Source organism: Camelus bactrianus, chromosome 3, assembly GCF_048773025.1.
Source record: "Camelus bactrianus isolate YW-2024 breed Bactrian camel chromosome 3, ASM4877302v1, whole genome shotgun sequence".
Classification (NCBI taxonomy): domain Eukaryota; kingdom Metazoa; phylum Chordata; class Mammalia; order Artiodactyla; family Camelidae; genus Camelus; species Camelus bactrianus.
Window position 1 is genome coordinate 134888246 of NC_133541.1, and position 144179 is coordinate 135032424.

The 144179-nt window shown below is 42.3% G+C and overlaps 1 long non-coding RNA gene across 5 annotated transcripts; it reads left to right on the forward strand.

The window, feature by feature from the left end:
* The first annotated feature begins 26125 nt into the window (after positions 1 to 26125).
* On the forward strand, positions 26126 to 81831 carry LOC141577151 (uncharacterized). 5 transcript variants are annotated; one of them, XR_012505789.1, is made up of 8 exons: positions 26126 to 26316; positions 47770 to 47955; positions 50436 to 50660; positions 55850 to 56033; positions 56789 to 56988; positions 57291 to 57414; positions 79890 to 80124; positions 80953 to 81831. It is a non-coding gene; the product is annotated as an uncharacterized LOC141577151 (long non-coding RNA). The 5 variants fall into 5 exon arrangements; XR_012505786.1 differs by lacking the exon at positions 79890 to 80124; XR_012505790.1 differs by lacking the exons at positions 79890 to 80124; positions 80953 to 81831 and adding an exon at positions 59228 to 59936.
* The last annotated feature ends 62348 nt before the right edge of the window (positions 81832 to 144179 follow it).

Consider the following 144179-nt stretch of genomic DNA (forward strand, 5'->3'; position numbering starts at 1 on the left):
GTCTCTCAGATCACTCTGAGGAACTGCTCCCAAGAGGTATGGGAAGAGCTAGGATATACAGGAGCTTTACAACAAAGACCAGGTAGTTGGAACAATAAAAGATTGCTTGTTATCTAAAGAAAGCCAGGTATCTCAAGTTCAAGAATTTAGTGGTTTTCTATGTATGGGGGAAGCAAACATTTGGACTCACTGAATTCATACTTTAACAAGCACCTAGCTATCTAGGGCAAGTATCCTGTCCTTTCTTATTCTGAGTCTGCTCAGAGGGCACCAATATGAGTGGCTGAGAGGCTGGGTTTCAGGAATGTACTCGCTGGGGTGTGGCAGCGGCTGCTGATGGCTTGGCTTCAGGATTCTTTGTTTACTGACGTGGTTGCAGTATTTTCTTTCACATTGTACTACTTTCATTCACAGTGCTCCCCCTTGGTCCTAAATTCGACCAATATTTTGAGAGAGGTTTCATGACCAATTTTGTCCCACGGTGCTAGGATGGCTCATTCCTACTTCTGGTGAAGTATCTTCTGAGCTGCCATTCAAGGTGTTAGTTTTTTATCAGGCCCTATTGATACTAAAAGTTCTCTGGATCGCCTGTCTTACTAGTCTATTATGATCCAGGAATTGTTTACCCTTCGTTGCTCATTACCATAACTAGAATCGCACTATTACAATTATTTTATACAGGGTTATAAATTTTATCTATTCCTTCAAGATGTTTAGCCATCATCAATCTTGTAGGCCTAGTTACACATTGGGAAATGTAACAGACAACAATTTTATTATATAGACAGGATATAAGTAATTCAGATAGTAACGTTTATAAAGTCATGAGTAAGAATTTAATAGTCGAGAAGTTATATTTTTGGGTTAAAATTTTCCTTGTGTTCCTGATTGAGTTTGAGTGATCTTATGAGAAATTTCATATTTATGGTCAGGGTCAGAGCAGGTATTAATTAGCCTGGTGAGGTCTCCCACCTTGTAAGATCAATAGTGGCCTAAACAGAACTATAAATTATTTTTAGAATAACGTTTCTGAGGGCTATCTAGTTAGAGCCTTGGAGTAGGGAAACCCACCAAGGTAACACAGAAGTACTAGACATAGGTAATTTACCATAAACTTAACAGTTGGAGTAGTTCATAATCAAAGGTAGGAGAAATTATCAAAGTAATTGGCATACAGGCCTGGTTCGGTGTCTTGGGTCTGCAGTCTTCTTCAGATGTTGTCTTCTTCTCATCCTGACCTGGTAGATTTTTCTCCATTTGGGCATTGTTTTAAGGTGAGCAGTGCTCTATAGGCCAGTGCACTGCAGGGGCTGTTTCTGATAGGAAATGAATCTGAAAGTCCGTTTCCTTCAGCTTTGGTGTGTATGGTCTTGTTAAGAGTACCTGATAAAGGGTCCTTCCATTCAGGTTGGAGACAGTTCTTTAAGTCATGCCTGTTCCAGTATTTATAATACCCTGGCTGCTGGTCATGGGGCATTGGAACTTTACCAAGGATAGATTACTGAGCCTCAGAAACAAACCTAGAGTATTCTTTTCATAATTCAATTAACCTTTACAGCAATGTGACATAACAGCAAGGAATGATCTGGGAAATGTCTAAGTAAATATAGACCTCAATCAACAAAACTAGAAATTAATATCCACTAAAATATAATCTTTTTTCTCTCTAAAGTTACCCTCAGTTTTCTCAAATATAGTCAAATCAAGATTAATTTATTTACAAGCTAAGTCTGATTATTTGATTATATAGGCTTTTTTTAAATTGGCTGTGTTGGAACTTTTAATTAGGAGTCTCAGGGTAGAATGTTAATAAGGTTTTCTTAGGCCCGGAATGCCTCGTCAAGGGCTTGTCATGGATTTCTGCCTTACAGATTTAGGTAAATTCTTTTCTCTTTAAAATCCTTAAAATACTTTGAGATTGCTATATCTGTTAGGAGATGATCTTCCTCATTTGACTGATAGACCCACTGGGGACCTTAGAGTTTTTAGTCTCTTGAGGGATCAGATAGAGAGAAAAGATAACTGTTCCAAGTCTGCTTACATAGGTATAACTTATCAAATTTCTGTGAATCATAACTAGCTTAAGGAGAAGAGTTTCTTTATGTCTGGGAAACAGTTTAAAAGCCAGTAGTATGTCAGACAAAATCAAAAATTATAACCATATTCACCAGTTTACTCAGTCCCATGTAACTAATTCTTTTACTCAGAGTTTTCATTAGACCTTTAAAATTTCTTACCCAGTTTAGTTCAGTGCTATAGTTCGAAATTTATTTGAAATCAATAAATCTCCTTGAAGAGAAAGCAATTTGCAAAATCATCAGAAGGAAAGAATTAACTGTATATAAATGACAAGTGATTTAAAAGCATGGTTAAACAACGTCACACTATAATCGATAAAGAAAGCTGGTCACTATAACTAGAATTATGACTGGTAACATTTCAGATATACCAGAATTTTAGGGAATCCATATAATTTATAGAATATCTATATTAATAATATTTTCTCATACAGTATAACCTAGGAAGATCTATTATTCATTTGACAATACCATGTTATTTAGCATGCCAAATGAAACTTACTACTTTAAAATCTCTGTTTGGGATGTTTCAGGGGCCATCTGTAGCATCCCAAACTAAATGGAGATTAAAAGAACTTTAATTAGAAATTGATATTTGGGGAGCTTGTTAAAGGTTTTCAGAACACTTGGTCAGATAAACATATAGATCACTGTAAAGTAGTTCTTTTTCATTAACAAGAAAATACGTTAAAGTAAAAGCAGAACAGGTCAGTTATGTGGTATAAGAAGCTTTACAATTTGTTACTGAAAGTGGATTAACATTTTTAGAAAATTTTGTCATCTTAACAGAGAGAAAACCAAATCTAGTCTTGTACCAGATTACTTCTAAGATTCATTTACTTTGCCCAAGTTGATTCTAAACTTAGACAATTCTGACAACGTACAAAACTCTTTCCTCAGTGTTCCTCTTCCACAAGCGTTCCACAGCTTTCTATACTCACATAAGTGTGTCCTTTATTTTCTCTTCCATTCAGAAGTAACCAGCTTCAGAAGAAAGTCACTATTTTTTATTAACAAAATATAATTACATTCATATATCTTCCTTTACACATTTATCTTACTTTCCTAGGATACTGAGATTATACCCTTAATAATAGAGATTATTTCAGGGTAGCACCAACCATTTATTAATATTTCTAAACACCTTTACTTTCTTTGTAAGGGTAAGTCAAATGTTAAATAATTCATATTTCAATCTTATTTTATCTGAAAGTGTCATAGCTATTTAATAAAATCCTATCATTTAACTTAATTTAGCACAACTCTAGAATTTAAAGATACCAAACATTTAGAGATTATCTTAACCATACATTTTAAAAATATATTTTAAAAATTTACCCAAAGCTCTCATCTCATTTGCATTTAATTTACTTAAAATTTTACTATACCACATTACTATTTTTTTTTCTTGACAATTCTGCAACAGATATAACAGGATCTTATTTGACTTTCATTAAAACTAGGTACAGTAAAGGTATTGTACTTAATATTGATGACTTTAAAGATGTCTATATTAATTAGAACATACTTAAACTAAACAATATCAAATATTATCTTAATATTGAATATTTTCCAGTTCACGTGACGCTGAAAGTCAACTTGGTCAGTTTTTATTTTAAAAATACTTAATTTGTAAGCTCTTATTTTTTTTTATGTCAATTAAGCAGAGATCTTTGACTGATTTTTTTTTTCAGCTGTAGAAATATCTCACATCTATAATGTGTACGCAGGCTTATAAACAGACAAAAGCTAGAGATCTCATAGGTTCACTTTAAAACTTACTTATAAGATAGGTATAATAATAGTTGGAGTAAGCTGAATTTGCTTGCTCAGATCACTAAGGCTTACTATTTATGAAACCGACATTTAAGATTTCTTGACAATTGCTGAAGGACGCGTCAGAATTCTGAGTTCTAAAATGCCAAAAATTTCTTGGCCTTAAGTATTATCTCATTGAGCTAATTAGGCTCAGTCCTAGGTCACTGTTTGCTGTATTTATATTTCTGATCTGCAAGACAAAGACAGAAGCTTCCAGTTCCCCAGAGAACTGCTCTGTCATCTAGGCCCAATTGTATCTCCTAATTTGGCTTTTTTGTATCAGTGAGAAGAGCTGTAAACAAAGAATTCTATGTTTTAAAACTTTAAGATTTACTTTAGCATGTCTTCCAAAGCTTGCATAAGGTATTTAGTGAGGTCTCTTTTCCTTGAGTTATAAGTTAAACCCAGGATAAACCTCTTATTTTATTGTCTATTAGCCACTGAATATTAGTTTTTAATTTTACGTTATATTGGAAGGCTCACGATACTCTATTGGTTTCCTTTACTTTGTTCAATTAATATTTTCTAAGGGACAGATATGTGCCCAGCCTTATAATACCAAGAAGGGGAAGCGTTTTTCCATTGAAACAGATCTATCCCACAACATAATTAAGCAAAAGGTTTATATAAAGTCCATTTAATATACCAATTTTACAAATTTTATCTCAATTTTATTAAATCTTGTACCCTTAATTTTTATATATATTAGGTTTAATCAGTAATTCCTATTTCTAGAAGGAGTGTCAGAAGCTTTTTTTTTTTTTTTTTTGTGCATTGTATCTAATTATATAGAAAAGTCTCTGGGATTCCCAAGTTTCAGCCAAAGAGCTTAGGCCCTTCTCAATTTTCAATTTGATTAATAGGTCTGTTGTCCCAATCATTGATCAAGTATTTCAGTCTATAATTATGTATTTTTTTTAGCTCTATAAATACATATATTTTAAACTGTGCTAAAGCGGACTTGTTTGAACTTTAATGTTAGGGGGCAGTAGGTGATCTCTTTGGCCCCTTTTTTTTACTTTACATAGTGTAGTATCAAAACCTTGTATCTAAATCCAAAAATGTCCATTTTATTTATCTCATTCAAAATAACCATATAAAAATATTTATCCATTTGGGATAAGCCCCTTATCTTTTTTTTTTCCGACATTTTTACAATCCTTTTTCCAGTTATTCAGCCTAATTAACATTAATTATTCTAAGTATTTATTAGCATCTCTAAAACCATTGATCGGAAAGGGAAAACACAAATGTAGCTTTTCAAACAAGTTTTTTTTTTTTTAACTAATTTCTTAGGTTAAACATTAGATATATTTTCCTACCTTTAAACTTGATTTTAATAGGTACCAATAAAACGGCTGTTTATAATGAGAGCTCTTTCAACTTTCACCAATTTAAAAGTTTTCCCAAATTAAAGGATCCATCATATGGCCATCAATTTATATATATATATATATAATATATATTATTATTATATAATATATATATATAGTGATTTTAAACCAATAAAATGAAGAGACTTTTCCACATGAGAGTGGGGGTGTTGCTTAAATAAAATTCAAAATTTACTTTCCAAAAGCTAAAAGCCTTTGTGGTCCAGGCTGATGCAACAACGGTTAAGATGGCAAAATATCTGAAAATTGGTACAATCAAAGGATTTTTGAGAATCCCAATTTATTTGCTTGGCCACAATATGTACACAATACTTGTACCTTTTGTATGACAGAGTCCAAGGTTTCGTTTAAAATAAAAGAAACACATATATACATATATACACACACATAAAACACCCAGAGAAAGATAAAACGTTTACATTTCAAGGACACAGGAAGAGAAATCCAAGTTCCCCCTAAATGGGATTTTGTTCCTATAAGTTCAGAATTCCAAAAAATATTTTATCAGGCCTGGTTAGTTACTTTCAGGGTGAGTTTTTTTTTTTCTAATTCCTAATTAATGTTGTAAGTTTTGTACGTATATAAACCAGGCTAGTGTATTAGTTGGAGGCTGGCAATCTGTCATTTCTTTTTCTTTTCTGTTCTGTGTTTTTTTTTTTTTAATGTTTTTTTTTTGAAAGTTCTATTCCCCATTGTAAGGTCGGGTTTTCAGAATAAAATTGCTGGTAAGATTTCCCGCAGGGACAACAATATGGCATGAAGCCTTTGCATCTACCATTCCTGTAAGTTTCTCCATCACCCAAGAAAGCTGTTACCAGCCAGGAGGAGGGTCCCATTTTTGGAGTTGAAAGGTTCCTCATAGGAGTTTTACTTTTATTCCAAAAAATTCAGTGGAGGTAACCAAATCGAGGACAACATTAGACCAGCCTCTTACATAACCACTCAGTCCTGAACCCAGTGTCTTTCAACTTGGACCCACTCAGGACGTTTTCACTGGGTGAGTATTTTCCTGGTATGTTTCCACCAGCCCCACTTCAGACGTCTCCTCAAGGTGGGTGTTTCCTGTTATCTTTCAACCAGGCCCCACCCAGTATGTCTCCACTTGGTGGGTAATTCCGCCCAGTCTCTTTCAACTGGAGGGCCAGGTACCTGGATACACCGCAAAATAAAACTCAGGATCATCAACCAATATGGGAGATCCGAGAACCAGGAGAGACTCGCCCAAATTCATCTGGATTCCCCAAGGAGGCAGATGGGCACAAAGTGCCAATGCTGGTACCAAGGCTCCGGTAATTCGGAGAGTTCAGCTGGAGAGAATTCTGCTCTGGGTCCCTTCCTGGTGTCCAAAACTTTTGACTGAAATACATGTGCAGCCTAAAAGTTAAGAGTTATGTTTTATTTGGCGGGAGGACTCGAGCCGGGATGACAGCCTCTCAGATCGCTCGGAGGGACTGTTCCAAAGTGGTTGAGGAGGAGCTAGGATATATAGGAGCTTTACAACAAAGACAAGGTTGTTGGAAGAATAAAAGATTGCTTGTTATCTAAAGAAAGCCAGGTATCTCAAGTTCAAGAATTTAGTGCTTTTCCATATATGGGAGGAAGCAAACATTTTTACTCACTGAATTCATTCTTTAGACAAGCACCTAGCTATCTAGGGCAAGTATCCTGTCCTTTCTTATTCTGAGTCTGCTCAGAGGGCACCGTTGTGAGTGGCTGTAGAGGCTGGGCTGCAGGCCTGTCCTCGCTGGGGTGTGTTGGCAGCCACTGATGATTTGGTTTCAGCATTCTTTGTTTACTGACATGGTTGCAGTATTTTCATTCACACTGTAGTATTTTCGGTCACAGAATGATTATGGATAATCTGCAAACTTGGAAAGCAACCGAGATGGAATTACTTCAGGTACCTTCTAATTTAATAAGCCGTGTGCAAACATAAACATGGAGGAAGCTTACAAAAGAATTTGGTGGTGTAGGGAAGGTGTTCTGCACATTACAGGAGAAGGCAGAATTCCTTTTCTTTGTGGGCAGGGACGTAAGCCCACCTTTCTTTTCTGTAGTGGCTTCTGAGAACACTTTATGGTAATTAATGAACATTGAGAAACGGTGGCAAACATTGCATTCAAGAGCTGGCCGGCTGCAAACTTGTGTATTGGACAGGTGGAATTCATAGGCAAGTGGTCAGGTGGATGGGAGAGAAATGAAGCCCAGGCCTGGGCCCAGATTCAGGTTTAAATCGCCATTTCCTCACCATGTGGCCTTGGAATACAATGTAACCACTCCTAACCTGTTGGTGAATCTGTGAAATGGGCATGATAATATTCGTTTGTACCTGGGATTGTTGTAAGTTGTAAAGACTATTATAGCACACATGAAGCACTTAACACACTGGCACTTAGCAGTGTTCACTGTGTGTGGACGTCCCCTTCGCGTGTGTCAGAGCCGTAAAGGCAGCATTTGTCTGTTGAGGATGCACTGGTAGCCCCTTGAATACGTTGTGAATTTGGTGATTTCCTTTTATCTTGGTAAATCTGTGTGCCATGGGCAGTTATTTTCATGGACAGATGAGGAATCTCAGGGTAAAGAAGACTGTGTAATTTGCCCAAAGTCAGACCATAATTTTGGGTGCAGGGGCCTCAGTTCAGCATGGGTCCCTGGGCCTTCTGCCCTCTCCTTTCAGCACCTGAGACAGATGTGTGCTCGGCTGTCTCCCAGCCCAGAATATCTAGCAGGGAGCAAGACATACCTGGCCCTGTGCTGCTTGAGCAAAACTCCAGGGTGGAGGCAGTTACAAAAAGGATAAACATAAAAAAAGATGACTGCAAACTGTGATCAGCTCTGAGAAGGAAAGGAACACGCCTCGCCGTGCAGCGCTTGGACCTTTCCCGTCACGGCTGCTCTGGGGGCGTTCATCTCAGCTAAACAAGCTCTGCTGCTGCACAAAGGCAGGAAGGCAGGGCGCGTGTGACCAGGTAGACTGGGCCTCGTTGGTCATACTCATTCCCCATTAAGCGGCAGCTGTCATTGGCACTTACCTAGTAAACAGATGTTGGCCATAATCATCACGCACTTTGCTTGGTAGTTTTATTGGCCCCACCTTTGAGATGAGGTAATTGAAGCTGGGGAGTTTGCTGCATGCCCGTGATCACCATGGAAATATCCCCACTGGTCTTTCAACCTAGACTGGTGTGGCTGTCATGCCCCAGCCCTGTGAATGGCATCGTGTAGCTTCTCCCAAGTGGCCCAAATGACTGATATTGATTTTCTTAATTCGTAGGAAATGGTATGTGACAATAGGAGAAAAAGGTAGTAAGAAATTGTTTGGAAAACTAGAAAAAAATTCAATTCTTCCCAAGCTGGGGGAGCGTAAGCTCTGTCACACACTCCACTCACTGCCTGTCACCTCCTCCCTGCCAATTCCGTGTTCAGAAGCCACTCTGAGCCTTTGAAGAACATTTTGCCTCATGACACAGTTGACTAGGACCTGCGACCTCTCTGTCCCTGGTTAACAGTCTATTCAAAGCCATTTAAATTTTATGCTGGCTCCTCCACTCAGATGTAAGAATAGCCTCTTTAAACTTCTTGATGCAGCTCCTTAATGAGGATCTTGTGAAGGAAACTTAGTCAAAACCTGGGATGTATGCACATAGTGACCGTAAACTCAGCACTTTGTGAAGTTCAGAATCAGATGGGTGGGAGACTCAGGAAAGGCTTTTTAAGGTAGAAAGGGGAAAGTGAAAGGACTTAGGCTGTGTAAGACTGAAACATCTCGGTCCCAGCCAGCAAGGCACCTGCGTTCAGGATGGTGGGTGGGGAGTGCAGAGTTGTCACAAAGAAAGAAGTGGTGGGATGGGAGGGAGGACAGTTACGTACTTTACTGGGGAGGGAAATAGTGGGCTGAACATTTCCTGGTTGAACAAGAGGACTGTGACATGATGTGCTTGTATTTTGGAGAGAAGGGTTTTGTGGGGACAGGCCTAGGGAGAACGCTCTGTGGCTGGGGATTCAGCACAACAAAGAAACACAGAGAACCAGGCAGACCCCAGGGCCCCTGCTGGGGGAGAGGCTGCCCGCCAATTCGAGCCCTTGGGGCTGCTTCTGTCCCTTAGCCGGGGCCTTAGAGCTCCCTTCACAACCCAGTCCTGTTGATACAAGAAAAAAAAAGTGGGGCATGAGAAGGGCTGTGTGCCAGGCTTTGGTTGAGCCCCTTGGATGTGCCCTGCCAGATGTGGGTACTTGGCTTCATGCAGGAAACTATTCAAGCGCAAGCCACTGTTGAGTAAAGGTAGACTTATTCAGAGAGATTCATTGAAAGGCAAAAGAAATTCCACGATGTGTTGGGGTTTGATGCTCAGATTAAAAGTAGGTACACACTCCACAGAGTGTGGGCCTTCTCTGAAGCGGGAGAGAGAGGTGTGACCCCTAGGTGGTGCTGTGTTGCTTGTATTCATGGGCTTGGTGGTTTCATATGCTAATAAGTAGAAGGACCAGCCTAAGGGCAAGGGGCTGGAATTCACAGGGAGTTGGCCATTTCCCACCATTTGACTTTTTTGGCTAGCCTTTGGACTGCCATGGTGCCTGGGGGCGTGTTATTCACCATGTTACTATTACAATGGGTGTATAATGAAGCTCAAGATCTGCTAGAACTTAAATCTCTTCATCCTGAGCCTCAAGGCCTATTGGGGGTTGAATCCTTCACCATTTTGATGTTAATTGCTGTGGCCTTCCTTGAATGGCTGTGCTCTGCCCCCTTCCATCCTGTCTCACTGTGATGACACAGAGAGAACAAAGGCCCGGCCCTGGCTGTGCTCCTGCATTTAACAGGGGGAGGGGTGGGGTGGACTGAGGATGACTCTGGGTGGTGTGAAGGATGTTTCAGATTTTCCCACGTGGGACATGAGGACCTGCCAGCTGCCACCGCAGAATTATCTCATGGGCATTATCGCTTGTGTCACTCATTTGTTTCTATTTTTCTTTTTTTTTTTTAAGTATTTAATCTAAATTTAATATCAGGTTTTTTTAGGAAACAAATTTCTCTTTTTCTTTTCTTTGGGGCTCTTTTCTTTTGGGGGGGTAGGTAATTAAGTGTATTTATCTGTTAGTGGAGGCCCTGGGGCTTGAACCCAGACCCCGCGTATGCTATACACACGCTCTAACACTGAGCTTTACCACCCGCCCCTTCATCTTTTTCTTTTTGCTTCAGCTGCCAAAAATCTTACAGCTGAATTTCTAGTCGGCCTTTAACACTTACCCTGACTTCATGGCATCCATTTTTATGACTTTACCTCCCCCAGGTTTCATTTAAGTATTGAATCTCCAATTTCTCTTCACTCTCAGTTTTGTCTTTTTGTTGTTATGGTTGTTAAGCTGTGTTTAAAAAATTGTTTAAATTATCTTTTAGCAGGAGGCTGAAAGTAAATAAATATGTAAATAAACATCACACTTAAATGCTTTTATACATTCTAAGCTGTTTAGTAGTTACTTAAAAACTGGACTGATATTAAAGTTATAACATTTTTACATTATTTTTTAATTTTTTCTAAATGTATAGCTGATTTACAATATGATATGTTTCAGGTTTACAACAGTTGCTCCATTTATACTTATTGTAAAACATTGACTGTATTACCTATGTTGTAAGATACATCCCTCTAGCGTGTTTACGTTACATGTAGCAGTTTGTATAAGAAAGTTGGGTAACACAGAGTCTGTGGCGTGGCTGTGTCTGACTCAGGTTCCAGGTCACCTTGCCTGTCAAACCTCAGGCCCTCACACCTGTCTGCAGGGCAGCGAGTGGAGGCAGCTCTCATCAGCGCTGGTACAAACCTCTGAGTGGCAGTGACAGCAGTGACTGTGGACGTGCAAAGTTTTGTTCCAGGAGATTTACATGCATTTCTTCATTTATTATTTAAAGCCCTCCTGTGAGGAATCGTTTTATGTTTTTAATGAATAATACACTTTATTTTTAATTTGATAGACTTCAAACTTCCGGAAAATTTACAGGAGTAGTACAAAGAACACTTAGATACACTTCACATAAAAGGGCAGTATTTGTCCTTTTGTGTCTGGCTTATTTCAGCATACATTTTTAAGGTTCATCCATGTTGTAGCCTGAAACAGTAATTTATTCTTTTGGTTTAATAATATCTTTTTTCTTTTTTTTTTTTTTTGTTTTTGGTCTATTTAAAAATGGTTTCATTGAAGTCTAGTCAGTTTATAATGTTGCATCAGTTTCTTGTTTACAGCACAACACTTCAGTTATATAGGAATATACATGTATTCATTTTCATATTCTTTTTCAACATAAGTTACTATAAGATATTAAACATATTTCCCTGTACTATACAGTATAAACTTGCTGTTTATTCTATACATAATCAGTATCTGCAAACCCTCAACTCGTAAGTTATCCCTTCCCACACCATCTCCCCTCTGGTAACCATAGTTTGGTTTCTATGTCTCTGTGGTTCTGTTCTGTAGATAAGTTTATCTTTTTGTTTGTTGGTTGTTTTATTTTTTTTTAGATCCCACATGTGAGCGATCTCATATGGTATATTTCTTTCTCTTTCTGGCTTACTTCTCTTAGAATGACATTCTCCAGGTCCATTCATGTTACTGCAAATGGCATTATTTTATTATTTTTTATGCCTGAGTAGTAGTTTATGGTATAAATATACTGCAACCTCCTTATCCAGTCATCTGTCAGTGGACATTTAGGTTGTTTCCATATATTGGCTATTGTAAATAGTGCTGCTGTGAACATTTGGGGGAAGGGGTCTTTTTGAATTAGGGTTACTTCTGGATATATGCCCAGGAGTGGGATTGCTGGGTCATAGGGGAAGTCAATTTTTTGTCTTTTGGTGAATCTCCATACTGTTTTCCACAATGGCTCCACCAAACTGCATTCCCAGCACAGTGTAGGAGTGTTCCATTTTCTCCACAGCCTCTCCAGCATTTATGGTTTGTGAACTTCTGAATGATGGCTATTCTGACTGCTGTGAGGTGATACTTGACTGTAGTTTTGATTTGCATTTCTCTGATAATGATATTGAGCATTTTTTCATGTGCCTATTGGCCATTTGTATGTCTCCATTGGAGAAAAGTTTCTTTAGCACTTCTGCCCATTTTTGGATTGAGTTGTTTGTTTTTCTTTCTTATGAAGTGTAAAAGCTGTTTATATATTCTGGGAATTAACCCCTTGACAGTCTCATTTATTGTAAATATTTTCTCCCATTCCATAGGTTGTCTTTTTGTTTTGCTTACTGTTTCCTTTGCTGTGCAAAAGCTTGTAAGTTTAATTAAACCCCACTTGTATATTTTTGCTTGTATTTCTATTGCTTGAGTAGACTGCTCTAGGAGAACATTGCTGAGATGCATGTCAGATGTTTTGCCTACGTTTTCTTCTAAGAGGTTTGTAGTGTCTTGTCTACATGTTTAAGTCTTTAAGCCATTTTGAATTTATTTTTGTGTGTGCTGTGAGGGAGTAGTCTAACTTCATTTATTTACATGTAGCTGTCCAGTTTTCCCTACACCATTTTCTGAAGAGGCTGTCTTTACTCCATTGTATGTTCTCACCTCCTTTGTCAAAGATTCAATGACCAAAAGTTTTTGGGACTATTCTTGATAATTTTTTTACCTATTCATTGATGGATGGATATTGTTTGTAACTTTTGGCTACTCTGAATGATACTGCTATGAATATTGATGTGCAAATTTTTGTGAGAATATGTTTTCATTCTGTTGGCTGTACAGTTGGCCCGCCATATCTGTAGTTTCCACTTCATGGATCCAGATGGCTGATTGTAAAGGGACTCGAACATCCTTGGATTATGGAATCCAGGGTGGTGGGTTCCTGAAACCTATCCCCCGAGGATACTGAGGGATGACCCTATATGTAGGAGTAGAATTGCTGAGCCATATGATAACACTAAACTTTTGAGGAAACACCAGGCTTTTCCAAAGAAGCTGCACCATTGCCCCTTTCCAATGGCTGCATAGTGAGGGTTCCCATTCTTTTGCCTCCTGACCGACACTTGTTATTGTCCGTGTTTTCATTATAACCATCCTAGTGGGTGTAAAATGAGATCTCATTTTAATTTTGATTTGACTAGTGATGCTGAGCATCTTTTCATATGCTTATTGGCCATTTGTGTATCTATTTAATTCCTTGGTAAATTTAAAAATTGGGTCGATTTTCTTTGTATTGGTCAGTTGTAAGCATTTGATTTATATCCTGGATATTAGTCTCTTATTAGATATATGCTTTGCAAGTTTTTTCTACTATTCTGCAGATTGTCTTTCCACTTTACTTTTTTTAAACATTAAGACAATTTCTTTATAGGGGAGGTAATTAGATTTATTCATTTATTTTCTTAATTTATTTATTTATTGCCAGGCATGCACTCTATCACTTGAGCTACCTCCTTCCCCTTTCATTTCACGTTCTTGATGATTTCTTTTGTAACAATTGGTTTTAATTTTGATGAAGTCCAGTTTATCTGGTTTTTTTTTTTTTATCACTTCTGCTCTTGTTATTGTATCTAGGAAACCATAACCTATGCTAGGACCACAAAGATTTATACTATGTCTTCTTTTAGAAAGTTTATAGGTTTAGATTTTATGTTTCTGTCTGTGATCCATTTTCAATTAATTTTTATTTGTTATATACAATAGGGGGTTTCAGATTCTAAATTCATTCTTTTGCCTGCAGATACCCAGCTTTCCCTGCACCATTTGTTGAATAGACTATTCTTTCAATGGAGTGTTGTTGGCACCCTTGTTGAAAACTGACTGTAAATGTAAGATTCCCCCCTGGAATTTTTACTGTGTCTCATAGATTTATGTATCCAAACTTATGACAGTACCATAATGACTTGAGTACTATAGATTTGTAGTAACCATTAAAGTGAGCCCTCCAACTTTGCTCTTCTTTTTCAAGATTGTTTTGGCTGACCTGGGTCCCTTGCACTTCCATATGAATTTTGGGATCAGTTTTTCAATTTTTGAAAAGAAGTCAGCTGGAATTTTGATAGCGATTCCACTGAATTTGTAGATCACTTTGGGGAGTCTTAACATTTTTAACAATATTGTCTACTATTCCATGAACATGGGATGTCTTCCGTATATGTTGATCTTCTAAAACTTTTTCAGTGATACTTCAAATTGTTTAATGTACAAATCTTGTAAATTTTTGTTAAATGTATCTCCCATTTTATTTTTAATGCTGTTGTAAATGGAAAGGCTGAGCTTCTTAAGGGTGGGACTATATATCAATTTGTTTATTTCTAGGATTCCTACACATCAAATACACTAGGTTTATATTTGCTACATAAATCTATCCACAACTCTTCCCTCCCCTGTGTTATAAGAAACCAAGACCCAGGTTAAGCTACCTGAACACCTATGTGGAAGTGAGAAATGAGACCCTTGGGTGGGGCTCTGTGCAGATGATACTGAGAGCTTATGTAGGATGGCTTCATCTTAATTTCTTTTAAACAATCCTTTCAGTGTATATAGTCAGATACATTAAGAACATGCCCTTTTGATGTACAGAGGAGCTAAGACTATCATTTTCAAGTAATTTCTAGTGAGAACGTTGTACTTGAAACCTAATTTGTATCTATCTTTGAAGATTTATGTTTCAGGAGCTTTGACTAAAGAACACCTGTCTTTATTCAATAACAACAACTAAATGCTCAAACAACATGTAAGAGTTTGAGCTGTAACTGGAGGCAGTGCTTACCTCTCCCAATACACATGTGCTGATCTGCTCAAAGGGGTTCGTCCAACTATTTGTCATTAGTCTGTTGGACAAAGCCTTAAAACATTGATTTAAGGTTGCTGGAATGCAACATATTCTTATTAATACTAAGTAAGCCCATATTGAGTGCTTACTGAATGTTGGGAATTGTCCCTCAGACTCACATGAATTTTATTTCTCTGAAAACCGTACATATTTCCTTGTTATTCCCACTTTACAGATAAGGAGACTGAGGATTAAGTCTTCTCTCTTTTTGGGGGAGCTCATTATCAATGACTGGAAGTTGTAAGAAATAAAGATATTGATTCATCCTGAGAAAACATTTTTCTGAGAGTCAGCATTGAAGAAGGTGACCACTGAAGAGGGTGATCATTGTTCGAGTGAGACGAGCCCCGTGTGGTACGGAGTCAGCATCCCAGTCCTGGACACGGCACTGTGCTGCATGGTGGGTGAGGCGGCGTGGCCGCGCAGGGAACGAGGATGCCGGGCCGTTGGGCTGTGCTCAGGCCTGGTGAGGCTTTCTCTGAAGAGCAGTGGACCATCATTGACAGATTTTAAGTAGGGGAGTGGGGTGCTCTCTTAGATCACATTTGTGTTTGTAGAATGATTGCAAACATTCAGTAGGCTCGGCAGAAAGTGATGTGACAAATCAGAGTAGGGTGGCTGCAAGGTGTAGCAGTGTTCAGTTTTCAAGTGGTTTTCAGTCCCAGGTTTGTGGCTCAGTAGCCGTGGCACTTTGGATGATGCACTCAAGGAAGTGAAACAATTTATCTAATCAATTAAAGCAGTGATGTACCGACTTCCCAAGACTGCTGTGGCAATCCAGTGAGATTACGTGTGCGCAGTGTGCAGCGTGGTCCCCAGCACAAAGACAGTGCTGAGTGAGTGCCATTGAGTACCTGGTAGGACAGGTGTGGGTGGTGGGACTCCATGACTGAGGAAATCTGGGCCCTGAACGAGGGGTCCAGTCACATCTGTGAGTGATGGGCCTGAGCTGGGGTAGGGAGGGAGACCTTGTCCCCCGACCTGGGGCCCTGGGCAGGACTGCTATTGGAGGAGAACCGTGAAGTCAGCTCTTTGCAGGTGGAGTTTGAGGTGCCCTTGAGACATCTAAGTGCAATGTCACGAGCTCAAAGAGGAGGTCTGGGCCCGGGCTGTGCATTTTCCTATAATCTCAATCCCTGAGGATGCCGAGGTTTTATCACTGAACGTGAAGGCATACTTTACAGGACAAGTGAATAGTAGTATCATCTCTGTCATCAAAGCTCACGTCTTTTTATTCATCACTCACTTTGTTAATTGGGTACTTACAGAGCTCACTTTACCACCCTCACTTGGGTTCAGGCTCCACAGTAAAGAGCTGGTGAGCCTCCCTCTTTTCCAGAAGAAGACACATTTAGCTGGTAGCCTTCTGTACCTCGCCAGACTTAGAATTTTAGTTTGTTGTATTAATTCTATTTTCTGTTGGCCATCTCCTGACAGGAGAGACGTTTTACCTCATGATCATGTTTCAATTAGCTGTTACTGAGAATTGCTGATCTAATCCATAGTGTATGTATTATATTAATTTTATACAGTATTTATCATTTTTCTGTCTTTGTCCTTTAATTTTGTATGCCCCTTCAATGTTCTATCCTATTTGGGGCGTTATTTTTTTTAATTAAAAAATGTCTGTTAGCAGTTAAGAAAACAAAAACAAAGAAAAATGCACATGATACCTAAATTTAGAAAATATCTAGTGTGTTTTCTGTCTTGGCAATGGAGTGTTCTAGAATCTCGTGAAAACCTTCATTACACAAGTTCCTTGAAATGCTGATTAAGAAATAAGACCTTCCTTCCTCATCTTTCAAGCTACACAGCTAATTGTCAAGAAAGTGAGGGGAAATCCTCAGAAGCCAAGACAAACCAGAAAGCAGGGATTCTGGGAGATAAGCGAGCCTTAGAAGCCCTGGGGTGCCTGTTGGCTCCTGAACTGAGTTTTAGTTGCCCTGACAGGAGGGCAGGAGGTGAGCCCAAGTCCTCTCACACTGGGAGTTGGATGGCTGATCATATGTAAGGCCAAGCCCATCCCGAGAAGCCTGGTTTACTAAAGGTTGAACTAGGGAAAAAAATCCTCAAGGCAAGAAAGTAAGGAATGTCAATATTTTTGGAAGAGTGGAAAAATAACAAATCCAAAGTAAGGATATAGTTTAAAGCTGTTCTGGCATGAGAGTGACCACAAACTCCTGGCAGAAAAGCACAGCTATTCCTGGAATGAGAAGTTGTGTTTTGAGTGGATCAGTGAACAGCCATTCCGAAAAAGGCCTCCAGAGTATTGTGGATCAAGATACTGGACCACAAACACATCTCTTCCAAAGGTCATTTAAATAACCAGAAATTTTTTAAAGGAAAGAAGCCACAATCATATTTCTATTTATTGACATTACTATATGCTAGGAATTCAGAGGTAACTATGTGAAGGAAACTTAGCATAGAAGCTGTGGATGTGCCTGCACGCAGGACATTTCACAGAAGTGGCCGGACTTGTCTGCAAACAGAAATTCCTGCCAAGGGACTCTGCCCGTTCCCAGGGGAAACATTGCTTGCAGACAAGAATGTTTAGTAGTTCCTCAAAAGGAACAGGCCTGGGAACAGGAGAGTCTGAGTGTAATTAAGATAAGGAAGCCTTAGATGTAGTGCACATGTGTCAACCTAAAAAATGTTTACTCTCTGTGCTTGGCAAGAGTTACTCCTTTGTGTAGATGGTATAAAAAATAAAGGAACCCGAATCTCGGGAGACATTTTGCACCACAGCAGCTCTCTGATTCATTTCGTCGGCAACAACTATGGAGTTGTCTCCTATTTTATGGACCTTACTTTCTCTTTGGGGAGACAAACTGACATAGTCGGGGAGCTTGGTAGAGGGAGGTGTTAGTCTGTTGCAATTAGCCAGGAGAGGAGATTAAGAAAGCAGAGAAGGGTGGGTGAACTTTTTAGCTGAGGACAGACAGTCTTGTTCAGTTGGCTTTTAATTGCAGGCTCAATGAGTAGTCACTGGAGGGAATAGATCTTACGGAGGATGGACTTAGCTCAGGCCTCTTTAGAATGGACAAGTGAACCTGGAGAAAGACAGTCAAATCTGTGCAGACATTGAAGTTCACTTGAACGTGCTGTATCCCTGAGCCAAATATCGGACAAGAAGAAAGCACTTCTTGAGGACAGAGGAGTGGTTTTTAAGGTTCTCCAAGAATGAATCCCAGGGAACCGAGATGGCCAGTTGTCAAACTGTGACTTTGCAATTTGGACGGTGTATCCACCAAGGTTATTGGCATTTTATGGGTTTCCATTTCTCGTTAATACATGTCAGGTGATGAGGACGTGGACACACGTGTTTGACACCTTGTCGAGGTGACTTTGGGTTCCTGCCTAGAAGCATGGGCACAGCTGCGGCTGCGTCATACATCTTGCAGCCCATCCCGCTCCCCGGCTCCGTGATCACTGCAGAGTCGTCCCTTGTTAACCTGTCCATCTCCTCTGTGACATCATAACCCATGAAAAGACCGGAGCTTATTAACTTGACTTTCTTAAAGTCAAAAGAACAGATCTAATATGGAGTCAGATTTGTTTTTCCTATTTCAGTAGTGCCATGGAGAAGGAAGTTTGGGCAGCTTTTTGTAGGGTCCTGGAGGATTTCTCTCTCAGCTTCTGGGTGCCTCTATTGAAAACCCTTCATAGCTGTCTGGCATGCTGTAAAACCACTCCACCTGTTTTGCCCTGAAGATGTGTTCAGTTTATAACTCATCTCTACTCCTTGGAAAACAACTCAATAAAAACTCAGTTGGTTTTCCACCAGCCATGGGCAGGGATGAGGGATAGCATGTTACTATTTTATAAAATAATAATAATAATAATAATAATAATAATAATAATAATAATAATAATAATAATAATAATAATAATAATAATAAATAACAACAACAACAATAATAATAATAATAATAAAATTAATAATAATAAAAGAAGTTTTAAAACAGCACTGGGCACATAGGAGAGAGTCAATAAATGCTTCCTGGCTGAAATCAAAAGTGATGGCTCAGTGATTCCATGGCTGCTGTATTTGCTGAACTTGTTACTACTTTGCTCCATTACACTTTTTTTAAACTGAAAAAGAAACACATGCATATGGTTAAAAACAATTCAAACAGCACAAAAATACACAAGTGAAAGAAGTTTTCCCTCATCCTCTGTTCTTCCAGCCGTCCCTGGAGATGCCACTGTTTACTATCCTTTGGGTGCTTTTCCAGATATGCTATGAACATTCCCACCTATGCATGTAAATTCCTTTAAAGTTTTAGTTATTTTTAACTTAAAGGGATTTAAATCCTCAAGTGGCTTCTGCCCATGTAATGGAACAGAACAAATCTGACTGCATATTAGATTTTTTCATTTGACTTTAACCGTATGCTCTTTCTCCTAGGCTTCATCTTGCTTGTAAAACAGTGTTGCCTAGAGCCTGAAATATACAGAAGAGCCTATTCTGAAGGCTCTGACCTTTAAGGATATTTAACACTTTTCCTTTCATAAAATGATAACAAGTTACAGAATAGAAAATAACTTTTGTTTTGTTGGAGGTTTACAGAGATTTGACCCAGGCAGATAGCTGCAAGAACAAAGGATTCTAACAACAAGGAATTCCTACACCAAGAAGTTTGCAACAACCAAGCACGTAGGAAACGAGCCTGAATTCTGACTTGGGGAGATGGTTTTCCAGGACATTAGTTTGCCATCTAGCTCTACAGGAACTTGCTTTTCCATGCCCCAGCAGCGGGTCTTCCAACTTATTGGCCTGTCCTGCACTGAGGAGAATGAATTTGGACTCGGTAACACTCCTATCTACCTAGCAAGCTGGGCACTGGAACTGAGGACAGCTCTCCCACACCCAGGAACCTACTGTGAGCCCTTGATGGTTACACTTGGGTTAGGTGTGTTTTACCCAGGAGGGATGGGACTATGCACCAAAAATCAGGCAGTCTGCTCTGTCTGGGGCTCTGATCGTGTACCTCCCGCTCCCCGCAAGGCCAACACCTGGGACAGTGGAGCTAAGGCAGAGATCGTGCCTGCCTGTTTCCCAGCCTGTAAAAGGGGAATATGTACACTTCCCAAGGTAGTTCTGAGAGACAACACCTGCGGGTGCTTGGTTCCCAGAGCTAAAGGAAACCCAGCTCCGCGTGGGGACAACGGGTGTGATCCCCGTAGGGGTTCTGCAGAGGCATCGGCTGGAGGGCTGGACCAGGGAGGTAAAACTTGAGCTGCGGGCCTTGAAGGGTTACAGAATGGTACAGAGGCAGGACTGCCGCTTCCTTCGGGGTGCCCCAGAAGTAAAGCTTTTTCTTTACATCTCCGCTACTCCCCTCCCCTCTCCAGATCCCTACCTACTCTCTGCTCCTCCTGTCCATCTGTCTCCCTCCACTTTTCCCCTCCTCTCCTCCTCCCCCATCTTCACCCTCCCTCGACGCCCCAGCCTCTATCACAGAACCTAGAGGATCTCTGGCCTTCCTGCGCATGCGCAGTCGGTGCCAGCTGGATCGCGGGTTGAAAGCTCCAGCTCCGAGCTGGGAATCGGCCACAAAGTCTTCTCAGCTCTGTCGCTCGGTAGGCCTTTGGCTCCTGCCCGAGGCCGGGGCCTCTGGCTGTGGAAATGCAAGGTGGGGGCTCCCGGGAAAGGGCTCAGGCGGCTGCGGGAGGGCGGTCCTCGTGTCAAAGCCCGCGAGGGAGCGAGTCTGCGTGTGTTCAGCTGAATTGCTCGGGCCAGACCCCTCTGCTCGCGCCACCTACCCCGGCGCCCCGGCCACAGCTGTCCAGGGCCAGGTGTGCACCTGCCGCTTCTCGCCCCAGCCAGGCTCCCCTCAGTCCGCGGCTGGCGACACCTTCCCCTCTCCCGCCCACGAGTCCTATCCTCCTGGGCTTCCTCTCCTTGGCCGCCGGCTTGTCCCTGCCCCTGTGAGGGCTGTGTCCCGGGTGGGCGGGTTCTGCGGACCCGATCTGGGGGGCGGGCGGCTGGGGCTCGGGCTGGCCTCGGAGCAGGGCTGCAGCCCGCTCCCCCCCACGCTTTCCCTGCCCTGTGACCACGGGGCTGCCCTCCTCTCCCTTTCCAGCTCCCTGAGGACAAGCTCAGCGGCATGCGCCCTGCACCCCGGGCTTAGAGCCTCCGGCTGTAAAGCCCAGTTTCTCCTGGTGGAGTCTGGAAAAGGGAGCGCCAGTGCTGAGGGATTTTCCGTCTCCCCCCTCAGTGTTTCTGCCCCAGGTAAGTACCTTGAACAATTTCAGGTGTTATGATGGCGGTGCTTGTTGATGTCACGTGTTTTTATAGTGCCAGGAATTACAGTGTTGAAAGCAGGGCTTGGTTCAGTTAAAAATGAGCTGAAGGCATGAGGCTGTGTCATGCTCCTTCCTTCCCTTTCCCAGGGTGAAACGTGTGACAGTCGATTTTAAAAACATAGTTACAGTCCCTAACTAGCCCAGCCCAGCTAGTGTGTGTTAACAGGAACATCACCACCAGAGGCGTTGGAGACCCACGGACATTGCAGTCCTAAAAAGCTCCTGGCACAGTTTAGTTTGTTTTGGTTTTTTGTTTTTATTAAATTGTGGGGTAGACTAGTTGTATATAGGGAAAAATAATTGTCAAGGAATATTTTTTCATATAACAGCTTTATTGTGATATTGTTCACACACCATGAAGTCCACCCATTTAAATGGTACAATTCAGCAGCTTTTAGCATATTCACAGTGGTGCAACCATTATTATTCCAGAACGTTTTCATCACTTCAGAAAGAACAGTGGAAATGAATGACCTATCCACCCCTCCCCAGTGGTGGTTCTAAAGAAGTTTCTTGGCTGTTCCTGACCATAAATTAACTTGTTACATTCCATGAAAAGCCTGGTAGGAATTCTAATCAGAATTGCATTGAATCTGTCTATCAAAACAGGAAGAATAAATGTCTTTATGGCATAAACTTCTTCTACCTATGAATATATCTGGGACCCTATCTTTTCATCTCTCCAAATCCTGGCCCATGGGAAGTCCTCACTAATTGTTGGGCTTGTGAATGATGAGATTCTATACATCATTAGTTGCCACTGTAGCCTTTTACAGAAGAGAAAAGTAACCTCAGTGAAGCCAAGTGACTGTCTGATGGTCAGAAAGAGTGACAGTCAGTGCTGGAGTGATCCAGTGGACTTGGTGCTTGTAACCAGAATTCTCCACCACCTACAGCTAAGGGGATAAGAGTGTTCTTTAATTTTATCTTAATGGCGTTGATTTTATTTATACTTATTTTTTAAAATTATTTTTATTGAAGTGTAGTCAATTTACAATGTTAGTTTCAGGTGTACAGCAGAGATTCAGTTATAAACATATGCATATGTATATACATTTGTTTTAGATTGTTTTTAGCACAACTCATTACAAGAAATTGAATATAGTTCCCTGTGCTATATAGTAGGTCCTTGTCATTTATTTTATATTTATTAATGTGTATCTGTTAATCCCCCCTTTCCTGCCTGCTAACCACAGTTGGCTTTCTATGCCCATGAGTCCATTTCTAGCAGCATCGTTTTTCCTAGTAACATACGCTGGTTGACTGCTTTCAGCTTCAGTAATTCCATCTTATCTGTGGGCACTTTTCTTCTGGTGGGGCTTTATGTGGTTTGCACACATGATAATAGAGATTTGTGCTTGGGAGAACTCCAGGCCTCGTGTAGTTCCTGGAACAGAGTGCCCACTGAGTTGATGCTTGAACTGGGAAAAAAGCAGAGTAAGTGTTGGAATTTGCACAATGGTTGAGACTTCCAGGTTTCTATAACCTGTTTAGCCCACCTTAATATTGGCTGCACCCATACTGGGTAATTTGGTGGAACTTCATGTTATGGTGGTGTAGAGACAGGGCCTTGTATGCTTCTTCTCTTTCCTTTTTCTAACACTCATTCTCCTGGGTCTCCCAGATCCTCCCCCAGCAGTGCCCAGGGCTGGCTTGATGCTGCGCTGAAGCAATAATTGTTAATAAGGCCCTTTCCTCATCTCTTCTGAACTTCCGTTTCTTTCTCTGCACAATGAGGGCTTAGACTAGATAAGTGCTTTTCAGTTTCTTTTAAAGCCATGTTTCCTTTGAGAAACAGAAAATGCAAATCTCTCCTCCCATCCGAACCCTTTAGATTTTGATATGTCCTCCAGGGAGTGACATAGCTCTTTGTGGAAAATTGAAGTTATTGTGATTCCAGGTGGCACAGAAAAGACTCTTCAGAAATTTATTGCAGGGAGAGGGCAGGAAAGGGGCAGCGTGTCACACTTTCTAGTGTGAGCACTGGAACAGGGACTTGGGTTTAAATACGGTGTCTGACGTGGCCTCTAATCTTGTACAATATGATAAACTTCTCTACCTCAGTTTCTTAATGTGTCAAGTTGGGGTGATAATATTTTAAGGCTTTTGTGAAACATTATACACATAAGCCATCTGTGTCTCGGTAGAAACAAGACCTGCTAGGGAGTCAGGGATTTCTTTAAGAAAAAATCTTGTCCATAGCACTCTGTCGGTGTGTATTTTGAATTACCTGGAGGGCGAGGGTTGAGTCTAAAGTCCATCGTGGGGCAGGTGGCCGATAGTTCTCTGTGCCCCAGATTGCCCCCTCCTCCCCAGTCCTCTTCCTCAGTCCAGGATGAAGTTCCCTAGTAGATTTACACAGAGGTCTTGTGGAAATGGCTTTTCATTTTATTGTTTCATGAAGGAGGGCTGCCATCATGATCTCTGTGGTCAGGTTTTGGTGACCTGAAGGCTATGCAATTGGGGGTTTCTATTAAATAAAAAAATATTACAAATAGAAAATTAGAACAAGGGTGGTGACAGGGGCTCTTGGAAGTGGGGACCATTAGCTTTGTTAGCTTCAGGTGTAGTGGCCTTTGGCCACGAGGACCCATCCTCGTGCTCTGAAGTTGGAGGGATTAGTGGGTTCAGTGGGAATGTTAACTGAGTGTATCTCATGGGCTAGGCATTGTCGTACTTGTACTGTGTGTTCCTTATTTGAGACAATGAGCTCATTTAACCTCAATAGCCTCTTTAAAATATTAGACTTTTTATTTTGAGATGTAATGTAGGTTCCCCTGTACTTGTAGGAGATAATATGCGGAGGACCTATGGACACTTTGCCCAATTTTCCTTAATGGTTCCATCTTGCAAAGTTGGGGTACAATTCATTACTGACTTACTAACCCTTTCAGGTTTGTGTTATTGCCCTCATTTCTATCTATGATTAAACTGGGGCTTAGAGAAGCACACAGGCCTGCCCAGGTCACCCACATGTTTAGTGTGTAGTCGGGTGTAACGTGGGCTTGGGATTTCCAGGAAGTACCATTATGATGGTCTGTGGCAGGGAGCAGCATTCACTTTGCTTGTTTATTCATTCATTGAACATTTATTGAGTAACCTCTGTGGGTCAGATGCTTTCACAGGCTTATCTGATTCTTCAGCAGTACTGAGAATCAAGTATTGTTTTGTTTTTTTAATCTGAGAAAATTAGCTCTGAGAGTTTATAACACCGTTCAAAGGAAATATAGCTCATAAAGGAGGGATAGTAAATTTGTACAGTCCCCCCTCTTTATGCAGGTGGTACCCTAGGCATTTTACATTTGCAAACTTCCGTAATCCAGATATATTCTTGTAAGGCAGGGATTTTTTTTAAATTGAAGTATAGTCGTTTACAATGTTGTGTCAATTGCAAGGTGTTTTTTGAATTTTGAATTAAAAAATATTTTTTGAGAAGGGTAATTAGGTTTATTCATTTGTTTCATTTTTTAAAATGAGGTACAGGGGATTGAACCCAGGACCTCGTACATGTTATGTATGTGCTCTACCACTGAACTGTACCCTCCTCCACAAGGCAAGTTTTCTTATCCATTATTCTGCAGTTTAGGAGTTCAAATAAATTGGTGTTGAAATCCAGATCTTTTGATCCTACTGCGGTTCTTTTCTTTATAATCTGCTGAAGGGGGTTGGGGAAAGCAGTTCCTTTGTTCATTTCTTTATTCAGCAGTGTTGAGCACTGACTTTGCATCAGGGTCTTGCTAGGTGCTTGGAAACAGTAAACAAGAGATGACCCTTCTGTGCAGGGGCAGGAAGCCTAGACCAAAAGCTGGGTAATGTGATTCGAGCTACGGTATCCATGTACAGACTCTGAGGACAAACTGTACCCCCGGCTTTGCTTGTGCTTCCCTTTCCTTCTGGCTGGTACACACCAGGTCACCGCAACCCAGAGGCGCCCGCAGCCCACAGCACAGTATTTACCTCGATCTCCTCTCCCCTCTCTGCAGGGCCTGCAACATGAGCATCCCTGACTACGTGCAGTGTGCTGAGGAATACGAGACTCTCCCCGTGGTCTTCCAACCCGTGGGGATCATTTCAGACAACAATTTCTTTTGCATCTATAAACGAATCTCCTTGGTGAGCCAGATCAGACCGTGCGGCTCCCAGTGGGCACTCTGTATCCACTACAGGCACCACTATGCGTTCGAGAATGCGTGGAGTGACTTCCAGACCCACCGCACGGTCGTGGGCCTTGTCACCATTACCGACTGCCTCTCGGCCAAGGCCTTCGAGAAGCTCCATGTGCAGAGGAGCTGTATGGCACCTCGCTTAATGACTCTCAGCTCTTTGTCTTTGTGCTGCATGGGGAGGTAGCCGAGCAGCTGCGCACCGACGTGGACTTCAAACTACGAGGACTGCAGGGTGGTGGAGAAGAGGATCAAGGACTTCACTGAGTCACTCTTCATCTTGCTCAAGTCCAAGTGGCTGGATGGGACCCCAACAAGTCTGGGGAAAGGATCCCCCTCCTCTGCACCTTGTTTGAGAAGGAGGACTTCATGGGACTGGACACAGACAGCAGGTAAGTCTACCTGGAGGCCCGGCCACCCTGGCTGTGTGCCGGGTTCCTTCCCTACATCCAGGAAGGGATCAGCAAGGAAGAGGGCTGTCTTGTACCCAAGGGCGGAGGGAGGTGCAGCCCGACGGTTTACAGACATTTAAAAGTGAATCTGCCTTTGTTTCAGAGAGATCCTTTTAGGGTCAGTGTGGAGACTTCCTCCAGCTTTTCAGCCAGGACCCCTGGTGGGACCCCTGGAGTTGCTGTCCAATAGAGTAGCCACAGCCACTGATGCTATGAGCGCTGGGGAAGAGGCTGGTCTGAGCTGAGATGTGCTGTAGGTCAAATGCACATCAGACGCTGAGACTTGTCTAGTAAAAAGTATGTAAACTATCTTGTTACTTTCATATATTGATTACATGTCAAAATGATACTATTTTACATACAGCAGATTAAGTAAGATCTGTTTTTAAAATCAGTTTCTAGTATCTGTTTTTTGTTTGTTTGATTGGTTCTTTGTTTACCGTTTTAAATGTGGCAACTGAAGCTTTCTTTAAATGGCTCTCATTTCAATTTTGTTAGGCAGCCTGTCCTGGGACATTCTCATCCCTTTGCTTATAGATGAGATGCTGAATCCCGAAAGGCCGAACGAGTCACTGGTTGTGCTGGGTCTGGAGCCGGTGTCTCCTGCCTCCCAGGCCCAGCACCTGCTGGGTTCAGGCCCTCTCTTCCTCCCCGACAGCCATCATGCCAAGTTAGGACATCAGAAACACCTCCAGGGAATTCCGGATGAACTCCTTATGCAGGGAAAGGCGTATCACGGAGTATGAGACAAAGCAGGGAAAGATTCATCCTCACTTTGTCCCTGTGATTAAGTCAACGGCCCCAATTTTGCCTTGGAAGTGCAGACGAGCTCTCCTGGGCTTACTACCCCCCACCTTCTGCTCTGTTTCCCCGTGTATCTATCATGCTTTCCCTCGGTCAGAAGAGGTGAGATGCCTTTGCCCAGAAGTCGTTCCCCTTTGCTGGGGAGATTGAGGGAAGCTGTGCCCCCACGGCCAACGGCCTCGGGCCTTGAGTCTGGAGGGCACTCATGGCGGTACCACAGGTGACGGTCGGAGGACCTGGCACGTGCTGCCGGGCCCGCTGTGGAGGCAGTGCTCTGTGATTCATGAACTTACCTAAGATCAAATCCTACTTTCTGGTTGTTGGTAAGTTGGAGGAGAAAATGCCAGAGAATTGATAAAAAGAAAGTCCAGACCAGCCCTGTGAGTGAGAGGCACACGGGGCCCGAGTCCCACTTGCGTGTGGTGCCTGGCGGGCTCTGGATGAATTTTCTGTTCCTCCCGGACATACCTCTATGACTTTAGTAAGGGGTGAGACATGTAGTGGCCATGATCTGTATTTGTCCTCGCAGGGCCCTGTGATCTACACGCCCACACCCCCTTCTGCTCCTTGGGGATGAGGTGGCAGGTTTAGGTGCTTGGGCACTGCTATGGGCACAGCTGCCATCATAGGGCTACACCGAGGCTGGCTCCGTTCACCTCAAATGTCACCTCCTGCTGAGCCCCCAGGCTTTAGTCAAGGTAGCTGCATCAGTGCAACGTAAGCAGGGACCATGTTCTCTCCCTGGACAGACTGGTGGGTGAGCAGTGGAAGCCTGGAGTCCTGCCCAAGCCCCATGGCTAGTGCCTCCTCTTTGTCATAGGAGGCACTGGTGACATTTTTGCTCAGCAACTGTTTGGTTCTGAGTCTCCAGACCCACCAGAGAATGCAAGCTTGTTTTTGCCTTTTGAACTCTGCCCTTGGGATTTGGCGGAGTAGCTGGATGTGTGCTTAGCCCATAGTGTTGACACTGTCACCATTGTTTACCCAGAACCTCGTGTACCAGGCATGGCTCTCGGCATCAAAATACAGCAGCCAATTAAACTCCCTCCTGGTGGATCTGTCTGTTTTGGTACCATAAGGGCTTAGCCAGCATCTGAACGTCAGTGAGATAACGCGGCCAGTGAGCTCGGGTCAAGCACGTTCTCCTCCAGTCACTTTTACTCCATTGTTGCTTTTACTATTCCACAGTCATTAATTTTTAAAACAATGCTTTGGTGCAGGAGCAGAGACTAATTCTCTCCTGCTACTCTCGTTGGGAGTGAGTAAAACTTTCCAGCCTGTAATGCGACCACATTTTGTGGCTTAAAAGCTGCCTAGATGCATGTATGTGGAGTTTTGGTTAGGGGCACTGACGACGTTGGGATCCCCAAGCAGCGTCGCTCCCCTCAGGCCCCTGCCTTCCCTGGAGCAGGAGGTGAGGGTGGGTCTCACCATCCCCTCGTTCCTGGCCTCACAGACTCACGTAAATTCTTGTACTTGCTGTCAAAGTCATTCTTGTTCTTGTGTGTTTCTAATTTTCGCTTGTTCCTCTTTTCCTTTTTCTTTATTCCTTTTTCTCTTGTACCGTGCAGTTGCGTCTGAAAAGGTGGCTGTGCATATCCTGCATTGGAAATAGCTAGATCGCCCTCCGTGCTGTCTCCATTGCTTTAAGGAGCAGAAACATTTCAGCTGCCTTGATCCATGCATTATCCTAGTCATCTTGTTATTTTCTAATTTTTTGGAATATTGCTTTGTTAGCACATCACCCACTGGTGTTTGATACCTGTGAAAATCTTTGCTTTGAGGAACCTGTTTGGTCCTACTTATATTTGGTGACAAATGCACCCTTATTCAATTAGTTTGATTGTTTTGAAGAAGTGAGATGCGAATTGATTTAGGCGGCTGTTGAGGGATTCTTTTCATGGAGTATTTAATCTTGTCAAGTCAAAGTCTGCAGCATCTTGCTCGATTCCTGCTTTTACACAAACGTGCTCAGCACGCGGTTCCTGGCTGTCTCTGTGTGACGTGCGTGACGGCGCTTCCTGACCGGCAGTCACTGGTGAGGAAGCGGCAGGCTCGGGGGTGAGCAGCTGCAGGGGACATTGTTGGAGGAATCAGTCACCGTTTGGTTATTTTTTTTTTTTTTGCATTCAACTTCCCCGTGCCATTTACTTTATTTTTCCTTCATAAAGGGGCAGAAGTGGGTCTAAAATCCATGCCACTCTTTTGTTCCCTTTACTAGGCTGGTTTTTCTTAGTACCAGGACAACATGGCCTTCTTCTAAGTAGCTGGCTCACATGGATCTGGTGGACACAGGGACTATTAAAGGGACCGTAGCTTCCTCTCTGCTCCAGCCAGTGGGCATTCAGAGCCGGGTCTGTGGTTTGCCTCAGCAGCCGTGCAGGCCTCCCTGCACCTGCCTTTACTTTTAACCCATGTTGGCATTAAAGAGCTGACTCCATGTTTGTTGCAGCTGACGTCCCCCACTGACGGCCGTGTCGTTAGTTTGCGGTAGTGAGTCTCCAACCCCAAGTCAGCCATGAAGGAAGATGTTTTGGCCAATCTAAGACCTTGGATTCTCACCCCTACCCTTGTTCATCTCACCCAGGGGAAGGGTTTGGCCACCACCATCATGCTGATCATGAGGCCTTGTTTCTCCTTTCATGCTCTAGTCCAAATGTGGACACTTCATCCTTCACTGACTTGGTCTCGCTTGATACAGGCCAGACATTCTGAAAGAGTCCATCACATTCTCGGGGGGAACAGAACAGAAGTAAGTCTCGTAAGTAGAAGGAGTCTAGGCTGTCCGGGTTGGCAAATGCAGGCTGGGATCTGTGATTGGTGGGCTGTGCCCTGGACACAGGTCTTTCCCGTGGCTCACGAGCGCCCAGGGGTCGGAGTGAAGACAGCCTTGCTTGGGCTTCTCCATCCTCATCTGCTCAGTGGCAAGTGTGTCTGCTAATAGGAGCTCCAACAGACCTCGGGACCTTCAAAGCTCAGATCACGGGAGAACTTTGAGTCCCTTCTCCAGGGCCTCCTTTGTGAGAATCCAGTGCCTTCTGTGGTGACCGGTGGCAGGAGATGCCTCCCCCTCCAGGGAGCACCCTTCGGAGGACTGTGACTCAGTGCACCTTGCTGTGAGCTTGTGGGGATCCGGCCGTCGTCCCTGCAGAACCAGTCTTGAGATGGGCTTAGCGACGGAAATGACAGGACTAATATTCCAGGCCAGGGCTGGAGGGAGGGAACAGGGGAAATTGAATGTGACCTCAAACACCTAGGTGAGTGCTGGGTCTGTTACTAAAATGGGGAGCATGGGAGGTACCTTCCATAAATTGAATTCCAGAGTAAATCTTGGACATGAGGCATTTTTAAGATGCGATTTTTCGTCCAAGTTTGGACTTCATAGAGGCACTCGGGTCAATGAGCCTGGGGCTGAGTTGAAGGAGCCGGACTAGAGATACACGTTGGGAGTCGTCATTCTTAGCTGGTGTTCACAGCCGCGCATGTGAATTAGATCATCTTGAGAGCTGCAGACTGAGGCTGAGGGGGGGCAGGGCTGTGCCTGGGTTGGAGGAAGGCCCAGACCATGCAGCTTTCGTGTGTCAGTCAGCGGCGTTTGGGATTTTCAGGGCAATGTCATTTATCCTTAAGGGGCCGGGGGGTGGGCAGGGCCAGCCAGGAAGAAATCTGAATGGAGGGTCGTGGCCACGTGTGTGTCTTGGGAAGTTGCAGAGTCTGCAGGGTCCGGGAGGGTAGACTCCTCAGAAGCTGGAGTTGGATTGGGGCGTGGGTTGAAGGTAGTCACACTAACATATCAGGGAGGGAAGAAGGCCTAGGGAGTCCCCGCTCTTCCTGACTCGCTTTCCAATGAACAGAAGGCAGACAGAGGATCTGAGGTGAGAAGGGATGGGCGCTGGGAGAGGAGCCAACCTGGAGAATGGTGCTTGAAAAATTCTGGAATAGTCTCCCTGCAAAATAGAGGTTAAAAAAATCCAGACTCTTAAGAACATTGATAGTGACTGGGGAGGAGGCAGTTGTTTTTCTGGCCTCCTAAGGGTAAGGCATGTATCCAGGGATACACAGAATATTCGGGCAGTCTATTCCGGGCATTTGGTACCGGGTAAACAGCACAAGTTTAAAGGGGGACAAGGGCAGTGGAGGGAAACTAGCCAGGCCCCGTGTCAGGTACCAGTCGGCCGCCCTACTTGCGTGTTGCATTCACATCCATGCCTCCCAGGTGGGCGGTGGCAGCCCCCTTTTGCGGATTGGCAAGCCTTCTCAGAGGGGTTAAGTTATTGGTCCATTTAGAGGGTAGTAAATGCTGTAACAGGATTCAAGCAGGGTCTTGTCAGACTTCAAGGGCGTGTTTTCTCTACTAATTCCGGTACCTCACTGTTGTACGTGAAATTGTGAAGTGGGTCAGTTTTGGGGCCTTTCAGAAAAAGTACGATTTAAATGCCTCAGGACTGATTCACAAAGCTCTGTGTTCTTTGATTGTTCTGAAGCACCGCAGTGTTTTACGCCCCACAGATGTAAGGTCTTACTCCTTTGACGATGAAGTGGTTGCAAATGATGTACAGGTGCAAAACCAGACTTAGCAGCTTCTGAAGGGAAACTTTCCAATTCTCCCTTGATAGACTTTCTTCTACGGGATGTAGCTGTGCTGCAGCATAGGCCTGAGCTGTCCGTATGGATTGTGGGTTTGATATCCAAATTTAGCATAAAACAGTCAGATGAAGAAAATCAACGTTCACAATTTATTTTTGGGTTTCATTAGACAAGATATACTATCAGGTAATGGCCCATATAGCTAATGAAATTGAGTACAGAACATTGAATTTCTTACTTCTTATTTAGAGTTTTCTTACTGCATAAGTTTGCCTGCTTTGGAACATCAGCTCCTCCACAAGGGCGCTTGTCAGTTTGTTGGTGTGATTGCATTTACACAGTGAATGTAATCTGGGCTTCCTCAGCCCAAACTCTCCAGTGCAGAATCACGGGCTGTAGCCATCTCTTAGTCACGCAAAAACTTCTAAAATTATATGATGCCAGAAAAGAAAGAAGAGAGAGAGAGAGAGATTGCCTTTATCAAAATTCCTTTCAATTCTGACTGCAAACTGTTGTTGAGCAGCTCTGGTTTCCTTTGGATATGAATATATACATTTCTTTGCATGTAACCTGGGTTTTGGACTAGAACACCAAGTCCTTGCTTTCCGCAAGCCACAAAAATAGTAGCCAAATTGCACACATGTGAAATATTTTTTTCTTTTTCTGAGAAAGAATCCTTGAATTTGGGACTTCAGGTGTTATTTTTGCTTTTTGCTTCTCCCACCCCTCTTGTAATATCTCACTCCTTCCCAAGTGGCCCCCAATAGGTCGTGGTCCCAAAGGAGCAAGCAAACACCCAGTTGGTCCCCATGCAGTGCTGCTATAGAGGGAGCCCTGCCAAGACCTAAAGGATATTATCAGAGAGGGCTTCCTGGAAGAAATGGGCTCTACATTCATTTGTGAAGACAGAGTAAGGGTCAGCCAGTAGAAAGCATGAAGACTGTGGCTCATGTGGCAGAGCAGCCCGGGTAGAGGCCTGGAGGCTTGTGCGGTGGGGACTCGGGGAGAGTGCCGTGTGTGGTCCAGGGTTGTGGGTGCCCCTGCTGGGGAGGACACTGGTGAGGGCCTGGGGTGGAGGGCTTTCGAAGAGCTTGGGTTTTACTAGAACTGACAGAGGAGGCAGTGAAGGGTGTCAGCAGGAAGTGACCCTCAGGAAAGGTACTTCTGGATTTGCTTCTGATATTCTACAGTAAGAAAGGTCGGGGCGGACGAGAGCAGGTCTTGCTGTCCCTTTGAGACCCACCCCATCATTCATTTATTCATAACATGCACACTTCTGAGTGTCTAGGGGAGAGAGGTTGGACCCACATTAGTAAGCAAAATATTCCTTGGGAGCTTAGCAGTGTCAGAGGTTGACTTAGCCTAGAATGTTCTAGGAACAGAGGAACAAATTGCGGAGGTTGGAGGGATGGAAGGCTTCCTTGAGAAACAGTCAAAATGAGCCTGGAGGCAAGTGGGAAGTAGGAGCAGATCAGGGGGCCCCTGAGGTCACTGGGGACCTGGGTACTGAGGTGAGGATGGGCGAGCAGGTTCGGGGGTGGGGCTAGAACTCTACCAGGGAGCCTCTGAAGGGTTTGAAGTGGGGTGATGTAATCAAATTTATGCTTTGGGAAGGCTGCCTTGGCTCCACGTGTGTGTGTGTGTGTGTGTGTGTGTGTGTGTAGCGGGGAAGGGGGGGGTTGCCACCAACTGGGGAGTGACATTAGAAGACCATTCACAGGCTGGGAGGCCACAAGTGGGAGAGGGTCGTTGGGGCTGCTTGGGGACGGCAGGGGCCGTGTGGATGCCGGATTTCCTTATGGGGAGGGCTTGTTAGCTGGGCCGCCCTTGCGGCGCCTTTTGGCTTGAAGAAAACAGATGGAGGCCGCCAGGTGGACTTTCCTCTTCTCTTCTTCCCTGCCTTGTGTGATGATCTTAGCTCAGCCAAATTTGGAAGAGAAGAGCTAAGTTCCAGGGTAGCCCAGGACTTTGTTGAGCTCGTCCGAGTGAGATCTGATAGGATTTATGTTTGTGTTCAGATCTGCATGTTCACTTAGCTAGAAACGTCCTATCTTTTGAATTTCCATAGGGGTTTTTACTCTTGATAAAGATTGCTTTCTTGGTGAGAGGAAATTTAATACAGCTGTTGTCTTTCTCAAAAAAATCATATCTTTTAAGAAATTTAATATTCAAAAAATAGGAATATTTAAAAATGATAAAGTAAGGCTTTGGTGTAGTTTCTTTGGTTTCCTAGTTAATGTGGACTTAGAGCCTTTGCATTACTTAATAGCACATCCTTGTCAGTATTTAAAGGGCTGTTAGCTCCCCAGGCCCCACCTCTCAAAACATCATTAAAGTTTGCTCTGAAATAGTGAGGTCATGAAAGTTTTGTTTGCAGAAGCCAAACACTTGGTTTATAATATGAAGCATAGCTCCATTTTTAAAATAATAATAGGTTCAAAATTAAGAAAGTGGAAGATAATTGAGTTTTTTAAAAGCTGAAACATAATCTTTCTTGTGCTAATGTTGAACTGGAAATTTCGAAAACAAAAAACCTACTGTAATAACATCTACGTGGAATACATATATGCTTTCCCGTTTGAAAAATAAGTGCGCAGTGGTTTTCGAAGTCAGGAGCATTCCAGCTCAGATACTGGCATTGATGGTTGCTGGTTTTCAATGGCAGATCCTAAATTTGCCTTCTTAGCTTTTTTTTTTTTTTTTTTTGTAGTGAGAGGGTTGAGTAGTGCTTTGCCAGCATGATTTTGGGGCAATTTGGGGGCAGATGTTGTGAACCAGCAGTGAGATATTTCCATGCATTTTATTTTCTGGACATCACCAAGGCACATGTGGGGTTTGTGCCTGCAGGCTGGATGCTGTAGGACTCCCTGGTCCATCACAGTTTTGTCCTGGAGCTGCTCTGGTCAGTGAATGATTTTCTGTGGCTTCGAGGTAAGGTGGTCTGATGCACATGATCAGATGTGTAGTTAAAGTGCTATTACATGAAATAAGAGAAACCTAGAAACATGAGGGAGGAGAATTGGCTGAGCTGATATCGGTGGGGAGTCTTCTTAGGTGACTCCCTCCCCGTGATTCCTGCCAATATCCTCCCCAGCCCTGCACGGTAGTCCTGCCGAAGCAAGCATGCACTTTGCTCAGAAACGGACTGAATTTCCTTGTGCCTCTGTTTGTTGGCTTTTTTTTTTAAAGCACATCTTGCCCTTTGCTTAAATGCCACCCCTGCTAGTCACATCTTACACTCATTCTTCTGGATGTCGTCCATATATAGCTGCTGAATGGATGAACTGAATGTAGTATCTTCATGTAGGGGAACATTATTCATACGTAAGGGTGAATAAAAAGGAAAAAAAAATAAAGGGGAAGATGAAAAAGGCCACCTGTCCTGGGAAGTCCACCCTGACTGCTCAACCCACCCTTTTCCCTTTGAATCCCCACCCCTTATGCTCCACTCTAGTCTTTTTGATAGTACTTACCACCTTCTAATAAACTTTAACGTTTTCAAAAAAAAAAAAGAGAGAGATGCTGATACCTCTTCAACATGGAAAAGCCTTGATAATAGCACGTTAAGTGAAAGGAACCAGACATAAACGGCCACATATTGTTGACTTCAGTGATCTGAAATGCGCAGAATAAGCAAATGCAGAGGCAGAGAGCAGGTGATGGTTGCAAGGGGCTGGGTGGAGGGGGATTAGGGAATGACTGATAGTGACAGGGGGTTTCTTCTGGGATAATGGAGTGTTCTGGAAATAGATCGTGGTGAGGGCTGCACAACCATGAGTGTGCAGAAGACTGCTGAGTGCTGTCTCTGGGAGTGCCTGTGGTTGGGGTGGCTTTATTTTGTTCTCACCCTGCAATGTGAACTGTCATCTTGTGCTGAGGCAGTTCTACTCCTGTGAGTGGTGAGGCTCAGACACTTTGCAGAGTCATGTTTCTTTTCTCCCCCTTGCTGAGTGTAGGCAAAAAAGGTTTAAGCCTGAGAAAGTGCTCCATCTGCAGAAATATCTTTCAGTTTTGCATGGTGTAAAAATCTTGAGAGCTTTTTAATCGTTGATGACAGTCTGTGAGGGGAAACAGCCCTTGAAGCCTGGGTGTGACCTGGAAGAGCCGCGCTTCCCTCCCTGACCTGGGTGGGGATTTCACTGCCGTTCAGGCAGTGAAGGGCCCAGACCCGAGAGCGGAGTTGACAATCGTGAATATTTACTTGTATTCGCTGCTTCATCTTGGATATTAATTTCAAGCTGAGTCAGTTTGTGGCGGCAGCCTCATCCTACATCAGGAATTTATAGTATCTGCTCTTTGAAGTGGAGACCAGACAGACTTTTATTATTTAACAGTCTCCCTTAAATTGATATCTCAGATTCCTTTGTAAAAATTAAAACAGCAGAAATACACACGTCCTTTAATGCCAGTCTGACCTGGATCGGGTTTAGTCTCTGTGCCTTAGTGGCCTTAACTGCGGGTGGGGAAGATGATAACAGTGCTTCCCTCAGAGGGCCTGGTGAGGGGGGAGTGAGAAGCACAAATTGAGGACTTACACGAGATGCTCATGAATGTCCGAAGTTAGTGCTCTCAGCCTGGTGAGGCCTCAGGAGCAGAGATGTCAGAACAGAGCATTCCTAGCCGGAGCTCGATCCGTGTTGGCAGCTGTTATGATCACTATCACCACTGTGGGTTATCAGGTAGTTTTAAGACTTGGTAATATGAATTCTTGAATAATGTTAAAAGACTAGACATCTCAGATCCAGTTTACATAGTTTTCAAGATTTCCTCTGAGAAATGGATGTTTTATTCCCCATCAGAAGTCTGAGTTGAGTCTCTAAAAAAATTCTGTATTCCTCCATCTTTTTGCTTTAATTCTCCATTTCTTAAAAAAAAAAGTTTTTAAATGGAGTTACTGGGGACTGAACTTAGGGCCGCATACATGCTAAGCACATACTCTCCCAAATGAGGTATAATCTCCCCCATAATTCTTTCTAAACTTTACTTTCTTAGTATTCAGAAGTTAGAGGCCTCTAATTCTTTTTCTGGAGACTTGTCCATGAACCTGTAAATCTATTATTAATGGACAAATCTTGGTTTATTAAAAAAATCAATAAAATATTCTGCAATCCATCCAAAAGAAAATGCTCATTGATTTAAATGTTTCTCCTTTATGGTGATTTCTACTTTCTGGTCTAGCTTAATTTATTAACAACCATCCTTATCATCATAATGACCAACCTCGCTCTGAGTGGACACCTGCCTAAGGCTAAAATGCTTTCCTCATGTTTTACTTCATAGCAGGTGTTTGAGGGTAGGTATCAGTGTCTCATTTTTTGCAGCTGAGGGATTGAGAGATGGAGCAGCTTGTCCCAAATTACACACAGCTGACAGTGGCTAGTTCAGTGCTGGAACCCTGGCTGCACAGGATGCATTTTTAATTGCTCCTGTAATCAGCCTCCCGTTGAGTGTTTTCCCGAAATCCTGTGACTCCATAAATGGCCAATTTTAGTGATCTCAGCCTGATGAGGACTTCAAAGGAGAGACACCAGTGAGAATGTGAGACAGAGTGGCATAAATTAAAATTGTACATTTTTACAAAAGTTTTATTCTCAGGTAATGACTTAAAAGTTAGTTTTTTTTTAATTTTAGTGCTCTGTGAACACTAAAAACAAAACATTAAAAATAATTATAGTGCGAAAGAGAAGTGGGCTTTGAAAGTCCAATCATTGCTAGTGATGTTACTTGCTTTTCTCTAGTGGCCCTTATTGACAGAAATACTTAGAAAGACTGAATTGGTTTTATGTAGTCTTAGTATGGAAGAAAAGATTGTCAGTGAATATTGTAAGTAAAATCATTACTCTTTCTTTCCTGATGATGAATAGGTAAGTTGTTTTTATGGCTTAAGTACATTTCCTCATTTGTGAAATTTGAGTAATATCGTTTTCCTTGTCTAAATGTGAGAGTTAGACGCCTTGTACACAAAGCACCCAAGGGGTGCTTAATAAAAATTTGCTGTCACAATGACAGGTATTTTAGAAGGATCAACTCTGAATACTAAAGGGGGTGGCTTATTTCTGATGCATATTCAATATGTATATATATGATATATATGAATATGGCTTAAAGTAACAAGGATTCATTTATTTTTTTTAGTGCACTATGAAGTTTTAATGAAATCTTTATCATTCTATTGAGACAGGGACTAGTTAAATTGCCTTAAGCAGACGACCTTGAAGATTATTTACACAGAATATGTATTGTTACAACTCAGAATTCATGTTGCCGTGTAACATCCACTCAGATATTTAAATTCGTGGATTCTGACCAGATCCATTAAGTTTAGAAAAATCCACATTTATCATTTTCAGGGAATAATCTTCTGTCTTTTGTGATTAAAGAAAATTTTCATTTTTTTCCTGCACTTTTAACAGGTTTAAAATATCAAAACATTGATTTGACATGTAACTTTTTTAATAGAATAAATCTCATGCTGTTTTAATATGTAAATAAATGTTTTTGTATTTCAACAAACTTTTACGATTTCCTGGCTCTTTGAGAAGTATTTTGCAAGATACTTAGATTGCCTACTGTTGGAAAAATGCAGACGTTATTTTATGATTATAGGCCTAGTAAAGATCTGTTGGTTTTTGCTACAGTGCAAGACATGAGGCCTAGGAGAGCTTTGCTGCCGATTGCCAGGAGGACAGATCCCAGGTCTCAGTCTCCCCTTCTGTAAACTGAAGAGGCTGGACTGGTTTCTTTCCTCCTCTAAGATGAGTTTCCATAAGCCTATGTCTTTTGTTTATATTCAGGAGTATTAGCAATATCAGATTAAATACTGAATACCCTTCCCTTACCCCAAAACAAAGTGCAGTATGTGCTACAGAAGCTTTTAGTTATCTGATTCTCGTTTCTGATCCTACAGGCAATTTTGTGTTGCATGTTTCCCGGTAACCTGGAAGGTCTTTTTAGCCATAGGTGGCTCTGTTGCACCTTCTTACCTTCTTAATTTTCCTGTTTGTTAAAGAAAGCTTAAACAACGTTATTTTATTTTGATTTCTTTGCTTAATGCTTCAGAATAGCACAGTCTCCATTATGTCTGTCTACCTGGAAAAATTATTCTCCTTATATCTTAGTTTTATTCTGTCATCTCGCTGTGAACATCTCAGACTTGCTGTGCAAACAATGGCAAATTCGGACTTTTCTTCCAGTGCTAGAAACCAGTGAGCCGGGAATTTATAAAACAGCTAGAAGTGGCCTCTGGAGCACCTTAAAGCTGAAAAGTGTACTGGGTTCCCTGAGTATTGACCCCGCCGCTGTGTGTTAATTGGTGGTAGGAGATTTGGTACATATATGAAGGGGTGTAGTTTTTTGACTTGGCTTTGCGTGCACGCGCTGCCACTGAGCCACGTGAGCCTAAGTCAGTTCGTTCTGAGATTTCCCTCGTCTGTGAGATGGGGATGTTCATATCTGCTTTGTAGAATTGTGAGAATTAGTAATTATGTAAACTGTTTACCACAGTGGGTATGTCAAGAGGGCTCGTAATCTTTAGCTACTGTTTTGTGAGAAGCCATCATTTGATAGTCTTTGGCAATTACTAAGAAACAGGAAAATAAGGAAAGCTGGTTTTATGATGAAAGATATTTGAGGAGGTTCCATAGTTCCTATACCCATAATTTAGCATCAGCAAAGTCAGAAGTGTTACACAGTCGCCCTGAACCAACGTTAAGCCACAGAATTTTTTGTTACTTCAAATATGTTGGGGCTTAATGGGATCCAATACTTATACACATGTTGTCTCCAGCAGCCAACTGAGAGATGACAGAAAAGAGTAAGCAGGCGATATATGTCTTCTTTTTTACTGATGAAGCCACGTACTCCATGAACTTCAGGGCTGTGGGAAAATGCGTGTCATTATACTGTGTCCCAGAAGTAGAGACTCACCCTGTCCCAGGTAACTCTGGGCCACAGCGAGCCTTCCCTTGAGACGACCTGCCCCATCATGCACAGGGCTGTCCTGCCATGGAGCTGAGCATCCCGGGTGCTTCCCAAGTGTGGCCAGCACTGGAAGGAAAGGAACGGTTTCACATACCCTGCTTGTCTCTCCGGAATCACACCTCACCCTGTTAGTGTGACGAGGGCTAGCTTTGAGCCATGGGTCTGTGGTGTGGAGAAGCACTCTCCGTGGCCAAGAGGAGTGGGGAGGAGGCGTCCCCTCCCTCAGTTTAAACAGGTGGTGGTATGGAACAGAAGGGTGCTCCCCAAGAGTTTATAAAAGGAGAAATAAGGATTTTCTTTGGGACTTAGTCTAGCCAGGAAACACAGAAGATGATTAGAAAGGAGACTTGTAAATCACTTTAATATTAAGTTGACATTTGTTGAGCACCAATAATGTGCTACATTCTTTTCTGAGAGTTTTACAGAAATGAATCCTTCAATCTTCTCAACAATGGAGTAAGGAATGTTTGATTTTTATCCCAGGTTTACAGTGTGGAAACTGAGGCACACAGAGGGTAAGTTGGCCAAGGTCACAGAGCTAGTAAGTGGCAGAGCTGGTATTTAAACTCTGGCTGTCTGGTTTTGAGGCTCCCAGGGATGGGCTTTGGGTGTTTAGAGGTATCTGCATACCTGGATCTCTGTACATCTGTGCATCAGTAAGCCCAGAAAGGACAGAGAAAGGAGATTCACACAGTTGCTCACAGTCGTGTCTCGGCCACTGTCCATGAAGAGTGCACCATGATTAGCGTTGTTTTCCAGGCAGTAGATCTGTTGGTATAACAGAAATTTAGTCCATTGAGTTAATCTAGAAATCCTTACTGCTCTGCTTCTGTCCATGTTTGCCATGTTACTGCCTGCCCGTGGTTAGGCCGTGGAGGAAAAACTGTTCTCATGGTTGAACTCTGATATTTCAGTCTGGTTCATAGTTTCACATATTCTGTTACATTAATAAGTTAAGTTTCTGGTTTTCTTGCATCAGTGTCTCGTGTGTTTGGTTAATGTGAAACCAGTCCATGGGAGCCCAGGGGTGCTGACGGTATAATTTCTGAGCATGTTGTGGCACTTCTACACGTGCAGTCCTGACTGGAGGATGTCCGCCTTCCTCACTGATTTCTCCCAAGAGCAGGGTCCTATCCCATCCCTGGATGTGACGCTGGGAGCTCTGTGTTTAGGCCAGTCAGCGGCCAATTCCACCAATCAGAAAATGATGAAGTACCCAGAAGTGGGTTTAATAGAAGAAAAGGGCTTCCAGGTAGTCCAATGGGCTGTTCGAGTCCATTTGGTGAAAAGCTGTTCACTGTCTGTGGTTGAGCTGATTCTTTGCTGTTGAAAAGTCTGGATTAGATGAAGGGATTTTAAAAAGCAGAAAGGAGTGATTTCAGGTGGTACGTCCACACCGGTGAGAATTGATGGATGACCGCCTGTGTGAGGCATAGACAGAGTCTTACAAACTTCATAAAACAGCTTTAAAAGCTCTGCCATCTGAGTGCACTTCATAAGGGGTCCAGATCATCACTGGTCATGCTGTGAGGGCAAATAACTGATGATGGCATAAAGGACACGGAGGCATCAAAAAGGTCTCAGTCATGTTCCCTTTTTAAAGAATGTGGCACAGTGTAATATATTTGAGCTGGTTTTTCACTGAACAATTTTTCGTGTTTTCTAGGTCTCCCAGCTCCTGAAGTTTCCACGCAGCTGCATGTCCCCTCGCTGAAGCTCTGTCAGCACTTGTCCTGGGCTGACGTGTTGTCACGGGGAGCAGGACGGTCAGCGTCCCCGGCTCCTCCGAGCTCCGTCTCCTCATCCCCAGTGCTGGGCTTCTCATCCATGTCTACTTAGAAGGGTTGCTGAGAACCACACGTGATGGTTGTCAGGGGTGATTTGTGGTTGTCCCTGTGTTTGACATATAGTCAGTATTTGATAGTAACACATGTTTTTTATTATAGTTCTGGCTTCTACATTGCAGTGGTTTTTAGTCTGCATTTTTTTATAACTTTTTTCTTATTTTTAAATAAGCACTTTTTTTTGGGGGGGGGGGAATTACTGGGGATTGAAGCCAGCACATTGTGCATGCTAAGCAGGTGCTCTACAACTGAGTAATACCCACCCTCCTTGTCTGCACTTAAAAATAAATATTGCAATACACAAAATAGCTCTTAAACACCATCATGGGACCTATTTTCTGTATAGACAATTGAATACATATGCTATTTCAATAAGAATAAATGTTGGGACTTACCTTTCTCAATCTGTTTACTTGTTTAAAAACGATCATAGCTAGTGATAAACACGAGTCTTGGATACAGCACTTCTTAGGATCTGTTTTGACATCATGGGAAATTACATTCTACAGAGAAGGCAAATTGGGTCTCATTGATATTTGGATGATTTAGCAGATGATCAAGTCTTTCAAACTTGACAGTTTTGTATTTTAAACTAACTGCAAAGTTATCTTCTAGAAGTTGGAATTCCTAAGTTTGTAAAGTGCTCAGTAATTCAGTGTGTATGTGTTTGTGTCTGTGTGAACGTGTTTGTGTGTGATTTCAGGAAGGTAGAAATAAGTTCCATGTAGCCCTCTGATACCTTCCTCCTCCAGTTCAAGATGTAGGCATATATTTACACAAGTAAATTAATATTCTTTAGTCATTTGATATATTGGTGGGAATATGAGGTTCTCACACTTGTTTCAGAAGGGTTGGGGAGCATCAGGTTTGAAAACAGGAGGGGAAAGAGGCAGGGTGGCCCTTCACACTTTGTGCAGGATTTGAGGAACAGTAGCTTTCTTTTTTCTTTTATTCTAAAACAAACTGGCGCTGAATTGTAACATACTATGACTCAGAATTGCTTTTCTGATAAGATACAACTGCCTCAGAGTTTTCAAGGCAACATGAATGATGAAATCCGTTTTAGGAGTTATCTTTAAAGTAGTGTTAATTTTCAAGTAAAAGGCTATAGCCTGTTCTTTCTTCGAAGGGTAAAAGACGTTCTCATTGATCCAAGTGCATGATCAATGTGCTTAGTTTCTTTGGGGTTTTTTTCTTTTTTCTTAAGTGCTTGTTTCATTGTGGTTTGAATGAATGTTTAAAATTTCTGAATTTTGTTCTTTAGAACATGCTGATTTATCAGAACTGTTAAAAACCTGATTGATCTTTCGTCTTTGTTTGGAGGGGCACCCTTTTGATTTCTGTTGTCTGTTAAAGAGGGAAATTCTTCCTCTAGCCTGCAGATCATTAAGTGAATGGTTTGCAGTGTGCCTTTAAAATTCTTTGAATGCTTTGAGCATGCTTGTCTAGTGAATTTTGAATTGACTCATAGTAATGACTTTGCTTTGATTCTGTGGCTTTTGCTCCTCTCCGCAAGAATTTGAATTCTCTGTTGCATTTTGTATACGTGTTTTTAACAGGGGAAGAAATTTTGCATTTTTTACAGAGCTGGGTTTTCCTATCCCCTCTGAATGCCATCTATACTTGATACAATAAAAATCTGTTATTGCAGTGCTTAATTATTTCATAAACTAATTTTTGGCTTAATCAGACGCAATGAGAAAGAGTGATAATAAAATATATGAAAACCTTCCTTCCTTTGAAGAATAGAAATGAGGTGGTCAGGCTCACGCATGCTTTGTGCTTGACACACTTACTTTCATGTCATTGTGTATCATGATTCGGAGATGGAGTTGCTTCAGGTTTTATAGATTTTTGTTTGAACATTTTTGTTGAATTCTTTCTCCAGGCTGATGTTTCCTGTTGGGTTTGTGGAAAGCGTAGAAGGGAAACAAATTCTTTGTTTTATTTTCAGGAGGCCTGAGTTGCTGATGAGAAAAGAGTTGAGGGTGGGTTGAGGAACAGAGTGACACTCCCTCTCCTCCCGGCTGAAACTGATGAACAATGAAATCAATTAAGTGTATCAGTATTTGACCAAGAGAATTCAGCGAGCCCAAACTGGCAAGTTATGCCCAATGGAAAGTACTGAATTCACCTGCAGAATTAGGTGCTTTGCCAATTAGAAGCAGCTTAGAGCAATCAGAAAAATTAGTTCATATGATGAGATATAAAAGAATGTAATATCTTCTATTTCTGAAACTTTTCTTTGTTAAGTTGTGTAGAGCTAAAATTAAGTTTCAAGCACCAGGAATTAAGAGTCTGGGTGGTTCTGTGGGATCGTTAGTCAGGGATGTGTCTAGATCCTGCTAGAGTGTCTGAAGGTGGCAGGAAAAGACCCAGGGCTAGGATTTGTTATCCTAGGGTGTCCTCCATAATGGTTCCCCAATGGTTACATGTGGGAACCCAAGATTAGGTTAAATTGTAACAGACCCCAGCCGCCTGTCAATGTTCAGAAGAAAAATGTGTGCTTAGTAACTGCTTTGCAAGCAGGAGCCTGTGCATCCTCACTCCTGTCTCCTTGCCTTAAAAAGCAGAGACAATGCTTTGCTTGCATAGTTGATGCTTTAGATAGCACTCTGCTCATTTCAAAGCAAGGACCCAGGCCCTCAGCTATAAAAGCTGGGCTTGTGTGCTTTTAGATAGTCTATTATCCCCAAAACAAGGACCTGGCTGGTCTCGTGGTCTGCTTTGTAATTCACATATCTAAAGAATATATCTTATTCCCCTCACCCCATGACTTCCCTAAAGATACACTAAGCCTTTGTACTCATTGTGGATTCTACAATCTCTGTCTCCTCCTGTCTTTCCTCAAGTTCCTACTTACTATCACACAACTGTTAATGACTTTTTCCTTTCGTTATACACAGTAAATATAGGAGCATTTGAGAGGCTTGTGGAGTTGGCTCCCTACTCCTTCTCTTTTTCTGGACTTTTCCCACAGAGTCTTGAATAATCATTCCATGTCGGTACGACTTCTGCCAGCCATAACCCACAGTTCCAGGTGAGAATGATGCAGGCTTTATCTCTCCTACCCAAGGGAGAGAGAGAAGAGAATTGAGATCTGCTCCCTTGTGGTCCCTTCTTCCCCAGGGCCACTCCAGTTCACCTGCAGCCTTCTGGCCTCTGCTGTCAGGGCCTCTGTCCCAGGACTGACTGCAGCCATTTTTTCCCTTGCCAACATTTCCTGTGCCTTTCAGAAGTTGGTCTCTTCTCTACAATTCAACCCTGGCAGATGTGATGGTGGTCAGCGTGCTGGTGGGCAGTCACCTGGGGACTCCCAGGAGCCATGCTGATTCTCCTGAGTCTCTCATTCGGGGTTACAGAACTGTCGAGCACCGGAGGAAGCCCATTCACGCGAGGGCAGCGCAGCATTGCATCACTTTCATTTTATTTTTGAAATTTCAGTGGAGAAATTATTTGTAGCAAACTGTTCCAGTTTTTTGGCTGACTGCTTTCCTCACCACCATTTCCTTGTTGGATGTGGTGCTTGTTTTAAGAACCAGGTTTCTTCTCTGGTTATTTCTAGCAGGTGGGCTTGCCGAATCCTTGATCTGCATTTGAAGCAGAATGCTTCATCTTGATGTCAAACTGATTTTCTTCATTCTGAATATTTCGTATACACTCAGCAACTGTTTCAAGTGAACTGCTCTTGTCCAGTTTCAGTTAACTCACATTTGCTGATCTCCTGCTTTCATGCTGAGGGCAGTTTCTTCTTCCTGTAATAAAAGTTAGCAATTTGCATCTACTATGGGAAGGTACTGGCCCGAGGTGCTTTTGTTCTTAACAGTTTTAATACAATTCACCCATTAATATTTACACCGGTTTTTACTCTATGCCAAGAATTGTGCATCCCAGTCAATCTTAGAATATTTTCATCCTCCTAACAGGAAACCCCATATGCATAAGCACTCATTCCCATCTTCCCCATCCTCCCCCAGCCCCAGGGAGCCACTCTTCTCTCTCTGTGGATTTGCCTGTGCTGGACATTTCATGTAAATCGAGTCAATTCATGTAAATGGAACCGTCTATTGTGACTGACTTCTTTCACACTGAGTAACGTTTTCAATGTTTGTCCATGTTGTTGCCTGGGTCAGTACTCCATGCTTTGCTATTGCTGAATAATATTCCACTGTATGGCTGGGCCCCTCTGTTTACCCATTCATCAGGTGATAGGCATTTTGGTTGTTTCTTCTTTTTGGCTGTGATGAATAATGGCACCGTGAACATTCCTGTAGGAGTTTTTATGTGGACATTTGTTTTCAGTTCTCTTACGTGTGTGCCCACAGAGCAGAATTGCTGGGTCATTCAGAAACCAACTGTTCAACTCTCTGAGGTCCTGCCAGGCTGTTTTCCAAAGTAGCCACGCAGCGTTACTTCTCACCAGCAAGGGCTGCTATCTCTGATTCCTGTTTTTCCTCATTAGTTCTTGTTATTCTTTTTTTAATTATAACCTAATGTAGTGAGTGTGAAGCGGTTTCTCCTAGTAGTTTTGACATGATTTCCCTTACAGCTAATGATTTTGAACATCGTTTCATTGTGCTTATTGGCCATTTGTATATTTTCCTTGAAAAATACCGTTTCGGATCCTTTATTCATTTTTTAATTTAGTTGTCTTTTTTGTTGAATTGTAGGAACTGTTTTTTATTTGGAGATACAAATTCCTAATCAGATAAATTATTTGAAAATATTTTCTCCTGAGTGTTGTTTTTTTCACTTTCTGGATGGTGTCCTTTGAAGCAAAGTTTTAAATTTGATGAACTCAAATTTATCTCTTTTTCTTTTTTCCTTGTGCTTTTGGGGCAATATTTAAAATCTGAGGTATTTTATTTAAAATTTACATATAAAATATCTTAATTTTTAGGACCGTCCTAGGAGACGGGTGCTGTTGTTATCCCCAGTCTATGGATAGGAGGCTGAGATGCAGAAAATTTCACTGACTTATGAGTGTCAAAGCTACCCAGTGCTGTGGGAGTTCAGAGCCTCATGATTGTCCCCAAGCATCTGTGCTCTTCACCACCATGCTCCACTACTGCCTGGAATCGTTAATGAAAAAGTCTTTCATTTTTTGGTTTCTTGTTTGTTTGTTTTCTCATTGGGAACCTCATCTCCTCATTTTCCTTTCGGATATCAGTGTAGGTTTATTTTAGGTCTCATGTAGGCAGAAGAATTGCTATCATTTTACTTCTTTATTACTCACTCTCCGGTGATGATTGTTGCTATTTGACCTAATCAAGTCATGCTTAAGTCTTTCCTGCTCATGACACTGAAAGGAGTCATGACTTACAGAATGCTAAAAGAAGAAAATAATTGATTGATTTTATTTTGCTACCCAATCAAACCAATCAAATAAAAACCCCGGTGTTGACGCAGACGGTAAGCCCTCCAGAATAGGGTCACTGTCTTCCTTGTGTTTCGTTTGTTTGGTCACAGTGTCTGGATAGTGACTTGCTGTCCAGCAATTTTGTGAGGATACGATGTTCGTGAATCATTGTAAGGACAGAATTTTGACAACAGACTGTATTGGTCATTTCACGAGGGAAAAGATAATATAGAAATACTGCTCAGATCTATTTTAAAATTAAGTTTGGAATGTTGAGAAGAGTTCAAGAAACCATATAAAGATCTTTTTCACTTATTTTAGATCTATCTTAGGCATATTATGATTACATAGCAGAGTAACTTATCAACTAGGTTTGACTAGAGGGGTGTAATATTGATTATTTGTTTTAGTTGAAATATTCTACCTGGGAAAAAGTAATCAGTGCCCATAAATGAACAAATATGTTTGTATTTCTATGTAACATGGGAGCAGACTTCATATGTTTCTATATAATATATATGACTGTGTGTTTTAATCTTTCTGTCAGTGTATTTATAGTTTTTCTGCAATGTTCTAACTTAAGAATTCTTCTAAGAAAATCACCCCCGATTCTAGTGCAGTTTGTACTGTGTATCCTGTCTTATGCATGGGATTCCACTGTCTCCTCAGTGAGGAATTTCCTCCCCTACTGAGGTAGTAGCAGAGTTAAAGGAACTGTGATTTCTAGGCCTTTGCTCTCCATGTGTTTGCATTTGGCTGTCAATCGCGATTTTCCCTTTCTTTAATTTTCATTGTTCAATTAGAATTTTTGAAAATAAGTGTTAATATGTTGTATTTGTCTCCCTAGAAACTTGATGTGTTTGTGCTTTTCAGTTTTCAATTTCTTAAAAATGTAAATGCACTCGTTTTTAAGTAGTCCTTTTTCACTAGATATTTGTTTACCTCTTTATAGTTAGAATATATTATTTCCAATGAATGAATCGGTGTGCATGTTTTAAAAGATACCTTACTTTTTATTTTCCTTATTATAACAATTATATTCATTCTAGAGAATTTAGAAAATAAGGATAAACACAGTAATAACTTAAAAATGGCCTCTAATCTCACCTAGAGATACAGTTGTAAAGTTTCAAATTGAGAATTACAAGTCCTCTCATGTTGTTCTTCTTTTTCAAGATCGTTTTGGTTACTGAGACCCTCGAATTCCCATATGAATTATAACAGCAGCTAATCAGTTTTTGCAGAGGAGCCCACTGGGATTGTGATCGAGACCACGTAGAATATACGGATCACTCTGGGGAGCACTGCCATTCCAAGAGCACTGTCTTCTGATCCAGGAATGTACGTGGCGTGTCTGTCCAGGTATTTTGGCCTTCTTTAATTTTTTTTCAGCAATGCTTTGAGTTTACAGAATATTATTTTACTTTTTTTCTTTGCCTTTATACTGAGGACAAGTGTGCAATGTACCGGGATCAGAAGTGTATTTTAGCCCCGCCCCTTGCTGCCAACATGGTCGCTGCGCTCTTGCTTTGCCTTGTGTACAATCTTGCACAAAATAGGACCTCAGTAACTCTCTCTTGAATGAATGATTATATGATTGAAGGATGATGCTTGAGAGTCCTTGTGATGATTTTTTCCTCCAGCCTTTCCCCAATTCTTAACTATGCCCTTTCTCTTCCTAAACTCCAGCCTGGTTTTCAACCTGCCTGTGACATTGATTTTCCCTGTCTGTAGACTCTTCCTTTCACTGGTTCACGATAATGTTACATGTGGGCTGTGGAAACTTGCTAGATGTCAAGAAAGAGCAAATCCATTGCATGCTAGTATTTTTACAGTGTGGTATTTTTTATCGATTGAAATTAAATCAGGCTGACCCCCTGAGCCCTCCCGTGAGCTCTTTTCACTTTCCTACATCTGATACTGCTCTGGTTGCTACATGTGCCCTTCCCCCAGCCTTGGTTTTTGGGTTGAGTAAGTCATCATCAGTGGACCCCTCTCTTTAAAAGATGAAGAGAACATTGTCTCCTTCTCCCTGGTTGGGGACTTGGATGAGATGAGATACCAGATAAAGAATGGAGCTCCACCACATTCTGACCCCCGCTCTTTCCGTTCTTTTCTCCAGAGGAAAAGAGTACAATTCAACAGTATAAAGATTGATTGTGAGCTAATGAGATAGACAAGACAACCGAAAATTTATTAAATATCCTTTCATGGCAGAAACAAATGTATTATACACACAAAAAGCACATAAAGCACGGTAGTACTGTGGTTACAAACATGGGTCTGAGATCGAGTCCTGCTCTGGAGTGACCAGTCCTGTGAGATGGAGAACTGGTAGGTCGGCTTAGGCTCTCCAGGACTGGTTTTCTGTCCTGCAGAGATGGGGCTCGCTAGGCTTCCCTCCCCCTTAGAGGTGCTGTGGGGTGTAACTGTCACGCGTGCACAACTGCTCGTTCCTCGTAAGTGCAGGATAGCATAGATTTTGCGGTGATGGCTTTATGACCGCCCCGTGTAGACTCTCAGTGCTCCAAAGGGATGCCTTGTGGTTTGGAGATGGGATTCTCATTTCTGTAAATACCCAAGGATTGTGGTATTGGGCCCTGCTGATTTGAATCTATTCTTTAGAAAGTACATATTGTAGATATATTTTTCAAGCATGTGTGCTTTATTTCTTTTATTATTTATAGTTCTACCCTCTCATCTCTTGGTGTGACTTTTCATGGAATCCAGGAAACAGTCCTAAGCTACCTGCCTCTTCACTCTTCTCCGTGGTGGTTTTCTTCCCTGACTAGAAGAGGGTTTTGCACAGGAAATTTTATTTGTTCCCCTTTTCCTGGAGTCTCTCTTTCGGTCTGCCCATCTCTCACCTGTTTATCTGTCCATTTATCTACCCACTCATTCTTCTGACTTGTTCCAAAAAGCATTTCAGGCAGCTTACAGAAGAACAGATACCAAATAAACAGGTTAGAAAATTGGGCCAAGTTCAAACTGTGAGGCTAGGAGGCGAGCCTGTGTGATGGTTGCAGCCATGAGACACACGCCTCTGCCCTGTGACTTATAAGATCGACAGCATGAGTGTACCTGATGCTCCCAGCAGACACAGGGTAACAGGGTTTGTGGGAGATGCTCACTGGCTGTGAAATAAATAAGTGGCTCAGGAGAAGCCCAACCTTTCCAGCTACAAAGGCTTAGGAGAATATTTTGAGTGTCTTCCAAAATCAGGGTATTGCATTGTTTCTTTTGTCAGAGTTCTACGTATAGTTGGTTACATTCTATACCTGGAAATTTCTCCAAAACTCCTTACCAAGTGAGTGCCATTGCTTGGGAATGGGGTGGTTCTGCTCATTGACAGGGGTTGGCCAGAAACCGAAAATGACAGCTTCAAAGGTGCCTGGGATTTGTCAGTTATGTTTTGGCAGTGCTGTAGATTTCAGGAAATGCTTTCACACTTTCTCTCCATCTGAGGCGGCAGCGTGCTCTCTTAGCAGCATCAGGAGCTCAGAGCCACGGGATGTTGGGGGCTGACTGCACTGCCTTCAAGACAGCCAAGCTAGTCACTGCAGGCTTGGTCCTTTCACATAGTGCATTTCATGTTCTTTAGTAGAAGGTTTCAACAGGGACTTAATTAACTGAGTTAATTAACATTTAATAAATATGAAGCTTTGATGAAAAGACGGTTATAGGCGGAGTATAAGTTGTGAACACTTTGAAAACGGTTTCATTACTGAAATTTCAGTAGGGAAGATACACAGTTTATCTTATTTATGCCTCTCTTTTAAAGTAACAAAGAAACAAGACAGAAAAGGCAGAGGATGATTTCTGTTCTTCCTCTCGGCTTGCAGGTGCCCTCACATCCAGTGGCATCCATCCAGACACCAACACTGACACTGGCCATGCTCAGAACTGCCTCAGCCCTGAAGACACAAGTGACAAATAGAAGGGGTCCGCGCCCTGTTACATCAGGTGCTCTCACTTTGTGGGTCCTTATGTAACTGCGCGGTGTTAATCAGGATCGCCCGTTCTACATTGTGTGGCGCTGCTGCGGTGTTTCCTAGTTATTTGTTTCTGTAAGTACTCGTGTATTATTCTCCAATGTGTGTTACTACACATCTAAAAATGCTTTTTTCAGATGAAAAATGATGTATATTTAATATAATAAGTCTGAAAAAAGGGACAAAAAAGGCTATCCAGTTCCCACTACTCAGAAATAATAATTAATACTTTAACATCTTCTTTCTGTTCTTTTCATCAGTGTGTATCAGCTCTGTCATAAAAACCAGTGAGCACTCTGTGCCTGTTTACTGTGTGGAGACCTCCATTTTCCATTCGGCTTATTACATGTTTTTCTACAATATTCTATCTCCCCTGGCATGATTTTTAATGACCAGTATAGCATTATGTCTTGTGGAGGCATCGTCCATTTTACTTCGGGCTTAAATAAACTTTTAAATTCCAAGTGTACTTAACTGAAATACTGAAAAGAGACCTGTGGTGGTACCGAAAGAGCCCTACCTCCCTTCCCCTTATTTCCTGAGTGTAAAAGCTGTTGCCAATGTGGTGTATATATTTCATGACCTTTATGCCTATGACATATATATATACCCATACATACATACATATGAGAAATCTATGTATATGTGTGTATATATGCTTTTTTGAAAAATAAGGCCATACTATATGTTTTCTGCAGCTCGCTTTATTCACTCAGGGGTATATCATAGACGTCCTCCCACTCCAGACTCACCCGGTCCTTTCAGATAGACTGGAGGGGTCTCCTGATGTGCAGGTGTGGTCTCTTGTGCAAGGACACCATTGGTGGGAGAGTGCTGTGGACAAGGCCCTGGGCCACGGGGAAACGCCGGCCCCCTCAGTGCCCACAACTCGCCGTGATTTACCGCATCATTGTCTTGATGGTGGACACTTAAGTTTTCTCCATTTTCCACTGTCAGAAAGGATGTTTGACTGGCATCTTTCTTTAACAAACATTCCTGTGATCTTGTATGAGCATGCCTTTAGTTAAGTCTTCTGGAAATTTAGTCCCTGGATGTGACATTTATGTTCATCACAGGCTACTTTCAAGTGACTAGAAATTCCTTCTCCAGTGTGGAATGAAAAATGTAGAATTACTTATGTAACCAATTCTCTATTGCTGGATATGATTTCACTTCAGCTTTTCTTCCCACCAGTGTAACCACTACATCTATTTGAACTGATTTTTTTTCTAAACGAAACGATTCCTAGAAGTGGGGTTGAATCAGTGTGTACACACGTTTTCAGAGTTTACATATCCACTGACATGTCATCCTCCAAAAAGGTCGCTCACAGTTTTTTCTCCCACAGATGGACACTAGCTACAATATCTTTTAAAAATATTTACCAATAAGATGAGCAAAAGTGCTTTTTCATTGTTTTAGTTTGCATTTGATGACCAGTGAGGTATTGAGCATTTTTCACTCATTAGCCATCTGACTTTTGAAAAGTGAATGATCCATTTTGTCCTTTGCACAAATTTAAGTGAGGAAGCTTCTTTTTGATTTGTGACAGCTCTTTGTATGTTATGAACATTAATCCCTTGTCTTCATCAACATCTATCACAGAGTTTTTCCTTGTCATTTCTTTCGTTTCATTTTGTTCAGTAGGTTTATATTTGTTGTGGCTCAAAATATTCTTAAGATAGTAAATGTCTTCCTTTTGGGTTTTATCTTTGTTATTATTCTTAGAAATACTTTCTTATAATGGTATAAATATCTTATGTAGGTTTATTTAATGTCTAAGATGGAGATGATAATAGTACTTGTTATAGTGAGGAGAAGTTGAATTAATGTGAGCAATGAGTTGTATTTGCTGTTATTAGTATTTTAATATTTAAACCACTATCTGTAATTTTTTTGTGGTCATTATGACAGGAATAGAATTTGTTCTTTCCAGGTGATTCTCTGATTGTCCCAGGACAATTATTGAATTCACAATTTGCTCTTTGATTTGAAATCCCACATGCACAAAATACTTATGTACACTAGAGTCTCTTTTTGAGCTCATGCTATATTTCTGTCAATCATACTTCCTTACTCCAGCGCCATATCTTACATATTGTAAAAATTAATTATTATCTGACAGTGCGATATTTTTTTGTTCTTTTCTTCCATCCCAAACTTTCTTGGCTATTATTATGACTTTATTATTCATAAAGAATTCTAAAATATTTTGTTCAAGTTAAAAAAAAGTCAGATAAGAGTATTCATGGGATTTTTATTAAGTTTTGAATTATTTTTAGGAGAACTTCCATATTTACAAAACTGTTTTCCTCCATGCAATATGTTGATGTCTCTACATTCACACCTCTTATTTACCCCTCAGTACAGTCCTGTAGTTTTCTCCATGTACAACATGGGCATTAATTTTGAGTTTATTCCAGATTATTGTTGATGTTTTTCTTAATTTTTTAAGTGAGAATTTTTTGCTATTATATTTTTTAACTGTTTAAACTGACACCTAGGAAGGCAGATTCGGTTTGTAAATACTCACTTTGTAACAAATCATTTAAAATTGTAAGTATTAAGTAATTGTTCCAGGATCCTTTCTTTTGTGTTTTTAAATATTTGTTTCCAATATTATCAAAATGGTCATAGCTAAGAAGTATAGGTGTGGAGACTGATGGAGAGAGGTAGTGTGGCTCATGTACAAACTGTGAGCACTTTCATGGCTGCCTTTAGGCTGGAGAAGCCCCAGAAGAGCCCAGGTTAGACCAAGGGTGGCTTTGTATGCACTTGAAAGCCAGCTTTCCTACCTGTATGGTGAAGCCTGGTGGGCGTGGCAGGTAGATGATCAAGGTCTGATCAAGGTCATTGGCTGCACAGAGCACTGTGTCTGTGAGAACTGGAGTCCATCGCCATGGGAAATGCTTGGCGCCAGGAACACTGCAGGGGAGCTGGGGAGTCTGTTTGTTAAGGATTTCCCAGTCCTGGGAGTGGGAAGATCAGACTCTGCATTCAGATCTGAGTTTGAATTCATCCTCTCTTGTTTACTGGTCCTCTGACTTTTGTCAAGTTATCTACACTCTTTGAACTCCTATTTTCTTATCTCTCAAAATAGGAGGATTACGGCCTGCTGCTAGAGTGTTTGATCAGGATAAATGATTTGTTTCTATAAGATGCCACATACAGTCACAAGCTCAGTGAGAAATGGGCTGTCACCTCTTCATCTGCAACTCAGTGCTCGACAGGACATCGGGGCAAAGCCAGTCCGTAATTTGTTTGTGATGCAAGTAGGAACAAAATTAATGTCTTGCCTTTCACTTGCAGTATCTTACTCCTTTGCTTCATTTACTTCTTTCCTCCTTTCCTTTCCCCTCCTCCACCAAAAGATCCTGAGACTCTCTCAGAACACTTGATTCAAATTACTTTAAAGGGTGTCTCATCCTCATGAAATAACAGTAACTTAAAAAAAATCTGTACAGATCCCAGACGTCATTGTATTTGATTTACATACACACACGCACACCCACCCACACACACAATCAGCCTACCTACCACTTGCTGAGGGAGAAGGACCAATTTTTCTGAGTTTTCATTCACTGAGCGTGAGAGCAAAGTCTCTTATGCAGACTTTCACCTTGCTTAGTGCATGGTGTTTTTAATTGGATTTCTGCTTTGTGGCCATAGAACTATTCTTATAAAAGAGAGGATGTGGAGACATAGACATTCTGCTGAGATATTGGTGTCAAAATATTTGAGTTGGAAAGGACTTAGGACAGCATAGAGTCGTAACATTTTATGGGTGAGAATCCATGATGGTGTAACTTGGACAAGAACCCGGGTCTTCTGTCTTCGTGTCCACGTGGATGAAGAGGCAACAGGGAGGGAGATGGCAGGGATCCTTCTTGCTTGAGTTCCAGGGTCTTGCTAGTTTTCATTGCTCAGCTGTCTTTAGTTTAGGTCCGTGTGGCCTCTCATGGGAAGGTCAATCTGTCCTGAAAGACTGAGTTTCTAATCAGCAAAAAGCCCTGGACCCACTCATATTTCCCAGAGTTTTTCTGCTGTCCTGCTGACAGTTTATATAAATGATACCTAAGAAACTACTGGATATAAAATCCTTATTGTTATCATTTGCCCTCAAGTTCCATAGGAATGGGGTGCTGTCTCAGGCTGTCTAAGGCTAGATCTGAACAAAGATACGGTGATAGGCTGTGCTGCTGGACCCTCCCCAGTCGAAAGGGATTTCCACCTTAGTTTTTAGAATCAGACAGATGAGTTCAAATCTTGCCTTTACCAGTTATTAGCTTTGTGAACTTGGGGAAGAAACTGTACTTGTTTGTGTCCAATTTTCTTTATCTGTAAATAAGTTCAGTATTTATTTTAGGGTTTTTGTTTTAGAATTGAATGAGCTAATTTCCTCATTTATACCTAAAATACTGATCGCGTGGTTCTATGCTGGTGCCTTGGTAGAAGATTACTAAGGGACTCAGCAGTGAGAATGCAGGTGGGGGACCCCTGGATCATAGAGCTTATATTCCAGGATATGCTTGTAAAAAACTGGATGTGCAGTGGATTTTTAGTAAATGTCCATTCCTTTCCTTATCCACATTGATTGTGTATATATCTTTGTACAATATATGAACAATTTTTTATTGCAATTTAAATATCTTTGTAGTATTTAAATTATGTAGCTATAACAAAATACGTGAAATAAAATGATTTGTCTTTTATTTTCTTTTCAATATGCAAAACAAAATAAAATAGAAAAGAAAAAAAGGTTTTGAAGGAGTAGAAATAATTTTATTTCTGTGGAATCAATTCCCTATGTTAGGTTTTTTAGTTGTGTTGTTAAACAGCATATAAAATTGATAGGTTGTGACTTCAGTGTTCATAGCTAGGTGAGTGTAGTTTCTTTTTGTGGTTGTCTTTGATGAATTATTTGAACTAGATCATAAATGATGTGAATGTTACATATTGGAAACGAGGAAAGAGTGGAGACATACTACCTCCAATGCAGTCATCTTGTTACCAAGTCGAAACTCGTACTGCTTGCTGTATGACAGGCCAATAAATCGGGAGATTGAAGTGTTGGAGCAAGGAATAGTGACTTTATTTGAAAAGCTGGCAGACCCAGAAGATGGCTGAATGACATGCTGGAGAACCGTCTCCCCCAAGTCAGAAATCAGTCCGCTTTTATACTAAAAAGGGGCGGGGATGTGGTTGGTTGTTGCAAACTTCTTGCGGTACGAATTGTTTCTCCTTGGAATTCTTTGTTCTTGCAGCTGTCCACGTGGGTCAAATCATGGTGCCCCTCTTAAACCTCCAAAAAAAACCAAAGTTGATTTTCTATTTTGCAACTTGCCATCTCAACATAAGTGCAGAAGAGTTAACATCGTGAAAGATCAGAGCCCGGAGAATAGGCTCTCCTGGATATTTCAGGCTAAAGGCAACTTTCTTTTACAAAAGGTACAGAGATACCAAGTCTGAGCCTAGAAAACAGCAAAGGTTTAAAGCCAAATGAACAGATCTAACATGCAGTCAAATTTATTCTTTTCTATTACAATTTCTTTTTCCACCACATAAATAATTTTAGTAAGAAACATGAGCAATTTTTTTACTTTTGCTTCTTAGTAACGGATAAGTTGGCCAAATACATTTATGAGAGCAGGGATTCTGTGTGGGCATTGGGGTCACAGCAAACTCTTTTTGGGGGTGGTCGACTCTGCAACATGTCTGATGCCCCGTGGGTGTTGGTGAGGGACCCCATAACCAGGGGCTCTCTTCAGGAACCAGCATATGGGCATTGACCTCTGGAGACCTTTTTCAGCTGCCGGAAATTTTTTCAGATAATGTGACTGAAAAACCACTTCAGCTGGTGATAATTAGGGAATAAAGGAAGAGGAAAAGGGCTTGGATTAGATTAGAAGAGAAGGACAGAATATCAGGGAACCTGGGGGCTTGGCAGTGGGTCCTTGGGAGAGAGGGGAGCAGAGGTGGGGAGGGGCACGGCTCTGGAACCAGCTCCTGCACCTGTCCCAGGGCCCAAGTCACACAGCTTTAAATTGGCCTAGGACGCTTTCCTGTCTGGATGTCACCCTGGGCAGAACCTTGAGAATCGAAGGTAAGGGGTGGGCAGCACTCACCTAGGGGATCACTGAGGACTTCGTTCAAGTCCACGGTGCCTTTTCTGGTCATGTGTCTTCACTTGCCCTTTATCTTAGGATCTGAGGAGCAGGAGCAAGGAACGCAGGGAGAGATTCAGGAAGACATCTGACTGTGTTAAGAGACGACAGTCACAGCCACACGGGGAGCGAGGACACTTGCAGCAAAGTAAAACGACTTCACAACTATTGCATCAGAGCTGCCGGTGTGAGAGAGCCTAAGCCTGTCTCAGAGTGCAGGGGACAAGTGGAAAGGAATGGTAAATTTCCACTGACAGTTGAAATTTTGTTAAATAGCCTGCTACTGTTGCTTGTATCACTTGAATGAATGCAGGCATATTTCTATGGGCATTTATATGTTCACTCAAAACCACCAGCCACTCTTGCCCCCATCGGGGATGGGCTTTCTCAAGCACAGTGTACCTCCTGCTTGGGTGGGCCATGCTGCGGGTCCTCGCCTGGGGCCGGGCTGCTACAGGGCACTGAGTCCCCGAGGCACGGCCTGCGAGACACGACAGGAACACCTCTGCTCTTGACTGAGGGCCTCCGTTTCCCCCTGCAGTGTAAGAATGCTGGTGACTGAGTTAGAAGCATGCTTCGAAGCTGTCCATGTCCTTGCCATCCAGAAGCGGAGCCTGGGAGCTACCGAATTTCTCCAGAATGCGGTTTACATTCATCTTCGACAGGTGAGTTTATGTCCTTTTACAAGTGGAGGAATTACTGCAGTTTTCCTGGAACTTACTCACCACTAGTCCATCTGATTTTTCTGTGCTTGGATTCAATATGGCATGCTAAAAATTCTGGAGTCAGATCTTGAAACCCTGATGAAGAGGATTATTTTATTTCTTTATATGATAGTATTTTACTTACAAAATTCAGAGTTTTCGGTTCTTTCAAAAATTTTTTGGGGGGTTGGAGAAACAACTTTGCTCTTACCGTCTTTGTGACCTGTTGCTTTGTGCCTCTCACCTGTCTTCTGTCACTTCTGAGGCAGTTCAAATTGTGACCCTGTCCGGGTTGTTCATGGTATAAAACATAAAGTCTGTAAAACTACAGTCCCATTTACTCCGAAGACATTCCAAAAATACTACTTAAATCTGGGTGTGGTTTTAAGAAGACAGAATCATTAGAACATGTACTTGCAGGTTGCTAGTGCAAAATCCCCAAATCAATAGTCTAGCACAACATCTAATATCTTTCTAATCTACCTTGGATTTGTATGGATAAGTGAAGCAGTTTGCTAAGAACTCAAGACCAGGGTTAGAATACAGGCTGGTGTAGCTCAGCAGGTCCTCCCAAGCTGATGCTCTGCCAGAGGGCGGGTCCTAGGGAAGAGGGCGTGTCCTCCCCTCCCTGAGCTGACAATTTGATGGGCAAGACCTTCATCAGGTGAAGAACTTGACTTTCTTCTAAGAACAGTGGGTTTGAAATCAGTCCTAAAAGCGTGGGAGTGACACAATCCCATTTGTCTCAAGTAGGGGAGAGTGGCTTTGGGGCCACTTGGGAGACTCGTGAGTCCAGGTGGGCAGTGTTGGTGGCTTCCACTTGACCGGTGGGATGGTCAGTGGGTAAAAGCGAACAGATTGAAGGCATGTTTAGATGGTAAAAAGGAAAGGATGAATGCTGTCTGTGAAGGCAGGATGGAGGAAGGAACAGGTTTCTGGGTGGATTAATGAGGTAAGTGATGATCCTGCTGTGCTCTGAGGAGGGAAAGCTGTAGAGGGAGTTCTGGGGGATAACTGATGAGTACAGCTGTGGGTAAAGTGAAAGGCTGTTAGATGTGTGGTTTGGGAGCTCAGGTGAGAGCCAGTAGTGAGTAGGGGGAGGGGAGAGAGACTTTCAAATCAGTTTGTCTTGTGAACATACAAATAAGAATGAGTAATGACACACTTAAAACCTCTATATTCTGTATTTAAAGCCCAGTAACATTTTGCTATATTGACTGCAGAGGTTCTTAATTTTTTTTTTAAGAGAAATAAAATAAATAGAAACAAAATAGTGGAGATAATGAACATCTTAGAGTTGATGTGTGTCCTTGTATGTATTTTCATACCTCATCTGTTTATAACCATAATCTACAAATAGATCGCTTGCTTAGCATAAGAGTTAAACAGAGGGACGTGACACACAGTGTTGGGGCTTGAAGCTGATCTTCTCGGGCAAATTAAGTCACCTCTCTGTGCCTTAGTTGCATCATCTGTGACTTCCCCCGGGCCCCTCATCACAGCTGATTTCCTAGACTAGATGTTGGGAGGGAGGCTGCTGAAGGGAATAAGAAGTGGCAACTTCTAGGGATATTGAAGAGAGAGAAAAAAACAGATTAAAGCCGATAAACTGAGTAAAAATACCCTCAAAAGAGAAAGAATCCCGCAGTGTTTTGAGCCCCTTAGCGTAAGGGAAACAAAATCAGGTAGACCCAAAACTCTTGAGCATGTGAGTATTGTGGGTGGGTGGGTGTCATCAGAAAAGGGTTGAGAAAAGGCCTTTTCATTTCCCTAGACGTTTCCAGTAAGGATGGGGAGCAGAAGAGAAAACCCCCTGCTTCACAGTGGAAGCTGCTGTTTTGTGCAAAACTGACCAAAGTTTGGAGACCAGTCATCAGCGGTGCTGGCAAATGAAGAGACTTCGGGATTGGGTGGGGCACTTGCTGCGACTTTCAGGTGACCTGCTGGCTGGGGGCTGTGAGGCGGGCAGTAGGTTTGCAGGGTGACCCGGGCATAATCCCTGGCTCTGAGGCTGCTGGTCTGACTAGCAAACCTAGGCACCCGCAGTCCTAATGGGGCAGCTCGGGATGTGGCCTGGGACACCTGCTGAGCTGAGGGTGAGAAGAGGGCTTCCCTGAGGGGGTGTCATGCGGAGAGTGGGAACGTGTTCCTGCAGGGGAGGAAGAGCCTCTGAGCAGGGTGCTGGATGCACAGGCAAGACCAGCCTGAGCACGGAGGCTTCTGGGAGCCAGAAGTCATACAATGGCCCGAACCGCCTTGTTCCTGCGAGACTGCAGGGAAAAGATGCTGAAAAAGTAGGCAAGGGTCAGACCCTGTGGTGTTTTATGAGTGCCAGTAAAGGACTGGTCAGGCAGGCATGAGAGAACCCTGTGGGCGTCCCAGCTGGGGCGTCACGCCGGAGGGAGGAGCAGAGTTATAGACTTTGCCACTTATTAGCTGTGTGACTTTGAGCAAGATCACCCCACCTCTCTCTATATATATCTTCGTCTGTAAAGTGACAGAGTGACAAGCTCGTGTAATCAGAAGGCTTAGTTTAGCTCTGATCCTCTGTGTCCAGTCCTGTCAGTGCTGCCCTGTGAGGTTCTGCAGCGGCTGCTCTTACCCTGAGAAGGGAGGGCGTAGAGGGACATTGTAGTGCCCGAGGGCAGGAAGGGGTTGCTTTAAAAGCAGACATGTTGCCGCCTGCAGCTGCAGGCCTGCAGGCAGTTTGGTTGAAGGTCCTGCAGGGGACTTTGGAGGCCTTAGGTCGTGGAGAGTACTTTGGACGCCTTAGCTTCGTCTTAAGTCTTGTTTTCCCTTGCGGACCGGATTTGCCTTTCCAGATTGATGCTGAAGATTTGGGCTTCTAGCAAATCTGTTTTCAGAGATGGGTATATACGTAAAATATCGTATAAATTAAAATGATTTATTTAACGTGTGGGACTTCGCAGCTGTTGGGAACAGCTCTGTTTTCCTGGTTGTCACGGAGGACACCAACGGTCAGCAGAGAGTGCGGGAAGTCAGGTAGCCTGCAGTGCTGCTGCGGGGTTTTCTCCCGAGTAGAGCACTCTGCTGAGTTGACTCCTCTGAGTTTCGTTGCCAGATGAGCAGACAGCAAATTAATGAGTTCTGGTGGGATTGTATAATGTCAGGAAGAAAGAGGAAACCGTAGTTTTTCCAGACTAAAACAAGCTTTTGTTTCCTGATCCAGTGTGTTCCATTACAGAATTGATGAGTTGTGTCTATTCTGGGACTTCATTGAAATAAACGTTCAGCCTAAATGATAAGAGTTATGTTTTATTTGGCTGGAGGACTCGAGCCGTTATGGCAACCTCTAAGATCACTCTGAGGGACTGCTCCCAAGAGGTAGGGGAGGAGCTAGGATATATAGAAGTTTTACAAGAAAGACCAGGTAGTTGGAACAATAAAATATTGCTTGTTATCTAAAGAAAACCAGATATCTCAAGATCAAGTATTTAGTGCTTTTCTATGTATGGGAGGAAGCAAACATTTGTGTCATTGAATTCATCCCTTTGGCAAGTACCTAGCTATCTAGGGCCAGTATCCTGTCCTTTCTTACTCTGAGTCCTCTCAGAGGGCACCACTGTGAGTGGCTGAGAGGCTGGGCTGCAGGCATGCACTCTTTGGGGGTGGCAGCAGCCGCTGATGACTTGGTTTCAGCATTCTTTGTTTACTGACATGGTTGCAGTATTTTCATTCACAGTGCTCCCCCTTGGTCCTAAATTCTGCCAATGTTTTGAGAGACATTTCATGACCAATTTTGTCCCATGGTGCTAGGATGGCTCAATCCTAGTTCAGGTGAAGAATCTTCTGAGTTGCCATTCAAGGTGCTAGTTTTTTATCAGGCCCTGTTGATACTAAAAATTCTCTGGATCACCTGTCTTACTTGTTTGTTATGATCCAGGAAGTGTTTTCCCTTCATTGCTCATTCCCATACCTAGAATCACACTATTACAATTACTTTATTCAGGGTTATAAATTTTATCTATTTCTTCAAGATGTTTAGTCATCATCAATTTTGTAGGCCTAGTTACACTTTAGGAAATGTAACAGACAATTTTATAAAATAGATAGGATATAAGTAATACAGCTAGTAACGTTAATAAAGTCACGATTAAGAATTTAATAGTCGGGAAGTTGTATTTTGGGGTTAAAATTTTGCTTGTGTTTCTGATTGAGTTTGAGTGATCTTATGAGAAAGTTCATATTTATGGTCAGTCTCAGAGCAGGTATTAATTGGTCAGGTGAGGTCTCCCACCTTGTAAGATCAACAGAGGCCTAAACAGAACTATAATTTCTTTTTAGAATAACGTTTCTGAGGGCTATCTAGTTAGAGCCTTGGAGTAGGGAAACTCACAAAGGTAACACAGAAGAACTAGACATAGGTAATTTACCATAAACTTAACAATTGGAGTAGTTCATAATCAAAGGTAGGAGAAATTATCACAGTAATTTTTATGCAGGCCTGGTACGGTGTCTTGGGTCAGCTGTCTACCTCAGATATCGTCTTCTTCTCATCCTGGCCTGGTAGCTTTTTCTCCATTTGGGCATTGTTTTAAGGTGAGCAGTGCTCTATAGGCCAGTGCATTGCAGGGGCTATTTCTGATAGGAAATGAACCCGAAAGTCCGTTTCCTTCAACTTTGGTTTGTATGGTCTATTTAAGAGTACCTGATAAAGGGTCCTTCCATTCAGGTTGGAGACAGTTCTTTAAGTCATGCCTGTTCCAGTTTGTATAATCCCCTGGCTGCAGGTCATGGGGCATTGGAACTTTACCCAAGGATAGATTAGTGAGCTTCAGAAACAAAGCTAGAGTATCCTATTAATAATTCAGTTAAACTGTACAGCAATGTGACATAACAGCAAGGAATGATTGGGAAGTGTGTTAGTAAATACGGAAGTCAATTAACAAAGCTAGAATTTAATATCCACTAAAATATAATCTTTTTTCTCTCTAAAGTTACCCTCATTTTTCTCAAATAAAGCCATGTCAAGATTAATTGCTTTACAAGTTGTCTGATTATTTGATCATATAGGCTTTTTTAAATTGGCTGTGTTGGAACTTTTAATTAGGAGTCTCAGTGTAGAATGTTAATAAGGTTTGCTAAGGCCAGGAAAGCCCCGTCAAGGGCTTGTCATGGATTTCTGCCTTACAGATTTAGGTAAATTCTTTTCTCTTTAAAATCCTTAAAATACATTGAGATTCTTATATCTGATAGGAGATGATCTTCCTCATTTGTCTGATAGAGCCACTGGGGACCTAAGAGTTTTTAGTCTATTGAGGGATCAGATAGAGAGAAAATATAACTGTTCCAAGTCTGATTACATAGGTATAATTTATCAAATTGCTTTGAATCATAGCTAGCTTAAAGAGAAGAGATTCTTTATGTCTGGGAAACAGGTTAAAAGCCAGTAGTATTTTAAACAAAATCAAAAATTATAACCATATTCACCAGTTTACTCAGTCCCATGTAACTAATTCTTTTAATCACAGTTTTCATTGGAAATTTAAAATTTCTTACCCAGTTTAGTTCACTGCTATAGTTTGAAATTTATTAGAAATCAGTAAATCTCCTTGAAGAGCAAGCATTTTGCAAAACCATCAGAAGACAACCATTAACTGTCTATAAATGACAAAAGATTTAAAATCATGATTAAACACCGTTACACTATAATCGATAAAGAAACCTGGTCACTATACCCAGAATTATCACTGGTAACATTTCAGATATACCAGAATTTTAGGGAGTCCATATAATTTCTACAATATCTATATTAATAATATTTTCTCATACAATATAACCTTAGAAGATTTATTATTCATTTGACAATACCGTGTTATTTAACATGCCAAATGAAATTTACTAGATTAAAATCTCTCTTTGGGATGTTTCAGGGGCCATCTGTAGCATCCCAAACTTAACTGGAGATTAAAAGAACTTTAATTAGAAATTGATATTTGGGAAGCTTGTTAAAGATTTCAGAACACTTGGTCAGATAAACATATAGATCACTGTAACGTAGTACTAATTCATTAACAAGAAAATGCATCAAAGGTAATGGCAGAACAGATCAGTTAAATGGTATAAGAAGTTTTACAATCTGTTACTGAAGGTGGATTAACATTTTAAGAAATTTTTTTCCTCTTAACAGCGAGAAAACCAAATCTAGTCTTGTACCTGCTTACTTCTAAGTTTCATTTACTTTGCCCAAGTTGATTCTAAACTTAGCCAATTCCGACCACGTATGAAACTCTTTCCTCAGGGTACCTCTTCCACAAGCCTTCCACAGCTTTCTATTCTCATATTAGTGTGTCCCTTATTTTCTCTTCCATTCAGAAGTAACCAGCTTCAGAAGAAAGTCACTATTTTTCATTAACAAAATATAATTCCATTCTTATTATTTCCTTTACACATTTAACTTACTTTCCTAGGATACTGAGATCATTCCCTTAATAATTGAGACTATTTCAGTGTGGCATCATCCATTTAGTAGTATTTCTAAACACCTTTATTTTCTCTGTAAGAGGAAGTTATATGTAAAGTAATTCATATATCAATCTTATTTTATCTGAAAATGGCATAGCTATTTAATAAAATCTTATCATTTGACTTAATTTAGCACAACTCTAGAATTTAAAGATACCAAACATTTAGAGATTATCTTAAGCATACATTTTAAAAATATATTTTAAAAATTTACCCAAAGCTCTCATCTCATTTGCATTTAATTTACTTAAAATTTTACCACACCACATTACTGTTTTTTTTCTTGACAATTCTGCAACAGATATAACAGGATCTTATTTGACTTTCATTAAACCTAGGTACAGTAAATGCATTATACTTAATATTGATGACTTTAAAGATGTCTATATTAATTAGAACATTCTTAAATTAAACAATATCAAATATTATCTTAATATTGAATATTTTCCAGTTCACGTGACGCTGAAAGTCAATTTGTTCAGTTTTTATTTTAAAAATACTTAATTTTCAAGCTCTTATGTTTTACGTCAATTAAGCAGATCTCTTTGACTTTGATTTTTTTTAGCTGTAGAAATATCTCACATCAATAATGTGTACACAGTCTTATAAACAGACAAAAGCTAGGGATCTCATAGCTTCGCTTTAAAACTTACTTATAAGATAGGTATAATAATAGTTGGAGTAAAGTGAATTTGCTTGCTCAAATCACTGAGGCTTGCTATTTATGAAACAGACATTTAAGATTTCTTGACAAAGTCTGAAGGACACGTCAGAGTTCTGAGTTCTAAAATGCCAAAAATTTCTTGGCCTTAAGTTTTATTTCGTTGAGCTAATTAGGCTCAGTCCTAGGTCACTGTTTGCTGTATTTCCATTTCTGATCTGCAAGACAAAGACACAATCTTCCAATTCCCCAGAGAACTGCTCTGTCACCCAGACCCAATTTTCTCTCCTTAATTGGCATTTTTTTTTATCAGTGAGAAGAGCTGTAAACAAAGAATTCCATCTTTTAAAACCTTAAGGTTTAATTTATCATGTTTTCCAAAGCTTGCATAAGGCATTTAGTAAGGTCTCTTTTCCTTGAGTTATAAGTTAAACCCAGGGTAAACCTCTTATTATATTTTTTTATTAGCCACTGAATATTAGTTTTTAGTTTTACGTTATACTGGACGGCTCATGTAACTCTGTTGGTTTCTTTTACTTTGTTCAATTAATATTTTCTGAGGGACAGATTTGTGCCCAGACTTATAAAACCAAGAAGGGGAAGCGTTTTTCCATTGAAACAGATCTATCCCACAACATAATTAAGCAAAACTTTTATATAAAGACCATTTAAATATACCGATTTTACAAACTTTTATCTCAATTTTATTAAATCTTATACCTTTAAGTTTTATATTTATGTTTAAATCAATAATTCTTATTTATAGAAGGAGTGCCAGAAGCCATTTTTTTTGTGTGTGTGCATTGTATCTAATTTTATAGAAAAGTCTCTAGGATGCCCAAGTTTCAGCCAAAGAGCTTAGACCCTTCTCAATTTTTAATTTGATTAATTGGTCTGTTGTCCCAATCATTGATCAAGTATTTCAGTCTATATATACATATATTTTAAACTGTGGCAAATAAAACGGACTTGTTTGAACTTTAATGTTGGGGGGCAGTAGGTGATCTCTTTGGCCCTTTATTTTTACTTTATGTAGTGTAGTATCAAAACCTTGTACCTAAATCCAAAAATGTCCATTTTATTTATCTCATTCAAAATAATCATATAAAAATATTTATCCACTTGGGTTAAGCCCCTTATCTTTTTTTTTCGACATTTTAACAATCCTTTTTCCAGTTATTCAACCTAATTAACATTAATTATTCTAAGTTTTTATTAGCATCCCTAGAACCATTTATCGGAAAGGAAAAACACAAATGTAGCTTTTCAAACCAGTTTTATTTTTTTCACTAAATTCTTAGCTTAAACATTAGATATATTTTTCTACCTTTAAAATTGATTTTAATAGATACCAATAAAACAGCTGTTTATAATGAGATCTCTTTCAACTCTCACCAATTTAAAAGTTTTTCCAAATTAAAGGATCCATCATATGGCCATCATTTTATATATATATATATAATAATATATATATTATTATTATATAATATATATATATAATATATATATAGTGATTTTAAACCAATAAGATGAAGAGGCTCTTCCACATGAGAGTGGGGGTGTTGCCTAAATAAAATTCAAAGGTTTACTCTTCAAAAGCTAAAGGCCTTTGTGGTCCAGGCTGATGAAACAAAGTTTAAGATGGCAAAATATCTGACAATTGGTACAAAGAATTGCTTAGAATCCCAATTTATTTGTGTGGCCACCATATGTACACAATACTTGAACCTTTTGTATGGCAGAGTCCAAGGTTTCCTTTAAAAAAAAGTAAACTTATATATACATACATACACACACTTAAAAACCCAGAGAAAGATAAAACGTTTACATTTCAAGGACACAGGAAGAGAAATCCAAGTTCCCCCTAATGGGAATTTTGTTTGTATAAGTTCAGAATTCCAAAAAATGTTTTTATCAGGCCTGGTTAGTTACTTTCATAGTGAGGTTTTTTTTTTTTCTAATTCCCAATTAATGCTGTAAGTTTTGTACGTACATAAACCTGGCTGGGGTAATAGTTGGAGGCTGGCAATCTGTCATTTTTTATTTTCTTTTCTGTTTTTTATTTTTTTTGAAAGTTCTATTCCACATTGTAAGGTCGGGTTCTCACAATAAATTTGCTAGTAAGATTTCCCTCAGGGACAACTCTATGGCATGAAGTCTTTGCCTCTACCACTCCTGCAAGATTCTCTGTCACCAGAGAAAGCTGCTACCAGCCAGGAGGAGGGTCCCATTTTTGGAGTTGAAAGATTACTCATAAGAGTTTTACTTTTATCCTGAAAAATTCAAAGGAGGTAACCAAATTGAGGAAAACATTAGACCAACCTCTTACCTAACCACTCAGCCCTGAACCCAGTGTCCTTCAACTTGGACACACTCAGGACGTCTCCACTGGGTGAGTATTTTCCTGGTATGTTTCCACCAGCCCCACATCGGACGTCTCCGCAAGGTGGGTATTTCCCGTTATCTTTCAACCAGGCCCCACCCAGTATGTCTCCACTGGGTGGGTAATTCACCACAGTATCTTTCAACTGGAGGGCCAGTTACCTGGAAACACCGCCAAATAAAACTCAGGATCATCAAACAATATGTGATTTCCGAGAACCAAGTGAGACTCACCCAAATTCATCTGGACCCCCCGAGGAGGCAGATGGGCACAAAGGGCCACTTATGGTACCAAGGCTCCAGATACTCGGAGAGTTCAGGTGGAGAAAGTCTGCTCTGGGTCCCTTCATGGTGTCCAAAACTGTTGACTGAAATACTTGTGCAGCCTAAAGGTTAAGAGTTATGTTTTACTTGGCGGGACGACTCGAGCCGTGATGACAGCCTCTCAGATCTCTCTGAGGGACTGCTCCCAAGAGGTTGAGGAGGAGCTAGGATATATAGGAGCTTTACAACAAAGACCAGGTTGTTGGAACAGTAAAAGATTGCTTGTTATCTAAAGAAAGCCAGGTATCTCAAGTTCAAGAATTTAGTGCTTTTCTATGTATGGGAGGAAGCAAATATTTTGGACTCCCTGAATTCATTCTTTAAACAAGCACCTAGCTACCTAGGGCCAGTATCCTGTCCTTTCTTATTCTATGTCTGCTCAGAGGGCACCATTGTGAGTTGCTGCAGCTGCTGGGCTGCAGGCCTGTCCTCGCTGGGAGTTGGCGGCAGCCGCTAATGACTTGGTTTCAGCACTCTTTGTTTACTGACATGGTTGCAGTATTTTCATTCACATTGTAGTATTTTCATTCACGGACTGATTATGGATAATCTGCAAACTTGGAAAGCAACCGAAATGGAATTATTGCAGGTACATTCTTCTTTAATAAGCCGTGTGCAAACATAAACATGGAGGAAGCATACATTTGGATTTGGTGGTGTAGGGAATGGTTTCTGCACAATACAGGAGAAGGCAATGCAGAATTCCTTAAGTCCACCTTTCTTTTCTGTAGTGGTTTCTGAGAACAGTTTATGGTAATTAACCAACATTGACAAATGGTGGCACACATTGCATTTAAGAGCTGGCCGGCTGCAAACTTGTGTATTGGACAGGTGGAATTCATAGGCAAATGGTCAGGTGGATGGGAGAGAGACGGAGCCTAGGCCTGGGCCCAGATTCCGGTTTAAATCGGCATTTCCTCACCATACGGCCTTGGACTAGAATGCAACCTCTCTTAACCTGTTGGTGAATCTGTGAAATGGGCATGATAATATTCGTTTCTTCCTGGGATTGTTGTAAGTTCTAAAGAGTATTGTAGCACACATGAAGCACTTAACACACTGGCACTTAGCAGTGTTCACTGTGTGCGGCCGCCCCGCTTGGCATGTGTCAGAGCCGTAAAGGCAGCATGTGTCTGTTGAGGATGCACTGGTAGCCCCTTGTATAGGTTGTGAATATGGTGATTCCCTTTAATCTTGGTAACTCTGTGTGCCATGGGAAGTTATTTTCATGGACAGATGAGGAATCTCAGGGTAAAGAAGACTGTGTAATTTGCCCAAAGTCAGACCATAATTTTGGGTGCAGGGGCCTCTGTTCAGCATGGGCCCCAGGGCCTTCTGCCCTCTCCATTCAGCACCAGAACCAGATGTGGAGTCGGCTGTTTCCCAGCCCAGAATATCGGGCAGGCCACAAGACACACCTGGCTCTGCACTGCTTGAGCAAAAACTCCGGAGGAGAGGAAGTTACAAAAGGGATAATCATAAAAACAGATGACAGCAAACTGTGACCAGCACTGAGAAGGAAAGGAACACGCCTCGTAATGCAGAGCTGCGAGCTTTCCCGTCGGGGCTGCTCTGGGGGCGTTCATCTCAGCTAAACAAACTCTGCTGCTGCACCAAGGCAGGAAGGCAGGGAGCGTGTGGCCAGGTAGACAGGGCCTTGTTAATCATACTCATTCCCCATTAAGCTGCAGCTGTCACGGGCACTTACCTAGTAAACAGATGTCTTCCATAATCATCACGCACTTTTCTTGGTAGTTTTATTGCCCCACCTTTGAGATGAGGTCATTGAAGCTGAGCAGTTTGCTGCATGCCCGTGATCACCATGGAAATACCCCCACTGGTCTTTCAACCTAGACTGGTGTGGCTGTCATGTCCCAGCCCTGTGAATGGCATCGTGTTGCTTCTCCCAAGTGTCCCAAATGACTGACATTGATATTCTTAATTAGTAGGAAATGGTATGTGACAATAGGAGAAAAAGGTAGTAAGAATTTGTTTGGAAAACTAGAACAAAATCCAATTCTTCCCCAGCTGGGGGAGCGTACCCTGTGTCACTCACCCCACTCACTGCGTGTCACCTCCTCCCTGCCGTCTCCGCATTCAGAAGCCACTCTGAGCCTTTGAAGAACATTTTGCCTCATGACACTGTTGACTAGGACCTGCGACCTCTCTGTCCCTGGTTAACTCTCTCTTCAAAGCCATTTAAATTTTTTGCAGGCTCCTCCGCTCAGATGTAAGAATATTCTCTTTCAACTTCTTGATGCAGCTCCTTAATGAAGAACTCGTGAAGGAAACTTAGTCAAAACCTGGGAGGTATGCACACAGTGACTGCAACCTCAGCACTTTATGAAGTTCAGAATCAGATTTGTGGGTGACTCAGGAAAGGCTTTTTTATGGTAACAAGGGGAAAGTGAAAGGATGCAGGCTGTGTGAGACTGAAACATCTCGGTCCCATCCAGCAAGGCACCGGCATTCAGGATGGTGTGTGGGGAGTGCAGAGTTCTCACAAAGAAAGAAGTGTTGGGATGGGAGGGAGGACAGTTAGGTACTTTACTGTGGAGGGAAAAAGTGGGTTAAGCATTTCCTGGTTGAACAAGAGGACTGTGACATGATGTGCTTGTATTTTGGAGAGAAGGGTTTTGTGGGGACAGGCCTAGGGAGAACGCTCTGTGGCTGTGGAGTCAGCACAACAGAGAAACACAGAACCGTGCAGACCTCAAGGCTCCTGCTGGGGAAGAGGCTGCCCGCCAATTCGAGCCCTGGGGGCAGCTTCTGTCCCTTAGCTGGGGCCTCAGAGCTCCCTTCACAACCCAGTCCTGTTGATACAAGGAATAAAATGTGAGGCATGAGAAGGGCTGTGTCCCAGGCTTTGGTTGAGCCCCTGGGATGTGTCCCACCAGATTTTGTTCCTTGGCTTTGTGCAGTAAAGTTTTCAAGAGCAAGCCAGTGTTGAGGAAAGGTAGATTTATTCACAGAGACACATTGAAAGGCAAGAGAAAGGCCACGAGGTGTGGGGTTTGGGTGCTCAGATTAAAAGTAGGTACACACTCCACAGAGTGTGGGCTTTCTCCGAAGAGGGAGAGAGAGGGGTGACCGCGAGGTGGCGCTGTGTTGCTCGTTTTCTTGGGCTTGGTGGTTTCATTTGCTAATATATAGAAGGACCAGCCTAAGGGCAATGGGCTGGGATTCCCAGGGAGTTGGCCATTTCCCACCCTTTGACCTTTTGTGGCTAGCCTTGGGACTGCCATGGTGCCTTGGGGCATGTTATTCACCATGTTACTATTACAATGGGTGTATAATGAAGCTCAAGCTCTGCTAGAAGTTAAATCTCTTCATCCTGAGCCTCAAGGCCTACTGGGGGTTGAATCCTTCACCATTTTGTTGTTAATTGCTGTGGCCTTCCTTGAATGGCTGTGCTCTGCCCCTTCCATCCTGTCTCACTGTGATGACACAGAGAGAGCAAAGGCCGGGACCTGCCTGTGCTCCTGCATTTAACAGCAGGAAGTGTGGAGTGGGCTTATGATGACTCTGAGTGGTGAAAAAGATGTTTCAGATTTTGCCACGTGAGACATGGGGACCTGCCAGCAGCCATCACAGATTTATCTCAAGGACATTATCGCTTGTGTTGTTACAGAAACAACAGGCCAGCCAAGAAACATGCACTGAGATTTATTACGCCGGCGGGCTCAGAGGGGCTTCTGTTCTGAAGCTCTGAGCACCTCCAAGACCTGCACATGAGGTTCTATAGGGTTAATTACAAGTAAGGGGCTATTAGCCAATAAGGCTCAAACAACAAAAAGCAAGGAATCAGTACACTGAAGCTTATGAATTTGGAACAGATCACTTTACTGACAATTGTTGACCTTGGATTTACGAGTTAGCTTATTAGCCCATTCAACTGACACTAAACTTCAGATTTACGAGTTAGCCCAGCAATACTTAGATCAGTAAACCGACACTTATCACACTTAGATTTGTGACTTAGCTCGTTAGCCCAGCTGGGCTTTTCCTTCACAGTGTCATTCATCTTTTCTATATTTCTTTTTTTTTTTTTTTTAAGTATTTAATCCAAATTTAATATCAGGTTTTTTTGGAAAGAAATTTCTCTTTTTCTTTTCTTTGGGACTCTTTTGGGGGGGTAGGTAATTAGGTGTATTTATCTGTTAGTGGAGGCCCTGGGGCTTGAACCCGGGACCCCGTGCACGCTAAGCACACCCTCTACCACCCCCCCCATGATCTTTTCTTTTTGCTTTAGCTGCCAAGAATCTTACAGCTGAATTTCTAGTCGGCCTTTAACACTTGCCCTGACTCCAGGGAATCCATTTTTATGACTTTACCTCCCCCAGGTTTCATTTAAGTATTGAATCTCCAATTTCTCTTCACTTTCAGTTTTGCCTTTTTGTTGTTATGGTTGTTAAGGTGTGTTTAAAAAAATTGTTTAATTTCTCTTTTAGCAGGAGGCTGAAAGTAAATAAATATGTAAACAAACAGCACACTTAAATGCTTTTATACATTCTAAGCTGTTTAGTAGTTACTTAAATACCGAATTGAATATTAAAGTGATAACATTTTTAAATTATTTTTTAATTTTTTACAAAGATATAGATGATTTGAAATATGATATGTTTCAGGTGTACAATAGATGCTCCATTTATAGTTACTGTAAACATTGGCTGTATTCCCTGTGTTGTAAGATAAATCCCTGTAGCCTTACATTACATGTTGCAGTTTGTATAAGAAAGTTGGGTAACGCAGAGTCTGGGGCATGGCTGTGTCTGACCCAGGGTCACGCTCACCCTGCCTGTCAGAGCCCAGGCCCTCACTCCTGTCTGCAGGGCAGCGAGTGGAGGCAGCCCTCATCAGCGCTGGCACCACCCTCTGAGCGGCAGTGACAGCAGTGTCTGTGTGTGGACGTGCATAGTGTTTTTCCAGGAGCTTTACATGCATTTTTGCATTTAATAATTAAAGCCCTCCTGTGAGGAAGCGTTTTATGATTTTAATGAATAATACATTTTATTTTGATATTGATAGACTTCAAACCTCCGGAAAATTTACAGAAGTAGTACAGTAAACGCTTAGATACAGTTCACCTTAAAGGGCACTATTTGTCCTTTTGTGTCTGGCTTATTTTAGCATAAAGTTTCAAGGTTCATCCATAATGTAGCCTGAGTCAGTACTTTATTCTTTTGGTTTCATAATATCCTTTTTCTTTTTTTTCGTTTTTGGTCTATTTAAAAATACTTTCATTGAAGTCTAGTCAGTTTATAATGTTGTGTCAGTTTCTTGTGTACAGCACAACAATTCAGTTAAATAGGAACATACCTGTATTCATTTTCATATTCTTTTAAACATAAGTTACTATAAGATATTAAATATATTCTCCTGTGCTATACAGTATAAACTTGCGGTTTATTCTATACATACTCAGTATCTGCAAATCTTGAACTATCAATATATTCCTTCCCACACCCTCTCCCCTCTGGTAACCATAGTTTGGTTTCTATGTCTCTGTGTCTGTTTCTGTTTTGTAGATAAGTTTATCTTTCTGTGTCTTTGATTTTTGATTTTTTTTTTTTAAGATTCCACATGTGAGCGATCTCATATGGTATTTTTCTTTATCTTTCTGGCTTACTTTTCTTTGAATGACATTCTCCAGGTCCATTCATGTTGCTGCAAATGGCATTACTTTATTATTATTTTATGGCTGAATAGTAGTCTATTGGAGAAATATACTACAGTCTCTTTATCCAGTCATCTTTCAGTGGACATTTAGGTTGTTTCCATGTCTTGCTATTGTAAATAGTGCTGCTGTGAACATTGGGGTAAAAGTGTCTTTTTGAGTTAGGGTTCCTTCTGGATATATGTCCAGGAGTGGGATTGCTGGGTCATATGGGAGGTCAATTTTTTGTCTTTTGAGGAACCTCTATACAGTTTTCCACAATGGCTCCACCAAACTGCATTCCCACCACAGTGCAGGAGGGTTCCCAATTCTCCGTAGCCACTCCAGCATTTACTGTCTGTGAACTTCTGAATGATGGCTATTCGGACTGGTGAGAGTTGAGTCTTGATTGCAGTTTTGATTTGCATTTCTCTGATAATGATATTGAGCATTTTTTTCATGTGCCTATTGGCCATTTGTATGTCTTCATTGGAGAAAAGTTTCTTTAGGACTTCTGCCCATTTTTGAATTGAATTGTTTGTTTTTCTTTCTTATTAAGTGTAAAAGCTGTTTACATATTCTGGGAATTAAGCCCTTGTCAGTTTCATTTATTGCAACTATTTTCTCTCATTCCATAGATTGTCTTTTTGTTTTGCTTTTTGTTTCCTTTTCTGTGCAAAAGCTTGTAAGTTTAATTAGATCCTACTTGTATTATTTTGCTTGAATTTCTATTGCTTGAGTAGACTGCTCTAGGAAAACATTGTTGAGATGTATGTCAGATGTTTTGCCTATGTTTTCTCCTAAGAGGTTTATAGTGTCTTGTCTACATGTTTAAGTCTTTAAGCCATTTTAATTTATTTTTGTGTATGCTGTGAGGGAGTGGCCTAACTTCATTGATTTACATTCAGCTGTCCACTTTTCCCTACACCATTTTCTGAAGAGGCTGTCTACTCCATTGTATGTTCTCACCTACTTTGTCAAAGATTTAATGACCAAAAGTTTGTGGGACTATTCTTGGTAATTTTGTTTATCTGTTCATTGATGGATGGATATTGTTTGTAACCTTTGGCTACTCTGAATGATACTGCCATGAATATTGATGTGCAAGTTTTTGTGAGAATATATTTTCATTCTGTTGGCTGTACAGTTGGCCCGCCATTTCTGTAGTTTCCACTTCATGGATCCAGATGGCTGATTGTAAAGGGACTCGAACATCCTTGGATTATGGTATCCAGGGTGGGGGGTTCCTGAAACAAACCCCCCGAGGATACTGAGGGATGACTCTATATCTAGGAGTGGAATTGCTGTGCCATATAATTCTAACCTTTTGAGGAAACACCAGGCTTTTCCAAAGAAGCTGCACCATTGCCCCTTTCCAATGGCTGCGTATTGAGGGTTCCCATTTCTCTGCCTCCTGACCGACACTTGTTATTGTCCATGTTTTGATTATAACCATCCTAGTGAGTGTAAAATCAGATATCATTTTGATGTTGATTTCGCTAGTGATGCTGAGCATCTTTTCATATGCTTATTGGCCAATTGTGTATCTATTTAAATACTTGGCATAATTAAAAATTGGGTCGATTTTCTTTGTATTGGTCAGTTGTAAGCATTTGTTTTATATCCTGGATACTAGTCTCTTATTAGATATATGATTTGCAAAATTTTTCTCCTATTCTGCAGATTGTCGTTTCACTTTAGTTTTTTTAAACATTAAAACAATTTCTTTCTAGGGGAGGTAATTAGATTTATTCATTTTATTTTTCTTGCTAAGCACACACTCTATCACTTGAGCTACACCCTTCCCCTTTCATTTCACTTTCTTGATGATGTCCTTTGTAACAAATGGTTTCAAATTTGATGAAGTCAATTTTATCTTTCTTTTTTTTCACTTGTGCTCTTGGCATTGTATCTAGGAAGCCATAGCATATCCTTGAACCACAAAGATTTAAACTATGTCTTCTTTTAGAATGTTTATACATTTAGTTTTTACGTTTCCGTCTGTGATCCATTTTGAATTAATATTTTATTTGTTATATAAAATACGGGGGTCCAGATTCCAGATTCATTCTTTTGCCTTCAGATACCCAGGTGTCTCTGCACCATTTGTTGAATAGACTATTCTTTCAATGGAGTTTTGTTGGCACATTTCTGGAAAAATGACTGTAAATGTAAGTTTCCCCCCTGGATTTTTTATTGTTTCTCATAGATTTATGCATCCAAACTTATGCCAGTACCATAATGACTTGAGTACTATAGATTTGTAGTAACCATTGAGTGAGTCCTCCAACTTTGCTCTTCTTTTTCAAGATTGTTTTGGCTGACCTGGGTCCCTTGCACTTCCATATGAATTTTGGCATCAGTTCTTCAATTTTTGCAAAGAAGTCAGCTGGAATTTTGATAGGGATTCCATTAAATTTGTAGATCACTTTCGGGAGTCTTAACATTTTTAACAATATTGTCTACCATTCCATGAACATGGGATGCCTTCCATATATGTAGATGTTTTAATTTTTTTTTGGTGATACTTCAAAATGTTCAATGTGCAAATCTTGTAAAATTTTCTTAAATGTATCTCTCATTTTATTTTTAATGCTGTTGTAGTTGGAAAGGCTGAGCTTCCTAAGGGTGGGACTATATATCAATTTATTTATTTCTAGGATTCCTACACAGCAAATACCCTAGATTTATATTTGCTACATAAATCTATCCACAATTCTTCCCACCCCCGTGTCATAAGAAACCAAGACCCAGGTTAAGCTACCTGAACACTTATGTGGAAGTGAGAAGTGAGACCCTTGGGTGGGGCTTTGTGCAGATTATACTGAAAGCTTATTCATTATGGCTTCATCTTAATTTCTTTTAAACAATCCTTTCAGTGTATATAGTCAGATACATTAAGAAAATGCCCTTTCGATGTGTGGAGGAGCTAAGACTATAATTTTCAAATAATTTCTAGTGAGAGTGTTGTACTTGAAACTAATTTGCATCAATCTTTGAAGATTTATGTTTCAGGAGCTTTGACTATATAATACCTGTCTTTATTCAATAACTACAACTAAATGCTCAAACAACATGTAAGAGTTTGAGCAAACTGCCCCCGCCCCGTAGTGCTGGTTGGCTGCAGCTGTAACTGGAGTCAAGTCTTACCTATCCCAGTACGCTTGGGTGGATCTGCTCAAAGGGGTTCGTCCAATAGTTTGTCGGTAGTCTTTTGGACAAAGCCATAAAGCATTGATTTAAGGTTGCTGGAATGGAATCTATTTTATTAATATTAAGTAAGCACATATTGAGTGCTTACTGTATGTTGGGAATTGTCCCTCAGCCTCACATGAATATTATTCCGCTTAAAACCTCTCATATTTCCTTGTTATTCACACTTTACAGATAAGGAGTCTGAGTATTAGGTTTTCTCTCTTTTGGGGGGAGCTCATTATCAATGATGGGAAGTTGTAAGGAAAAAGATACTGATTCATCCAGAGAAAACATTTTTCTGAGAGTCAGCACTGAAGAGGTTGATCATTGTTTGAGTAAGACGAGCCCAGGGTTGTACGGAGTCAGCATCCCTGTCCTGGACACGGCACGTGTAGCACTGCGTGGTGGGTGAGGCGGCGCGGCCGCGCAGGGAACGCGGATGCCGGGCCGTTGGGCTGTGCTCAGGCCCGGTGGGGCTTTCTCCTAAGGGAAGTGGAACGTCATTGTCAGAATTTAAGTAGGGGAGAGGGGTGCTCTCGTAGATCACTTTTGTCTTGTAGAATGCTTAGAAACATTTAGAAGGCTCGGCAGGAGGTGATGTGATAAGTCAGAGTAGGGTGGCTATGAGGTGTAGCAGTGTTCAATTTTCAAATGGTTTTCAGTCCCATGTTTGTGGCTCAGTAGCCGTGTCACTTTGGATGACGCACTCAAGGAAGTGAAACAATTTATCTTATTACTTGAAGCAGTGATATACCGACTTCCCAGGACTTCTGTGGAGATCCAGTGAGATAACGTGTGCACAATGTGCAGCGTGGTCCCCAGCACACAGTCAGTGCTGAGGGAGTGCCAGTGAGAACTTTGTAGGTGAGGTGTGGGTGGTGTGACTCATTGACTGAGGAAATTGGGCCCTGAAGGAGGGGTCCAGTCACATCTGTGAGTGATGGGACTGAGCTGGGAGAGGCAGAGGGTGGAGTTGGTGGTGCCCTTGAAACATCTAAGTGCAGTGCCACAATCACAGAGGAGGTCTAGGCCCGGGCTGTGCATTTTCCTATAATCTCAATCCCTGAGGACGCCGAGGTATTGATCATTGAACGTGAAGACATACTTACAGGACAAGTGAATAGTAGTATCATCTCTGTCATCAAAGCTCACGTCTCTTTATTCATCACTCACTTTGCTAATTGGGTACTTACAGAGCTCAATTCACCATCCTCACCTGGGCTCAGGCTCCACAGAAAAGATCTTGTGAGTCTCCCTCTTTTCCAGAAGAAAACACATTTAGCTGGTAGACTTCTCTACTTCGCCAGACTTAGAATTTTAGTTTGTTGATTTAATTCTGTTTTCTGTTGGCCGTCTCCTGACAGGAGAGACATTTTACCTCATGGTCAGGTTTCAATTAGCTGTTACTGAGAACTGCTGATCTGATCCATAGTGTATTTTTTCTATTAACTTTGTAGAGTACTTATCATTTTTCTGTCTTTGCCCTTTAATTTTGTTTCCTCTTCAATGTTCTATCCTATTTGGGGCCTTATTTTATTTTTTAATTCAAAAATGTCTGTTAGCAGTTAAGAAAACAAAAGCAAATAAAAAATGCACATGATAGCTAGATTTAGAATATATCTAGTGTGTTTTCTGTCTCGGCAATGGAGGGTTCTAGAAACTCTTGAAAACCTTCATTACATAAGTTCCTTAAAATGCTGATTAAGAAATAAGACCTTCCTTCCTCATCTTTCAAGCTGCACAGCTAATTGTCAAGAAAGTGAGGGGAAATCCTCAGAAGCCAAGTCAACCAGAAAGCAGGGATTCTGGGAGATACACGAGCCTTAGAAGCCCTGGGGGCCAGTTGGCTCCTGAACTGAGTTTCAGTTGCCTTGACAGGAGGGCAGGAGGTGAGCCCCAGGCCTCTCACACTGGGAGTTGGATGGCTGTTCTTATGTAAGGCCAAGCACATCCTGAGAATCCTGCTTTATAAAAGGGTGAATTAGAAAGAAAAGTAAAAAAGCATTCCTCAAGGCAAGGAAGTAAGGAAAGTCAATTTTTTTGGAAGCGGGGAAAAATAACATATCCAATGTAAGTATTTAGTTTAAATCTGTTCTGGCATGAGACTGACAACAAACTGGCAGAAAATCACAGCTCCTCCTGGAAAGAGAAGTTGTGTTTTGAATGAATCAGTGGGCAGCCATTTAGAAAAATGTCTCCAGAGTCTTCTGGATCAAGATACTGGACCCAAACACCTCCCTTCCATGGTCTCATTTAAATAACCAGAAAGGTTTTAAAGGAAAGAAGCCATAATCATAGTTCTATTTATTGACATTAATATATGCTAGGAATTCAGATGTGACTATGGAGTTGTCACCTCTTTTATGGACTTTACTTTCTATTTGACATAGTTGGGGAACTTGGTGGAGGGTGGTGTTAGACTGTTGCAATTAGCCAGGACAGGAGATTAAGAAAGCAGTGAAGGGCGGGTGACATTTTTAGCTGAGGACAGTCCTGTTCAGTTGGTTTGTAATTGCAGGCTCGTTGAGTTGTCACTGGAGGGAATTGATCTTATGGAGTTTGGACTTAACTCAGGCCTCTTCAGAATGGACAAGTGAACCTGGAGAAAGACAGTCAAATCTGTGCAGACATTAAAGTCCACGTGAACGTGCTGTATCCCTGAGCTAAAGATAGGACAAGTAGGCAGCACTTCTTGAGGACAGAGGAGTGGTTTTTAAGGTTCTCCAAGAATGAAGCCCAGGGAACCGGGATGGCCAGTTGTCAAACTGTGACGTTGCTCTTTGGACGGTGTACCCACCGAGGTTATTGGCCGTTAATAGGTTTCCATTTCTCTTTAATGCATGACAGGTGATGAGGACGTGGGCATACACTTTTGACACCTTGTCAAAGTGACTGGGTACCTGCCTAGAAGGGCGGGCACAGCTACGGCTGCGCCATACATCTTGCCGCCCATCCCGTTCCCCGGCTCCGTGATCACGGCAGAGTGGTTCCTTGTTGAGCTGTCCGTCTCCTCTGTGACATCGTAACCCAACAAATTACCGGAGCGTATTAGCTAGGCTTTGTTCTTTTCCATCCTTCCCTTCAAATGATGATGACTGATAATGGACCCAGTTACGTTTGCAGATGATTTACACGTAGTGCTGTCAATACAAACCTTGTAATCCCCACTGTGTGATCTAGAGAAGAAAGTTACATTCTTTCCAAATTGTTTTGATGCACTTATGTGGGAAAATGATGTACGTTTCAATATGTATTTCCTCTCTGAATCACCATGGCTACAGATGAATATTTGTAGACATGGAATGAGTTTACTGTATTTGAACTGTATGGTCCCCTAAATTCTCCCCAGCTTTTTAAAGTCATCACTGGAGTGCTACCTCCACAGTGTCCCAAAGCATCCACCACTGCCTGTTCTTCGGACACTGTGAGTTTCCAAGTTGGAGAAGGCTGCTGGCTGTTGAGGCATTCTCTGGCACATCTCTGGCTGGCTGATGTGAGCTTAGCACACAAGACTTGGCAGACAGTACCTAACCATGGTCACGTCCATTTCTGGAACACTCATGGAGGATTTTACACCTATGCTAGTGGCATACGTTATTTCTTTTAGTTTTCAAAACAATCATAATTAGATTTTATCACCTGTATTAATAAGGAAACTGTCAAAGCGAGTGATGTGCAGACTTTGGACTGGAACACGGGTCTTTCTGATCCCTACCTCTGTTCCCTCCCCAGCCTATCCTTCCAAATGTCCAGGAGACTCTTCCTCAGTCTTGAGTTTCCCGCTGATGTTACCACTGTCTTTGTTTCTGGAGAGGAAAACAAGTCTAAACTTACTTTCCAGTTGGAAATGGAATGGAGAGTTAACGTTGGAAGCCGGGAGAGTCTGTCCTGTGATGAAGCGGTCTCTGAGCCACTTCCATGGGGACGTCACGTCACTGTCTGGGCCCCTTGCACAGCCTGTGCACAGGTGATAAGCCAGATGTGCTGAGCAGTCCTACCGGACAGGGAAGTGCTTGGAAATGAGTTTGGGTATTTGGTTTCATTACATATGTTCCTGAGGGCCTTGGCCTGGCACTTCAAATGGGACCACTCCCTGTCCCACAGACTCGTGCTCTGGGCCGGTGCAGACCTAACGTGGCCTCAGCCTGAGGCTCAGGGCCCGTGGTGATGAGGAGCATTTTAGTCCAGGGTCTGCCGGAGGCTCTGACACTTCTGGGCCATGGGAATTTGTCCAGGATGATAAAAAATCCTCCCCGAGATTCAGATTTCCTTGCCTGTGAGCTGGGGTAGTAATAGTTTCTGAAATGATTGTAATGATTCAGTAACGGGCACAGCGTGTGCTGGCAGGTTGCTTGTGTTTAAGGAGCAGAAGTCGCAGTCACTCTGTCAGCCTCTCACTGTGTGCTCTGTGCTTTGAGAGGTTGTGTGTTTGGTGAAAGTCCCGCCCAAACCCTAGGGTGTAGATGAACTGTTGTTCCTTTACTTTCCCGTCCTTTTCCTCTTTCCCTTCTCTGTGTCCCATGTTTAGGTAGCAGATTCCTCTGTTTCAGGGAATACGGAACTTTCTAGTAAAAGGAGAGGCGGAACGTGGAAAGGTGGGCCCAGAGGGGGTCTGGAGCATCCGCACAGCGCTGCTTCCCTGCATTTCTGCATCCGGTCCCATCAGTGCATGAAGTCAGCCTTCCTCTTCCTTCCTGTGTCGTTCGGTCTCTGTTTTAAGGGAAAATTTTTTACGGGTCTTTTTTCCATTACATGTTTCGTTCAGATGCTTGTTGCTTTTCTCCCTGTGCTTCAGCATTCCTAGGAGAGAATTCAGCAGTGCAGCATCCTCTCCGAGCTCTATGAGTTGATCGGCTTCCACCGCAAGTCCGCCTTCTTCAAGCGGGTGGCCCCCGTGCAGCGCGCGGCCCCCGGCATCCCGGAGCCTGGTGGGAAGGTCTTCTACCGACTCCTTCTGCAGACGCTTCCTGGCTACAGTCTGTCGCTGGATCTGCAGGACTTCAGCAAAGGTGTTGGAACTAAAACATTGCTTCAGTCCCATTAACCATGCCTGGTTTGGGCCCTGCTGTCCTGTCTCATCAGGGTGAATTCTGATTCGTTTAGAATAGGGCTCAGCAGACTTTTTCTGTCAAGAGCTTGGGAGTAAATATTTCAGGGTCTGCAAACCTCCTGATCTCTGGTGCAGCTGCTCAGCTCTGCTGTTCAGACGCCAGAGCATCCGGACATTCCACACACCCACAGAGCTTTATTAACAGCGGTGTCTGGGACTGGATTCAGTGTATGAACTGCAGTTTGTCCCCACAGCCTCCTCACTATTGACGCCTGCACCAGAGCATGCATTTGCGACAATGGGTGAACCTGCACTGACACGTCATCATCACCCAGAGCCCAGACTTAACACTAGGATTTACACTTGGTGGTGTGCACTCTGTGGGTTTGGACATATGTGCAATGACATGTATCCACCGTCACAGCATCATACAGAGTAGTCTGTCTTAGTGACCTTAAAATGCTCCGTGCTGCACCTCATTCATTGCTCCTTCCCCTCTAGCCTCTGACAGCCACTGATCTTTTAGTCTCTGTGGTTTTCCCTTTCCCAGAACACCATACAGTTGGAATCAGACAGTTGCGGAACCTTCCCAGATTGGCTTCTTTCATTTAGTAATATGCATTTAAGGTTCCTCCATGTCTTTCCATGCCTTGATAACTCATTTCATTTTAGCACCAAAAAATAGTCCATTTTCTGGCTGGACCACAGTTAATCCATTCACCTACTGAAGAACAGCTTAGTTGCTTCTGAGTTCTGGTGATTATGAATAAAGCTGCTATTAACATCTGTATGCAGTTTTGTGTGTGGACATAAGTTTCCATTTCGTCGAGTAAACACCAAGGAGCACAGTTGCCGGATCATGTGTTAGGAGTACGTTTAGTTTTGTAAAAAATTGCCAGACCGTCTTCCAAAGTATCTGGGCCATTTTACATTCCCACCAGCAATGCATGAGAATTCCTTACGCTCCATATCCTCACCAGCATTCGGTGCTGTCAGTGTTCTGCGTTTTGGCAGTTCTGACAGGTGTGCAGTGGAACCTCGCTGTTTCAGTCTGCATCCCCTTGATGACAGATGCTGTGGAGCATCTTTCCATAGACTTCTTTGGCATCTAGATTTTTTCTTTGATGAGATCTGTGTCAGGAATTTTGCTCATTTTTTAATCAGGTTGTTCATCCTTCTTGTTGAGTTTAAAGAGATTTTGGTATATTCTGGATATCAGCCCTTTATCAATGTGTCCCTGCCCTTCACCTGCAGCACCGGAGTTGTCCTTTGGGTCTCAGTGGAGTGTCAGCTCTTCAAAGAGGTTCCCTGTCTTCCCTCAGCCTAAATACTGTCCTTGTATTTTTCACTTTCATTGACTCATTTTGTTCTTTTTAAATAGCATTTCCCATAATTTGTAATTATATTAAAAAAAAGGGCAATGATTGAACACCACCTCCCCACCAGGCTGTGTGCCCTGTGAGAGCAGAGGCCCTGTCCCCACTCACCATTTCCCATGACAGCACATGGCACATGTCAATGTAAAAGTGTGTAACGTGTGGCCAAACCTGATGAGCAGCTATGATGACATGTGTTGGCTACCATTTATTGAGTAGACTTTGTTTCTGATGTAAATTATTAAATCACATGAATTAAACTTGTTTGTTTTGAAAAATAAAACAACAAAGCCCACCTCCATTTGATTGGTACTTTCTACTTAGCGTTCTGACACAGGAGGGGATGTTCACAATCATTTTCTGGAGGAGGTTGGGGAGGTAAAGTAAGAGAGTGAGATCAAATAAAGTAAAAATGATAACTATCAGTTGGCTTTATTTTCACTAAGACATAAAAGTTACTTTAAACCCTATCTCAGCTGTTGTTCTGTTGTTTTAAACATTTCTCATAGAATTAAATGGAAGCCCACTAAACCCTGAAAGGGAAATTGTGTGCTCAGGTCCTGAAAATTGTTTATGTCTATTTCTTGAAATGCACATTTTCCCTGCTGGTTAAAGAAATTCGAGGCGGGAACACAGCCATGCGCTGTGTGTCTGCCGGCTTCACGGGCTGCTCACTGTCATTTTCATTTTCTTGTGTTGCAGTTTATGAAGGTTTTCCCATGAGATATATTGCTCAGCCTTTTCCTGAATGAAGGATTGAATTTTCCACAGGAAATCTTATGAAAGAGAATGACAAGGCACATGGGTTTCCCAAAAAGGAATACTTGATGTAATAAACTCTCACTATGGTGAACCTTTTTTAATACAAGCCAGTTGAAAATTTTATCACTAGGTCATAGGCCACAAATCTGTCTTAAGAATAAAAAGATTCAAATTTTATAGAAGAAGCAGTTTGAATCAAGTAGAAATTATGATTTGTACACTGGTTGGTGTTAGAAATTATACTCAGTCTTATCATAATTGCCTGTGGTAGGAACTGGATTATTATTTATTTATTAAAAAAAAATCCACTAGGTGCTATTTGCCCCATTCTTGATGCAGCAGTGCTGAGGTTAGTTAAGTTGGGCCATTTAGGATTGTTAGCTAGGTTTTCAGGACATTGATTTCAGCCTCTTTATCTTTTTTACAATCTCTTCTTTTGTATCGGCCTTTGGTCTTTTGACAACGTGGAAATACTGCACGGATCTGCCTTTCCCTTTTTTCCTGTCTTTGTGGGAAAAGATTTCTGAAAGACAAACTACTAGGATATTAAGGATTTTGTGTGGGGTAAGTTTGTTCAGTTCTAAGGATTTCAATTAATACGCATTAATACTTGCTATTCAGCTAATGACAGTAAAATTATAAACTAACTTAAGTATACATGAGTAAGTATAGTACAATAAGCCAATCACCCAGATTAAGGAATTCACAAACTTTTCCATATTTCCTTTATTCAGACCTTTGTTCTTTTATTTGTCCTTTGTTGAAGTATTTGACAGCAAATCCAAGAAGACATGTCATTTTACCCTATGTGCTCAAGTAGGCATGTCTGAAAAATGAGGGCCTTTTATTCATCAGGTTTTTCCATTTGACCCATGTGCTCATTAAGTACCAGCTTTATCATGCATCTCACTAGGCATTAGGGATCCTTGGGGCAATGAGACAGTCCTGGCTCCCAAGGAAGTAAGGGCTGATGGAAGAAACCAACACAGGAGCTTGGGTGCCTCACTTAAGGTCCATACTGGATGACACCAATTGGACAAAATTTGTGCACAATACAGTAGGATTCACAGAAGGGACTGGTCAGACTTGTAGGGCAGGCCGTGAGAGAGGCGGTCAGCAGGGCTACAAGAGGAGGACTCATTTGATCAGAATCTGAAATCCTTTCTGCCAACCTTTCTACCAAGCCCCCAAGGCCATCACAAACAACCCTGTGCTGTAACTGTTTTTGATTCCAGTTACCACATCTCCTTCAGGAAGGATTTTAAGGTGGAAAATATTTAAAATCCGTAATTGTTGCCAGAAGGGACATAGAACAAGGAACATGTAAACAACACAAATGTCCATCAGCACATGACTGGATAAAGACGAGGTGATACATATATACAATGGAATACTACTCAGCCATAAAAGATGCCATTTGCAGCAACATGGATGGACCTGAATACTGTCATTCTAAGTGAAGTGGGGTGGAAAGAGAAAGAAAAATGCCATATGACTTCATTTATGGGGAATCTAAAATTAATAGCAATAATAATAAGACCACAAATGAACTAAATATTGTTTTGATTTCTTGAATATATGCAAGCACATCTGACCGTCCTTTGTGATTGGATTACCATATTCTGTTTATTCTTTTGTAGATGTCCTTATTCCTCTGGTAACTAATTTTAAAAATCTAAAGCTCTAATCTGTTCTTATGAAACAATAATTAGTACATATATGTAAACTAAAAAATGCAGTATGCTCTATACATGTATTTACATGCAATATGTGTATGTGAAGTTGAACTGTAAAAATTCAACCTGATAAAACTGAAAAAGGAAAAAAATAAAAAATTTATTTTAAAAAAACACCCCTCTTTAGATATTAAAACGTTCATTTCTGAGATTCTGTGAAAGACAGCATGGAAGTAGGTTTTTAAGATTTTCTCCTTGTTCCTCGGTGAGCAGCCTGGGCTGCACAGCTTGGCAGCCACAGGCCCCCAGGACTTGCCGGCTTGCTCCTCACTTGTTGGGAGGAAGATTAGCTGCTTCAGGAATATTTATGTTCTTAGAAGTTGCTGAATACCCCACAGAGCTTCTGTTTAAATGGAGTGTATCTGTCAATATACCCCATTATAGAAATTAGAACAGAAAATTTAAACCCAAGAACTGACAAGCACACGCTGCCCCAGCACGTGTTCAAAGTAGTGCTGCCACGGTGGCGTGTGTTGGTTCTAGAAAAAATGCACCATACAGTCAAGAATGAGGGTGAACCCACAGATCTCATCTCAGCAATGCTATGAAGAGGTGGGACCCAAAGCCCCTAAAACAGTGCTGAAGTCCCCAGAAGTCCCAGAACACACAGAGCCATGGGACCAAGAATCCAGTGTCTCATGGATCATCAGCTGTGGAGACCGCGTCCTGGGTCAGGAGGAGCAGAATTAGGGATAGAAGGCACACAGTCCTATTGACAGCAAAGCTTTAAAGGTTTTGAATTGACTGAAAGTTTGGCAAAGATTTGCATTTAGACTACTACATTTCCTCTCCTGGAGACGTTAGAAGGAAAACACTGATTAATAGAGGATGATTGTAATGGATTAATTATGATACTGATGACATGGGCTGTGAACACTAACCCTGCACTCAGTGTAGACTAAGCCTTTTATGTACACAATTCATTAGGTCTCCACACCCCTGCAACGTGGCATTAAGCACTCATACAACCATGAAACCAGTGACTATAAAACAGTCACAAGCCTTCCTCTCCAGCATGAGGTAGCAAAACCAGTAAGGGTTTTCAATGACAAAAGCCAAAATCATATATTTTTGGGAAAGAAAGCAAATGAAACACTGAAGAACAATAAACCAAAAGAGCAGATGGAATGGAAAATTTTATTGAAGAAAGCAATGATTGATTCAATTAAAACAGCTAATGTCCCTGGTATAATTGAACCATCAATCCAAATTTTTGGAAAAGTGGGTTGTGAAATTACTGTTTCATTTAATATTGGAATTCTTATTTGGACCAATTTGATATGCACCACTGGTGTGAGGTTAGATATTTAGGTAAATAACAATATTCCTATTTTTTAAGTTAACAGGAAACATAACACAGGACTCCAGATTTAGGGAGAGAATGCAAAAAACTACTATCATATTCCATCCAGTAAGGACAAGTGTCCCTGCGTCACCAAAGCAATGAGAATTTGCACAAAGAAAACACAGTTCCAATTGTGACAAATACGAGACCGTGAGCCATGAGTTACGAGAACAAGCAACTGTTTAAATGCCATGGGCAAATTTTTTTTATCATCTTGAAAACATCACTGATGTTCTAGGTAAGAAAAAGAATTGTTTTACTAGCAAATCCAACTGACACGGGAGTTTTTCCAAGTGAGAAGGTGATTCCAAAAAGTGCAGTAAAATGAGTAAAGATGATCTGCGCAGTGACGGAGATGGTCTTAGACTAACCAGCACCACGGTTCCCGGTTTTACACTTGCTCTCTGCTCATCACCTCTGACACAAGAACTCATCAAATGATTGTTTTTTCTTTAGGGAAAAAAAGATAAATAAAATCTAAATACAAGATGTGGTATGTAAACCGGTAATGAAGTTTTCTAACCATATAATGCAGCCAGTGTAATGTAGCACTTATTCGGGCACTAGAATTTTTTAATTTATTTCTTTTATACCCTATTTCTATCCTAAAGGAGACACTTAAAGTTTTCTACTTTATTCAACGTATCTTGTGAGGGTTGTGATATACACTGGTATGGCAGTTTTAAGAGATTCAAAATCGCCTCTTTGGTTGTGGTCAGGAAAGACAGGCTCCCTCACAGCTGCGACGGAGAAGGAATCCCCGGAGTCAGCCTCCGGGCAGCTTCCGAACCGCATCTGCTTGCACTTGGCACAGGACACCATAAGCAAGTGTAACTCTGACAAGGAGATTTCCCCAGGGAATTGGGAGGTGCTCTAACATTCTGAAGCCACTTGTTTCCCAGTTAGGTAAGGGTTGGAAAAATAGTTTATTAGAAGTGACTCCCTTTGTATGTGCCTTTTGTCCTGAGTGGTCACTAATTAGCATAGAATATAAAATACCCCATAATATAAGAATTTAGGCAAAACATCTTTCCATCTACCTGTCTATTTGTTTATCATATTTATAGTTAGGTTACATTTTCTATGACGTTCACTTCCGGGCACCAGAAAAGAAAGGTTACAAAATATTTATTGTCAATAGGGGGGACTGGGTCTAAGGATTAAAAACCACTCCTGCTAACAATAAAAACCATATAATAATTTAAATCTCAGTTGCATCAGACCTTCCAGAATTACTCCTTCAATTTCACTGTTAAAACAGTAATGGAATCTCTGTTCTCCCAAGACTTGGGCCTGATCGCCACCCATCCAGACATCTGTCTGTGGGTCCCTACTTGTCCTCGAGGCCCCCGAACACACCTTATGGGGTGAACTTTCTTCAGTGTCCCTACTGTAGGGGAAACCAGGAAGTCCCAGGCACTATCCAGGATTCACACCTACCTGCAAAAATCAAAGTCATGTGACTGAAACGGGACAACCCAGGTGGAGTTATAGGACTGAAAGCTCACCAAAAAACAGGTTTGGGGGCCTAACACAAGCCCTCCAGCTCCTAAAATGAAGAAGGACTGGGAGTCCCAATTAGCCACGAGACTGGGGGGCTTCATTACTCCATGAATAAATGATTTGTTCCAGTGCCACCTTTAGACAGGGAACCCCAGAACCCAAACTTGGAAGCACCCCGTCCCCTCCCCTCTGAACAAATATTCTCTAAAGTCACGTAGTGAGAGATGGGAGCCCCGATGAGCTCTGGAATAAGATGCAATCTGAAAGACTGCTGGTAACAAATGGTGTGGAGCTCGGGCAGCCCCCAGGGCCACCAGCCCTTCTGGTACCCACACTTCCATCCACAACAGTTTCTTCAGGACCCTTATGCACACATAACCATCAAACAAAAATGATTGCTTAGACATATTTTAAGAGAAATAACATGAGAATGCCAAATTCAAGACAAGTCAGAATCAAGACCCCAGAGTATTTACTGAATGAGATCTCACGTGTGCTCCACAGTGAGCTTTAAACCCTTAGGACACAGTCATGGAACAGTAGGCATTTTCTTTCTTTCCTCCAAGTTGGCTTTACTGCAAAACTCAAACACAGGAAGACTCTGGATCCCACCTCTACTACTTACACAAAGGGCTCATCTCACCATTTGGAGTGGGATCAGCGATGGTGCGGCCGGCTTCAATGTGCGCACTGCCGTGCCCAGCTCCCCGAGGAGCAGAGCTCCCCCCACGGGCACTGCAGTGCCTGCAAGAATCAGGTGTCTGATGAGTGAGCCTGGGGCGGGCAAGACAGGAAGCAAGCACCGCTTCCTCACACTCTGCAGGTGATCTCTGTGTCATCTTGAATAAATACAGTCAGCATTAAAGATGTTTGGCAAGAGGGTAAAAGTTAAGGCCTCCCCAAATCTCCTCGCATTCCTTTAGTGGGAGTCCTGTTAGAACACATGGTGACAAGAGACGCTGGCTTTACATGCGCACGTTGCCCTCAGGGCTGCAGGTTAGGCCACGGTGCTGCCTCCGCCCCACCTCCTGCCCTCGTCCCCCAGACCTCACAGGGGCCGCTGACTCATTTCTCTGACTTTCTCTCCTTGGTATTGCTGCTCTTCCAGCTTTTAAGAGCTATAAGAACCTCACCAGAAAATCTTTAACAATGAAAGCAAATCAAATGAAATCAACCACAGAAACACACTGCCTTCATCATTACTTTACATTTTAGGAAGAAATTCTTGAAGACGACTCCCTGACCTGAAGGGATGAATGGAGGAGAAAAGAAAAGAAGACAAGCATTTTTGGCCCACAAAAAATGAAAGGTAATCAGATGGTGGCTAGTTTTCATTGCACCTCTCTGCCCGCCCCAATTTCACATGCCCCTCCCAACTCAACTCATCAGAAATCGACTGAAGGAGACGGCTTTGCAAATTTATTGGAAGCCAAAGAAATCGCTCCAGAAACAGTCTCCCAAACCCAGCGAGAACACTGTAAACTGACCAGTGCCAGGATCTGAATACTAAAACACACAGATTCAAACTCCGACACCCTCCCTGGTGGGTGTACTTACCGTGAAGGTGTTGCCGTGAAATTTGTCAGCATCCAACATATAAAAATGAATGGGACACCAGTTTTCAACATCACAGTCCCTCTGAAACAACTGGTAGTCAATTAGCGTTTGTCGGCAGCAAAAGTCGATTTTCTCCCCTGCACGTGGAGATCAACACACAGAAGAGACTGATGATCCCCGCTGCGAGTGTAGCTAAGTGTGTCTAAGCAAACTGGCTCCATCAGCCTCCTGATGAGCAGGGGAGTGTGTGAGCCGCGGGGCTCTGCAGACTAATGGCCAGGCATTGAGGGCGCTTCCTTACTTTGGGGAGAAAAACACGGAAGCAGCACTCGCTGTAAATAAATTCTAATTAAAATTTCAGGTGCAGTTACTGCAGCATAACCCAGGCCAATAGATGAGGCTCCCTCCGTGCTGTCCAGTCATGTGAGCCAGGCTCATTATTGTACCTGTGTGTTTGGTTTAGCAAGTGAATCATGTCTGTTTTCTGGAAATTACATTAGGGTGGAAAACCTTCCAAACATGTTCATTTATTTGCTGTGGAATTTGTTTAATACTCTTAAGAACATTTACAATGACAACCTTCTTAAATAAGCATCTTTGCCCGAGAGACATTTCCAGGCACATGTGCCAAAACCTAGGACAACCCAGAAGCAAAATCAAATCCGTTTCAGCTGCACAGCACCACAGAATGCGTCCAGTTTGCGAGTCAACGATTTTTTTCTCCACACCCTTTTACACTTCTGCCCAAATTAATCAGCCTCTGCTTCTCTTGTATAGTGAGTATCGTATGACTCATCTTCTCTGCCTGTAAAATGGAAATGGGAGATAGTTCTACCCAATAAAATGTCATAGAACTAACCACCAAAATTATATATATTAAAAAAAAAAAAGCCAGTGCTTTATGCTGTCCAGGGATATGAATCATTTATTTAATGTGTCAATTGTTACAAGAATAAACTTTTCTAAATGTAAAACCTCCTCAGAAATCTTCAAGTACTTTTCAAGAAAAATATCACAGAAAATTTCTGAAAAGTATTTAAAGGAAAACCATTTTTAACTGAATCATATTCTAGGCACACTGAATAAATTCTCTTTAGAGAACTCCTACTTTTTTTTTAAATAAATGACCTATAAAAATACACCCAGCATTAATCAGTAAATCTTCATTCCTTATTTTTAAAATTCTTAAGGCATGCTATTTTTCTTAAATCAAATGAGGAGGTATTCTCAAGCCAATGGACAACGGAATTACCTAAGAGGACATTATAAACCAGCAAAAGCAACTAGCACTTTGCCAAGCATTCTGCCTGAGAGTCACTCGTACCATCTCATTTTGACCTGACCACTTGGAGGTGAGCTCCATCAGCCCATTTAACACATGAAGAAACTGAGGCTGTAGGTGGTCATGTTTCCAGTACTTGATGGAACCAGGTTCCAAACCCGGATCTTTGTCTATAGAGCCTGCGCCTTTACCAGATCACACTTAACATTTCTCACACTTCAAATGCACTCAGTCCCCGAGGTAACACACCTTCCTTGCGTTTCTGAGAATTTTAGGAAGTACTGAATTACAAGGACTAAGAAGTCATTTGTGTGGGCTAAATTTTTATTTTCTGATTTTCCTGAATCAGCTCAGGCTGAATTCATACTACTTACGAGGAGAAGTCCTGAGGCAGAGGAGAGAGGGGAAGATAAGACAGACATAAACAATTTCAAGAGATCCAATTCATCAAGGAAGCAAAGTATTAAATAAACCACTTCAGCTACACGCTTGTCAATAAACCTTGGTGTCTCTGTCTCAGCCTGAAGGAGGGTAAGCCCTGCAACCCATCTGCCTTCCAGCCACTTACCCTGGATGATCTTGGTTCCCTCACCTGTGACACGTGTGTTCTCCAGGGAATCTTTGTAGAGATTAAATGATAAAAATATATGCAAAGGGGATACTTATTTGTTAGACAGTAGGCACTAAACAAATAATAAAATTATTTTATTTCATGAAAATGGGAGGTAGGTCTCCCAATTAAACATTCCTGATAGAATCCCAACAAGGACTTTAATTTATCTGCCAGAAATTGTAAAATAACTTTTCTTTTTTAAAGGCTGTATCCATTCTCCCTACTTTTTACCAATCCTGGCTGTTATCCTGAAAATCTATTCCCAGAACTTGGCATCCATCTCCCATATTTAAATCCTTTAAGTTTGAAATTATGATGAAGCTTGGGCACATAAAGATTCACACCATAATTCACAGAATAAACAAAGACCACAGGAACAGGGCCACTTCCAGACCCCATGTGCTCAGGACAGTCTCCAAACTTCATAAAATCAGATGCATGCTGTTTGAACAGAAAGAAAATTGAATGTGATCAAGGAGGCTGACATAGAGCACTGGCCGGCTCACGAGACGACTCCTTCACCCCTCATCTGACTTAAGTCATCTAACAGTTATCAGTTGACCTCTAACTAAAAGTAAAACAGGGGTAGGGTTGGAAAGTAACATTTTTTCCTACAATATATACATATTGTCAACTAAAAATTGGCACTTGTCATCTGCCTCTGATTTGATTAAGTCATGAGCCGCTGCAGCTGCTGACCTTGAACACCCTCTGAAAGTAGTTCAGGGTGGAGATCAGGAATGGGGCGCTCTGTGCTCTGGGAAAATGGGCAGAAAATCTTTCAGATAGTTAGACATTTTCAGGAAATTTTATGAGCCCAAATTCTTGCATCTCCTCCTATCTAGAAAAGCACTAAAATCATTAACAGAGACACCTGTTCCTCGAATAGCAGCAGCCTCTGACTTAACGTATACTTGACTGCACGTCAGCATTCAATGAAATCTCATATAATGCTGAACTCCCCCTCAAATTCAGAGCAGTTCCTCCGAGCTCTCTGAGATGCTGACACCTGGGCTCTGGTCCTCATTTTGCCCCAGATAAAACTTAACCCACAACTCTCACGTTGTGTGTTTTAACGACAGTACCACAAAAATTAAGCTTACATACTTGGACTCATAGTAAACTTTCAGTATCAAACATTTCTTGACTTAAATTACTTTTTAAAAGTAAATAATTATTCCATTTTTTAAATATAGCATCTTTAAATATAAAGTAACAGATATTTGTGAATCTTAGGAAAATATATTCTGGAAAAATTTTTAGCTAATTAATAAAAAAGCTATTGTGTGGAGTTATAGAAATTCAGAAGTGGAAAAGAATAGTATTGTAACTCAACTTCTTGTTTTAATTGCAGAGATCCCGAGGCCTCAATAGACACATAAATTTGCCTGATTTTATACACTGTCCTTTAACAGAAAACCTAGAACTAAGATCCTGGTCTTTGAGAAACCAAGACTTGTTCTGCTTGTGCAGGGCTGAATCTGATGAAATTGGGTGGTGAGAAATAACCAGAATGCGGGGGGCTGGGCGAGGCAGTGGAGGAAAGGAGGGTCTCACCTGGTCGTGGGTGAGAAATAGGCTCCCACAGTGCTGGTGTGATGGGCATCCCCCAAGTGCCTGAAAACTACTATTTAGCACACCTGCCACCGAAACGCACACAAGCTGTTTAACTAGAAGGCTGACCAGGAGGCTTTCTCAGTGACACAACAAGCTATTTTCATGTAACTCTACAACTACAGGAAGAGAAAGAATAGAAAGCTGATATTAATTATTAATAATTTACACCAATAGCCAAGGAATTTCCAGGAGAAATATAAAGACTTGTTGGAAGTTTCATTATGTGAACTTACTGCCAATTCAATTGTCTTAAAAGTTGTTCTATAAATTATATTGTCCTTTGCTGTTAAAAATCACATTTGAAAGAAATAATGTTTCTTAACGGTGTTTCTGGAATTTTCTTCTATTTCCTAACACCAAATCTCAGAGCTTTAAAGAAATGGAGGGTTGGAATTTTGTCCACTCTTCTCTAGGCAATTTGTTTTTCCTTCAAAGAACAAGGGGGGAATCACACAGAAAAGCATTTGAGCATCAGGCTGCTTACATTTCCTCTGGAAGTCTTGGAAAATAACGTGGAAATGAACAGCAGGACAGCAACCTGGCGGGAGGGTCACTGGCTAGAAGGTGAGAACAAATGTGTTCTCCAACGTGCTCTGGTAGCCACTAGTTTAAATGAACCGAGCAATTGTTCAAGCATACACGCACCTCTACGTGAAAATCTCAATCGTTACCAACCGCTCAGTGCAGCCCAAAGCAATGGGCGGACTGCAGAGGCCCCCGGCGGCTCATCGTGGTGTCTTACACCATGTGCAGGATGATCGGTTCCTCCCCGCGCACTCCCTCCCCTCCCCTCGAGGGAGAAGGCTGGTCCTGAGTTGAGCTTACCTCATAGCAAGCTGTCTCTCAGCCCTCTGTCTAAAGCAAGATAAAAGCAGGAAAGCTACCTGGGACTTTACAGAACCATCCCAAAAGGGAACTGAAGCACCTTTCTTCCCTCCTCTCTGCTGCCTGGAATGTGGACCTGATGGTTGACCCTCAGGCAGCCACTTTGGGCCATCAGGTTGATGGGCTGAAGATAACAGGCATCTTGTTCTCTGACCCAGGGGCCATCATGCAAACCAGCCCTGGGCTACCGATTGCTTGACTTCTTTATGTAAGAGGGAAATACAATTTTAGCATGTTTAAGCCACTGCTGTTATCTGGGGAACTAGGTGTTGTGCATTGCCATGGTAAGACCTAATAATAAAGTTCAATATTCACCAAAAACTCTTTACCAAATAGTTAATAAATGATAAAGAGATCTTGATTTTTGTTTTAAAGCTATGAAATTTAAATCAAGTTACAGCATATGCCAGTAAAACAAGACACTGTGGAGATAAACAAAACAGAGTTTGTAGAACACAGTCCCAAAGCATCCTCCTCTCCAAGGCACAGAAAGACAGCAGTGACTCTACGTGCCAAGGCTGGAGTCACATGGGATCCTTGTTTTCCTTGTCTTGGGTTATGTTTTGTTTCCAGCCTTGGGAAAAATGGATAAGACTGCTGGTCAAATCATTTCAGGAGCAGCTTCCATCATGTAGAACCCCAGTCTCTTCCTTTCCTCTGCCTCATGGAATGTTCTGACACAATATCAGTCCAGCCTTCTAAATTGAGCAAATGGGGCTCAATCTGCTTTTAGACAGAGTTAAAAATAGACATTAAAAAGCATAACTAGGAAATCTTATCTTCCAGAGGTCATTGCACAGATGAAATAGGAGAATATCTGTGAATCACTCTGTAAACACTAAGTACAATACAAACATTATTAGTACTGATTCTATGTTAGATTCATCAATAAAGGAATACAGAACCCTTTCTTACCAGAAGGAAAAGGTGCTTTGTAATTTTCTGTCACTTTAATTCTTCAAAAGTTTCTATAAAATTGATGTCTTTAAAAAAATCAATGCACATTAGGGACTAATTTTAAATCCTTCACATCCCCCGGTTTAACACATATCAAGAATGTTACCATTTCTAGATATTTTATTTAGGAAAGCCTTTGGTATACATGTGGCACAGAGCACGGCAAATTGTCAGTATCACTCAGGATAGGAAAACCATGTTGGATACCCGAACTTGAGGACATGAAGAAGATGCCTGACATGTCCCACTGACCTTTCAAGCTATTCTTTTTCAAACACTTGTTTCTTCTTGGTCCAGAACAGACACGCATTTGTTGATGTGAGACCCTTTAAGTGAAAAGGTCAACCCATCATTGACACTTTAGAGAATGAAATCTTACCCTCCTCATCCATGTGGACATAGCATCCTTACTGATTCCGAACATAAAAAATGACAATTGATGACATCTCAGGATGCTCCAATGCAGAGGTCCTCTGCTGCAGTGAGGAGGAAAGAGTCGTGTGCTTCAAGACGTACTTAGTGTATTTAGCTCAATTGGCAAGACACGGCAACTTGTCTAAGCTAAAGCTTAAAAGTGGCGAATAGAGACAACATCCATGGCAAAGGGCATTCGGAGGCTAATTCCTTGGCCTCACTTCATCGCTTCTCAAGAGCCGTCGGCAATACCTTGAGAAAGGCAGCAACGTGGTACCCAAGTCTTCAAAAAGCTGCACCTCCACTAGTTGACAGTAAAGCAAGTGTCATCTGGCTCAACAGATCTCCCTGTGTCTCTACAGTGTATGGCTACATTTTCTTAATTTTCTCGGTTGGGGGACACTCCATTTTTGAAAATCCCCCTCCCTGCAGTAGAAGTTCTTAGTTTCCCAATCAAAATGCAGGCTTGAAGGGGGGATAACAGAGCTGATAAAACATATATCACTATTTATTCCTTGATATATTATTGGCACATGGACTAAAAATCTTTGGGTCAGTTGGACATCAAGATCATATCTAATTTACAAAATTGTCAACTGTCATTTTACTACCAGCTCCTGAAACAGTCACGTGGTCACTAGGTTTTTTTTTTCCTTCCCTTGACACTGGATTTGATGATTTCTAACAAGACACAATAGATTTTTGAAAAGAAATCTGGTTCACCTTTTGTTTTTAAACTAATTTTGTGTACCTGACCCTGACTTCACTCTAACATTCACAAAAAGCTATCCAAGGACACCCACTTTTGACATCATCTCTAGATGTCTCGAATAGACTGCTGAGCTGATTCTTCCAGATCATTAAAATATATATGCACATTATGCTGTTGTCCTCTTCAATTTGTGGTGTTTTCAGTAATCATTACCTCTTTGGATGCTTTATTACACATTTAACATTTCTTTATCCAATTCAGTTACATTAGTATATAAGATTTCAAAAGTACTGGTTTCTCAAAATGATGATATTTAAAATCTATGGCCTTTTCTTAATCAAGTAATTCTATAAGGCTATCAAGGACAGCAGTGGAAGTTGTGTGTGGTGATTGCTGCTTCAGAGTCTCCGGTCCTGCCCCATGATCTTGCAGGTGTTTACGCATCCTTGTGAATGTCAACACATCAGTCTATTAGGAGCTGAAATTAAACTACCTGGATGTTAATTTTTCTTTTAAAAACAATAAACTCAATTTCCCCTACAAATTCTTTATTGTTTCTCATACTGAGGCTCACAACTTTTCCTAATATATATGTTTGGTGGGGAGGGGGCACAGCCCTGAAAGCCTGCAGACAGCACCCACTCTATAAGATTAACCAGAGGTGGCCGTGGATGTTGTGTGACTTCAGCCACTGAGCACGAGCACCTGCTGTCCCTCCAACTGTTCTGCCTCCATTGCTGACAGTCCTGAAGGTCACTGCCTCTTGTAAAATTCTACAACATTACAGTTCATATATTTTTAAAAGGTATCAAATTGTGAAAGTCGTCTATTGATTGTGTAAAATGGGGGGTACTTGCCTTTGCTCATTTCAGGCTAAACTAAGTCCAGAAGGACACACACACACACACAAACACACACACACACACACACACACACACACACACACACACACACACACACACACTCAGTTCTGAGTGCCCCCAAAGAAAAGTTTGAAAGTCTTCGGGACAGAGGTGACACGCAAACCTTTGGAATTTTGAGCTCTGTGAAAGTATCACTTATTCAGAAATTAAGCATTATAGTTCTAGACCAACAGAATCAGGGTCCTCTGCAAGTTACTTACCAGAGATTTTTTAAAGAAACTATCTTCCCTAAAATCCAATGATAAATCAAATATCCATGGAAAGAATATAGATCAGTAATATCAAGCAACAATTTCTACACTAATGCTGATTAGCCATCAGCCCAAACCAAAGGACATAGAAATAAGACACCTGGAGATAAAGAGATGGAAGAGAGGTATTAAAAAGCAAGAATATAAAAGAAGTAATGGCCATATGGAAACCTGCTCATTTTTTTGAAATAATTACTTGGTTAAAGGAACTCACTCTTGAGGATTGGTAATGCACCAAGAGGAAATCTAGCAGGGAAAAGAAGCAGAAGCAGGTCTCAGTTTTCTCCGAGGCTGATCCTAAATGAAAAAAAATTTCCTTGGCTTCCACAATACACAACCTGCATTGATGTCTAAGCAGAAGAATGAGGATGAGAGAAAACTGAATATGTGTGGAAGCCACCCTTCACCAACACTGCTGGAAAACAGAATTGTGGTGTTGGGGCACTGCCCGACCGATATATATAACAGCAGGAATAAGCTCTAACTAGGTATCTGAGCGAAAAATGCTTTTAGCTTTAAATCTACTCAAGTAAACATGCAGAGAAATCATGGTAAGTGCTTGAGATTTAGCCTTGCTCTTTAGGTGAGACAAAGGAATTCTTCTACACTTGTTCCATTTTGGAAACATATGTGAGTGGAAGCCAACTTTCACCTAGGTTTTTGAGAACCCAGTTTCTGGTCTCGGGGAATTACGGTACTTACTTATATAAGGTGAGGCACAAGCTCCAGTTGGCTTTTCCATTCCAAAGAGCTTTTACTTGAAACCAGCTTTCAGAATCATGCTGAGAAATCAGAGTTAGTGTTTCTATATGTCACTCCACCTTTTATGCTGTATGAAAGAACTCCACAACACATGCTCAATTTTTAGATAATGTATGAGTTTGGAAGCTGTCCTTCAACTAGCTAATTGGGAACCCACAGTTTCTGGGGTAGGGAAACTACGCTACATACATATCTATGGGGATGCATTAGTACCAAAACGGTTTTTCACTGCAAACCATGTTTACTTGCAACCGGCTCTGAAAAAAACACTGAGAAATCAGAGTAAGTGTTTCTGTATGTCACTTAACCGTCAATGCTGGACGAAAGAACGCCTCTCCACATGATAACTTCTGACATTTGAATGTGTGTTGGAGGTGTCCTTCACCTTACTTGTTGGAAGCCCAGAGTTTCTGGTCTAGGGGAACTAAGCTACTTACAACTGTAACCGGAGGCAGTTGCTCCAACGCGGTTTTCCTAAGCAAACCACTTTTACTTTGAAACCAGCGTTAGTAAACACGCTGAGAAATCAGAGAATGTGTTTCTACATGTCACTCTGCCTTTTATGATGGATGAAAGAACGCCACTCCAAATGCTCTATTTTCAAATCTGTATATGTATGGAAGCCTTCTTTCACCTATTTGTTGGGAACCATAGTTTCAGGACTAGGGGAACTACGCTGCTTTCTTATATTTGGGGACGTCCTAGCACCAACCCTCATTTCCACTGCAAACCGCTTTACTTGAAACCGGCTTTGAGAAACATGCTGAGAAATCAGAGATAGTGTTTCAGTATGTCACTTAACCTTCAGTGCAGGATGAAAGAACGCCTCTCCATATGCTCACTTATGACAGCTGGATGAGTGTTGGAGACGTCCTTCACTTATAATGTTGGAAAACAAGATTTTCTGGTCTAGGGGTACTACGCTGCTTACATATCTAAGGGGAGGCACTCTCTCCAATGCAGTTTTCCACACAAACAGCTTTTACTTTTAAATCGGCGTTAGTAAACATGCTGAGAAATCAGAGAATGTGTTTCTACATGTCACTCTGCCTTTTATGCTGGATGAAAGAACATCACTCCACATGCTCTATTTTCAGATCTGTATAAGTGTGGAGGCCGTCCTTCACCAAGCTTGTTGGGAACACAGAATTTCTGGACTAGGGAAACTACGCAGCTTTCATATATATGGCAATGTACTAACACCAACTCGGTTTTCCTATGCAAACTGCTTTTACTTGAAACCGGCTTTGCGAAACATTCTGAGAAATCAGAGTAAATGTTTCTGTATGTCACTTTACCTTCAATGCTGGATGAAAGAACGCATCTCCACATGCTCACGTCTGACAGCTGAATGTGTGTTGGAACTGTCCTTCACCTAACTTGCAGTAAACCCATTGTTTCTGGTCTAGGGGAACTACGCTACTAACATGTCTAAGGGGAGGCACTCGCTTCAACGTGGATTTCCACAGCTAACTACTTTTACTTTGAAATCGGCGTTAGTAAACATGCTGAGAAATCAGAGAATGTGTTTCTATATGTCACTCTGCCTTTTATGCTGGGTGAAATAAGGCCTCTACACATGCTCTATTTTCAAACCTGTATATGTATGGAAGCCGTCCTTCACCTAGCTCGTTGGGAACCAACAGTTTCTGGACTAGGGAAACAACGCTGCTTTCATATATATGCGAACGAACTAGCACCAACTCTCATTTCCACTGCAAGACGTTTTTACTTGAAACGGATTTCAGAAACATGCTAAGAAATCAGAGTGAGTGTTTCAGTATGTCACTTAACCTTCAATGATGGAAGAAGGAACGCCTCCCAACATGCTCACTTCTGACATCTAAATGTGAGTTGGAGCCATTCACATAACTTCTTCGAAAACAAGGGTTTCTGGTCTAGGGGAACTACGCTGCTTACATATCTAAGCAGAGGCTCTCGCTCCAAAGTGGTTTTCCACAGCAAACCTCTCTTCCTTAGAAACTGGCATTAGGAAACATGCTGAGAATTCAGAGTAAGTATTTCTGTATGTCACTTAACCTTCAATGCTGGATGAAAGAACACCTTTCCACAAGATCACTTCTGACACTTGAATTTGTGTTGGAGACGTCCTTCTCCTAACCTGTTGGAAAACCAGAGCTTCTGGAAAACGGGAACTACCCAATTTACATATCAAAGCGGAGGAACTCGATTCAAAGCAGTTTACCAAAGCAAAGTGATTTTTCTTTCAAACCACCGTTTCACAGTAAACATAAAAGGCAGAGTGAGATGTACAAACACGTTCTCTGATTTCTCAGTATATTTCTTAAACCCGGTTTCAAGTAAAAGCGGTTTGCAGTGAAAAACTGAGTTCGTGCTAGTACGTCCCCATATATATGAAAGCAGCGAAGTTTACCTTGGACTGAAAATCTGGGTTTCCAACAAGCTAGGTGAAAGGTGGCTTCCACACTCCTATATTCCTGAAAATTGAGCATGTGGAGAGGCGTTCCTTCATCCAGCATAAAAGGCAGAGGGACTTCTAGACACACATTCTCTGATTTCTGACCGTGTTTCTTATGCCGGTTTCAATGTAAAAGCGGTTTGATCTGGAAAACGAAGTTGGAGCGAAAGCCCCCCCTTACAAATGTAAGTAGCGTAGTTACCCTATACAAGAAACTCTGGGGTTCCAACAAGTTAGGTGAAGGACGGCTCCAAGAGAAATTCAGATGTCAAAAGTGAGCTTGTGGAGAGGCTTCTTTCATCCAGCCTTGAAGGTTAAGTTACATACAGAAACAAGTACTCTGATTTCTCAGCATGTTTCTCAAAGCCGGTTTCAAGTAAAAGCCGATTGCAGTGAAAAATCGAGTTCATGCTAGTACATCCCCATATATTGGAAAGCAGAGTAGTTTACCTTGGACTGAAACACTGGTTTTCCAAAAACTTAGGTGAAGAACGGCTTTCACACTCGTACAGATCTGATAATTGAGCATGTTGAGAGGCGTTCCTTCATGCAGCATAAAAGGCAGAGGTATTCTAGACACAAATTCTCTGATTTGTAAGCATGTTTCCTAACGCCTTTTTCAATGTAAAAGCGATTTAGTGTGGAAAACCACGTTGGAGCGAATGTCTCCCCTTAGATATGTAAGTAGCGTAGTTCCCCTGTACCAGAAACTATGGATTTCCAACAAGTTAGCTGAAGGACGGCTCCAACGCAAACTCAGATATCAGAATTGAGCTTGTGGAGAGACGTTCTTTCATCCAGCATTGAAGGTTAAGTGACATACAGAAATAATTACTCTGATTTCTCAGCATGTTTCTCAAAGCCGATTTCAAGTAAAGGCGATTTGCAGTTTAAAATTGAGTTAGTACTATTACGTCCCGATATATATGGAAGCAGCTTAGTTTGCCTTGGACTGAAACTCTGGGTTTCCAACAAGCTAGGTGAATTAAAGCTTCCAAACTCATAGAGTTATGAAAATTGAGCATGTTGAGAGGAGTTCCTTCATGCAGAATAAAATGCAGAGGTATTACAGACACACATTCTCTAAAATTTCAGCATGTTTCCTAACGCCGTTTTCAATGTAAAAGCGATTTAGTGTGGAAAACCACGTTGGAGTGAGCGCCTGCCCTTAGATACGTAAGTAGCTTAGTTCCCCTACAACAGAACCTCTGGTTTTCAAACAAGTTAAGTGAAGGTCGTCTCCAAAACAAATTCAGATGTCAGAAGTAAGCCTGTGGAGAGGAGTTTTTTCATCCAGCATTGAAGGTTAAGTGATATACAGAAACAGATTCTATGAGTTGTCAGCATGTTTCTCAAAGCCGGTTTCAAATAAAAGAAGTTTACAGTATAAAACCGAGTCCATGCTAGAAAGTTCCTATATATATGAAAGAAAAGTAATTTCCATTGGACTGAAACTCTGGGTTATCAACAAGGTAGATGAAGGATGGCATCAACACTCATTCAGTTTTGAATATTGAGAATGTGGAGAGATATTCATTTGTCTAGCATAAAGGGAATGGTGTGCAGGAGAAACACCTACACTGGATTCTGACTATGCTTCCTAGTGCTGGTTTGAAGTTCATGCAGTTTTCATTGTAAATACGAGTTGTAACTAGTATCTCCACATTTATACAAATGTAGTGAATTATAACACTCATAAGAAACTGTGTGTTCCCAAGAAATTTAATTGAAGACTTTCACACACACTTAACACTCAGAATTGTGCAAGTGGAGAGAAGTTCGTTCATATATAAAAAGGAAAAGGGTTGAAATAGAATCACATACCCTGGACTCACAGTATGATTCAGAGTGACACTTTGAAGTTCACGCAGTTTTCACTGTAAAATCGACTTGGAGCTAATACTTTCCCATATATATGTATGTAGTGTATTTACCCACTGAAAAGAAACGGTTTTTCCAACAATTAAGCTTTCTGATGCCATGCACAAATATTTATCTGTCAGAATTGAGAATGAGAAGAGAAGTTCTATTATCCAGTATAAATGGAATGGACTGTAGTAGAAAAAATTACCCTGGTTTATCAGTATCTTATCCTAGATACGAGCAAATATCATGAAGTATTTCTGTAAAGCTGAGTTGGAGCTAGTAATCACCATATATATGTATGTAGTGCAGATTACAACAGAAAAAAAATGTGTCCTAAACAATTTAGAACATTGAAGACTTACCAAAAACTTAACACTCAATATTCAACATATAGAGAGACATTTGTTCAACTAACAAAAGGGAGTGGGTTCAGTAGAAAGACTTATAATGGATTCATATTCGGTTTCCTAGTGCTGGTTTGAAGTTCTTGCAGTTTTCACTGTAAAACCGAGTTGGAGCTAGTACATCCCCACATATATGTATGGAGTGGAGTTACAACTGAAAAGAAACTTTGTGTTCCCAACAAGCTAGGTGAAGGACGGCTTTCACACACACTTATCTCTCAGAACTGAGCGTGTACAGAGACGTTCGTTCATCTAGCACCAAGGAAACGGGTTGCAGGAGACACTTTTTCTCTGCTTTCTCAGTCTGTTTCCTAGTGCCGGTTTGAAGTTCCTGCAGTTTTCACTGTAAAACCGAGTTGGAGCTTCTACCTCACCATATATATATATGGAATGGAGTTTGCAACTGAAAAGAAACTTTGTGTTCCCAACAAGCTAGGTGAAGGACGGATTTCACACACTCATATCTCTCAGAAATGAGCAAGTGGAGAGACGTTCGTTCATCTAGCACCATTGGAACGGGTTGCAGGAGACACTTTTTCTCTGCTTTCTCAGTCTGTTTCATAGTGCCGGTTTGAAGTTCCTGCAGTTTTCACTGTAAAACCGAGTTGGAGCTAGTACCTCCCCATATATATGTATGGAATGGAGTTTGCAACTGAAAAGAAACTTTTTGTTCCCAACAAGCTAGGTGAAAGACGGCTTTCACACACACTTATCTCTCAGAACTGAGCAAGTGGAGAGACGTTCGTTCATCTAGCACTAAGGGAACGGGTTGCAGTAGACACTTTTCTCTGCTTTCACAGTCTGTTTCCTAGTGCCGGTTTGATGTTCCTGCAGTTTTCACTGTAAAACCGAGTTGGAGCTAGTACCTCCCCATATATATGTATGGAATGGAGTTTGCAACCGAAAAGAAACTTTGTGTTCCCAACAAGCTAGGTGAAGGACGGCTTTCACACACAATTATCTCTCGAACTGAGCAAGTGGAGAGACGTTCGTTCATCTAGCACCAAGGGAACGGGTTGCAGGAGACACTTTTTCTCTGCTTTCTAAGTCTGTTTCCTAGTGCCGGTATGAAGTTCCTGCATTTTTCACTGTAAAACAGAGTTGGAGCTAGTACCTCCCCATATATATGTATAGAATGGAGTTTGCAACTGAAAAGAAACTTTGTGTTCCCAACAAGCTAGGTGAAGTACGGCTTTCATACACAATTATCTCTCACAACTGAGCAAGTGGAGAGACGTTCGTTCATCTATCACCAAGGGAACGGGTTGCAGGAGACACTTTTTCTCTGCTTTCTCATTCTGTTTCCTAGTGCCGGTTTGAAGTTCCTGCAGTTTTCACTGTAAAACCGAGTTGGAGCTAGTACCTCCCCATATATATGTATGGAATGGAGTTTGCAACTGAAAAGAAACTTTGTGTTCCCAACAAGCTAGGTGAAGGACGGCTTTCACACACACTTATCTCTCAGAAATGAGCAAGTGGAGAGAAGTTCTTTCTTCTAGCACCAAGGGAACGGGTTGCAGTAGACACTTTTCTCTGCTTTCTCAGTCTGTTTCCTAGTGCCGGTTTGAAGTTCCTGCAGTTTTCACTGTAAAACCGAGTTGGAGCTAGTACCTCCCCATATATATGTACGGAATGGAGTTTGCTACTGAAAAGAAACTTTGTGTTCCCAACAAGCTAGGTGAAGGACGGCTTTCACACACACTTATCTCTCAGAAATGAGCAAGTGGAGAGAAGTTCTTTCTTCTAGCACCAAGGGAACGGGTTGCAGTAGACACTTTTCTCTGCTTTCTCAGTGTGTTTCCTAGTGCCGGTTTGAAGTTCCTGAAGTTTTCACTGTAAAACCGAGTTGGATCTAGTACCTCCCCATATATATGTATGGAATGGAGTTTGCAACTGAAAAGAAACTTTGTGTTCCCAACAAGCTAGGTGAAGGACGGCTTTCACACACACTTATCTCTCGAACTGAGCAAGTGGAGAGACGTTCGTTCATCTAGCACCAAGGGAACGGGTTGCAGGAGACACTTTTTCTCTGCTTTCTCAGTCTGTTTCCTAGTGCCGGTTTGAAGTTCCTGCAGTTTTCACTGTAAAACCGAGTTGGAGCTAGTACCTCCACATATATATGTATGGAATAGAGTTTACAACTGAAAAGAAACTTTGTGTTCCCAACAAGCTAGGTGAAGGACGGCTTTCACACACACTTATCTCTCAGAACTGAGCAAGTGGAGAGACGTTCGTTCATATAGCACCAATGGAACGGGTTGCAGGAGACAATTTTTCTCTGCATTCTCAGTCTGTTTCCTAGTGCCGGTTTGAAGTTCCTGCAGTTTTCACTCTAAAACCGAGTTGGAGCTAGTACTTCCCCATATATATGTATGGAATGGAGTTTGCAACTGAAAAGAAACTTTGTGTTCCCAACAAGCTTGGTGAAGGACGGCTTTCACACACACTTAGCCCTCAGAACTGACCAAGTGGAGAGACGTTCGTTCATCTAGCACCAAGGAAACGGGTTGCAGGAGACAATTTTTCTCTGCTTTCTCAGTCTGTTTCCTAGCGCCGGTTTGAAGTTCCTGCAGTTATCACTGTAAAACCTTGTAGGAAATAGTACCTCCCCATATATATGTATGGAATGGAGTTTGCAACTGAAAAGAAACTTTGTGTTCCCAACAAGCAAGGTGAAGGACGGCTTTCACACTCTCTTATCTCTCGGAACTGAGCAAGTGGAGAGACTTTCGTTCATCTAACACGAAGTGAACGGGTTGCAGTAGACACTTTTTCTCCACTTTCTCAGTCTGTTTCCTAGTGCCGGTTAGAAATTCCCTCAGTATTCACTGTAAAACCGAGTTGGAGCTTGTACCTCCCCATATATATGTATGGAATGGAGTTTGCAACTGAAAAGAAACTTTGTGTTCCCAACAAGCTAGGTGAAGAACGGCTTTCACACACACTTATCTCTCGGAACTGAGCAAGTGGAGAGACGATCGTTCATCTAGCACCAAGGGAACGGGTTGCAGGAGACACTTTTTCTCTGCTTTCTCAGTCTGTTTCCTAGGGCCGGTTTGAAGTTCCTGCAGTTTTCACTGTAAAACCGAGTTGGAGCTAGTACCTCCCCATATATATGTATGGAATGGTGTTTGCAACTTAAAAGAAACTTTGTGTTCCCAACAAGATAGGTGAAGGACGGCTTTCACACACACTTATCTCTCAGAACTGAGCAAGTGGAGAGACGTTCGTTCATCTAGCACCAAGGGGACGGGTTGCAGGAGACACTTTTTCTCTGCTTTCTCAGTGTGTTTCCTAGTGCCGGTTTGAAGTTCCTGCAGTTTTATCTGTAAAACCGTGTTGGAGTTGTACCTCCCCATATATATGTATGGAATGGGGTTTGCAACTGAAAAGAAACTTTGTGTTCCCAACAAGCTATGTGAAGGACGGCTTTCACACACACTTATCTCTCGGAACTGAGCAAGTGGAGAGACGTTCGTTCATCTAGCACCAAGGGAACGGGTTGCAGGAGACATTTTTTCTCTGCTTTCTCAGTCTGTTTCCTAGTGCCGGTTTGAAGTTCCTGCAGTTTTCACTGTAAAATCGAGTTGGAGCTAGTACCTCCCCATATATATGTATGGAATGGAGTTTGCAACTGAAAAGAAACTTTGTGTTCCCAACAAGCTAGGTGAAGGACGGCTTTCACACACACTTAACTCTCAGAACTGAGCAAGTGGAGAGACGTTCGTTCATCTAGCACCAAGGGAACGGGTTGCAGGAGACACTTTTTCTCTGCTTTCTCAGTCTGTTTCCTAGTGCCGGTTTGAAGTTCCTGCAGTTTTCACTGTCAAACCGAGTTGGAGCTAGTACCTTCCAATATATATGTATGGAATGGAGTTTGCAACTGAAAAGAAACTTTGTGTTCCCAACAAGATAGGTGAAGGACGGCTTTCACACACACTTATCTCTCAGAATTGAGAAAGTGGAGAGACGTTCGTTCACCTAGCACCAAGGGAACGGGTGGCAGGGACACTTTTTCTCTGCTTTCTCAGTCTTTTTCCTAGTGCCGGTTTGAAGTTCCTTCAGTTATCACTGTAAAACCGAGTTGGAACTAGTACCACCCCATATATATGTATGGAATGGAGATTGCTACTGAAAATAAACTTTGTGTTCCCAATAAGCTAGGTGAAGGACGGCTTTCACACACACTTATCTCTCGGAACTGAGCAAGTGGAGAGACGTTCGTTCATATAGCACCAATGGAACGGGTTGCAGGAGACACTTTTTCTCTGCATTCTCAGTCTGTTTCCTAGTGCCGGTTTGAAGTTCCTGCAGTTTTCACTGTAAAATCGAGTTGGAACTAGTACCTCCCCATATATATGTATGGAATGGAGTTTGCAACTGAAAAGAAACTTTGTGTTCCCAACAAGCTAGGTGAAGGACGGCTTTCACACACACTTAACTCTCAGAACTGAGCAAGTGGAGAGACGTTCGTTCATCTAGCACCAAGGGAACGGGTTGCAGGAGACACTTTTTCTCTGCTTTCTCAGTCTGTTTCCTAGTGCCGGTTTGAAGTTCCTGCAGTTTTCACTGTCAAACCGAGTTGGAGCTAGTACCTTCCAATATATATGTATGGAATGGAGTTTGCAACTGAAAAGAAACTTTGTGTTCCCAACAAGATAGGTGAAGGACGGCTTTCACACACACTTATCTCTCAGAATTGAGAAAGTGGAGAGACGTTCGTTCACCTAGCACCAAGGGAACGGGTGGCAGGGACACTTTTTCTCTGCTTTCTCAGTCTTTTTCCTAGTGCCGGTTTGAAGTTCCTTCAGTTATCACTGTAAAACCGAGTTGGAACTAGTACCACCCCATATATATGTATGGAATGGAGATTGCTACTGAAAATAAACTTTGTGTTCCCAATAAGCTAGGTGAAGGACGGCTTTCACACACACTTATCTCTCGGAACTGAGCAAGTGGAGAGACGTTCGTTCATATAGCACCAATGGAACGGGTTGCAGGAGACACTTTTTCTCTGCATTCTCAGTCTGTTTCCTAGTGCCGGTTTGAAGTTCCTGCAGTTTTCACTCTAAAACCGAGTTGGAGCTAGTACTTCCCCATATATATGTATGGAATGGAGTTTGCAACTGAAAAGAAACTTTGTGTTCCCAACAAGCTTGGTGAAGGACGGCTTTCACACACAGTTAGCCCTCAGAACTGACCAAGTGGAGAGACGTTCGTTCATCTAGCACCAAGGAAACGGGTTGCAGGAGACAATTTTTCTCTGCTTTCTCAGTCTGTTTCCTAGCGCCGGTTTGAAGTTCCTGCAGTTATCACTGTAAAACCTTGTAGGAAATAGTACCTCCCCATATATATGTATGGAATGGAGTTTGCAACTGAAAAGAAACTTTGTGTTCCCAACAAGCAAGGTGAAGGACGGCTTTCACACTCTCTTATCTCTCGGAACTGAGCAAGTGGAGAGACGTTCGTTCATCTAGCACCAAGGGAACGGGTTGCAGGAGACACTTTTTCTCTGCTTTCTCAGTCTGTTTCCTAGGGCCGGTTTGAAGTTCCTGCAGTTTTCACTGTAAAACCGAGTTGGAGCTAGTACTTCCCCATATATATGTATGGAATGGTGTTTGCAACTTAAAAGAAACTTTGTGTTCCCAACAAGATAGGTGAAGGACGGCTTTCACACACACTTATCTCTCAGAACTGAGCAAGTGGAGAGACGTTCGTTCATCTAGCACCAAGGGGACGGGTTGCAGGAGACACTTTTTCTCTGCTTTCTCAGTGTGTTTCCTAGTGCCGGTTTGAAGTTCCTGCAGTTTTATCTGTAAAACCGTGTTGGAGTTGTACCTCCCCATATATATGTATGGAATGGGGTTTGCAACTGAAAAGAAACTTTGTGTTCCCAACAAGCTATGTGAAGGACGGCTTTCACACACACTTATCTCTCGGAACTGAGCAAGTGGAGAGACGTTCGTTCATCTAGCACCAAGGGAACGGGTTGCAGGAGACATTTTTTCTCTGCTTTCTCAGTCTGTTTCCTAGTGCCGGTTTGAAGTTCCTGCAGTTTTCACTGTAAAATCGAGTTGGAACTAGTACCTCCCCATATATATGTATGGAATGGAGTTTGCAACTGAAAAGAAACTTTGTGTTCCCAACAAGCTAGGTGAAGGACGGCTTTCACACACACTTAACTCTCAGAACTGAGCAAGTGGAGAGACGTTCGTTCATCTAGCACCAAGGGAACGGGTTGCAGGAGACACTTTTTCTCTGCTTTCTCAGTCTGTTTCCTAGTGCCGGTTTGAAGTTCCTGCAGTTTTCACTGTCAAACCGAGTTGGAGCTAGTACCTTCCAATATATATGTATGGAATGGAGTTTGCAACTGAAAAGAAACTTTGTGTTCCCAACAAGATAGGTGAAGGACGGCTTTCACACACACTTATCTCTCAGAATTGAGAAAGTGGAGAGACGTTCGTTCACCTAGCACCAAGGGAACGGGTTGCAGGGACACTTTTTCTCTGCTTTCTCAGTCTTTTTCCTAGTGCCGGTTTGAAGTTCCTTCAGTTATCACTGTAAAACCGAGTTGGAACTAGTACCACCCCATATATATGTATGGAATGGAGATTGCTACTGAAAATAAACTTTGTGTTCCCAATAAGCTAGGTGAAGGACGGCTTTCACACACACTTATCTCTCGGAACTGAGCAAGTGGAGAGACGTTCGGTCATCTAGCACCAAGGGAACGGGTTGCAGGAGACACTTTTTCTCTGCTTTCTCAGACTGTTTCCTAGTGCCGGTTTGAAGTTCCTGCAGTTTTTACTGCAAAACCGAGTTGGAGCTTGTACCTCCCCATATATATGTATGGAATGGTGTTTGCAACTGAAAAGAAACTTTGAGTTCCCAACAAGCTAGGTGAAGGACGGCTTTCACACACACTTATCTCTCAGAACTGAGCAAGTGGAGAGACGTTCATTCATCTAGAACCAAGGGAACGGGTTGCAGGAGACACTTTTTCTCTGCTTTCTCAGACTTTTTCCTAATGCCGGATTTAATTTCCTGCAGTTTTCTCTGTAAAACCGAGTTGGAGCTCGTACCTCCCCTTATATATGTATGGAATGGAGTTTGCAACTGAAAAGAAACTTTGTGTTCCCAACAAGCTAGGTGAAGAACGGCTTTCACACACACTTAACTCTCAGAACTGAGCAAGTGGAGAGACGTTCGTTCATCTAGCACCAAGGGAACGGGTTGCAGGAGACACTTTTTCTCTGCTTTCTCAGTCTGTTTCCTAGTGCCGGTTTGAAGTTCCTGCAGTTTTCACTCTAAAACCGAGTTGGAGCTAGTACTTCCCCATATATATGTATGGAATGGAGTTTGCAACTGAAAAGAAACTTTGTGTTCCCAACAAGCTTGGTGAAGGACGGCTTTCACACACACTTAGCCCTCAGAACTGAGCAAGTGGAGAGACGTTCGTTCATCTAGCACCAAGGAAACGGGTTGCAGGAGACAATTTTTCTCTGCTATCTCAGTCTGTTTCCTAGCGCCGGTTTGAAGTTCCTGCAGTTATCACTGTAAAACCTTGTAGGAAATAGTACCTCCCCATATATATGTATGGAATGGAGTTTGCAACTGAAAAGAAACTTTGTGTTCCCAACAAGCAAGGTGAAGGACGGCTTTCACACTCTCTTATGTCTCGGAACTGAGCAAGTGGAGAGACTTTCGTTCATCTAACACGAAGTGAACGGGTTGCAGTAGACACTTTTTCTCCGCTTTCTCAGTCTGTTTCCTAGTGCCGGTTAGAAATTCCCTCAGTATTCACTGTAAAACCGAGTTGGAGCTTGTACCTCCCCATATATATGTATGGAATGGAGTTTGCAACTGAAAAGAAACTTTGTGTTCCCAACAAGCTAGGTGAAGGACGGCTTTCACACACACTTATCTCTCGGAACTGAGCAAGTGGAGAGACGTTCGTTCATCTAGCACCAAGGGAACGGGTTGCAGGAGACACTTTTTCTCTGCTTTCTCAGTCTGTTTCCTAGGGCCGGTTTGAAGTTCCTGCAGTTTTCACTGTAAAACCGAGTTGGAGCTAGTACCTCCCCATATATATGTATGGAATGGTGTTTGCAATTTAAAAGAAACTTTGTGTTCCCAACAAGATAGGTGAAGGACGGCTTTCACACACACTTATCTCTCAGAACTGAGCAAGTGGAGAGACGTTCGTTCATCTAGCACCAAGGGGACGGGTTGCAGGAGACACTTTTTCTCTGCTTTCTCAGTGTGTTTCCTAGTGCCGGTTTGAAGTTCCTGCAGTTTTATCTGTAAAACCGTGTTGGAGTTGTACCTCCCCATATATATGTATGGAATGGGGTTTGCAACTGAAAAGAAACTTTGTGTTCCCAACAAGCTATGTGAAGGACGGCTTTCACACACACTTATCTCTCGGAACTGAGCAAGTGGAGAGACGTTCGGTCATCTAGCACCAAGGGAACGGGTTGCAGGAGACACTTTTTCTCTGCTTTCTCAGACTGTTTCCTAGTGCCGGTTTGAAGTTCCTGCAGTTTTTACTGCAAAACCGAGTTGGAGCTTGTACCTCCCCATATATATGTATGGAATGGTGTTTGCAACTGAAAAGAAACTTTGAGTTCCCAACAAGCTAGGTGAAGGACGGCTTTCACACACACTTATCTCTCAGAACTGAGCAAGTGGAGAGACGTTCATTCATCTAGAACCAAGGGAACGGGTTGCAGGAGACACTTTTTCTCTGCTTTCTCAGACTTTTTCCTAATGCCGGATTTAATTTCCTGCAGTTTTCTCTGTAAAACCGAGTTGGAGCTCGTACCTCCCCTTATATATGTATGGAATGGAGTTTGCAACTGAAAAGAAACTTTGTGTTCCCAACAAGCTAGGTGAAGAACGGCTTTCACACACACTTAACTCTCAGAACTGAGCAAGTGGAGAGACGTTCGTTCATCTAGCACCAAGGGAACGGGTTGCAGGAGACACTTTTTCTCTGCTTTCTCAGTCTGTTTCCTAGTGCCGGTTTGAAGTTCCTGCAGTTTTCACTGTCAAACAGAGTTGGAGCTAGTACCTTCCAATATATATGTATGGAATGGAGTTTGCAACTGAAAAGAAACTTTGTGTTCCCAACAAGATAGGTGAAGGACGGCTTTCACACACACTTAGCCCTCAAAACTGAGCAAGTGGAGAGACGTTCGTTCATCTAGCACCAAGGAAACGGGTTGCAGGAGACAATTTTTCTCTGCTTTCTCAGTCTGTTTCCTAGCGCCGGTTTGAAGTTCCTGCAGTTATCACTGTAAAACCTTGTAGGAAATAGTACCTCCCCATATATATGTATGGAATGGAGTTTGCAACTGAAAAGAAACTTTGTGTTCCCAACAAGCAAGGTGAAGGACGGCTTTCACACTCTCTTATCTCTCGGAACTGAGCAAGTGGAGAGACTTTCGTTCATCTAACACGAAGTGAACGGGTTGCAGTAGACACTTTTTCTCCGCTTTCTCAGTCTGTTTCCTAGTGCCGGTTAGAAATTCCCTCAGTATTCACTGTAAAACCGAGTTGGAGCTTGTACCTCCCCATATATATGTATGGAATGGAGTTTGCAACTGAAAAGAAACTTTGTGTTCCCAACAAGCTAGGTGAAGGACGGCTTTCACACACACTTATCTCTCGGAACTGAGCAAGTGGAGAGACGTTCGTTCATCTAGCACCAAGGGAACGGGTTGCAGGAGACACTTTTTCTCTGCTTTCTCAGTCTGTTTCCTAGGGCCGGTTTGAAGTTCCTGCAGTTTTCACTGTAAAACCGAGTTGGAGCTAGTACCTCCCCATATATATGTATGGAATGGTGTTTGCAACTTAAAAGAAACTTTGTGTTCCCAACAAGATAGGTGAAGGACGGCTTTCACACACACTTATCTCTCAGAACTGAGCAAGTGGAGAGACGTTCGTTCATCTAGCACCAAGGGGACGGGTTGCAGGAGACACTTTTTCTCTGCTTTCTCAGTGTGTTTCCTAGTGCCGGTTTGAAGTTCCTGCAGTTTTATCTGTAAAACCGTGTTGGAGTTGTACCTCCCCATATATATGTATGGAATGGGGTTTGCAACTGAAAAGAAACTTTGTGTTCCCAACAAGCTATGTGAAGGACGGCTTTCACACACACTTATCTCTCGGAACTGAGCAAGTGGAGAGACGTTCGGTCATCTAGCACCAAGGGAACGGGTTGCAGGAGACACTTTTTCTCTGCTTTCTCAGACTGTTTCCTAGTGCCGGTTTGAAGTTCCTGCAGTTTTTACTGCAAAACCGAGTTGGAGCTTGTACCTCCCCATATATATGTATGGAATGGTGTTTGCAACTGAAAGGAAACTTTGAGTTCCCAACAAGCTAGGTGAAGGACGGCTTTCACACACACTTATCTCTCAGAACTGAGCAATTGGAGAGACGTTCATTCATCTAGAACCAAGGGAACGGGTTGCAGGAGACACTTTTTCTCTGCTTTCTCAGACTTTTTCCTAATGCCGGATTTAATTTCCTGCAGTTTTCTCTGTAAAACCGAGTTGGAGCTCGTACCTCCCCTTATATATGTATGGAATGGAGTTTGCAACTGAAAAGAAACTTTGTGTTCCCAACAAGCTAGGTGAAGTACGGCTTTCACACACACTTAACTCTCAGAACTGAGCAAGTGGAGAGACGTTCGTTCATCTAGCACCAAGGGAACGGGTTGCAGGAGACACTTTTTCTCTGCTTTCTCAGTCTGTTTCCTAGTGCCGGTTTGAAGTTCCTGCAGTTTTCACTGTCAAACCGAGTTGGAGCTAGTACCTTCCAATATATATGTATGGAATGGAGTTTGCAACTGAAAAGAAACTTTGTGTTCCCAACAAGATAGGTGAAGGACGGCTTTCACACACACTTATCTCTCAGAATTGAGAAAGTGGAGAGACGTTCGTTCACCTAGCACCAAGGGAACGGGTTGCAGGAGACACTTTTTCTCTGCTTTCTCAGTCTTTTTCCTAGTGCCGGTTTGAAGTTCCTTCAGTTATCACTGTAAAACCGAGTTGGAACTAGTACCACCCCATATATATGTATGGAATGGAGTTTGCAACTGAAAATAAACTTTGTGTTCCCAACAAGCTAGGTGAAGGACGGCTTTCACACACACTTATCTCTCAGAACTGAGCAAGTGGAGAGACGTTCGTTCATCTAGCACCAAGGAAACGGGTTGCAAGAGACACTTTTTCTCTGCTTTCTCAGTCTGTTTCCTAGGGCCGGTTTGAAGTTCCTGCAGTTTTCACTGTAAAACCGAGTTGGAGCTAGTACCTCCCCATATATATGTATGGAATGGAGTTTGCAACTGAAAAGAAACTTTGTGTTCCCAACAAGCCTGGTAAAGAACGGCTTTCACACACACTTATCTCTCAGAACTGAGCAAGTGGAGAGACGTTCGTTCATCTAGCACCAAGGGAACGTGTTGCAGGAAGCACTTTTTCTCTTCTTTTTCAGTCTTTTTCCTAGTGCCGGTTTGAAGTTCCTGCAGTTTTCAATGTAAAACCGAGTTGGAGCTAGTACCTCCCAATATATATGTATGGAATGGAGTTTGCAACTGAAAAGAAACTTTGTGTTCCCAAAAAGCTAGGTGAAGGACGGCTTTCACACACACTTATCTCTCAGAACTGAGCAAGTGGAGAGACGTTCGTTCATCTAGCACCAAGGGAACGGGTTGCAGGAGACACTTTTTCTCTGCTTTCTCAGTCTGTTTCCTAGTGCCGGTTTAAAGTTCCTGCAGTTTTATCTGTAAAACCGTGTTGGAGTTGTACCTCCCCTTATATATGTATGGAATGTAGTTTGCAACTGAAAAGAAACTTTGTGTTCCCAACAAGCTAGGTGAAGGACGGCTTTCACACACACTTATCTCTCAGAACTGAGCAAGTGGAGAGACGTTCGTTCATCTATCACCAAGGGAACGGGTTGCAGGAGACACTTTTTCTCTGCTTTCTCAGTCTGTTTCCTAGTCCCGTTTTGAAGTTCCTGCAGTTTTCACTGTAAAACCGTGTTGGAGCTAGTACCTCCCCATATATATGTATGGAATGGAGTTTTCAACTGATAAGAAACTTTGTGTTCCCAACAAGCTAGGTGAAGGACGGCTTTCACACACAATAATCTCTCAGAACTGAGCAAGTGGAGAGACTTTCGTTCATCTAGCACGAAGAGAACGGGTTGCAGTAGACACTTTTTTTCTCCGCTTTCTCAGTCTGTTTCCTAGTGACGGTTTGAAGTTCCCTCAGTTTTCACTGTAAAACCGAGTTGGAGCTAGTACCTCCCCATATATATTTATGGAATGGGGTTTGCAACTGAAAAGGAACTTTGTGTTCCCAACAAGCTAGGTGAAGGACGGCTTTCACACACACTTATCTCTCAGAACTGAGCAAGTGGAGAGACGTTCATTCATCTCGCACCAAGGGAACGGGTTGCAGGAGACAATTTTTCTCTGCTTTCTCAGTCTGTTTCCTAGTGCCGGTTAGAAGTTCCTGCAGTTTTCACTGTAAAACCGAGTTGGAGCTTGTACCTCCCCATATATATGTATGGAATGGTGTTTGCAACTGAAAAGAAACTTTGAGTTCCCAACAAGCTAGGTGAAGGACGGCTTTCACACACACCTATCTCTCGGAACTGAGCAAGTGGAGAGACGTTCGTTCATCTATCACCAAGGGAACGGGTTGCAGGAGACACTTTTTCTCTGCTTTCTCAGTCTGTTTCCTAGTGCCGGTTTGAAGTTCCTGCAGTTTTCACTGTAAAACCGAGTTGGAGCTAGTACCTCCCCATATATATTTATGGAATGGGGTTTGCAACTGAAAAGAAACTTTGTGTTCCCAACAAGCTAGGTGAAGAACGGCTTTCACACACACTTATCTCTCAGAACTGAGCAAGTGGAGAGACGTTCGTTCATCTAGCACCAAGGAAACGGGTTGCAGGAGACACATTTTCTCTTCTTTCTCAGTCTGTTTCCTGGTGCCTGTTTGAAGTTCCTGCAGTTTTCACTGTAAAACCGAGTTGGAGCTAGTAACTCCCCATATATATGTATGGAATGGAGTTTGCAACTGAAAAGAAACTTTCTTTTCCCATCAAGATAGGTGAAGGACGGATTTCACACACACTTATCTCTCGGAACTGAGCAAGAGGAGAGACGTTCGTTCATCTAGCACCAAGGGAATGGGTTGCAGGAGACACTTTTTCTATGCTTTCTCAGTCTGTTTCCTAGTGCCGGTTTGAAATTCCTGCAGTTTTCATTGTAAAACGGAGTTGCACCTAGTACCTCCCCATATATATGTATGGAATGGAGTTTTCAACTGAAAAGAAACTTTTTGTTCCCAACAAGCTGGGTGAAAGACGGCTTTCACACACACTTATCTCTCAGAACTGAGCAAGTGGAGAGACGTTCGTTCATCTAGCACCAAGGGAACGGGTTGCAGTAGACACTTTTCTCTGCTTTCACAGTCTGTTTCCTAGTGCCGGTTTGATGTTCCTGCAGTTTTCACTGTAAAACCGAGTTGGAGCTAGTACCTCCCCATATATATGTATGGAATGGAGTTTGCAACTGAAAAGAAACTTTGTGTTCCCAACAAGCTAGGTGAAGGACGGCTTTCACACACACTTATCTCTCGAACTGAGCAAGTGGAGAGACGTTCGTTCATCTAGCACCAAGGGAACGGGTTGCAGGAGACAGTATTTCTCTGCTTTCTCAGTCTGTTTCCTAGTGCCGGTATGAAGTTCCTGCAGTTTTCACTGTAAAACCGAGTTGGAGCTAGTACCTCCCCATATATATGTATAGAATGGAGTTTGCAACTGAAAAGAAACTTTGTGTTCCCAACAAGCTAGGTGAAGTACGGCTTTCACACACAATTATCTCTCACAACTGAGCAAGTGGAGAGACGTTCGTTCATCTATCACCAAGGGAACGGGTTGCAGGAGACACTTTTTCTCTGCTTTCTCATTCTGTTTCCTAGTGCCGGTTTGAAGTTCCTGCAGTTTTCACTGTAAAACCGAGTTGGAGCTAGTACCTCCCCATATATATGTATGGAATGGAGTTTGCAACTGAAAAGAAACTTTGTGTTCCCAACAAGCTAGGTGAAGGATGGCTTTCACACACACTTATCTCTCAGAAATGAGCAAGTGGAGAGAAGTTCTTTCTTCTAGCACCAAGGGAAAGGGTTGCAGTAGACACTTTTCTCTGCTTTCTCAGTCTGTTTCCTAGTGCCGGTTTGAAGTTCCTGCAGTTTTCACTGTAAAACCGAGTTGGAGCTAGTACCTCCCCATATATATGTATGGAATGGAGTTTGCAACTGAAAAGAAACTTTGTGTTCCCAACAAGCTAGGTGAAGGACGGCTTTCACACACACTTAGCCCTCAGAACTGACCAAGTGGAGAGACGTTCGTTCATCTAGCACCAAGGAAACGGGTTGCAGGAGACAATTTTTCTCTGCTTTCTCAGTCTGTTTCCTAGCGCCGGTTTGAAGTTCCTGCAGTTATCACTGTAAAACCTTGTAGGAAATAGTACCTCCCCATATATATGTATGGAATGGAGTTTGCAACTGAAAAGAAACTTTGTGTTCCCAACAAGCAAGGTGAAGGACGGCTTTCACACTCTCTTATCTCTCGGAACTGAGCAAGTGGAGAGACTTTCGTTCATCTAACACGAAGTGAACGGGTTGCAGTAGACACTTTTTCTCCACTTTCTCAGTCTGTTTCCTAGTGCCGGTTAGAAATTCCCTCAGTATTCACTGTAAAACCGAGTTGGAGCTTGTACCTCCCCATATATATGTATGGAATGGAGTTTGCAACTGAAAAGAAACTTTGTGTTCCCAACAAGCTAGGTGAAGAACGGCTTTCACACACACTTATCTCTCGGAACTGAGCAAGTGGAGAGACGTTCGTTCATCTAGCACCAAGGGAACGGGTTGCAGGAGACACTTTTTCTCTGCTTTCTCAGTCTGTTTCCTAGGGCCGGTTTGAAGTTCCTGCAGTTTTCACTGTAAAACCGAGTTGGAGCTAGTACCTCCCCATATATATGTATGGAATGGTGTTTGCAACTTAAAAGAAACTTTGTGTTCCCAACAAGATAGGTGAAGGACGGCTTTCACACACACTTATCTCTCAGAACTGAGCAAGTGGAGAGACGTTCGTTCATCTAGCACCAAGGGGACGGGTTGCAGGAGACACTTTTTCTCTGCTTTCTCAGTGTGTTTCCTAGTGCCGGTTTGAAGTTCCTGCAGTTTTATCTGTAAAACCGTGTTGGAGTTGTACCTCCCCATATATATGTATGGAATGGGGTTTGCAACTGAAAAGAAACTTTGTGTTCCCAACAAGCTATGTGAAGGACGGCTTTCACACACACTTATCTCTCGGAACTGAGCAAGTGGAGAGACGTTCGTTCATCTAGCACCAAGGGAACGGGTTGCAGGAGACATTTTTTCTCTGCTTTCTCAGTCTGTTTCCTAGTGCCGGTTTGAAGTTCCTGCAGTTTTCACTGTAAAATCGAGTTGGAGCTAGTACCTCCCCATATATATGTATGGAATGGAGTTTGCAACTGAAAAGAAACTTTGTGTTCCCAACAAGCTAGGTGAAGGACGGCTTTCACACACACTTAACTCTCAGAACTGAGCAAGTGGAGAGACGTTCGTTCATCTAGCACCAAGGAAACGGGTTGCAGGAGACACTTTTTCTCTGCTTTCTCAGTCTGTTTCCTAGTGCCGGTTTGAAGTTCCTGCAGTTTTCACTGTCAAACCGAGTTGGAGCTAGTACCTTCCAATATATATGTATGGAATGGAGTTTGCAACTGAAAAGAAACTTTGTGTTCCCAACAAGATAGGTGAAGGACGGCTTTCACACACACTTATCTCTCAGAATTGAGAAAGTGGAGAGACGTTCGTTCACCTAGCACCAAGGGAACGGGTGGCAGGGACACTTTTTCTCTGCTTTCTCAGTCTTTTTCCTAGTGCCGGTTTGAAGTTCCTTCAGTTATCACTGTAAAACCGAGTTGGAACTAGTACCACCCCATATATATGTATGGAATGGAGATTGCTACTGAAAATAAACTTTGTGTTCCCAATAAGCTAGGTGAAGGACGGCTTTCACACACACTTATCTCTCGGAACTGAGCAAGTGGAGAGACGTTCGTTCATATAGCACCAATGGAACGGGTTGCAGGAGACACTTTTTCTCTGCATTCTCAGTCTGTTTCCTAGTGCCGGTTTGAAGTTCCTGCAGTTTTCACTCTAAAACCGAGTTGGAGCTAGTACTTCCCCATATATATGTATGGAATGGAGTTTGCAACTGAAAAGAAACTTTGTGTTCCCAACAAGCTTGGTGAAGGACGGCTTTCACACACACTTAGCCCTCAGAACTGACCAAGTGGAGAGACGTTCGTTCATCTAGCACCAAGGAAACGGGTTGCAGGAGACAATTTTTCTCTGCTTTCTCAGTCTGTTTCCTAGCGCCGGTTTGAAGTTCCTGCAGTTATCACTGTAAAACCTTGTAGGAAATAGTACCTCCCCATATATATGTATGGAATGGAGTTTGCAACTGAAAAGAAACTTTGTGTTCCCAACAAGCAAGGTGAAGGACGGCTTTCACACTCTCTTATCTCTCGGAACTGAGCAAGTGGAGAGACGTTCGTTCATCTAGCACCAAGGGAACGGGTTGCAGGAGACACTTTTTCTCTGCTTTCTCAGTCTGTTTCCTAGGGCCGGTTTGAAGTTCCTGCAGTTTTCACTGTAAAACCGAGTTGGAGCTAGTACTTCCCCATATATATGTATGGAATGGTGTTTGCAACTTAAAAGAAACTTTGTGTTCCCAACAAGATAGGTGAAGGACGGCTTTCACACACACTTATCTCTCAGAACTGAGCAAGTGGAGAGACGTTCGTTCATCTAGCACCAAGGGGACGGGTTGCAGGAGACACCTTTTCTCTGCTTTCTCAGTGTGTTTCCTAGTGCCGGTTTGAAGTTCCTGCAGTTTTATCTGTAAAACCGTGTTGGAGTTGTACCTCCCCATATATATGTATGGAATGGGGTTTGCAACTGAAAAGAAACTTTGTGTTCCCAACAAGCTATGTGAAGGACGGCTTTCACACACACTTATCTCTCGGAACTGAGCAAGTGGAGAGACGTTCGTTCATCTAGCACCAAGGGAACGGGTTGCAGGAGACATTTTTTCTCTGCTTTCTCAGTCTGTTTCCTAGTGCCGGTTTGAAGTTCCTGCAGTTTTCACTGTAAAATCGAGTTGGAACTAGTACCTCCCCATATATATGTATGGAATGGAGTTTGCAACTGAAAAGAAACTTTGTGTTCCCAACAAGCTAGGTGAAGGACGGCTTTCACACACACTTAACTCTCAGAACTGAGCAAGTGGAGAGACGTTCGTTCATCTAGCACCAAGGGAACGGGTTGCAGGAGACACTTTTTCTCTGCTTTCTCAGTCTGTTTCCTAGTGCCGGTTTGAAGTTCCTGCAGTTTTCACTGTCAAACCGAGTTGGAGCTAGTACCTTCCAATATATATGTATGGAATGGAGTTTGCAACTGAAAAGAAACTTTGTGTTCCCAACAAGATAGGTGAAGGACGGCTTTCACACACACTTATCTCTCAGAATTGAGAAAGTGGAGAGATGTTCGTTCACCTAGCACCAAGGGAACGGGTTGCAGGGACACTTTTTCTCTGCTTTCTCAGTCTTTTTCCTAGTGCCGGTTTGAAGTTCCTTCAGTTATCACTGTAAAACCGAGTTGGAACTAGTACCACCCCATATATATGTATGGAATGGAGATTGCTACTGAAAATAAACTTTGTGTTCCCAATAAGCTAGGTGAAGGACGGCTTTCACACACACTTATCTCTCGGAACTGAGCAAGTGGAGAGACGTTCGGTCATCTAGCACCAAGGGAACGGGTTGCAGGAGACACTTTTTCTCTGCTTTCTCAGACTGTTTCCTAGTGCCGGTTTGAAGTTCCTGCAGTTTTTACTGCAAAACCGAGTTGGAGCTTGTACCTCCCCATATATATGTATGGAATGGTGTTTGCAACTGAAAAGAAACTTTGAGTTCCCAACAAGCTAGGTGAAGGACGGCTTTCACACACACTTATCTCTCAGAACTGAGCAAGTGGAGAGACGTTCATTCATCTAGAACCAAGGGAACGGGTTGCAGGAGACACTTTTTCTCTGCTTTCTCAGACTTTTTCCTAATGCCGGATTTAATTTCCTGCAGTTTTCTCTGTAAAACCGAGTTGGAGCTCGTACCTCCCCTTATATATGTATGGAATGGAGTTTGCAACTGAAAAGAAACTTTGTGTTCCCAACAAGCTAGGTGAAGAACGGCTTTCACACACACTTAACTCTCAGAACTGAGCAAGTGGAGAGACGTTCGTTCATCTAGCACCAAGGGAACGGGTTGCAGGAGACACTTTTTCTCTGCTTTCTCAGTCTGTTTCCTAGTGCCGGTTTGAAGTTCCTGCAGTTTTCACTCTAAAACCGAGTTGGAGCTAGTACTTCCCCATATATATGTATGGAATGGAGTTTGCAACTGAAAAGAAACTTTGTGTTCCCAACAAGCTTGGTGAAGGACGGCTTTCACACACACTTAGCCCTCAGAACTGAGCAAGTGGAGAGACGTTCGTTCATCTAGCACCAAGGAAACGGGTTGCAGGAGACAATTTTTCTCTGCTATCTCAGTCTGTTTCCTAGCGCCGGTTTGAAGTTCCTGCAGTTATCACTGTAAAACCTTGTAGGAAATAGTACCTCCCCATATATATGTATGGAATGGAGTTTGCAACTGAAAAGAAACTTTGTGTTCCCAACAAGCAAGGTGAAGGACGGCTTTCACACTCTCTTATCTCTCGGAACTGAGCAAGTGGAGAGACTTTCGTTCATCTAACACGAAGTGAACGGGTTGCAGTAGACACTTTTTCTCCGCTTTCTCAGTCTGTTTCCTAGTGCCGGTTAGAAATTCCCTCAGTATTCACTGTAAAACCGAGTTGGAGCTTGTACCTCCCCATATATATGTATGGAATGGAGTTTGCAACTGAAAAGAAACTTTGTGTTCCCAACAAGCTAGGTGAAGGACGGCTTTCACACACACTTATCTCTCGGAACTGAGCAAGTGGAGAGACGTTCGTTCATCTAGCACCAAGGGAACGGGTTGCAGGAGACACTTTTTCTCTGCTTTCTCAGTCTGTTTCCTAGGGCCGGTTTGAAGTTCCTGCAGTTTTCACTGTAAAACCGAGTTGGAGCTAGTACCTCCCCATATATATGTATGGAATGGTGTTTGCAACTTAAAAGAAACTTTGTGTTCCCAACAAGATAGGTGAAGGACGGCTTTCACACACACTTATCTCTCAGAACTGAGCAAGTGGAGAGACGTTCGTTCATCTAGCACCAAGGGGACGGGTTGCAGGAGACACTTTTTCTCTGCTTTCTCAGTGTGTTTCCTAGTGCCGGTTTGAAGTTCCTGCAGTTTTATCTGTAAAACCGTGTTGGAGTTGTACCTCCCCATATATATGTATGGAATGGGGTTTGCAACTGAAAAGAAACTTTGTGTTCCCAACAAGCTATGTGAAGGACGGCTTTCACACACACTTATCTCTCGGAACTGAGCAAGTGGAGAGACGTTCGGTCATCTAGCACCAAGGGAACGGGTTGCAGGAGACACTTTTTCTCTGCTTTCTCAGACTGTTTCCTAGTGCCGGTTTGAAGTTCCTGCAGTTTTTACTGCAAAACCGAGTTGGAGCTTGTACCTCCCCATATATATGTATGGAATGGTGTTTGCAACTGAAAAGAAACTTTGAGTTCCCAACAAGCTAGGTGAAGGACGGCTTTCACACACACTTATCTCTCAGAACTGAGCAATTGGAGAGACGTTCATTCATCTAGAACCAAGGGAACGGGTTGCAGGAGACACTTTTTCTCTGCTTTCTCAGACTTTTTCCTAATGCCGGATTTAATTTCCTGCAGTTTTCTCTGTAAAACCGAGTTGGAGCTCGTACCTCCCCTTATATATGTATGGAATGGAGTTTGCAACTGAAAAGAAACTTTGTGTTCCCAACAAGCTAGGTGAAGTACGGCTTTCACACACACTTAACTCTCAGAACTGAGCAAGTGGAGAGACGTTCGTTCATCTAGCACCAAGGGAACGGGTTGCAGGAGACACTTTTTCTCTGCTTTCTCAGTCTGTTTCCTAGTGCCGGTTTGAAGTTCCTGCAGTTTTCACTGTCAAACCGAGTTGGAGCTAGTACCTTCCAATATATATGTATGGAATGGAGTTTGCAACTGAAAAGAAACTTTGTGTTCCCAACAAGATAGGTGAAGGACGGCTTTCACACACACTTATCTCTCAGAATTGAGAAAGTGGAGAGACGTTCGTTCACCTAGCACCAAGGGAACGGGTTGCAGGAGACACTTTTTCTCTGCTTTCTCAGTCTTTTTCCTAGTGCCGGTTTGAAGTTCCTTCAGTTATCACTGTAAAACCGAGTTGGAACTAGTACCACCCCATATATATGTATGGAATGGAGTTTGCAACTGAAAATAAACTTTGTGTTCCCAACAAGCTAGGTGAAGGACGGCTTTCACACACACTTATCTCTCAGAACTGAGCAACTGGAGAGACGTTCGTTCATCTAGCACCAAGGAAACGGGTTGCAAGAGACACTTTTTCTCTGCTTTCTCAGTCTGTTTCCTAGGGCCGGTTTGAAGTTCCTGCAGTTTTCACTGTAAAACCGAGTTGGAGCTAGTACCTCCCCATATATATGTATGGAATGGAGTTTGCAACTGAAAAGAAACTTTGTGTTCCCAACAAGCCTGGTAAAGAACGGCTTTCACACACACTTATCTCTCAGAACTGAGCAAGTGGAGAGACGTTCGTTCATCTAGCACCAAGGGAACGTGTTGCAGGAAGCACTTTTTCTCTTCTTTTTCAGTCTTTTTCCTAGTGCCGGTTTGAAGTTCCTGCAGTTTTCAATGTAAAACCGAGTTGGAGCTAGTACCTCCCAATATATATGTATGGAATGGAGTTTGCAACTGAAAAGAAACTTTGTGTTCCCAAAAAGCTAGGTGAAGGACGGCTTTCACACACACTTATCTCTCAGAACTGAGCAAGTGGAGAGACGTTCGTTCATCTAGCACCAAGGGAACGGGTTGCAGGAGACACTTTTTCTCTGCTTTCTCAGTCTGTTTCCTAGTGCCGGTTTAAAGTTCCTGCAGTTTTATCTGTAAAACCGTGTTGGAGTTGTACCTCCCCTTATATATGTATGGAATGTAGTTTGCAACTGAAAAGAAACTTTGTGTTCCCAACAAGCTAGGTGAAGGACGGCTTTCACACACACTTATCTCTCAGAACTGAGCAAGTGGAGAGACGTTCGTTCATCTATCACCAAGGGAACGGGTTGCAGGAGACACTTTTTCTCTGCTTTCTCAGTCTGTTTCCTAGTCCCGTTTTGAAGTTCCTGCAGTTTTCACTGTAAAACCGTGTTGGAGCTAGTACCTCCCCATATATATGTATGGAATGGAGTTTTCAACTGATAAGAAACTTTGTGTTCCCAACAAGCTAGGTGAAGGACGGCTTTCACACACAATAATCTCTCAGAACTGAGCAAGTGGAGAGACTTTCGTTCATCTAGCACGAAGAGAACGGGTTGCAGTAGACACTTTTTTTCTCCGCTTTCTCAGTCTGTTTCCTAGTGACGGTTTGAAGTTCCCTCAGTTTTCACTGTAAAACCGAGTTGGAGCTAGTACCTCCCCATATATATTTATGGAATGGGGTTTGCAACTGAAAAGGAACTTTGTGTTCCCAACAAGCTAGGTGAAGGACGGCTTTCACACACACTTATCTCTCAGAACTGAGCAAGTGGAGAGACGTTCATTCATCTCGCACCAAGGGAACGGGTTGCAGGAGACAATTTTTCTCTGCTTTCTCAGTCTGTTTCCTAGTGCCGGTTAGAAGTTCCTGCAGTTTTCACTGTAAAACCGAGTTGGAGCTTGTACCTCCCCATATATATGTATGGAATGGTGTTTGCAACTGAAAAGAAACTTTGAGTTCCCAACAAGCTAGGTGAAGGACGGCTTTCACACACACCTATCTCTCGGAACTGAGCAAGTGGAGAGACGTTCGTTCATCTATCACCAAGGGAACGGGTTGCAGGAGACACTTTTTCTCTGCTTTCTCAGTCTGTTTCCTAGTGCCGGTTTGAAGTTCCTGCAGTTTTCACTGTAAAACCGAGTTGGAGCTAGTACCTCCCCATATATATTTATGGAATGGGGTTTGCAACTGAAAAGAAACTTTGTGTTCCCAACAAGCTAGGTGAAGAACGGCTTTCACACACACTTATCTCTCAGAACTGAGCAAGTGGAGAGACGTTCGTTCATCTAGCACCAAGGAAACGGGTTGCAGGAGACACATTTTCTCTTCTTTCTCAGTCTGTTTCCTGGTGCCTGTTTGAAGTTCCTGCAGTTTTCACTGTAAAACCGAGTTGGAGCTAGTAACTCCCCATATATATGTATGGAATGGAGTTTGCAACTGAAAAGAAACTTTCTTTTCCCATCAAGATAGGTGAAGGACGGATTTCACACACACTTATCTCTCGGAACTGAGCAAGAGGAGAGACGTTCGTTCATCTAGCACCAAGGGAATGGGTTGCAGGAGACACTTTTTCTATGCTTTCTCAGTCTGTTTCCTAGTGCCGGTTTGAAATTCCTGCAGTTTTCATTCTAAAACGGAGTTGCACCTAGTACCTCCCCATATATATGTATGGAATGGAGTTTTCAACTGAAAAGAAACTTTTTGTTCCCAACAAGCTGGGTGAAAGACGGCTTTCACACACACTTATCTCTCAGAACTGAGCAAGTGGAGAGACGTTCGTTCATCTAGCACCAAGGGAACGGGTTGCAGTAGACACTTTTCTCTGCTTTCACAGTCTGTTTCCTAGTGCCGGTTTGATGTTCCTGCAGTTTTCACTGTAAAACCGAGTTGGAGCTAGTACCTCCCCATATATATGTATGGAATGGAGTTTGCAACTGAAAAGAAACTTTGTGTTCCCAACAAGCTAGGTGAAGGACGGCTTTCACACACACTTATCTCTCGAACTGAGCAAGTGGAGAGACGTTCGTTCATCTAGCACCAAGGGAACGGGTTGCAGGAGACAGTATTTCTCTGCTTTCTCAGTCTGTTTCCTAGTGCCGGTATGAAGTTCCTGCAGTTTTCACTGTAAAACCGAGTTGGAGCTAGTACCTCCCCATATATATGTATAGAATGGAGTTTGCAACTGAAAAGAAACTTTGTGTTCCCAACAAGCTAGGTGAAGTACGGCTTTCACACACAATTATCTCTCACAACTGAGCAAGTGGAGAGACGTTCGTTCATCTATCACCAAGGGAACGGGTTGCAGGAGACACTTTTTCTCTGCTTTCTCATTCTGTTTCCTAGTGCCGGTTTGAAGTTCCTGCAGTTTTCACTGTAAAACCGAGTTGGAGCTAGTACCTCCCCATATATATGTATGGAATGGAGTTTGCAACTGAAAAGAAACTTTGTGTTCCCAACAAGCTAGGTGAAGGATGGCTTTCACACACACTTATCTCTCAGAAATGAGCAAGTGGAGAGAAGTTCTTTCTTCTAGCACCAAGGGAAAGGGTTGCAGTAGACACTTTTCTCTGCTTTCTCAGTCTGTTTCCTAGTGCCGGTTTGAAGTTCCTGCAGTTTTCACTGTAAAACCGAGTTGGAGCTAGTACCTCCCCATATATATGAATGGAATGGAGTTTGCAACTGAAAAGAAACTTTGTGTTCCCAACAAGCTAGGTGAAGGACGGCTTTCACACACACTTAGCCCTCAGAACTGACCAAGTGGAGAGACGTTCGTTCATCTAGCACCAAGGAAACGGGTTGCAGGAGACAATTTTTCTCTGCTTTCTCAGTCTGTTTCCTAGCGCCGGTTTGAAGTTCCTGCAGTTATCACTGTAAAACCTTGTAGGAAATAGTACCTCCCCATATATATGTATGGAATGGAGTTTGCAACTGAAAAGAAACTTTGTGTTCCCAACAAGCAAGGTGAAGGACGGCTTTCACACTCTCTTATCTCTCGGAACTGAGCAAGTGGAGAGACTTTCGTTCATCTAACACGAAGTGAACGGGTTGCAGTAGACACTTTTTCTCCACTTTCTCAGTCTGTTTCCTAGTGCCGGTTAGAAATTCCCTCAGTATTCACTGTAAAACCGAGTTGGAGCTTGTACCTCCCCATATATATGTATGGAATGGAGTTTGCAACTGAAAAGAAACTTTGTGTTCCCAACAAGCTAGGTGAAGAACGGCTTTCACACACACTTATCTCTCGGAACTGAGCAAGTGGAGAGACGTTCGTTCATCTAGCACCAAGGGAACGGGTTGCAGGAGACACTTTTTCTCTGCTTTCTCAGTCTGTTTCCTAGGGCCGGTTTGAAGTTCCTGCAGTTTTCACTGTAAAACCGAGTTGGAGCTAGTACCTCCCCATATATATGTATGGAATGGTGTTTGCAACTTAAAAGAAACTTTGTGTTCCCAACAAGATAGGTGAAGGACGGCTTTCACACACACTTATCTCTCAGAACTGAGCAAGTGGAGAGACGTTCGTTCATCTAGCACCAAGGGGACGGGTTGCAGGAGACACTTTTTCTCTGCTTTCTCAGTGTGTTTCCTAGTGCCGGTTTGAAGTTCCTGCAGTTTTATCTGTAAAACCGTGTTGGAGTTGTACCTCCCCATATATATGTATGGAATGGGGTTTGCAACTGAAAAGAAACTTTGTGTTCCCAACAAGCTATGTGAAGGACGGCTTTCACACACACTTATCTCTCGGAACTGAGCAAGTGGAGAGACGTTCGTTCATCTAGCACCAAGGGAACGGGTTGCAGGAGACATTTTTTCTCTGCTTTCTCAGTCTGTTTCCTAGTGCCGGTTTGAAGTTCCTGCAGTTTTCACTGTAAAATCGAGTTGGAGCTAGTACCTCCCCATATATATGTATGGAATGGAGTTTGCAACTGAAAAGAAACTTTGTGTTCCCAACAAGCTAGGTGAAGGACGGCTTTCACACACACTTAACTCTCAGAACTGAGCAAGTGGAGAGACGTTCGTTCATCTAGCACCAAGGAAACGGGTTGCAGGAGACACTTTTTCTCTGCTTTCTCAGTCTGTTTCCTAGTGCCGGTTTGAAGTTCCTGCAGTTTTCACTGTCAAACCGAGTTGGAGCTAGTACCTTCCAATATATATGTATGGAATGGAGTTTGCAACTGAAAAGAAACTTTGTGTTCCCAACAAGATAGGTGAAGGACGGCTTTCACACACACTTATCTCTCACAATTGAGAAAGTGGAGAGACGTTCGTTCACCTAGCACCAAGGGAACGGGTGGCAGGGACACTTTTTCTCTGCTTTCTCAGTCTTTTTCCTAGTGCCGGTTTGAAGTTCCTTCAGTTATCACTGTAAAACCGAGTTGGAACTAGTACCACCCCATATATATGTATGGAATGGAGATTGCTACTGAAAATAAACTTTGTGTTCCCAATAAGCTAGGTGAAGGACGGCTTTCACACACACTTATCTCTCGGAACTGAGCAAGTGGAGAGACGTTCGTTCATATAGCACCAATGGAACGGGTTGCAGGAGACACTTTTTCTCTGCATTCTCAGTCTGTTTCCTAGTGCCGGTTTGAAGTTCCTGCAGTTTTCACTCTAAAACCGAGTTGGAGCTAGTACTTCCCCATATATATGTATGGAATGGAGTTTGCAACTGAAAAGAAACTTTGTGTTCCCAACAAGCTTGGTGAAGGACGGCTTTCACACACACTTAGCCCTCAGAACTGACCAAGTGGAGAGACGTTCGTTCATCTAGCACCAAGGAAACGGGTTGCAGGAGACAATTTTTCTCTGCTTTCTCAGTCTGTTTCCTAGCGCCGGTTTGAAGTTCCTGCAGTTATCACTGTAAAACCTTGTAGGAAGTAGTACCTCCCCATATATATGTATGGAATGGAGTTTGCAACTGAAAAGAAACTTTGTGTTCCCAACAAGCAAGGTGAAGGACGGCTTTCACACTCTCTTATCTCTCGGAACTGAGCAAGTGGAGAGACGTTCGTTCATCTAGCACCAAGGGAACGGGTTGCAGGAGACACTTTTTCTCTGCTTTCTCAGTCTGTTTCCTAGGGCCGGTTTGAAGTTCCTGCAGTTTTCACTGTAAAACCGAGTTGGAGCTAGTACTTCCCCATATATATGTATGGAATGGTGTTTGCAACTTAAAAGAAACTTTGTGTTCCCAACAAGATAGGTGAAGGACGGCTTTCACACACACTTATCTCTCAGAACTGAGCAAGTGGAGAGACGTTCGTTCATCTAGCACCAAGGGGACGGGTTGCAGGAGACACTTTTTCTCTGCTTTCTCAGTGTGTTTCCTAGTGCCGGTTTGAAGTTCCTGCAGTTTTATCTGTAAAACCGTGTTGGAGTTGTACCTCCCCATATATATGTATGGAATGGGGTTTGCAACTGAAAAGAAACTTTGTGTTCCCAACAAGCTATGTGAAGGACGGCTTTCACACACACTTATCTCTCGGAACTGAGCAAGTGGAGAGACGTTCGTTCATCTAGCACCAAGGGAACGGGTTGCAGGAGACATTTTTTCTCTGCTTTCTCAGTCTGTTTCCTAGTGCCGGTTTGAAGTTCCTGCAGTTTTCACTGTAAAATCGAGTTGGAACTAGTACCTCCCCATATATATGTATGGAATGGAGTTTGCAACTGAAAAGAAACTTTGTGTTCCCAACAAGCTAGGTGAAGGACGGCTTTCACACACACTTAACTCTCAGAACTGAGCAAGTGGAGAGACGTTCGTTCATCTAGCACCAAGGGAACGGGTTGCAGGAGACACTTTTTCTCTGCTTTCTCAGTCTGTTTCCTAGTGCCGGTTTGAAGTTCCTGCAGTTTTCACTGTCAAACCGAGTTGGAGCTAGTACCTTCCAATATATATGTATGGAATGGAGTTTGCAACTGAAAAGAAACTTTGTGTTCCCAACAAGATAGGTGAAGGACGGCTTTCACACACACTTATCTCTCAGAATTGAGAAAGTGGAGAGACGTTCGTTCACCTAGCACCAAGGGAACGGGTTGCAGGGACACTTTTTCTCTGCTTTCTCAGTCTTTTTCCTAGTGCCGGTTTGAAGTTCCTTCAGTTATCACTGTAAAACCGAGTTGGAACTAGTACCACCCCATATATATGTATGGAATGGAGATTGCTACTGAAAATAAACTTTGTGTTCCCAATAAGCTAGGTGAAGGACGGCTTTCACACACACTTATCTCTCGGAACTGAGCAAGTGGAGAGACGTTCGGTCATCTAGCACCAAGGGAACGGGTTGCAGGAGACACTTTTTCTCTGCTTTCTCAGACTGTTTCCTAGTGCCGGTTTGAAGTTCCTGCAGTTTTTACTGCAAAACCGAGTTGGAGCTTGTACCTCCCCATATATATGTATGGAATGGTGTTTGCAACTGAAAAGAAACTTTGAGTTCCCAACAAGCTAGGTGAAGGACGGCTTTCACACACACTTATCTCTCAGAACTGAGCAAGTGGAGAGACGTTCATTCATCTAGAACCAAGGGAACGGGTTGCAGGAGACACTTTTTCTCTGCTTTCTCAGACTTTTTCCTAATGCCGGATTTAATTTCCTGCAGTTTTCTCTGTAAAACCGAGTTGGAGCTCGTACCTCCCCTTATATATGTATGGAATGGAGTTTGCAACTGAAAAGAAACTTTGTGTTCCCAACAAGCTAGGTGAAGAACGGCTTTCACACACACTTAACTCTCAGAACTGAGCAAGTGGAGAGACGTTCGTTCATCTAGCACCAAGGGAACGGGTTGCAGGAGACACTTTTTCTCTGCTTTCTCAGTCTGTTTCCTAGTGCCGGTTTGAAGTTCCTGCAGTTTTCACTCTAAAACCGAGTTGGAGCTAGTACTTCCCCATATATATGTATGGAATGGAGTTTGCAACTGAAAAGAAACTTTGTGTTCCCAACAAGCTTGGTGAAGGACGGCTTTCACACACACTTAGCCCTCAGAACTGAGCAAGTGGAGAGACGTTCGTTCATCTAGCACCAAGGAAACGGGTTGCAGGAGACAATTTTTCTCTGCTATCTCAGTCTGTTTCCTAGCGCCGGTTTGAAGTTCCTGCAGTTATCACTGTAAAACCTTGTAGGAAATAGTACCTCCCCATATATATGTATGGAATGGAGTTTGCAACTGAAAAGAAACTTTGTGTTCCCAACAAGCAAGGTGAAGGACGGCTTTCACACTCTCTTATGTCTCGGAACTGAGCAAGTGGAGAGACTTTCGTTCATCTAACACGAAGTGAACGGGTTGCAGTAGACACTTTTTCTCCGCTTTCTCAGTCTGTTTCCTAGTGCCGGTTAGAAATTCCCTCAGTATTCACTGTAAAACCGAGTTGGAGCTTGTACCTCCCCATATATATGTATGGAATGGAGTTTGCAACTGAAAAGAAACTTTGTGTTCCCAACAAGCTAGGTGAAGGACGGCTTTCACACACACTTATCTCTCGGAACTGAGCAAGTGGAGAGACGTTCGTTCATCTAGCACCAAGGGAACGGGTTGCAGGAGACACTTTTTCTCTGCTTTCTCAGTCTGTTTCCTAGGGCCGGTTTGAAGTTCCTGCAGTTTTCACTGTAAAACCGAGTTGGAGCTAGTACCTCCCCATATATATGTATGGAATGGTGTTTGCAATTTAAAAGAAACTTTGTGTTCCCAACAAGATAGGTGAAGGACGGCTTTCACACACACTTATCTCTCAGAACTGAGCAAGTGGAGAGACGTTCGTTCATCTAGCACCAAGGGGACGGGTTGCAGGAGACACTTTTTCTCTGCTTTCTCAGTGTGTTTCCTACTGCCGGTTTGAAGTTCCTGCAGTTTTATCTGTAAAACCGTGTTGGAGTTGTACCTCCCCATATATATGTATGGAATGGGGTTTGCAACTGAAAAGAAACTTTGTGTTCCCAACAAGCTATGTGAAGGACGGCTTTCACACACACTTATCTCTCGGAACTGAGCAAGTGGAGAGACGTTCGGTCATCTAGCACCAAGGGAACGGGTTGCAGGAGACACTTTTTCTCTGCTTTCTCAGACTGTTTCCTAGTGCCGGTTTGAAGTTCCTGCAGTTTTTACTGCAAAACCGAGTTGGAGCTTGTACCTCCCCATATATATGTATGGAATGGTGTTTGCAACTGAAAAGAAACTTTGAGTTCCCAACAAGCTAGGTGAAGGACGGCTTTCACACACACTTATCTCTCAGAACTGAGCAAGTGGAGAGACGTTCATTCATCTAGAACCAAGGGAACGGGTTGCAGGAGACACTTTTTCTCTGCTTTCTCAGACTTTTTCCTAATGCCGGATTTAATTTCCTGCAGTTTTCTCTGTAAAACCGAGTTGGAGCTCGTACCTCCCCTTATATATGTATGGAATGGAGTTTGCAACTGAAAAGAAACTTTGTGTTCCCAACAAGCTAGGTGAAGAACGGCTTTCACACACACTTAACTCTCAGAACTGAGCAAGTGGAGAGACGTTCGTTCATCTAGCACCAAGGGAACGGGTTGCAGGAGACACTTTTTCTCTGCTTTCTCAGTCTGTTTCCTAGTGCCGGTTTGAAGTTCCTGCAGTTTTCACTGTCAAACCGAGTTGGAGCTAGTACCTTCCAATATATATGTATGGAATGGAGTTTGCAACTGAAAAGAAACTTTGTGTTCCCAACAAGATAGGTGAAGGACGGCTTTCACACACACTTAGCCCTCAGAACTGAGCAAGTGGAGAGACGTTCGTTCATCTAGCACCAAGGAAACGGGTTGCAGGAGACAATTTTTCTCTGCTTTCTCAGTCTGTTTCCTAGCGCCGGTTTGAAGTTCCTGCAGTTATCACTGTAAAACCTTGTAGGAAATAGTACCTCCCCATATATATGTATGGAATGGAGTTTGCAACTGAAAAGAAACTTTGTGTTCCCAACAAGCAAGGTGAAGGACGGCTTTCACACTCTCTTATCTCTCGGAACTGAGCAAGTGGAGAGACTTTCGTTCATCTAACACGAAGTGAACGGGTTGCAGTAGACACTTTTTCTCCGCTTTCTCAGTCTGTTTCCTAGTGCCGGTTAGAAATTCCCTCAGTATTCACTGTAAAACCGAGTTGGAGCTTGTACCTCCCCATATATATGTATGGAATGGAGTTTGCAACTGAAAAGAAACTTTGTGTTCCCAACAAGCTAGGTGAAGGACGGCTTTCACACACACTTATCTCTCGGAACTGAGCAAGTGGAGAGACGTTCGTTCATCTAGCACCAAGGGAACGGGTTGCAGGAGACACTTTTTCTCTGCTTTCTCAGTCTGTTTCCTAGGGCCGGTTTGAAGTTCCTGCAGTTTTCACTGTAAAACCGAGTTGGAGCTAGTACCTCCCCATATATATGTATGGAATGGTGTTTGCAACTTAAAAGAAACTTTGTGTTCCCAACAAGATAGGTGAAGGACGGCTTTCACACACACTTATCTCTCAGAACTGAGCAAGTGGAGAGACGTTCGTTCATCTAGCACCAAGGGGACGGGTTGCAGGAGACACTTTTTCTCTGCTTTCTCAGTGTGTTTCCTAGTGCCGGTTTGAAGTTCCTGCAGTTTTATCTGTAAAACCGTGATGGAGTTGTACCTCCCCATATATATGTATGGAATGGGGTTTGCAACTGAAAAGAAACTTTGTGTTCCCAACAAGCTATGTGAAGGACGGCTTTCACACACACTTATCTCTCGGAACTGTGCAAGTGGAGAGACGTTCGGTCATCTAGCACCAAGGGAACGGGTTGCAGGAGACACTTTTTCTCTGCTTTCTCAGACTGTTTCCTAGTGCCGGTTTGAAGTTCCTGCAGTTTTTACTGCAAAACCGAGTTGGAGCTTGTACCTCCCCATATATATGTATGGAATGGTGTTTGCAACTGAAAAGAAACTTTGAGTTCCCAACAAGCTAGGTGAAGGACGGCTTTCACACACACTTATCTCTCAGAACTGAGCAATTGGAGAGACGTTCATTCATCTAGAACCAAGGGAACGGGTTGCAGGAGACACTTTTTCTCTGCTTTCTCAGACTTTTTCCTAATGCCGGATTTAATTTCCTGCAGTTTTCTCTGTAAAACCGAGTTGGAGCTCGTACCTCCCCTTATATATGTATGGAATGGAGTTTGCAACTGAAAAGAAACTTTGTGTTCCCAACAAGCTAGGTGAAGTACGGCTTTCACACACACTTAACTCTCAGAACTGAGCAAGTGGAGAGACGTTCGTTCATCTAGCACCAAGGGAACGGGTTGCAGGAGACACTTTTTCTCTGCTTTCTCAGTCTGTTTCCTAGTGCCGGTTTGAAGTTCCTGCAGTTTTCACTGTCAAACCGAGTTGGAGCTAGTACCTTCCAATATATATGTATGGAATGGAGTTTGCAACTGAAAAGAAACTTTGTGTTCCCAACAAGATAGGTGAAGGACGGCTTTCACACACACTTATCTCTCAGAATTGAGAAAGTGGAGAGACGTTCGTTCACCTAGCACCAAGGGAACGGGTTGCAGGAGACACTTTTTCTCTGCTTTCTCAGTCTTTTTCCTAGTGCCGGTTTGAAGTTCCTTCAGTTATCACTGTAAAACCGAGTTGGAACTAGTACCACCCCATATATATGTATGGAATGGAGATTGCTACTGAAAATAAACTTTGTGTTCCCAACAAGCTAGGTGAAGGACGGCTTTCACACACACTTATCTCTCAGAACTGAGCAAGTGGAGAGACGTTCGTTCATCTAGCACCAAGGAAACGGGTTGCAAGAGACACTTTTTCTCTGCTTTCTCAGTCTGTTTCCTAGGGCCGGTTTGAAGTTCCTGCAGTTTTCACTGTAAAACCGAGTTGGAGCTAGTACCTCCCCATATATATGTATGGAATGGAGTTTGCAACTGAAAAGAAACTTTGTGTTCCCAACAAGCCTGGTAAAGAACGGCTTTCACACACACTTATCTCTCAGAACTGAGCAAGTGGAGAGACGTTCGTTCATCTAGCACCAAGGGAACGTGTTGCAGGAAGCACTTTTTCTCTTCTTTTTCAGTCTTTTTCCTAGTGCCGGTTTGAAGTTCCTGCAGTTTTCAATGTAAAACCGAGTTGGAGCTAGTACCTCCCAATATATATGTATGGAATGGAGTTTGCAACTGAAAAGAAACTTTGTGTTCCCAAAAAGCTAGGTGAAGGACGGCTTTCACACACACTTATCTCTCAGAACTGAGCAAGTGGAGAGACGTTCGTTCATCTAGCACCAAGGGAACGGGTTGCAGGAGACACTTTTTCTCTGCTTTCTCAGTCTGTTTCCTAGTGCCGGTTTAAAGTTCCTGCAGTTTTATCTGTAAAACCGTGTTGGAGTTGTACCTCCCCTTATATATGTATGGAATGTAGTTTGCAACTGAAAAGAAACTTTGTGTTCCCAACAAGCTAGGTGAAGGACGGCTTTCACACACACTTATCTCTCAGAACTGAGCAAGTGGAGAGACGTTCGTTCATCTATCACCAAGGGAACGGGTTGCAGGAGACACTTTTTCTCTGCTTTCTCAGTCTGTTTCCTAGTCCCGTTTTGAAGTTCCTGCAGTTTTCACTGTAAAACCGTGTTGGAGCTAGTACCTCCCCATATATATGTATGGAATGGAGTTTTCAACTGATAAGAAACTTTGTGTTCCCAACAAGCTAGGTGAAGGACGGCTTTCACACACAATAATCTCTCAGAACTGAGCAAGTGGAGAGACTTTCGTTCATCTAGCACGAAGAGAACGGGTTGCAGTAGACACTTTTTTTCTCCGCTTTCTCAGTCTGTTTCCTAGTGACGGTTTGAAGTTCCCTCAGTTTTCACTGTAAAACCGAGTTGGAGCTAGTACCTCCCCATATATATTTATGGAATGGGGTTTGCAACTGAAAAGGAACTTTGTGTTCCCAACAAGCTAGGTGAAGGACGGCTTTCACACACACTTATCTCTCAGAACTGAGCAAGTGGAGAGACGTTCATTCATCTCGCACCAAGGGAACGGGTTGCAGGAGACAATTTTTCTCTGCTTTCTCAGTCTGTTTCCTAGTGCCGGTTAGAAGTTCCTGCAGTTTTCACTGTAAAACCGAGTTGGAGCTTGTACCTCCCCATATATATGTATGGAATGGTGTTTGCAACTGAAAAGAAACTTTGAGTTCCCAACAAGCTAGGTGAAGGACGGCTTTCACACACACCTATCTCTCGGAACTGAGCAAGTGGAGAGACGTTCGTTCATCTATCACCAAGGGAACGGGTTGCAGGAGACACTTTTTCTCTGCTTTCTCAGTCTGTTTCCTAGTGCCGGTTTGAAGTTCCTGCAGTTTTCACTGTAAAACCGAGTTGGAGCTAGTACCTCCCCATATATATTTATGGAATGGGGTTTGCAACTGAAAAGAAACTTTGTGTTCCCAACAAGCTAGGTGAAGAACGGCTTTCACACACACTTATCTCTCAGAACTGAGCAAGTGGAGAGACGTTCGTTCATCTAGCACCAAGGAAACGGGTTGCAGGAGACACATTTTCTCTTCTTTCTCAGTCTGTTTCCTGGTGCCTGTTTGAAGTTCCTGCAGTTTTCACTGTAAAACCGAGTTGGAGCTAGTAACTCCCCATATATATGTATGGAATGGAGTTTGCAACTGAAAAGAAACTTTCTTTTCCCATCAAGATAGGTGAAGGACGGATTTCACACACACTTATCTCTCGGAACTGAGCAAGAGGAGAGACGTTCGTTCATCTAGCACCAAGGGAATGGGTTGCAGGAGACACTTTTTCTATGCTTTCTCAGTCTGTTTCCTAGTGCCGGTTTGAAATTCCTGCAGTTTTCATTGTAAAACGGAGTTGCACCTAGTACCTCCCCATATATATGTATGGAATGGAGTTTTCAACTGAAAAGAAACTTTTTGTTCCCAACAAGCTGGGTGAAAGACGGCTTTCACACACACTTATCTCTCAGAACTGAGCAAGTGGAGAGACGTTCGTTCATCTAGCACCAAGGGAACGGGTTGCAGTAGACACTTTTCTCTGCTTTCACAGTCTGTTTCCTAGTGCCGGTTTGATGTTCCTGCAGTTTTCACTGTAAAACCGAGTTGGAGCTAGTACCTCCCCATATATATGTATGGAATGGAGTTTGCAACTGAAAAGAAACTTTGTGTTCCCAACAAGCTAGGTGAAGGACGGCTTTCACACACACTTATCTCTCGAACTGTGCAAGTGGAGAGACGTTCGTTCATCTAGCACCAAGGGAACGGGTTGCAGGAGACAGTATTTCTCTGCTTTCTCAGTCTGTTTCCTAGTGCCGGTATGAAGTTCCTGCAGTTTTCACTGTAAAACCGAGTTGGAGCTAGTACCTCCCCATATATATGTATAGAATGGAGTTTGCAACTGAAAAGAAACTTTGTGTTCCCAACAAGCTAGGTGAAGTACGGCTTTCACACACAATTATCTCTCACAACTGAGCAAGTGGAGAGACGTTCGTTCATCTATCACCAAGGGAACGGGTTGCAGGAGACACTTTTTCTCTGCTTTCTCATTCTGTTTCCTAGTGCCGGTTTGAAGTTCCTGCAGTTTTCACTGTAAAACCGAGTTGGAGCTAGTACCTCCCCATATATATGTATGGAGTGGAGTTTGCAACTGAAAAGAAACTTTGTGTTCCCAACAAGCTAGGTGAAGGACGGCTTTCACACACACTTATCTCTCAGAAATGAGCAAGTGGAGAGAAGTTCTTTCTTCTAGCACCAAGGGAAAGGGTTGCAGTAGACACTTTTCTCTGCTTTCTCAGTCTGTTTCCTAGTGCCGGTTTGAAGTTCCTGCAGTTTTCACTGTAAAACCGAGTTGGAGCTAGTACCTCCCCATATATATGTACGGAATGGAGTTTGCTACTGAAAAGAAACTTTGTGTTCCCAACAAGCTAGGTGAAGGACGGCTTTCACACACACTTATCTCTCGAACTGAGCAAGTGGAGAGACGTTCGTTCATCTAGCACCAAGGGAACGGGTTGCAGGAGACACTTTTTCTCTGCTTTCTCAGTCTGTTTCCTAGTGCCGGTTTGAAGTTCCTGCAGTTTTCACTCTAAAACCGAGTTGGAGCTAGTACCTCCCCATATATATGTATGGAATGGAGTTTGCAACTGAAAAGAAACTTTGTGTTCCCAACAAGCTTGGTGAAGGACGGCTTTCACACACACTTAGCTCTCAGAACTGACCAAGTGGAGAGACGTTCGTTCATCTAGCACCAAGGAAACGGGTTGCAGGAGACAATTTTTCTCTGCTTTCTCAGTCTGTTTCCTAGCGCCGGTTTGAAGTTCCTGCAGTTATCACTGTAAAACCTTGTAGGAAATAGTACCTCCCCATATATATGTATGGAATGGAGTTTGCAACTGAAAAGAAACTTTGTGTTCCCAACAAGCAAGGTGAAGGGCGGCTTTCACACTCTCTTATCTCTCGGAACTGAGCAAGTGGAGAGACTTTCGTTCATCTAACACGAAGTGAACGGGTTGCAGTAGACACTTTTTCTCCGCTTTCTCAGTCTGTTTCCTAGTGCCGGTTAGAAATTCCCTCAGTATTCACTGTAAAACCGAGTTGGAGCTTGTACCTCCCCATATATATGTATGGAATGGAGTTTGCAACTGAAAAGAAACTTTGTGTTCCCAACAAGCTAGGTGAAGGACGGCTTTCACACACACTTATCCCTCGGAACTGAGCAAGTGGAGAGACGTTCGTTCATCTAGCAGCAAGGGAACGGGTTGCAGGAGACACTTTTTCTCTGCTTTCTCAGTCTGTTTCCTAGGGCCGGTTTGAAGTTCCTGCAGTTTTCACTGTAAAACCGAGTTGGAGCTAGTACCTCCCCATATATATGTATGGAATGGTGTTTGCAACTTAAAAGAAACTTTGTGTTCCCAACAAGATAGGTGAAGGACGGCTTTCACACACACTTATCTCTCAGAACTGAGCAAGTGGACAGACGTTCGTTCATCTAGCACCAAGGGGACGGGTTGCAGGAGACACTTTTTCTCTGTTTTCTCAGTGTGTTTCCTAGTGCCGGTTTGAAGTTCCTGCAGTTTTATCTGTAAAACCGTGTTGGAGTTGTACCTCCCCATATATATGTATGGAATGGGGTTTGCAACTGAAAAGAAACTTTGTGTTCCCAACAAGCTATGTGAAGGACGGCTTTCACACACACTTATCTCTCGGAACTGAGCAAGTGGAGAGACGTTCGTTCATCTAGCACCAAGGGAACGGGTTGCAGGAGACATTTTTTCTCTGCTTTCTCAGTCTGTTTCCTAGTGCCGGTTTGAAGTTCCTGCAGTTTTCACTGTAAAATCGAGTTGGAGCTAGTACCTCCCCATATATATGTATGGAATGGAGTTTGCAACTGAAAAGAAACTTTGTGTTCCCAACAAGCTAGGTGAAGGACGGCTTTCACACACACTTAACTCTCAGAACTGAGCAAGTGGAGAGACGTTCGTTCATCTAGCACCAAGGGAACGGGTTGCAGGAGACACTTTTTCTCTGCTTTCTCAGTCTGTTTCCTAGTGCCGGTTTGAAGTTCCTGCAGTTTTCACTGTCAAACCGAGTTGGAGCTAGTACCTTCCAATATATATGTATGGAATGGAGTTTGCAACTGAAAAGAAACTTTGTGTTCCCAACAAGATAGGTGAAGGACGGCTTTCACACACACTTATCTCTCAGAATTGAGAAAGTGGAGAGACGTTCGTTCACCTAGCACCAAGGGAACGGGTTGCAGGAGACACTTTTTCTCTGCTTTCTCAGTCTGTTTCCTAGTGCCGGTTTGAAGTTCCTGCAGTTTTCACTGTAAAACCGAGTTGGAGCTAGTACCTCCCCATATATATGTATGGAATGGAGTTTGCAACTGAAAAGAAACTTTGTGTTCCCAACAAGCAAGTTGAAGGACGGCTTTCACACACTCTTATCTCTCGGAACTGAGCAAGTGGAGAGACTTTCGTTCATCTAGCACGAAGAGAATGGGTTGCAGTAGACACTTTTTTTCTCCGCTTTCTCAGTCTGTTTCCTAGTGACGGTTTGAATTTCCCTCAGTATTCACTGTAAAACCGAGTTGGAGCTAGTACTTCCCCATATATATTTATGGAATGGGGTTTGCAACTGAAAAGGAACTTTGTGTTCCCAACAAGCTAGGTGAAGGACGGCTTTCACACACACTTATCTCTCAGAACTGAGCAAGTGGAGAGACGTTCGTTCATCTAGCACCAAGGGAACGTGTTGCAGGAAGCACTTTTTCTCTTCTTTTTCAGTCTTTTTCCTAGTGCCGGTTTGAAGTTCCTGCAGTTTTCAATGTAAAACCGAGTTGGAGCTAGTACCTCCCAATATATATGTATGGAATGGAGTTTGCAACTGAAAAGAAACTTTGTGTTCCCAAAAAGCTAGGTGAAGGACGGCTTTCACACACACTTATCTCTCAGAACTGAGCAAGTGGAGAGACGTTCGTTCATCTAGCACCAAGGGAACGGGTTGCAGGAGACACTTTTTCTCTGCTTTCTCAGTCTGTTTCCTAGTGCCGGTTTGAAGTTCCTGCAGTTTTCACTGTAAAACCGAGTTGGAGCTAGTACCTCCCCATATATATTTATGGAATGGGGTTTGCAACTGAAAAGAAACTTTGTGTTCCCAACAAGCTAGGTGAAGAACGGCTTTCACACACACTTATCTCTCAGAACTGAGCAAGTGGAGAGACGTTCTTTCATGTAGCACCAAGGGAACGGGTTGCAGGGGACAATTTTTCTCTGCTTTCTCAGTCTGTTTCCTAGTGCCGGTATGAAGTTCCTGCACTTTTCACTGTAAAACCGAGTTGGAGCTAGTACCTCCCCATATATATGTATGGAATGGAGTTTGCAACTGAAAAGGAACTTTGTGTTCCCAACAAGCTAGGTGAAGTACGGCTTTAACACACACATATCTCTCAGAACTGAGCAAGTGGAGAGACTTTCGTTTATCTAGCACCAAGGGAACGGGTTGCAGGAGACACTTTTTCTCTGCTTTCTCAGTCTGTTTCCTAGTTTCAGTTTGAAATTCCTGCAGTTTTCACTGTAAAAACGAGTTGGAGCTAGTACCTCCCCATATATATGTATGGAATGGAGTTTGCAACTGAAAAGAAACTTTGTGTTCCCAACAAGGTAGGTGAAGGACGGCTTTCACACACACTTATCTCTCGGAACTGAGCAAGTGGAGAGACGTTCGTTCATCTAGCACCAAGGGAACTGGTTGCAGGAGACACTTTTTCTCTGCTTTCTCAGTCTGTTTCCTAGTGCCGGTTGGAAGTTCCTGCAGTTTTCACTGTAAAACCGAGTTGGAGCTAGTACCTCCCCATATATATTTATGGAATGGAGTTTGCAACTGAAAAGAAACTTTGTGTTCCCAACAAGCAAGGTGAAGGACGGTTTTCACACACACTTATCTCTAAGAACTGAGCATGTGGAGAGACGTTCGTTCATCTAGCACAAAGGGAACGGGTTGCAGGAGAAACTTTTACTCTGGTTTCTCAGTCTGTTTCCTAGTGTCGGTTTGAAATTCCTGCAGGTTTCACTGTAAAACTGAGTTGGAGCTAGTACCTCCCAATATATATGTATGGAGTGGAGTTTGCAACTGAAAAGAAACTTTGTGTTCCCAACAAGCTAGGTGAAGGACGGCTTTCACACACACTTATCTCTCAGAATTGAGAAAGTAGAGAGACGTTCGTTCATCTAGCACCAAGGGAACGGGTTGCAGGAGACACTTTTTCTCTGCTTTCTCAGTCTGTTTCCTAGTGCCGGTTTGAAATTCCTGCAGTTTTCACTCTAAAACCGAGTTGGAGCTAGTACCTCCCCATATATATGTATGGTAAGGAGTTTGCAATTGAAAAGAAAATTTGTGTTCCCAACAAGCTTGGTGAAAGACGGCTTTCACACACTCATATCTCTCAGAAATGAGCAAGTGGAGAGACGTTCGTTCATCTAGAACCAGGGGAACGGGTTGCAGGAGACACTTTTTCTCTGCTTTCTCAGTCTGTTTCCTAGTGCCGGTTTGAAGTTCCTGCAGTTTTCACTGTAAAACCGAGATGGAGCTTGTACATCCCCATATATATGTATGGAATGGTGTTTGCAACTGAAAAGAAACTTTGAGTTCCCAACAAGCTAGATGAAGTACGGCTTTCACACACACTTATCTCTCAGAACTGAGCAAGTGGAGAGACGTTCGTTCATCTAGCACCAAGGGAACGTGTTGCAGGAAGCACTTTTTCTCTTCTTTTTCAGTCTGTTTCCTAGTGCCGGTTTGAAGTTCCTGCAGTTTTCAATGTAAAACCGAGTTGGAGCTAGTACCTCCCCATATATATGTATGGAATGGAGTTTGCAACTGAAAAGAAATTTTGTGTTCCCAAAAAGCTAGGTGAAGGACGGCTTTCACACACACTTATCTCTCAGAACTGAGCAAGTGGAGAGACGTTCGTTCATCTAGCACCAATGGAACGGGTTGCAGGAGACACTTTTTCTCTGCTTTCTCATTCTGTTTCTTAGTGCCGGTTTGAAGTTCCTGCAGTTTTCACTGTCAAACCGATTTGGAGCTAGAATCACCCCATATATATGTATGGAATGGAGTTTGCAACTGAAAAGAAACTTTGTGTTCCCAAAAAGCTAGGTGAAGGACGGCTTTCACACACACTTATCTCTCGGAACTGAGCAAGTGGAGAGACTTTCGTTCATCTAGCACCAAGGGAACGGGTTGCAGGAGACACTTTTTCTCTGCTTTCTCAGTCTGTTTCCTGGTGCCTGTTTGAAGTTCCTGCAGTTTTCACAGTAAAACCGAGTTGGAGCTAGTAACTCCCCATATATATGTATGGAATGGAGTTTGCAACTAAAAAGGAACTTTGTGTTCCCAACAAGCTAGGTGAAGGACGGCTTTCACACACACTTATCTCTCAGAACTGAACAAGTGGAGAGACGTTCGTTCATCTAGCACCAAGGGAACGTGTTGCAGGAAGCACTTTTTCTCTTCTGTTTCAGTCTGTTTCCTAGTGCCGGTTTGAAGTTCCTGCAGTTTTCACTGTAAAACCGAGTTGGAGCTAGTACCTCCCAATATATATGTATGGAATGGAGTTTACAACTGAAAGAAACTTTATGTTCCCAACAAGCTAGGTGAAGGACGGCTTTCACACACAATTATCTCTCAGAATTGAGAAAGTAGAGAGACGTTCGTTCATCTAGCACCAAGGGAACGGGTTGCAGGAGACACTTTTTCTCTGCTTTCTCAGTCTGTTTCCTAGTGCCGGTTTGAAATTCCTGCAGTTTTCACTCTAAAACCGAGTTGGAGCTAGTACGTCCCCATATATATGTATGTTAAGGAGTTTGCAATTGAAAAGAAAATTTGTGTTCCCAACAAGCTTGATGAAAGACGGCTTTCACACACTCATATCTCTCAGAAATGAGCAAGTGGAGAGACGTTCGTTCATCTAGAACCAGGGTAACGGGTTGCAGGAGACACTTTTTCTCTGCTTTCTCAGTCTGTTTCCTAGTGCCGGTTTGAAGTTCCTGCAGTTTTCACTGTCAAACCGATTTGGAGCTAGAATCACCCCATATATATGTATGGAATGGAGTTTGCAACTGAAAAGAAACTTTGTGTTCCCAAAAAGCTAGGTGAAGGACGGCTTTCACACACAATTATCTCTCGGAACTGAGCAAGTGGAGAGACTTTCGTTCATCTAGCACCAAGGGAACGGGATGCAGGAGACACTTTTTCTCTGCTTTCTCAGTCTGTTTCCTGGTGCCTGTTTGAAGTTCCTGCAGTTTTCACAGTAAAACCGAGTTGGAGCTAGTAACTCCCCATATATATGTATGGAATGGAGTTTGCAACTAAAAAGGAACTTTGTGTTCCCAACAATCTAGGTGAAGGACGGCTTTCACACACACTTATCTCTCAGAACTGAACAAGTGGAGAGACGTTCGTTCATCTAGCACAAAGGGAACGTGTTGCAGGAAGCACTTTTTCTCTTCTTTTTCAGTCTGTTTCCTAGTGCCGGTTTGAAGTTCCTGCAGTTTTCACTGTAAAACCAAGTTGGAGCTAGTACCTCCCAATATATATGTATGGAATGGAGTTTACAACTGAAAAGAAACTTTGTGTTCCCAACAAGCTAGGTGAAGGACGGCTTTCACACACAATTATCTCTCAGAATTGAGAAAGTAGAGAGACGTTCGTTCATCTAGCACCAAGGGAACGGGTTGCAGGAGACACTTTTTCTCTGCTTTCTCAGTCTGTTTCCTAGTGCCGGTTTGAAATTCCTGCAGTTTTCACTCTAAAACCGAGTTGGAGCTAGTACCTCCCCATATATATGTATGGTAAGGAGTTTGCAATTGAAAAGAAAATTTGTGTTCCCAACAAGTTTGATGAAAGACGGCTTTCACACACTCATATCTCTCAGAAATGAGCAAGTGGAGAGACGTTCGTTCATCTAGAACCAGG